At 39.2% G+C, this 144179-nt stretch overlaps 3 protein-coding genes, 1 long non-coding RNA gene and 2 pseudogenes across 12 annotated transcripts; 4 read left to right on the forward strand and 2 right to left on the reverse strand.

Moving 5' to 3' along the window:
- Nucleotides 1–5906: 5906 nt before the first annotated feature.
- Nucleotides 5907–97054, reverse strand: ARHGAP19 (Rho GTPase activating protein 19). Of its 3 annotated transcripts, none has more exons than XM_077125628.1 (12): nucleotides 96697–96869; nucleotides 66519–66784; nucleotides 62746–62826; nucleotides 61038–61247; nucleotides 57947–58173; nucleotides 56182–56268; nucleotides 42325–42390; nucleotides 40724–40915; nucleotides 21118–21216; nucleotides 18406–18516; nucleotides 17715–17793; nucleotides 5907–14250 (listed from the first exon to the last, which is right to left on the reverse strand). In XM_077125628.1, the coding sequence occupies exons 2-12, from the start codon at nucleotides 66601–66603 to the stop codon at nucleotides 14240–14242; spliced, it is 1248 nt and encodes a 415-aa protein (XP_076981743.1). In that variant the 5' UTR covers nucleotides 66604–66784; nucleotides 96697–96869; the 3' UTR covers nucleotides 5907–14239. The 3 variants fall into 3 exon arrangements, with proteins under 3 accessions (XP_076981743.1, XP_076981741.1, XP_076981742.1); XM_077125626.1 differs by lacking the exon at nucleotides 96697–96869 and adding an exon at nucleotides 96980–97054 and having other exon boundaries at nucleotides 5908–14250; XM_077125627.1 differs by lacking the exon at nucleotides 96697–96869 and adding an exon at nucleotides 75725–75822 and having other exon boundaries at nucleotides 5908–14250.
- Nucleotides 7828–55986, forward strand: LOC143654081 (uncharacterized). 7 transcript variants are annotated; one of them, XR_013161664.1, is made up of 6 exons: nucleotides 7828–8045; nucleotides 17742–17863; nucleotides 19889–19979; nucleotides 20464–20604; nucleotides 23876–24091; nucleotides 40448–40775. It is a non-coding gene; the product is annotated as an uncharacterized LOC143654081 (long non-coding RNA). The 7 variants fall into 7 exon arrangements; XR_013161662.1 differs by having other exon boundaries at nucleotides 7830–8045; nucleotides 20532–20604; nucleotides 40448–40774; XR_013161660.1 differs by lacking the exon at nucleotides 20464–20604 and having other exon boundaries at nucleotides 7833–8045; nucleotides 40448–40772.
- On the forward strand, nucleotides 53437–54863 carry LOC143653174 (uncharacterized; annotated as a pseudogene).
- Nucleotides 97055–121648: 24594 nt separating the features above from the next.
- LOC143653175 (small ribosomal subunit protein eS6 pseudogene) lies at nucleotides 121649–122397 on the forward strand (annotated as a pseudogene).
- A 2785-nt stretch (nucleotides 122398–125182) lies between these two features.
- Nucleotides 125183–126304, forward strand: FRAT1 (FRAT regulator of Wnt signaling pathway 1). Its single transcript, XM_077125630.1, has one exon. The coding sequence runs from the start codon at nucleotides 125375–125377 to the stop codon at nucleotides 126185–126187; it is 813 nt and encodes a 270-aa protein (XP_076981745.1). The 5' UTR covers nucleotides 125183–125374; the 3' UTR covers nucleotides 126188–126304.
- Nucleotides 126305–134600: 8296 nt separating this feature from the next.
- On the reverse strand, nucleotides 134601–137165 carry FRAT2 (FRAT regulator of Wnt signaling pathway 2). Its single transcript, XM_077125631.1, has one exon. It carries the CDS (start codon nucleotides 136660–136662, stop codon nucleotides 135952–135954), a length of 711 nt encoding a protein of 236 aa, XP_076981746.1. The 5' UTR covers nucleotides 136663–137165; the 3' UTR covers nucleotides 134601–135951.
- Between the last annotated feature and the right edge of the window lie 7014 nt (nucleotides 137166–144179).

A 144179-nucleotide genomic window follows, 5' to 3' on the forward strand; every position in this document is an offset into this window, starting at 1 on the left:
CGGGCGCTTGAAAGGTGACTTGTCCGACTTAAAATGTGCTGTAAAATACATGCAGGGTTTCAAAGATTTAGTACAAATTTTTTTAATATCTCATTAGCAGTTACCGATCGGTTTATACTTATTACATATTGATGACATGTTGAAATGATGGGGTGAAGGCAGGGCCGGGGAAACAGCAGTAGGGCGATTTCATCAGACCAGTCGGCCGAGGGCTGATAACAACCTAGTAGGACTGCCTAGATAACAATAAGCAACTTCCTTCGCCTCTCAGGCCCCTAGTTCCCGTACCCTTAAAACGGAGTAATACCTACAGCACAGCATTATGAAAATTAAATGCAATAAAGTATTTTAAATGCTGGAGACACAGTGGGTGCCGAGTAGAAGCTGATTTCCCTTCACTCGGGGTTAGATAAAAACAGCAGGGAAACTAGAACCGGCAGCCTCCCAGCTCGCCGTTAGAGGGTTTTGTTTTAATTTCCCTTTCCCTCAGTCTCACTGAGATGCAGTTGCCTGGCCAGGCTGACCAGTCTCCCTGACCGTGGACGACAGTTCCAGTGGCAGCACTGGCGCACCTGCAGGGCACTGTGCACAGGGCACTGCCTTTCTGCTTCAGTGTCTCCCTGCCCACACACCTGTCCTGCAGCCGGCCACCTCCTGTCCCTCCTGCCCCTCCTGCCCCCCACATCCCACACCTATGGCAGGGGTGCAAACTCACCCACAGCCACCTCTACACCACCAGTTCTCCCTGTGGTTCCTGGACGAGCAGCAGCACCAGGGAACTTGTTAGAAATGCAAATTCTTGGACATCAGACCTACTGAATCAGAAACTCTAGGGTTAAGTCTCTCAACCATGTTTGAACAACCTTCTGGATGACTCTGATGTTGGGAACCACTGCTCTACAAACCCCATTCTTCTCCCGTTCCTCCCAGTTTGCTGCCCTCAGCTCAGGTCCTCTCTCCTTCCCCTCCCACCCCTGCCCCATCCCGTGGAGGCCTTTTCTTATCGTGAAGAAACTCCCTGTGCCTGAAAGTTCTCCACCACTTGGCCCACAGTAATGCTTCTCAAACTTGAGTCACTAGCAAACCTTCAATAATTCTTACATACACAGGCCACTTTTCTGTTGTCTAGTTACCTTTTTTTAATTTGACACAAATTCAAATAAAACACCTAGCATGGTCCTAAGGAATCTATAAATACAGGCTCAATATACAAGATATACTTTTCCATTGTACATAAAATAAACATTATTAAAATTTAAAATGTAAAGCAACTCCTGGGAGAGGTGCCAAGATGGCGGCTTAGCGAGGTGTGGGATTTAGGTCGTCCTCCAGAACAGCTACTAAATAACCAGAAACAGTACAGAATAGCTCCTGGGGCCATGTCAGTGACCGGACACACAGCATACCCCAGTCTGGACCAGCTGGACCGGCTGCGAGCCCCCCCACCAACCATAAGTTCCCCAAGCCACGGCAGCCAGCGTCCCTCCCCCACAGGCTGCTTCCCAGAGGGGGAAAGGAAAGAGACTTTACCAGCAGCAGGGGCTGAGCCCAACCAAACGCCAATTGTGGAATTAATTAACAAATTCTGACTACTGAAAATAGGCCCCCAGCTCAGGTGAACCTGGTCAAAGCGGAGGTCGCTCATTTTTGCCCCGGTGCCAAGGGGGCAGGGCTGATGGAAAAAGAAAAAAAAAAGAGGAAAACAGAGGTTTTTGTGGCTGTGTTTCTACAAAGGCTTGACTGCCTTTGGAGTCAGCAGCAGGACTTCTCAGGCTGCAACTGCCCCAGGCATAGGCAGAAACAAGCTTCCCCAGGGGAGGGGTGAATCCCAACTCAGGTGGAATCCCTCCCTCAAGGAATTCAGACACCAGGGCTTGGTAATTTGAAGCGATTAAAGCCAGCCTACAACCTCTCTGTCTCCACCACACCTCAGCAGGGAGAGTCTGCCAAAGTTAAAGGTACCGCATCATCTTATGCTGGTGCGACCTGCAGGCAGACAAGCACCACATACTGGGCAGGATAAGAAAAACAGAGCCCAGAGACTTCACAGGAAAGTCTTTCAAACTGCTGGGTTTCACCCTCAGGGAAAACTACGCAGGTGACTCTTTCCTCCCAACAGGAGGCCAGTTTGGTCTGGGAAAATCCGGCTGGGGTCTATAACACCTAAGTAGACCCTCCTAAGGGTGGGGGGAGAAAGGCATCATATAGGCAGGGCAAGAAACAAGAAAACAAGAACTGAAAAATTCTCCTCTGTTAAACAAAACCTAAGCTAGTGGTCCAGAATAAGCTGAACTGAATATCAAAGAACAGACAAACAACAAATTCATCCAGCAAGAAAATTCTGTGTAAAAGAAGTGAAAACAATCTCCAGAATAAACTAATTAAGGCAATTAAATGCCTAGACGCCAGCAAAAAATAACAAATCACACTAGGAAAATTGAAGATATGGCCCAGTCAAAGGAACAAACCAACAATTCAAATGAGATACAGGAGTTGAAACAATTAATTCAGAATATTCAAACAGACATGGAAAACCTCATAAAAAATCAAACCAATGAACTGAGGGAGGATATAAAGAAGGCAAGGAATGAACAAAAAGAAGAAATCAAAAGTCTGAAAAAACAAATCACAGAACTTATGGGAATGAAAGGCACAGTGGAAGAGATGAAAAAAACAATGGAAACCTACAATGTAAGATTTCGAGAGGCAGAAGATAGGATTAGTGAACTGGAGGATGGAACATCTGAAATCTGACAAGCAAAAGAAAATATAGGGAAAAGAATGGAAAAATATGAGCAGGGACTTAGGGAATTGAATGACAACATGAAGCGCACGAATTTACATGTTGAGGGTGTCCCAGAAGAAGAGAAAGGAAAAAGAGGAGAAAAACTAATGGAGGAAATTATCAATGAAAATTTCCCAACTCTTATGAAAGACTTAAAATTACAGATCCAAGAAATGCAGCATACCCCAAAGAGAATAGATCCAAATAGACATACTCAAAGACACTTACTAATCAGAATGTCAGAGGTCAAAGAGAGAGAATCTTGAAAGCAGCAAGAGAAAAGCAATCTATCACATACAAGGGAAGCTCAATATGACTATGCACAGATTTCTCAGCAGAAACCATGGAGGCAAGAAGACAGTGGGATGATATATTTAAATTACTAAAAGAGAAAAACTGCCAAACAAGAATTCTATATCCAGGGGCTAACCAAAACAAATTTTAAATAAAAAAAAAAAAGAAAATACTTTACCTTTTTTACAGTCTTTGTAGATTACCTGTGCAAGTGCGCTCCTTCAGAGCGTAACCATACAATGAAATTAGATGATAGCTCCAGGTCAAAAAGTAGGTGTTTCCCTCATGCTTTCTGCACACATGCTGCTTGTCTTGGGCATGTATGTGTGGCCCTGGGAATTCCCCTGTTTACACTGATATGAATGTCTACTCTGCTCCCTCCAGAACTGAGACCAGGAACCCAAACTGGAATTGTGAACCAGCTCTGTAAACACAAGGGCAGGAACCTTTTTCTAATCATCTTGTGACCAGCTCTCTACTGAGCTGGAGAAGGAATGAGGGAGAGTCCAGCCAGAGCACCAGGAGATTCTACCATTTTTAAACTGCTTTTTTCTTGATACAAGCACTCACCTTGCCCCTGCAGACCTTTAGTGTTAAGTCCTAAAAAAGATGTTTCTCCCTGTTTTTGTTGCTATTCAAAGTTTCTGAGTGGGGAGAGCCCTGAAGCTTCTCACTCTGACATCTTGATTGGGGAGGGGCTGCCTCCCTTTGTTTCCACAGCTCTCAGCTCTAGCTTATTATCTACTATATCTTATTATGATCTGCTTCTCTCAGATTGTACTGTGTCGCAAGATGATTAGATATGGTTCCTGCCCTTGTGTTTACCACTCAGAAGTGGCTTAAATTCACCTGTGTTCTTTAGTGATGGGCACCCCTGCTCTCAGCATAAGCAGTACTCACTTTCATCTAGGAAGAAACTGAACAGCTTCCCTGACAGTCATTTCCATTATTGGAAGGTCTAATTTCAGTTCAGTACAACACTTAATAAGACCCTGCTATGTGCCAGACTCTTATATTCTGTATCCACAGTACTTCTGTGGATATTCTGTGGATACAGAATATAAGAACAGTCCCTGCCTTCAGAGAACTCAGATTTCTATAAGCCAGAATTACTTCTCTCATCATTTCCTGCCATCAGTCCCAGAAATGTAAAACCAGGATCATCTCTCCTCCACATCAGAACCCTCCAATATTTAAAGTCAGCCAGGGGGCAAGAGTAGACATAGAATACCAGATTGCAAGTTAGGAGATGAGTTTAATGACAAAGACAATCTCCAGTGATAGAAATGAGATCAGTGTAGCCTGGGGCAGGGGCATTCGGCATTGACTGCAAAGAGGCATGAGGGAACTTCCAGGGGTGATGGAAATACTATACATTGTAATTGGGGTGGTGGTTACAGGGATATATATATATATACATCTGTCAAAACTCATCAAACCATGTGCTTAATAGCCCACACTGCCACTCACCAGATGCATATCTCAAGTCTAAATTGCCATCTTTCCAAATCTCTGTTTCTGCCTGTAAAACATAATTTGTGAGTTAGATCAATGATTTTCAGGCCCTTCATTTGACAAAATCTTACTCCTAACCAGATAAAAGAGAACTGCTATTCCTTGCTGAAGTAGGAGTGGCGAATCTGATGCTGTCCTCTCTGACCCCCTTTCTCTTTCTCGCAAGGACACCAGCAGGAATATTTACAGACCAGCTTGAAACTACTGGGCTCAATTATCTCTAAGGTGCCAAATAGCACCGTCATCTCTGATTATACATGCCTGTTGAGAATTGCTTCAGACTAAATATACCCCCTTTTCCTCCATAGATTCAGCCTCGTGGAAAGAGTAGGTCTTCATGCTTCCGTGGAAGAGGGTCAGGCTCTCCTCTCCATCCTCCTCCTCGTTCTGTTCATCCTGCGCAGTACACACAGGGAGTGTTAAAGAAGTGACCACAGCACAAGACCTCTCATTAATAGCACATTTCAGCCGCATCAAAGTACTTAATAAAGCCTGGATTCCTGGATCATTAGGTTTCCAGTAAATCTCTGTGGCTCTTCATCTGAGAGAGGTAGGATGTCCTGGCCCCAGGCTTCTAAGCTGGACAGTAAGACTAATGAGTCTGTAAAGACAGTGGGTCATGGAGGAGGTAGATTACAATTTTAATTTTCCCAACCCTTCTGAGCTACTCACCTTCTCTTCTTTTGCTGAGTGTGAGAATTGTAGTCCCCTAAATTTTGGAATAGGGAAACTCTTTAACACCCATAAATTTCAAAGATTTCCACATTTCATAGCTATATTTTTATCCATGTAGAAAATATCACACACACAAACCCATTATGAATACCGTAACTTTAAAGCTATCTGTATCAATCACAACGACCAAACACTTGGACAACAGTAGTTCCTCCAGAAGAAGCAGGCAGTGCTTGGCACACACATTGGTTTGAAATCCCCTTGCAGTGACTCCACAGCCCCCACATCTCCAGCCCGTAGGTGAGGCCCAATGAGCTGAATTACCATAGGGGCAGTCGCCTAGCCAGCCACAGGTGGGCCAGAGGCCAACCCCAGAGCAGTACATGGATAAACTTTTCACTCCAACCTCCCCTCTGCTCTCCAGGGTGATCTCAGAACTAAAGGACAAAAGGAGCCACAGATTGTGATGGAGTTGATGAGTAGGTTCTGGTGGAGAAAGGATGGCCCAGGATTAGAGACCCAGAGGCTCTGAAATAGTGCTGTCCAACAGAAATACAGTGTGAGCTACATTTTAAAAAAAATTAAAAGAAACAGATAAAATTAACTTTAATATATATTTTTTATTTAATCCAATGTATAAAAAAATATTTTGACATGTAATCAACATTGAATTTATTAACATATTTTTACATTCTTGTTTTGTGTTCCATCTCCAAATTCGGGTATATACTTCCCTCTTTTACGGCACCAGATGGGGAGTATGTAGACCATCTCCCTGTGTCAGGTAAGAAGCAAGATGCTCTGGGCATAGGGGACTGACGCCCACTTTTGCAGCTGAACTTGCTCTCTTTTCTATGTGAGTAAAGTGTTGTTCCACCAAGTGCCTGTTCTGAGTTGTGCTTTTGTTGGCAACTCCAACACTGCAAACCATGGAGTGGGTTGACATCCCAGGACTTCTCTGGAAGTACTAATACGTGCCTCTTCTCCCAACAGCTACCCTATTAGACGGTGCAATTCTGGCATTTGGGAGAGCAAAGAAATGAGGGTACAGACTCTCTCCATAGATGCCCGTGACAACAGGTAGAATGGGAGCAGCCTGCGTCAGTGGACACCCTCCGGGGTCTGAACACCTTTTACCATCTTTCTATTGAAGGTACACTTCTTGCTATCATTGCAGAATCAGCAGTAAGAAGCTCTGGAGAATCTCCTACACAGACTCAGGAACTAGCCAGAGAACTAACAGTCCAATGTCATAGAGAGGATGTTAAGTGGGGCATTGCGGGCCAAATCCAGGCCACAGAGTTAGTTATGTTTGGCTCTCACAATGTTTTTAATGCCTTGAAGTGGTTGTCACTTTCGTTACCTTATGCCTTACATCACCTTCCTGGCTTCTTCTTATAGGCACTGAGATGTCTAACCCCTGATAAGACAATTCTTAAGAGTCAGACAGTCCTGGATGTTAATCCTGACTCTGCCACATTTTTGCTAACAGTGGACATGTTACTTAAGTACACCTATGTTTCTTTTACCATAAAATTGGAGATAATAATACCTCACAAAGATATATGAATTAAGCGAGACAAGGAAATAATAGGCTAGCCCAAAGTTTGAACACAGAAAGTTTGTTCAATAAATTGTGGCACTGATTTTCATTCACAAGAGATTTGAACTCATTAGATGCTCTACTGTATTCTTCCACCAATGCTGGAAAACTGGAAAGTACATGAGCAGGAGGAGCTTTTCTCACCAACCCCCCATTTCTGCACACTGAGGAATAGCTTCTGGGTTCATAATTTTTAGACAGCCTGATTCCTTTCTCTTTTACCCACAGATATGCTCAATTGAATTAAGCATTCTTCAGTACCAAGTACCAGTCAATGGTAGTTCCTCTCACTAACCTCAGTCCTAGTCCCTAGGTAGAAGACTCAGGATCTGGGGACTGAGCGCTGCTAATAAAGGATATGATATTAATGACCCTCTTAGACCAAGACCTGGCTGGGGCTAGACCCCAATTTTTGGTTGCCTGTTTTTATGGGGGAAACCAAGAGGTCAAGTGGGGCCTTAAAGCAGCATCTGAACAAGCAAACTCCGCAGCACAGTCCTCTAGCCTGGGGTTCAGCCTTCTTCCCCATTCCCAACCGGTTTATGCCTATAATCGAGGAATGGAACCAGAAGCAAAAAGTAGACCAGTCCTCCATAGGGTCAAAAACTGTGCAACCAGCCAATGAGGCAGGGGAGAGTAACAGGAAAACTCTCCCAGGTTTTCAGTTTCTAATGTTTAATGCACATCCAATTCAACAATTACTGATTATGTGCTCAGCACTGCACTTAGTATCTTGATTCTCCTATTTTTCAAAATACCTTATTCTCCACCCCCTTTTTTCTCGGTATTTCTTTTGGTATTACCCAGTTGCCCATACACTATCTATAAGAGCCTCTCCACGCTTTACTTCTTTACAGTGAATAATACAAGTTGGTGCTTGGGGGATGGGGAGAGAGGGACAGAAAATTCTGAATAGAATCTAGGGCGCTAACATGACAAAAGAGGAGTGCATAGGTAAATAATGAAGTCAAGACAACTGCAGAATTTTAATTTCTATTCAGGATTTAAGAAACTCCATCATTATCAAAAATAACTATGTCACCTGAGACTCAGAGTTAGAGTTCTGAAGCTAAGAAAGTCAGCAGTGCCCCATACAGGAACTGTTTTAAAACTTGAAAAAGTGATCAGACATCAAGTAGAGATATGAATGAAACTGATCTGGAGAGGACTAAGGTATATCAGAAGACTGGGTAAAGGATGATATTATCCATATTTTAAAACTTCAACTTCTATGTGATACTAAAGTGAGAGATGTTATTCAGTGCAAAATTTATATTTTGGGTAGTACATGTCCTAATTTAACTCATATGGTCAGTTTAATTGAACACCATAAATACATGGGATCTTGACTAGGGCATGAGATTTTCTTGCTTTGTCCAGGTTAGTGTGATGCCCCGATAAATCCCAGAGTGATGTGGACAGTGAATAAAGAAGAATTCTCAAAGTCCCCTTGGGGGAATGGGGATAAAGGGGGAAATGTTCAACTTCCCCATTTGGAGAATTTCTGATCCTCCTGCAAGCAGTGGGGACAACCAAATCAATGGGCCAAGACCTCAATCTTGGGGTTCACCCCTATAAAACATAACCCCGCAAAGGATAGGCTAAGCCTACTTAAAATTAGGCCTAAGAGTCACCCCCAGAAAACCACTTTTGTTGCTCAGATGTGCCCTCGCTCTCTCTAAGCCAACAAGGCAAGTAAACTCACTGCCCTCCCCCCACCCCACGTGGGATATGACTCCCAGGGGTGTAAAGCTCCCTGGCAACATGGGACAGAAATCCTAGAATGAGCTGGAACCTGGGATCAAGGGATTGAGAAAAACTTCTTGACCAAAAGGGGGAAAAGAGGAATGAGACAAAATAAAGTGTCAGTGGCTGAGAGATTTCAGAGTCGAGAGGTTATCCTGGAGGTTACTCTTAACGCATTATTTAGATACCCACTTTTTAGTTTATGGTGTATTGGAGTGGCTGGAGGGAAGAATCTGAAACTGTAGAGCTGCGTTCCAGTAGCCTTGTTTCTTGAAGGTGATTGTACAATGATAAAGCTTTTACAATGGGGCTGTGTGATTGTGAAAACCTTGTGTCTGATGCTCCTTTTATCTAGGATATGGACAGATGAGTAAAAATATAGATAACAAATAAATAATAAGGGGGACAACGGTTAAAATAAATTGAGTAGATTGAAATACTAGTGGTCAATGAGAGGGAGGAGTAAGGGGTATGGTATGTATGAGTTTTTTCTTTTTTCTTTTTTATTTCTTTTGCTGGAGTGATGCAAATGTTCAAAAAATGATCATGGTGATAAAAGCACAATTATGTTATGATATTGTGACCACTGATTGTACACCATGTATAGAATGTTTATATGTCAAGAATGTACGTATGTTTGTATGTTAAGTTTTTACAATACAAATATTTTAAAAATAAACAAAAATAAAACACGTGAGTAATCTAAGGAAATATAACTATGTCAGCATCAATAACCTAACTAACATTTAATGAATATTTGCCATGTGCCAAGCACTGTTTAAGGCAAGATTATTAATATTTTGGTGGTCAAGGACTCCTCTGGGATTCATGAAAGCTATGAAATCTCTTCCATAGAAAAATCCAAATGCATACAAAATTTTACATCAAATTAAAGAGGTAGGGTGGGCCACAGTGGCTCAGCAGGCCGAGTTCTCGCCTGTCATGCTGGAGATCTGGGTTCCTTTCCTGGTGCCTGGCCGTGTAAAAAAAAAAAAAAAAATTAGAGGTAAACCACTATGCTGAAGCACAAACATGGACTCTCTATGCTAGGTGCTTACATCTGTTAACCCACTGAGAGTATGGCACCATTAAGATAGCTACCATTTTCCCACCTTACAGAGGAGGAGACAGAGAAGTTCAGGGACACACCGAAGGTCACATATGTAGTAAGTTGCAAAAAAAACATTTTAACCAGTTGTCTACATACTAAACCTTGTTGCTCCAGATGATAGTTACTAAAACTATCACTCCTTATTTTTAAGTGAGAAATAAAGATTATGTCGGAAATAGGAATCTGTGCAAAGCCATAGGAAATCAGGACACAGCCACAGGAAATCAGGAACTCAAAATTCCCTGAAGTGCAGGGGCAGAGTTCTCACCTGCCATGCTGGAGACCCGGGTTCAATTCCTGGTGCTTGCTCATGCAAAAAAATTCCCTGAAGAGCCAATCCCACTTCTTATCAGGCAAAAACCCAACTTCCAATGAACCCACCAACCCAGCTGGAAAATAACCCAAAGATGAACCTTTCTTAGAGGCTTCACATTCCTCAGAACAAGAGGTCACCTGTCTCCCCCTCAATATAATCCATCAGTCAAAACGTGGAACTATGAGACCAGTCAAAGCCTTTAGATATGAAACAAAAGAAATTTAATTTTAGAATATTACATGGGTATAAAAGAAAGACAATATAGATGATTGTTTCTTTACAGTTACATATATGTGTGTATGTGTAATATATAGTAAAATAAGAATGAAACATTTTAAATGGTGAACAAGTTAAGAAAGCTTGTTTCTCTTGCTGACTAAGCTCAGAGATAGTGCAAAGACAACTCTTGCCGTGAAGGACCGTGGGGTGAGGGAATGCTTTTCCCCATCAGGCTCTGCTTGTCTCTGACATGTGTGGAGGAATGCTCAATGGCTCTTTAGCACTAGCTATGGCCTCACATGCTTCAGCTTCCATGGTAACCCAAGCACTCAGGCTATTATGTACTGTGCCTCCTCACTAGTCCCTCCATCAATTCTACACTGTTGGAAAGATCTCAGCATTAGCTGTCTAAGAAAGCCAGTTTTCTATAACAAGTTTTAGATTGGGTTAATTACCACAGGTTTAAGAAGCTTATGAATCTTGGGAACTCAAATTTTCCCTGAATTCAAGCAATTTTGCCAAATGCTAGGAGAGTAAGGCAGGTATGAGGCTATCTACCTGCGAAAGGAGTTTTACTTAGAAAAGATCTCAGAATGGGAGCCACCAGCTTCAGGTGTCTTTGCAAGGCCCCATACAAAGTAAGCAGAAAGAGTCTAGAGAAGTTTGTTTAAAGATGGCTTCCCCAGTTACAGTGTATGGGGCACAGACCCAATGACTACAAGTCCTTAGAAGGCAATATTTTAAACCATAACCTAATACAGGCCCCCATGAGGGAAGCTGAACAGAAACACTCTTATTTAGAAGGAGGAATCATTCTATTCTGACATTCTGCGATCAACTTGCTTCCTCATAGGACAACAGAACAGCCACCTCTGGAACACACAGTGGTCACTATGGTCAATTGTCCTGTACTGACCCCTTTTCCCAAAGGTGTTCCCCTGTTATACCTGACTCTAGAAGGACATTCAGGGTAAAGATCTTTCTTTCCCATTTGTGGGGGATCAATTAAGGATGGTTTTAGTACCTGCTCCTTTAACATATTAGGGCACTTGGGTATAATTACTATTTCCTCATCTTTCACTACTGCAGTAGGGTTCTTCAAACCAAATTCCCTGGTGCCAGTGCAAAAGTCCATCTCTATAAAAGACTGAAGACTTCAGTGCCTATGACTTTTACTGATTCACCTAGTGTAGTTCACCTAACACAGATGTGAATCAAGGAGGTGGTCTGTGTTTTTATGCCTGTGTATCTGTGTTGCATCATACTGATACCATATCAAAACACATCATAAATGGCCCCAGAAAGAAATAAATGTTTAAAAAACCATAAGAAGAGGCATTTTCAAAGAAATAGTTCCAACATGAAAAATAAACATAACAAAAGTAGAAAAACAATACAGATGTTTTAAAATGTGTTGAATACTGGCTCAAAAATAGTACCTGCCCACCAGGTCTGATGGGAGGTAGTAACCTTGTGTGGCAAATGATAAAGAGTTTTAATCTTTGATTTCGCCATAAGATTTCACAGGAATAGAACAGTTTCAAATCAGAAGGCAGAAGGTTATACTGCTTACTGTAGTAGGTGGATCACACTTCTGTAAGGAAAATGACATATAATGCCTTTAAAGCAAGAGACAGAATATTCAATAAATAACTTAAACAAAGCACACATACCCAAATACACGTATAAACTGCCCAAGGGGACCAGCTATAACAAAGCATGTGCAGGTGATAAACTTCTATCACTAGCCTAGTACCAAGAATACTACCCTCAGTTATTGATTCCCTTCACCCAGACAGCATCTCCTGAATCTCAGTACCTCCCTCTACAAGTTCCACAACACTAACTCAGTGACAAGGAGGTATTAGTGCAAAAGGTATCTCTGCTCTCTCTACCTGATGCTAGACCATGTTTAAAAGACCATCAGACCGCTCTAGGATGAAACACATTCAAATAATAAGGAAAGGAAGTAACAAATTAAGGGAGGACACTTTCAGTCTGTTGATACCAAAAGGGGTTTCTGTTTGAATTTACTTATATCTGGTACAAGGAATGCTATTTTTTTCTTTAAAAAAAAGGCCAATAGAAGCCTGCACAAATGAATTTGTTAATAAGTAGTTTTAAGAATGAAATAAAACTGTTTAAGAGAAAGGGGTCTCTAAGCACTTTTATACTCCTAGTTGTTCACAATCTGTCAAGCTAGAAAGCCAAATTTTACATTTTTCTTCATTACTGCAGTAACCAAGAAGAGAAATAGAAAGTACAGAAGAGAGGCTGGCACCCAGACACAAAGTCAAACTCTGCTCCCCTAGAGGCAGCTTTTATTTCAGCAATAGCACAGCATTTTCAATAGTTTAAAATAGGTCAGCAAAACATATTTTGCTATGCAGCTGACTGCAGAGGCCTGATTCTGCTCCAACACACAGGGTGAGAACTGTTACTCAACTTAACAGAGCCAGGCACAAACCCGAACATTCTCACCTGCCACATGCTGCTCTTTGGGCAGTGAATATTTTATACTAGATCAAAGCCATACCATTGCTCACCTGAAACATATGTGAACATCCCCAACCCAGCCAAAGCCCCAGGACCATCTCCAAATTACTACTTGAGCCCATTCTGACAAGGGGCAGAGTAGCAACCACTTCTTCAACACTGGGGATATGCCACAATTGCCTCCAAATAAGACATTCTCTTCTTTAAATCCTATCAGGCCTACAGAGACTGATGCTCATTTCCTTTTCCTCTGGCTCAACTTGCTATCAGGACAGTCAAGCCTGCACATCTGATCCCTTTGAAGGATATAAAATAATTCCACCTATAAAAAAAATCATCCTATGACATAGAGCCAGTCAGCCCCAGCCAAATCATACTCTAGAGCTTCCCACTACATACAAGTATTTCAGTAAATGTCTGCTAAGCTGTCAGTGACTTTTCATGAGTCACAGTGATTTGGCATAGAAAGAATAAAGTGAAAAGTATTACACTGGCACCAGATAATGTTTCAAGTGAGAGGAAACTGAAAGGAGGAGGCAAGCTCAGCAACTACACAATTATTCTGCCATTACTGAGGAAAAGGGGAAAAGAAGGGGGTATGGAGAAGGGACAGAGGGAGGGAGAGAATATGATAAAATATTGTATCATTTTGAAGTACCCTTTTTCAATATTTTCAATCTCATACTCAAAAAATAATTTAAAATTTTCAGGAAAGCTATAAATTTTTTGGATATAAATATGGTTTTGAGGAATATGGTCTCATGAGATAAGATGTTTCCCAAAGCTTAATGTGGAAAAAAGATGGAAAACATCTGGCTTAGAGCCTGTTTAGACCTTTAGATTACCTATTTTTAAAATGGTTTTTAAAACAAAGAAATAAACAAAGCAATAACCAAATTCCCACCCCCACCCCACACCCAACATTGTCAAGACAGAGAAAAGGCCAAAGTATCAGTTAAAAATAACATCAGGGGTGCACAGGTGGTTCAGTGGTAGATGGCTTGCCCACCATGCCAGAGACTTGGGGTCAATTCTCAGCCCGTGCACCCAAAAATAAAAATAAATAACATCAATCCATTAGGATTGAAAGCACTTTAAAAAAAATCACTAACAATTGAATATAAATTTCATATTTCTAAAAAATAGAATCCGCCTCAACAAACATTTTGAGTAAGCACTAGAGCCTGCCTGGTTCAGCCCATTTACTGTGCTGTATAAGCTAGTAGGCTGGTTAGTGGTTTCCCCATAACACCAAAGTTAAAAAAAAAAAAAAGTTCACAACACTTGCTCAGAAGGCACAGGTTGCAAACATCATCCAGTGAGTAGGATTAGAGGTAACAGTCAGGTCATGGAATTAGTTGGCTTTCACCATTCAAAATGCAGCAAGCAAGCTGCAAGTCCAAGCTTTGCTGTGAGTAGTAATAACACCTGGTCCACCGAAGAGAAAATTCCTAGGTGGATGACAGAACTCTGGATCCTTCAGAGGAATCCTAAGATGAAGGAAAAAGAAGCGCATTAAGTAGGCTTATAAAAATTTCTTTTTGCAAATCCCACCTGAAACTTAGAGAATCTGTATCTAATATTTTCTCCAAACTGTGAGTGCTAAAGAATTATAACTCAGTATTTATTACTCTTTATCAAGTAAACATCAGCTTGTCCACCTGCCCTAATCCAAGTTCATTAAATCATCTGAATGGTAATAACAGCCAACACTTACTAAGTGCATAGTTCGTGCCAGGCATGGCTCTAAGTTCTTTATGTACATTATCTCATTCATCTTCACAACAACCTGTACATTAGGTAACCATTTTTTCAGATGAAGAATCTGAAGCCTACCCAACAAGTTCATTTACCCCAAGATATATCACTACTAAGCAATGAGGCTGGGATTTGAACCCAAGCCTGACTGAATGCAGAGCTCAAGTTTTTACCACTGCTACCCCTCCCACCAGTTAATGCAAAATAAATAAATAAACAAATCACAGCCAACATTTTTTAAAAGTTAATAAGATTTCAAAGGAAAAAAAGTAATTACATCTGTCTAGTTTAGCTAGAGAAGGTTTCAAAGAGGATGGGGCATAATTTAGGCTAGGCTTTGAAGGATAGTGTGCTGGTTTGAAACAGTTATGTACCCAGGAAAAGTTATATTCTTTGAATCCTAATCAAATTTTTGTGGAGGCAGACCTATTGCTCGGGTTGGACCTTTTGATTAGATTGTTTCCACGGAGTAACATTCAAGGTGGGTGTTAATTAGTTTACTGGAATCCTTAAAGGAGCCCAGGGAGAGAGAAAGATATGAGATCTGACACAGACAGCAGACACACACATTTGGAGATGCTAAGCTAAGAGATGAAATCCAGAGTTTCCCCTGAAGAAGCTAAGTGAGGATGCACAAATGCTCAGAGAGAAGGCCACTGGAAACAGGAACTAAGACAGCCATTTGAAACCAGAAGCCAGGAGAGAGGGCCAGCAGATGTTGCCACGTGCCTTCCAATGTGACAAAGGAACCCAGATGCTCCCTTTCCTCTGAGAAAGTATCCTCTTGTTGGTGCCTTAATTTGGACATTTTCATTTCCTTGGAACTATAAATTTGGCAACCTAATAAATCCCCTTTGTGAAAGCCAATCCATTTCTGATATATTGCATTCTGGCAGCTCTAACAAAATGAAACAGATTGGTAAGATTTTGACTGCTGGAAATAATGTCCAGTTAATAAGCAGGTGATAAATCATGGTTATCAACTAAGGGTGATTTTTTTTCCCTCCCTGACTCCCTGGGACATCTGGCAATGTCTGGTATCATTTTGGGCTGTCATAACTGAGGGAGGTGTGCTACTGGCATCTACTGAGCAGAGGCCAGGGATGCTGCTGAACATTGTTCAATGAGAGAAAAAAAGAAAAAAAGGCATTGTACAATGCACGGGGAGCTCCCCATAACAAAGAATTATCTGACCCAAAATGTCAACAGGGTTGAGACTGAGGAACCCTATGCAAACCAAATCTCTTTTTGGATTATGCTATTGGTGATAATGGTAAGACCGCATTATCTTCTTCAAAAAATATTTATTTCTTTTATAAGACTTACTATCACCATCAAAAAATATATACAGTTGTATTCATTTTGTATAAAAGAAATCATTACAGACAATTGGATCTGTGGGCTTGGAGATTGGAACAGAGTTCAGATCTAGAAACAGCAGCTTGGGAGTAGTCATCACACAAAGAGTAGAACTAAGCTATGGAAGTGTACCAAACCCCTGAGATAAAGAAGAAAAAAAAAAAAAGCAAGAGCAGAGAACTTAATATAGGGCACTGAAAACACACATAGAGGTAGAGAGGTAGGCAGAGATGGAAAATAATTAAAGGGGAAGGAGGCAAACAAGATTAGTGTAGCATCATGTAAGTCAAGGAAGGCATTTCAAGATATAAGAAGTGACTAGGAAGAAAGTAAAGTGAAAATCTCATTGATCCAAAAAAGATCATTCATCTTTTTTGTGGGCCTCTACTTTTCTGAATCTTTGACACTTTTGAGAATCTAATGAAAACTATATATACTCCAAGAAAAATGAATATATGTAACTCCATTTAAAATTGCATCAATAATATCAGGAACTTTATAGACCCCTTAAGTGGCCCATAGATAACAGGGCCAAGAATCCCTGCTCTCAAAATTATTTGTGAAATATTAAGCTGAATTGTTATTTTCATTCATTTCTTTCCTCCCTAAGTAGAGTTGTCAACACAGAAGGGCTCATTATTTCTTCATTATGCTCAAAAAATAAAAGTGACAAAAGATGTCTTTGATACAAAACAACATGTCCTTCAAAAATACCTTATGCTTCCTTCTGACTTACGGACATATAGGTAGAAGTACTTAGACACATAACTCAACTCTATGAGATAGCCCAGCTTAGAAGTCAGAAGCAAGATGGAAAAAAAGACAATTCAGACAATTTACCCAAGGAAAAGTAAGGAGACTGTATTGAAATCTAATTTTCCGGAAAAGAATAAACATTTATCCATAGGATTGGACCTTTGTTCTCTTTTTATTTTTTTTCTGATGCCTCAAACAGTAATGATGCTTATGTCTCAGTGGTGATAAGCATGTCAAACCAGAGAGTCCTTCACCTGCCACATAAGCTTTATGTAACATGACTAAGTCTCATCCAGTTTTCATTAGTAAGAACTATTCACCACTTGTTAATGCTTTAACAATTACAATGTGCTTCCGAAACATTATTTTGATTGAGTCTCACAAGAAATCTGTGAAGTGCATATTTAATTATTATCCTCATTTTCAGTGGCGGAAACTTGGACTGAGAGGGAGTGAGCAGAAATAATGACTCAATAGGTCTAACTACAAGTCCTACGGTCATTCCAGTGAACCACAGAACTTCTTCAGAGGAAAGCACAGCAGCCACTGCCTTTTACCAGAAGAGCCTGGGGCAACCAGCATTCCTAGCATTAAATAATCCTGTTTGTCCTAAGTAGCCTACAAACATGTATGACAGGATTCCCATATCCTTCAGCATAAGTAGTTTATCTGGAATGCTTCACTGAACGAACATGGCTAAAGTCTACAAAGAAAACGAACATAAACCATTCCACATTTATTAAGCATATTCAGTTCTTCTGTATTTGATTTACACAAATAATTTTACACTTGTTTTAAATTTGCTTATGAAGCATTCTTAAGATATTTCATACACGTGTCCTATCTGACCAAGGGTGCAGGGACCATTGGGTCTGCATTACCAGCCCCAACCCTAATTCCTAGGACTGTGCTGAATATATGCTCACAAACCATCTGCTGAATGAACTCAGGGGTAAGGACCCAATCTTAACATAACTTATGACAATAACTACACTAACTGGGAATTCCAAAAATGCAATTTACTGCCTAACTGCAGAAATGAACTATACTCAAAAGTACAGAGAATAAGTAAAATTAGTACCTTTTTTCCCCTCTTTCTTCCCCTCAGACCATTTCAACCTTGTTGGTGTCATCCTGACAGCTGGAGTCTCAGAAAATAACTGTAACAAGAAAATTTTATAGTGCCTTAAATATTATTGTGTCATTCCTACAAACAGACTTGACTATCAGGTATTATTAACTAGTTCAAATTCGATGTGAAGAGTTTTACTAAGACTGACATATTTATTAATCTTAACTTTATTTATCATTAGCATTTATCACTAATAAGTGTTTACTAATTATTAATATATTTATCATTAATCATACATAACTTATTTTACTGCTGACTCTAATGAAGTAACCATGCCTAGAACACCCTGAAGGACAGGTAATGCAGTGCTGAGTAGGCCTGGCCCAAATGTTGCCTTCCTCCTGGAATCTCCCAGTTAGAATTAATTGCTCCCTCTAATACCTTGTTTATGGGACTTTTTTACTGTATTTGTCATTGGGGCTCATGACCGGTTATAACCTCCATGAGCTCAAGATGTGTTTGTTGAATAAATCAATAAGTCAGAGAAAACCCACAGAAGGAAAAGAGCCAATACAAAGGAAAGAATTAATTGAGAAAAGGCACAGTTGAATGGCCACAGAAACACCGTAAAACAGATGATAGTCTATCAGTTTTCTACCTTTCTACAAATATACACACATAAACAGGAATAGTATCTTACTAAGTTCATATTTTCTTTGCTGGATCTATTCAATTCACCAAGGGCCACAGATTCCGGAGTAGAGTACTTGTTTTTCTTTTCTGACATCATCTGATTCCCCAGGACCTTCCGCTGAGTTAGGAAGAAAAAATATTGGACTTATAAACACCTTCTATATCTATATTACATCTACACTAAACTTCAAAACTATAGTTTCCTTAGATTAAAAAAAAGCTCAGCTTCTAATAAATCTTCCCAGGTCCTCTTAACATAAGAGAAGCCAAAGTTTGTTACAAAACAACAACAACCTGAAATCATTGCTTTTCTTTAGATTATAACATTTCTCTTACATTTAAAAGAGCTGAAAGAGAAAAAACAACTTTATAGTTTATTAAATTAACTAATACTAGCCAATTACAGTGTACCTCTACAACCATAAGAGAAATGCCAATTACTCACCAGTATAAATTTTCCCCCAAAGATGTGCTGTCTCTGAAAGTATTAAAAAAGGCTTCCTTTCTTCCCCTCTGCACTAGAGAATACTTAGACAGAGTCCACTCTTAAATTTTGCTTTCCTGTCATGCCCTTATACAGGATTGGAAAATTTGAAGTTCTACATGAGTTCCTAAGATAGTTACGAGAAGGTAGAGGCCTTTCTAAGAGAGTCACATGACTATACTGACAGAGCAAGACTAAGAGCCTTTCATCCGTGAACAGCTTAGGAGCTGATGTAACCCACTGCAAGATCTGACAGTGACAATTCTACCATCTTTGGAGAAATCCTTTCTTTTTAACCCTTAGAGAATAAATTTGAATTCCAAAAAAAAAAAAAAGAGAACATATCCAAACTAGAACATTAAACTCTACACATAAATATCAGCAGCAATATTCAAAATATTCCAAAGCAACAAATTATGTATGTAAGAGGAATTCTGGAGGAAAAAAATCTAACCAAACAAATCAAATAGCTAAAGCACAGAAGTGTCAAGAAAATAAGATCCATATTACCCTCCATTCAAACGTCAAATATCACCACAGAGGAAGCTGCATTGGGCATGCCAAAAGTAACAGGGCTGGTTGTAAATCATCTACTGAACTTTTGAAAAGGCAATTTATCATTCCATTGCAGAGCTACTGAGCAAAAACCTACATCTATTATTAGCTCAAAAATCTCTTCATTTATAATGAAAATACTTTACCCCGTTAAATAAAATTTACTACCATTTGTGTTTAATATTGTTGTTCTAAAATGTTTTATCCTGATAGAATTAGAAGCTCTTACAAATTCCAAAGCTCTAAATTCTCTCTTAGTAAAGCAGTGGGCAGCTGCCAAGAAGATACTGTTATATTTCAAGCAACAATTAGCAAGAAAGCTAAAGCCATCTACAGGAGACCTTACTAAGAACAGAAAACTGTCATCTAATTTCAGATAAAGAAACATTTATTTAATAATATTTATTAAAAGTTATTGATTATAACTTTTCTTCTATCATTTGTATGACAGAGAAGTCAGAAGGAATGACAGACTTTACCAACAGAGAAGGAACAAAGAGGGTAAACCAAGGATGCTCATTTTACCAGCCACATCTAAGCAAGTGAGTGCACTTCTAAGGTTCTAGCAAAGGAAATTTTGATGTCAGACAAGTCTCATGTCCCAGAAACTACTGGCCCCAGTAGATTATGATTCAGAGTGAATTTAAAACCTCTGTAAATTATAACTAGCGGGCAGGCCACAGTGGCTCAGCAGGCAGACTTCTCGCCTGCCATGCCAGAGACCCAGGTTAGATTTCTGGTGCCTGCCCGTGCAAAAATAAATAAATAAATAAATAATTATAACTAGGACCAAAGTTAGGGTTAGATGATATTGCAACTGCTAACAACTGCAGCCATAAAGAAAACAAATTATACAGTGTTTATTCCTTAGGGCAAAAAATTTAAATTTTAAACAATGGGCTCCTTAATGTTACTGGATTTTTATATTTTAATAAAGTTAAAAACAGTTGAAAAAATAAAAACAATAGAACATGTAATCACGCTAAACTCTGAGTTAACGAGAATGTTGTTTGAGTTTATGCCTAGAAATCTGAACCCAATAACCAAGGTATATACTGCCGCCTACTGTCAATATTCCTTAACTACAATTTCAGATCACCAATGAAGAGTTGTAAGGGGAATCTGCAAACACAGAGTGATGGCAGCAAGAGCACAGAAGTATATTTTGTATGTTTTCGGATTTTTAATGATTTATTACAAGAGAGTAGAATATAATAATTGATTAAAATATTAAGCTCACAAAAATCTGAGATACCTAAAATTCACTAGCCTTATTAGAAAAATTCATTTTTTCTAACAATTCCCCTAATCTATCTCTCAATGTCCTCACTTATCCATAAGTTCAGCAAACTGCACAATGAAGTGTGTAGCACAAAGCAGGCCAGGTGGAAAGACTCTTTACACTGTTCAATAAGGCTTCTGTCCTCAGCCCCAGAAAAGAATAAAGCACCTTTATTCCTTTTACTCCTCACTTCTCTAATCAGAGTTCCTTCTCTGATTCTAAAACTTGCTTTAAAATGCTTTAAAAAAAAAAAACTTTTCCAAATTCTTTCCCATTCCCTTACAAATGAACCCTTTTCAGGATCCCAAAGAAAAGAAGAAAACTATTTTATGCATAAGTAAAATCAGACTGCTAAATTCCCTACAAGCAGTACTGAAACGACAGCACGGTGGACCTACCTTAATAAGCCCACTGAAGGAGCGTGAGCGCGCCCTCTTCTGTACTCGGGGAGTAGACGGTTCTCGCCCTGGTGTTTGGGCTGCAGACTGCTTATTAAACTAAAAGAAAACACAGAGAACATTTTATTAATATCCTCCCAAGCAAAAGACAGCATTCTGTGACAACCAATAGCTAAGAGTAAACACCCAAAAAGCCCAAGAATAAGTGACTATGTAAATACATGGATTAGAAGGGCTGCAAGCAAATCATGAAGGCAAAAGTGATGCTCCAAAAAGTCAAAATTTATAAAATTATTTTGAGTTTTGCACTTCATATCCCTTATTGCATACACATTATGAAGTTGGAATTATTATCCTTATTTTATAGACAAGGAAACTAAGACTCAGAGAAATTATATAATTTGCCCAAGATCTCCTACTAATTATTAAGACTTTTTTGTATACAGCATCTTGGACATAGAGTCATTAGCACAATCTAGGATAGTCCTTAACACAAACTGCATACAGAACAATAAAGTTATGCAAGCTCTTTAGATGAGTCTCTATCATGACTGCAACCCATCATCAGATTCAGAGAAAATATATCAGAATACAAAAGAATGCAGACTTGTTAATTCTATCAGTATCAGCTTTCTGTTTGGAGGTATCTGAGATGGAGAAAGGGAAGTCCCAAGGTGTTGTACAGTCTCATTCAATGTTTTCAATAGCCATATATCACCCCATTTTAAGTATATATATATATATATATATATATATATATATATATATATATATATATATGCACATATGTATATAAAATATATATAGTACATAATAATTCTTCTTTCCTAACTACACTTTAAATTTTCTAATTGTAATTTTGCAAATTTTTATCAAGCCAGATTCAGTTCTAGAGGTTAAAGAAATTACATTTTTTATAAACAGGTAACTGGAGGTTCTCAAAGTTAATTATCTCAGCAGACAGAAAATTTAATCACCCCTAAACTGCAAAGCTAGTAAAGATCCTCGTGAACATACAGGAACAAGTGAAAACAAAGCATTCTTGATAGAATTGGCAAGGGTGCAATAAGATGGGTCCTCTCATATCTAATTGGTAAAAGCATTAGTTGGTAAAAGTTTCTGGAGAACTATTTAGCACTATGCATCCAGAGCTTTTTAAAAATGCATATCAAAAAGTACACACCACCTATGCTTACCAAAAGAGAAATCAAATTGGAATCAGATCAAGTCTCTAGAATTAGATTTAATTACGAGTTTACAGCAAAAACAGAGAACAAAAAAACAACGGTGCAAACAGTGAAATCTAGACTGTGGGAAACAATCTGGTTTCTTCAACAAATAATACAGATAAAAAAGAGAGTGAGTGTGTGTGTGTGTGTGTGTCTAAATGCTATGTGGGAGCGGGCCACGGCGGCTCAGCAGGTAAGAATGCTTGCCTGCCATGCCAGAGGACCCGGGTTCGATTCCTGGTGCCTGCCCATGTAAAAAAAAAATATATATATATATATAAATGCTATGTGGTATCCTGGATCAGATCCTGGAACAGAAAAATTGGTAAAACATAAATAGAGTCTATAAGCTAACAGCAATGTACTAATGTTAATATCTTAATTTGGACAATATTAACATTAGAAGAAACTAGAAGGATATATGGGAACTCTGCACTTTCTCTGTAGCCTTTCTCTAAGTCTAAAGTTATTTCAAATTTAAAAGGTCATTAAAATAAACAAACTTTGGCAATATTTTAGAGTAAAAAAAGAGAGCGGCTGTACAACACAAAGGGTGAATCCCAATGTAAACTATGAACTATAGTCAGTAATATAATTATAATACTGTTTCATCAATTGTAATAAAGGTACCATACTAATGCAAAATGTTAATCTTAGGGAAAACTGTGGTAGAGGGTGGCGGTATGGGAACTCTATACTTTCTGCATGATTTTCCTGTAAACTACAACTGCTCTAATTTTTTTTTTTAACTTTTAAAGACAAAAAGGGAGGGAGGGACCTATGAATTAAAAGACCTAGTAGACATATTCACTTTTTGTTCATATCACTTCTAGAAAATAATCTGCAGTTAAAATATTTATAAACAAAAATTTATAAACTCTACAAAAACAACCTAATTGCCCAATATGCCCAAAAATAAGCAAACTGTACATAAATTAGGTTATATAGGATGGAATATTATGCAGTCATTAAAGAATGTTTTACAGTCTTTTAATGGCAAAGAAAATGTTCATGTTATAATATCAAATAAAGAGGATGGAATACAAAACTGAATATATAATATCTCAATTAAGTAAAAGAAAAAATGTGAAATACATAATCATAGAAAAAATACCAGAAGGAACTACTCCAAAATGTGATCGATGGTTATCTCTAAATTTATAGGTGATTTTTTTACTTTCTTCTTTATACTATTCTGTAGTTTGCAATGCTTCTATAGTGACCATGCATTATTTTTAAATCATGGGGGAAAATTAAGAAATAGTAATATTATAGTTTCTTCAAAAAGATATGTCAGTCTTTAAAATGTATGCAAGGACTGTGCAGGCATGCATAAGAAAATGCTTATTCTCTAATGTTTAGTAAAATAAAAGAGCTAAAAGAAAGTATATGACATGAATAAAAATATATCTAAAAAGACTGAAAGAAATATCCAAAATATAAACACTGATAGGATGAGTGATTTATTTTCTTCTAATCCTTCTTAATAATTACCTATTTTTCTAAAATATTTTTCTTTTCCTTTGTAGTACTTCTAACCTTCAGTGTTCTTGCTGAGAGAGATACTTATCCTACATGGAATTTGCAATCTTAGTTTCTATCAAAGAATTAAATCACTAGACTGCTTTCAATGTGCAACGATCAACCAGCAGCCTGTAAAATTCTAATCATAGAACAATTTGTTAGGTAACCAAGTAACTTCAAAGAAAGAGAAAACTTCGCTTAAAGGACTCTTCTTGTCAATTGTTAAGTTCAACAATTTTTGGTTTAACATTTTCTGAATACTTGTTTATACTTAGCCCTATGCTTGGGAGTAAGTATAAGAGATTTCTTAAAAATACAGATTTTTCCCTCAGAGAGGTCCCAGTTGAATAAGAAATCATGAGGCTAACTCTGTCTGACTCCGCTAAAATTCAAGAGGAATTGAAGGGTGCACATGGTAGGATCTAGCCTGCCAGGCCAAAGAACTGGGTTCAAGTCCCCAGCCCATGCATGCCAAAAAAACACTCCTCCTCCCCCCAAAAAATCCAACAAATGGTGCTATGAAAATGGGATATTTACATGGAAAAAGAATGAAATGTGAGCCCCACTACACAGCATATGGGCAAAAAAAAAAGAGAAATTGAGATAAAATTAATTTCCCGAGAAAGAAACTAACTAGACCATTAGGATTTACTCAGGCAACACCCAAAATGGCAAATGCCAGGACACTTGTAGGAAGATGGCAGAGTAGTAAACTCTAGGAACTGGTGTCTCCACCAGAATAACTTTTAAACAGGCAGGAAATAGCTGAATCAACTATTTTGAAACTCCAGAATCCAGAAGACTAAAGGATAGCATCCAAGGAAAAGCTGGAGGAAGAGGCTGGTAAATTATGGTAAATACCAGTAAATTGCTCTCTTCACATTCACTGTTATTGGCACCCATCCCAACTCTCACAGCAGGCTGCAGCGGAGTCCAAACTGTGGCCAGCAAGTTAGGGGCAGAAAAGGACATAAAAATCCAGTTCTCTAAGATTCAGGGTGTGCACAGACCATCACTTACCACAGCTTTTGATTAGCAACTTTGATCACTGGGGCACAGCCCTGAGTGCAGCGATCATTCCAATCCACCCCAAACAAAGGCAGCAGAGGAGACTTAAAGATGGCATGCTTCCCCAGAGTTACAGGCAACAGCAAAATGTGCATTTGCTGGGCAGGTCAAGAAATGATAGCTTTGAGGAGCTGTGGAACAAGTTCCTGGCACCCTTTCTGGCCACTCTCTCATCCCCTTTCCAGGACACTCTGGGCCTAGTTGGTGCTCCCTTGGAGGGTCCCTGGCCCTGTTTCAGTTGGGAAAGAATGACTTGAGAATCTCATCCCACCCTCCAACCCCCACCCTAGAACTTGCCCTCCAGGAAAAAAGCAGCTGAGATGATGAAAGCAGTGTAACAAACAGTTGTGTTGGACAGCATGGGGCTGTCTCAGAAAATTAATTTTATCTCAATTCTTCTTTTTTTAAGTCCAGCAGTAGAACACCTTGGAGAGGGAGAAAGTCTGTCTCCTAGGAAGTACAGGGGACATTCAACTCCTGTAAACAAGGAAACACCTAAGCCAATAGCAAGCACAAGCCCAGGATAAGACACAGGCTCAGAAAAGATAGGGAGGATCCTGCACTTCGCATTTGCCTTGGGCCAGCCCTTTATAGAAGGGCTGACATTCAGGAAAATCTTTTTCACATCACCAGCTGGTTACAAGATCAAGAAGCAGACATCTTTGTTTCTTTAAAATATTTAATATTTTTAAATATTAAAATGTACAGTGTACAACAAAAGAGTATAAAACAAAGAAATAAGAAACAATGGCCCTTCCCAAGGAAGGGTTTAAAAATCCAGAAAACACCAATGAAGAGGACCAAACTATAGACATAACAGACTAAGACATTTAAAAATGATCTTCCATATGTTCAAGGAGATGAAGGAAAACAATGAATGAACAATATAAAAATTTCAATAAACAGACAGAAATTTTTTAAAGGAAGAAAAAGAGCCACTGGAGTTGAACACCACAATAACTGAAATGAAAAATTCCCAGAAGGGTTTCAACAACAGATTGGAGCTGACAGAAGAAAGAATCACTGAACTTAAAGACAATACTATTGAAATGAGTCAGGCTGAGAAGCAGAAAAAAAAAGGAATTATAAAAAGTGAAACTAGCCTAAAGGACTTTTGGGACACTATCCAGTACACCAATATACAAACTATGGGACTCCCAGAAGAAGAAGAAAGGAAGGGGCAGAAGGAACATTCAAATAAATAATGACAGAAAACTTCCCAAACTTAGCAAAACATGTGAATATGCCCAGAGAACAACGAACAGGATAAACTTAAAGAAAAATACCCCTCATCACATATTGATCAAACTGTCAAAAGCAAACAACAAGGAGAGAATTTTGAAAGCCACAAGAGAAAGCAATGTGTACAGGGGAGTCACAATTAGATTAAATGCCAATTTCTTAACAGAATCATGGAAACAAAAGGCAATGGGATAAAATACTTAAAGTGCTGAAAGAAAACAATTGCCAACCAAGAATTTTATAACTGATAAGATTTTCTTTCAAAATGAGGGTAAGATAAAGACATTCCCAGATAAACAAAACCTAGGGAGTTCATCACCACTAGACCTGCCCTATAAGCAATGCTAAATGGAGTTCTTCAAACCAAAAGGAAAGGTCACTAGACAGTGGTGCTAAGGAGCATAAAGAACTTAAGACTTCTGATAAAAGTAACCATTTGAATAATTATAAATGCCAGTAACTCCACATGTCACTTTCTACAGGTGTTAAAATGCAAATGCATGCTCGCCTGCCATGCCAGAGACGTGGGTTCGATTCCCAGTGCCTGCCCATGCAAAAAAAAAAAAATGCAAACACATGAACAGTAATGATGAATTTATGGTTTGGGACATAAAATGCACAAAGATATAACATGTAACAAAAAGTACAAAAATGAGTAGAGGACAAAGAGGAATAGGAACAGGGTATATGTATATTACTGAAGTGAAGTTGGTATCACAAGTGGTTGTTATATATTTAAGATGTTAAATTTCAACCCTATAGTAACCACAAAGAAAATACATGAAAAATATATTCAGATAGAAATGAGAAAGGACTCAGTATGGTACAATATAAAAAAATCAAATACATATGAGTTGACATTAGTGGAAGAATTGAGGGACAAAAAGAATTGAGGGACTTACAAAGACTAAATAGCAAATTAGCAGAAAAAAATCCTGCATAACAACTTTAAATGTAAATGGATAAAACTGTCCAATCAAAAGGTAGAGATTGGAATAATGGATTAAAAAAAAAAAGCATGACCCAACTACATACTGTCTACAAGAGACTCACCTTAAATTCAAAGATTGAAAATGAAAAAATATACCATGCAAGTAGTAATCAAACTGGGGTAGCAATACTAATATCAGATAAAAGAGACTTTCAGTCAAAAATAATTTCAAGAGACAAAAACAGTCATTATATACTGATATTGGTGTCAATTCAACAAGAAGATAAAACAATTATAAACATATATGTACCTAACAGCAGAGCCCCAAAATAAATTAAGCAAATATTGGGAGATTTGAAGACAGAAACGGATGGTTCTACATTAATAGTTGAGAGTTATTAATATACCACTTTCAGTAATGGATAGAACATCCAGAGAGATCAATACGGAATCACAAGACTTGAATGATACACTGAACCAACTAGACCTAACAGATATATAGAACATATGACCCAACAACAGCAGATACATATTCTTCTCGAATGCACATGGATCATTCTCCAGGATAGACCAATTTATATTGGTCAAAAATATTGAAATCATACAACGTATCTTCCCTGACCACAACAGAACAAAGTTAGAAATCAATAACTGAGGGAGAAAATTCACAAATATGTGGAAATTAAACAACATACTTTTAAACAACTAGCGGATTAAAGAGGAAATCACAACAGAAATTAGAAAATATCTTCAGGCAAATGAAAATCAAAGTACAACATACCAACACTTATGGGATACTGCAAAGGCAGTGCTAAGAGGGAAATTTATAGCTCTAAATGCTTACATTAAAAAAGAAGAAAGGGGCAGGCGGTCCCCTCAAGCGGCGGCGGCTGGCGCCCCCGCCACGCACGGCCCCCCGGACCAACTGAGAGAATTGGATTGGAAATCCCCAGGCCGCGGAGAACGGTGACTGGAGGGGTCCCTTCCAAACACGTGACTCCCCGGTCCGGCTGGGAATGGTGCACTCTCCCAGGCCGTGGTGGCTGGTGCCCTCCCGCCACGCTTGGCGCCCCGGGCCAACTAGGAAATTCAGACAGGCACTCTCCCAGGCTGCGGCGGCCGGCGACCCTCGCCGCGTTCGGACCCCCGGGCCGGCTGGCACTCTTCCAAGCCGCTTCGGCTGGCGAACCTCCCCCATGGCGAGAGTTTTCCAAAGTTAAAGGACCCACAGCACCTTTTATTGGTGGGACCCGCAGACAAACATGTGCCACGAGCACCACCTACTGGGCAGGATAAGAAAAACAGAACCCAGAGATTTCACAGAAAAATCTTTCAACCTGTTGGGTCCAACACCCAGGGAAATCTGACTAAAAGCCCAGACACCAGCAGAAGATAACGGATCACGCTCAGAAAATTGAAAATATGGCCCAGTCAAAGGAACAAACCAATAGTTCAAATGAGATACAGGAGCTGAGACAACTAATGCTGAATATACGAACAGAAATGGAAAACCTCTTCAAACACGAAATCGATAAATTGAGGGAGGACATGAAGAAGACATGGGCTGAACATAAAGAAGAAATAGAAAAACTGAAAAAACAAATCACAGAACTTATGGAAGTGAAGGATAAAGTAGAAAAGATGGAAAAAACAATGGATACCTACAATGATAGATTTAAAGACACAGAAGATACAATTAGTGATTTGGAGGATGGAACATCTGAATTCCAAAAAGAAACAGAAACTATCGGGAAAAGAATGGAAAAATTTGAACAGGGTATCAGGGAACTCAAGGACAAGATGAACCGCACAAATATACGTGTTGTGGGTGTCCCAGAAGGAGACGAGAAGGGAAAAGGAGGAGAAAAACTAATGGAAGAAATTATCACTGAAAATTTCCCAACTCTTATGAAAGACCTAAAATTACAGATCCAAGAAGTGCAGCGCACCCCAAAGAGATTAGACCCAAATGGCATTCTCCAAGACACTTACTAGTTAGAATGTCAGAGGTCAAAGAGAAAGAGAGGATCTTGAAAGCAGCAAGAGAAAAACAATCCATCACATACAAGGGAAACCCAATAAGACTATGTGTAGATTTCTCAGCAGAAACCATGGAAGCTAGAAGACAGTGGGATGATATATTTAAAATACTAAAAGAGAAAAACTGCCAACCAAGACTCCTATTACCAGCAAAATTGTCCTTCAAAAATAAGGGATAAATTAAAACATTCTCAGACAAAAAGTCACTGAGAGAATTTGTGACCAAGAGACCGGCTCTGCAAGAAATACTAAAGGGAGCACTAGAGTCAGATACGAAAAGACAGAAGAGAGAGGTATGGAGAAGAGTGTAGAAAGAAGGAAAGTCAGATATGATATATATAATACAAAAGGCAAAATGGTAGAGGAAAATATTATCCAAACAGTAATAACACTAAATGTTAATGGACTGAATTCCCCAATCAAAAGACATAGACTGGCAGAATGGATTAAAAAACAGGATCCTTCCATATGCTGTCTACAGGAAACACATCTTAGACCCAAAGATAAACATAGGTTGAAAGTGAAAGGTTGGGAAAAGATATTTCATGCAAATAACAACCAGAAAAGAGCAGGAGTGGCTATACTAATATCCAACAAATTAGACTTCAAATGTAAAACAGTTAAAAGAGACAAAGAAGGACACTATATACTAATAAAAGGAACAATTAAAAAAGATGACATAACAATCATAAATATTTACGCACCGAACCAGAATGCCCCAAAATACGTGAGGAATACACTGCAAACACTGAAAAGGGAAATAGACACATATACCATAATAGTTGGAGACTTCAATTCACCACTCTCATCAATGGACAGAACATCTAGACAGAGGATCAATAAAGAAATAGAGAATCTGAATATTACTATAAGTGAGCTAGACTTAACAGACATTTATAGGACATTACATCCCACAACAGCAGGATACACCTTTTTCTCAAGTGCTCATGGATCATTCTCAAAGACAGACTATATGCTGGGTCACAAAGCAAGTCTTAACAAATTTAAAAAGACTGAAATCATACACAACACTTTCTTGGACCATAAAGGAATGAAGTTGGAAATCAATAATAGGCGGAGTGCCAGAAAATTCACAAATACGTGGAGGCTCAACAACACACTCTTAAACAATGAGTGGGTCAAAGAAGAAATTGCAAGAGAAATTAGTAAATACCTTGAGGCGAATGAAAATGAAAACACAACATATCAAAACTTATGGGACGCAGCAAAGGCAGTGCTAAGAGGGAAATTTATTGCCCTAAATGCCTATATCAGAAAAGAAGAAAAGGCAAAAATGCAGGAATTAACTGTCCACTTGGAAGAACTGGAGAAAGAACAGCAAACTAATCCCAAAGCAAGCAAAAGGAAAGAAATAACAAAGATTAGAGCAGAAATAAATGAAATTGAAAACATGAAAACAACAGAGAAAATCAATAAGACCAGAAGTTGGTTCTATGAGAAAATCAATAAGATTGATGGGCCCTTAGCAAGATTGACAAAAATAAGAAGACAGAGGATGCAAATAAATAAGATCAGAAATGGAAGAGGAGACATAACCACTGATCTCACAGAAATAAAGGAGGTAATAACAGGATACTATGAACAACTTTACGCTAATAAATATAACAATTTAGATGAAATGGACGGGTTCCTGGAAAGACATGAACAACCAACTTTGACTCAAGAAGAAATAGATGACCTCAACAAACCAATCACAAGTAAAGAGATTGAATTAGTCATTCAAAAGCTCCCTAAAAAGAAAAGTCCAGGACCAGACGGCTTCACATGTGAATTCTATCAAACATTCCAGAAAGAATTAGTACCAACTCTCCTCAAACTCTTCAAAAAAATCGAAGTGGAAGGAAAACTACCTAATTCATTCTATGAAGCCAACATCACCCTCATACCAAAACCAGGCAAAGATATTACAAAAAAAGAAAACTACAGACCAATCTCTCTAATGAATATAGATGCAAAAATCCTCAATAAAATTCTAGCAAATCGTATCCAACAACACATTAAAAGAATTATACATCATGACCAAGTAGGATTCATCCCAGGTATGCAAGGATGGTTCAACATAAGAAAATCAATTAATATAATACACCATATCAACAAATCAAAGCAGAAAAATCACATGATCATCTCAATTGATGCAGAAAAGGCATTTGACAAGATTCAACATCCTTTCCTTGTTGAAAACACTTCAAAAGATAGGAATACAAGGGAACTTCCTTAAAATGATAGAGGGAATATATGAAAAACCCACAGCTAATATCATCCTTAATGGGGAAAAATTGAAAACGTTCCCCCTAAGATCAGGAACAAGACAAGGATGTCCACTATCACCACTATTATTCAACATTGTGTTGGAGGTTCTAGCCAGAGCAATTAGACAAGAAAAAGAAATACAAGGCATCAAAATTGGAAAGGAAGAAGTAAAACTATCACTGTTTGCAGACGATATGATACTATACGTCGAAAACCCGGAAAAATCCACAACAAAACTACTAGAGCTAATAAATGAGTACAGCAAAGTAGCAGGTTACAAGATCAACATTCAAAAATCTGTAGCATTTCTATACACTAGCAATGAACAAGCTCAGGGGGAAATCAAGAAACGAATCCCATTTACAATTGCAACTAAAAGAATAAAATACCTAGGAATAAATTTAACTAAAGAGACAAAAGACCTATACAAAGAAAACTACAAAAAACTGCTAAAAGAAATCACAGAAGACCTAAACAGATGGAAGGGCATACCGTGTTCATGGATTGGAAGACTAAATATAGTTAAGATGTCAATCCTACCTAAATTGATTTACAGATTCAATGCAATACCAATCAAAATCCCAACAACTTATTTTTCAGAAATAGAAAAACCAATAAGCAAATTTATCTGGAAGGGCAGGGTGCCCCGAATTGCTAAAAACATCTTGAGGAAAAAAAACGAAGCTGGAGGTCTCACGCTGCCTGACTTTAAGGCATATTATGAAGCCACAGTGGTCAAAACAGCATGGTATTGGCATAAAGATAGATATATCGACCAATGGAATTGAATAGAGTCCTCAGATATAGACCCTCTCATCTATGGACATTTGATCTTTGATAAGGCAGTCAAGCCAACTCACCTGGGACAGAGCAGTCTCTTCAATAAATGGTGCCTAGAGAACTGGATATCCATATGCAAAAGAATGAAAGAAGACCCGTATCTCACAGCCTATACAAAAATTAACTCAAAATGGATCAAAGATTTAAACATTAGGTCTAAGACCATAAAACAGTTAGAGGAAAATGTTGGGAGATATCTTATGAAACTTACAATTGGAGGCGGTTTTATGGACCTTAAACCTAAAGCAAGAGCACTGAACAAGGAAATAAATAAATGGGAGCTCCTCAAAATTAAACACTTTTGTGCATCAAAGAACTTCATCAAGAAAGTAGAAAGACAGCCTACACAATGGGAGACAATATTTGGAAACGACATATCAGATAAAGGTCTAGTATCCAGAATTTATAAAGAGATTGTTCAACTCAACAACAAAAAGACAGCCAACCCAATTACAAAATGGGAAAAAGACTTGAACAGACACCTCTCAGAAGAGGAAATACAAATGGCCAAAAGACACATGAAGAGATGCTCAATGTCCCTGGCCATTAGAGAAATGCAAATCAAAACCACAATGAGATATCATCTCGCACCCACCAGAATGGCCATTATCAACAAAACAAAAAATGACAAGTGCTGGAAAGGATGCGGAGAAAGAGGCACACTTATCCACTGTTGGTGGGAATGTCAAATGGTGCAACCACTGTGGAAGGCAGTTTGGCAGTTCCTCAAAAAGCTGAATATAGAATTTCCATATGACCCAGCAATACCATTGCTGGGTATCTACTCAAAGGACTTAAGGGCAAAGACACAAACAGACATTTGCACACCAATGTTTATAGCAGCGTTATTTACAATTGCAAAGAGATGGAAACAGCCAAAATGTCCATCAACAGACGAGTGGCTAAACAAACTGTGGTATATACATACGATGGAATATTATGCAGCTTTAAGACAGGATAAACTTATGAAGCATGTAATAACATGGATGGACCTAGAGAACATTATGCTGAGTGAGTCTAGCCAAAAACTAAAGGACAAATACTGTATGGTCCCACTGATGTGAACCGACATTCGAGAATAAACTTGGAATATGTCATTGGTAACAGAGTCCAGCAGGAGTTAGAAACAGGGTAAGATAATGGGTAATTGGGGCTGAAGGGATACAGACTGTGCAACAGGACTAGATACAAAAACTCAGAAATGGACAGCACAATACTACCTAATTGTAAAGTAATCATGTTAAAACACTGAATGAAGCTGCATCTGAGCTATAGGTTTTTGTTTGTTTGCTTATTCTTTGTTTTTTTTTCTTGTTTTTGTCTGTCTGGTTGTTTGTTTGCCTTTTTTTTTTTACTATTATTATTACTTTTATTTTTTTCTCTATATTAACATTCTATATCTTTTTCTGTTGTGTTGCTAGTTCTTCTAAACCGATGCAAATGTACTAAGAAACAATGATCATGCATCTATGTGATGATGTTAAGAATTACTGATTGCATATGTAGAATGTTATGATTTCTAAATGTTGGGTTAATTTCTTTTTTTCCGTTAATTAATAAAAAAAAAAAAGAAGAAAGATGCATGGTATCAATTGGATTAAGAAATAAATGCAAGAATCCTTGAAGAACATTCTTTAAACAATCAACGTATCTTATAAAATTAACTCATTTTATAAATTAGCACTCTAAAATCCTACAGAGATGCTATATCATTTTTATTGCACTAACTAAAGCAATTAGAATTTTTTTTTATCAATTAGTCAACAGTGTCAAAACTTCCTTTGAATTTTTTCCTTAACAGACTGCAATTATTGGAAACAAAGCTTGCAGAGATGTTAAAATTTAATTATGGATGGGGACAACCAAATCAATAGGCTGAGTCCTCAATCTTGGAGTTTGCCCCTATGAAACTTATTCCTGCAAAGGACAGGCTAAGCCTACTTAAAATTATGCCTAAGAGTCACTCCCAGAGAAGCTCTTTGGTTGCTCAGGATGTGGTCTCTCTCTCTAAGCCAACTCAGCAGGTGAACTCCCTGCCCTCCCCCCTATGTGGGACATGACTCCCAGGGGAGTAAATCTCCCTGGCAATGTGGACAGAACTCCCAGGATGAGCAGGGATCCAGTATCAAGGGATTGAGAAAGGTTTACTGACCAAAGGGAGAAAGAGAGAAATGAGACAAAAAGTTTGGGTGGCTGAGAGATTTCAAACAGAATAGAGAGGTTATCCTGGAGATTTTTCTTATGCAAAATATAGAAACCCCTTTTTAGTTTACGGTGTATTGGAGTGGCTGGAGGGAAATACCTGAAACTGTTCAGCTGTGTTCCAGTTGCCTCGATTATTTTTTTTTTCATGATGTATTCATATAATAAAATACTAACTGGAATGAAAATTAGCAATCTACTAATTGCTACTCTGAAATTAGCAATACAAGCCACAGTATGGTGGTTTGACTCTGTTATGTACCCCAAAGAATACCATGTTCTTTTTTTTTCAAACAAGTAGTTGTAGACAGATTTTAAAGTTTGGTATGGGTTACAGCTCCATGATCTTTCGTTTTTCTTCTAGCTGCTCTAAGACACTGGAGACCAACAGAAATATCAGTACAACAATTCGGCAGTCATACTCATATGTTAAATCCTATCTTCTCTGTTATACTCCTCCTTCTCTTTAAATAACATATTGAAATAAAAGCAATAAATTTCACAGTACATCACAATAAATGGTTGTAGAACAGATTTCAGAGTTTGGTATGAATTACGATTTCACAATTTTAGGTTTTTATTTCTAGCTGTCCTAAGATATTGGAAGCTAAAAGAAATATCAGTATGATTCAGTACTCATACTCATTTATTAAGCCCTACCTTCTCTGTATAACTCCACCACTACCTTTGACCTTTCTCCCACTGTTTAGGAGTATTTGGGCTATGTCCAGTATAACTTTTTCATCTTGGAAGGGGTTGTCAATAATATGATATAGGGAGAGGCAACTAGTGATGTTCTGAAAAGGCTGGCCCCTCTGCATTTCAGGACTTATCTGGTCCAGGAACCCATCCAGAGGTTGTGGGTTTTAGAAAGTTACCCTAGTGCCTTGAACCTCTGTGGAATCATATAATGCCCTCGGAATTCTTTATGATTGGCAGGAATGGTTTTGGTTGGGGTTCGGCACATTATGATAGGTAACAATGTCTAACTGAAGCATACATAGGAATGACCTCCAGCATAGCCTTTCGACTCTATATGAACTCTCTGTCACTGATATCTTATTTGTTACATTTCTTTTCCCTCTTTTTCAGGATTAGTCTTGATTCTTGAAGACGACCGTATAACAATATAGATTTCACAATGTGACTGTCTGATTGTGAAAATCTTATGTCTGATGCTCCTTTTATCCAGTGTTGGGGCAGATGAGTTAAAAAATATATGGAAAAATGAATAAATAAATAACAGGGGGATAAAGGGTAAAATAAATTGGGTAGATGGAAATACTAGTGGTCAATGAGAGGGAGGGGTAAGGGGCAGGGTATGTATGAGTTTTTATTTTTTTATTTCTTCTTCTGAATTGATGCAAATGTTCTAAAAAATGATCATGGTGATAAATATACAAGTATGTGATGATATTGTGAGCCACTGACTGTAACTATGTATGGAATGTATGTGTGTGAAGATTGCTCAAAAATACATATTTTTAATTCAGTTATGGTCTTTAAAAACAAGGGAGAAACTGAAAAAAAATTAAAGCTGAGAGCTCCAACTTCTTTTCAAGATTTACTTTTGAATTCTATAAGTGTTATTTGTAATATCTTCATTTGTAGGAAGAATCTATTAATGTAGTTCCTATTTTTACCTGGACAAATTTGTATGTTTAATGGAATGGAATTTAAAAGGCCTACAATTTTCCTTTATTTCAATTCAAAGATAATCAACTTATTTTATGGATCTTATCTTCATGTAAATTATCCTTAGGAAAGGAAAAAAGACAGTATTTGTGAAAATATTTGGACTGGAATATTTACGTAATTTAATTATGAAGTAGAATTAGTAATATCTTTGGTTTAGTTAAATTGCTCTGAGCTTACCAGTGCCTCAGTACATGTAAAGAGTACATTCTCTAGTAAAAATATCAAAGTCTAATAAGAGTCAAATTAATGTAGTAACCTTAAAATGATACTTTAAGTAAGATTCCAGGCAATTTTTATATAAAGTATATATATATATATATAAAATAAATATTCCTCAGAAAATACCAGTCATCTAGTACTAGTGATAGGAACGTGATAATAAATGTGAATAGTTCAAAAAATAATTTTAAATATTATTCTAATGTTTAATCAAAATAAAAAATTTTTTCAACCTGAATTAGATAGATGTATACTATTTTATTTTTAGAAGAATTACATTTTAAAAATAATTCTTGAAAAAAGTAATGACTACAATACAGTGAAACCATTTTTTGTCCAATAAATATTTCAAAAAATAAAGACATTTAAAATTTAAAAGTATCCTAGGTCACCTTACTTATAACACAGCTCTGAATTTAACAACTTTTCAGTAAGTAATATTGGCTCACTAGATTCTTTATTCCTCTGAAATGTCGGTTTTATAGCTGCCCAATTATCAGAGACTTCTGAACTTTTCTGTGTTTCATCTTTAAGATTCAGAAAATTAGGATTTTATATAGGGCTGTAAGATTGGAGTTGGCTATTTGTTTACTGTTCCTATTTTCCTTTTTGTTGAAACAATTTGGCTGTATTTTAGATGAGGAAACATCATATTAAAAGGCAAAATGTACAGCTACATTTTTCTCAGATTCATTAACTCTCTCTCAAACGTTTAAATGTTATCTTAAATATTTCAATTGTACCTAGATATCTAAATTCAAAACTTAAATCTGTCAATTATTTTAAAAAGAAGAGGCAAGATTTTAATTCAGTACTCTAAGATCTTAATTCTAGTACTCAAAACTGGAAGTACTAGAAAAAGAAGCACAAACTAAACCCAAAGTATGTGGAAGGAATAAAATAAAGTTTAGAGCAGAGGTAAATAAATTAGAGAATAAAAATACGGAGAAAATCAAAACTTGGTTCTTTGAAAAGATTAAAAATTTAACAAACCTTTAGCTAGAATGATGAGAAAAAAAAAGAGAGAGACAAAACTCAAATGATAAAATCAGAAATGAAAGCCGGGGTGCATTACTACCAACCCCACTGAAATAAAAAGGACTATGAGAGGATACTATGAACTATACCCCAACAAATGAGATAACTAGTTGAAATGGACAAATCCCTAGAAACACCCAAACTACCTACACTGACTCAGAAAGAAATAGAAGATCTCATCAAACTAATAATTAATAAAGAGATGAAATCAGTAATCAAAAACATCCCATCAAAGAAAAGCCCAGTACCAGGTGGCTTCAAAGGGTAATTTTACCAAAAATTCCAAGAAGATTTAATATCAATCCTGCTCAAACTCTTCAAAAAAACTGAAGTGAAAGAACACTCCCTAATTCATTCTATAAGGTCAACATCACCCTCATACCAATGCCAGATAGATATCACAAAAAAAGAAAATTATAGACATCTCCTATAAATATAGATATAAAAATCCTCAACAAATATTAGCAAACATAATTCAAAAGCACATTAAAAGAATTATACACCATGATCAATTGGGACTTATCCTAAGTATGCAAGGGTGGTTCAGCATAAGAAAATCAATTAATGTGATACACATCACATTAACAGAAAGAAGAAAAACACATAATCATCTCAATTAATACAGAAAATACACGGACAAAATTCAGCACCCCTTTTAATAAAAAACCCTTAGACAACTAGGACTAGAAGGAAGCTTCTTCAACATGATAGAGGATATTTATGAAAAACCCAAAGCTAACGTCACACTTGATGAAAGACTGAAAGTTTTCAAAATTACAAATATTGGAGAGGTTGTGGGGAAACAGGAACACTAATTCATTACTGGTGGGAATGTAAAATAGTGCAGCAGCTGTGGAAGACAGTTTGACAGTTCCTCAGAAAGTTAAGTATAGAATTACTGTATGACCCAGCAATCCCACTCCTAGGTATATACCCAAAAGAACTAAAAGCAGGGACTTGAGCACATGTTATGCAGTGACAGCATTATTCACAACTGCCAAAAGATGGAAGCAACCCAAGTGTCCATTGGTCAATGAATGGATAAATAAGATGTGGTATATACATGAATGGACTATTACTGAGCCATAAAAAGAAATGAGGAAAAGCTTAGAGAAATGACAGAAGCCTCAGAGCCAACAGAAACTTTACAGAAGAGCTGATACTACAGATGTGGACACATGGAGAACAGAGACACAGATGTTTAGAAATGTTTGGAGCCAAGCAGACGTTGCCATGAAATGTTAAGCAAGCCAGAACCTATAGAGAGAGCCAAGGGAAGTCAAAAGATGAAAGCCAGCCATAAAGAAGTAAAGTGAGGAAACTTCACAGGAACAGAGACTAAAAGCAATGGAGTCCAGGAGCAAGGGACCAGCAGATGCCAGCCACATGAGTAACCAGTTGACAGAGGTGTTCCTGACCCACTGGCCTTTCTTGAGTGAAGGTACAGGCTAAACAGTGGACTTGGTGTAGACATTTCAACTCTATTAGAGGAAAGAAAACCCAGTGAAGTTTCCTAACAATCATGTGGGCTGACATGATATTTTGGAATCTACAGGAGCTATAAACAGATAGCTAGTGTTTTCCACTGGACATTTTTTGAGATCTGGAGCAGTATAAAAGGTATAGGGCTGGGACAAAATGTAACTAAAAGCAGAACTAAATTTTCACTCTGGATGCTTAGAGCACAAAGTCTCACTAGAAGAAGGTCCTAGAACAAACAAACAGATAATCTCCCACCTAGACATTTGCCTGATTTTTCATTTATTATGAGAAGGAGGCTAAATCACTAAGCTTAAACCTGTGAAAGGCAGAATGGACTTCCTTGAGTGTTTTAGGTCCAACGAGACAAATACCTGCCAACTGTCAATCACAACCAAAGAACAGGGAAGAACCAGATGTGGAGTGAGTATTATTAATTGGATCAAGATGATTAACTACTCATTCTATCTAACAGAAAAAGCGTCAAGTCCTTTCTGGTGGAAAAAAAAAACAAACTATAGCCTCTATGTCCAGCACGTGATACAAATTACAAGGCATGCAAACAGAAAAATATAACTGAAAATCAATAGAAAAAAATCAGAAATGGAATTAGAACCCAAAAATGGTAAAGACTTTGGGCTTCAACTTTACAGCTTCCTTCTTTTCCTCTGGCAAACCCTACTAACACAGAAATGAAAAAGAAAAAAAAAAAAAAGGAATGAGGGTCTGATATATTCGACAACAAAGATGAATCTTGATGACATCATGATGAATGAAATAAGCCAGACACAAAAGGACAGTATTAAATGATCTCACTCATATGAAATGATTAGAATATGCGAACTCATAGAGTCAGAATCTAAAATACAGGTTATCAGGGGATGGTGTGGTGGTTGGGAATAGGGAAGTAAAGCTTTATTCAAATATAGCACTGAATTACATATTTGAATGTGTAAAAGGGAAAATTTTAGGTTTTATATATGGTACTAGAATAAAATTTTAAAAAAAAATCCATGGACTTACATAACCCAAACAGCGAACCCTAAGCCAAACAATGGACTATAGCTAATAGTACAATTGTAAAAACAGGTTTTCATCAATTGTAACAAACGTACCACACCAATGCAAGGTGTTAATAATAAGTTAATAATTATAATAATTAGGTATATGGGAACCCTGTATTTTATTCATGGCTGTTCTATAAACTTCTCAAATTAAAAAAAAAAGGACAAGTGAAGTACCTAATCTTGCTCCCATAGCTCCAAAATAAATAAGTTCAGCCACTAGAATTCCCATCTTCTAGTATCAGATGAAGGGTTTGGTTTATAGTGTTTTCTAAGTGCAAACAACTCATTATTAAGAAATACCACTTATACTCTACTATACCAGTCATTTTGTATAGATTATTTCTACTCTTTACAATCATGAAACATGGATAATACTCCTACCATTTTACAAACAAGAAAATTGAAATTTGGAAAGTTTGCCAAGAAAATCTGGAAGGTTTAAACTTTGAACAACATATTGGTAACTACTGGTTCTCTTTCAGCAAACTTGATACACGATCAAAATCAGAGAAATTCTCAGCATACTTGGAAATTCCTGTTTAACTCTAGAAATCCAAGAGCCAGCACTCTTTTCCAGTGAGACAGCGGTACAGAGATCACATTGAAGTTCCATGGACAAGTTTACTTTTTTGGCAAAGCCAAAGCTTGGGTCAATAAAAGCCAACAAATAAATGAGATTCTTAACAGTATTCCCTAGTGATTCTATAAGCACGATCACATTCCCAAAGCCCTGTCCCACTTCCCCTGCCTTCTGGCACCTGTCGAATAAAGTACTTCTTCTTTGCTGACTCTGGCATATTGTGAACATGTTGGAACAGTTCTTTCAGTGCCTCTTCTGTACGCTGCTGGGTTTCTTCTTGATGAGAGCAGGAATCTACACGGTGCTGTTTCTGAGACTTTCCCAGGTGAAAGGACTTAGAATGACACGAAGCTATCAGATCAAGGTCATCCTAGAGAAAATGTAAACAAAAAATGAATTTCATATACCCTGCCAGCTTTGTTTTCAGGTGCCCACAAAAGCAAAAAAAGGGGAGGGGGGAGTAGGAAGGAACATGGTATATTCCTATAACTGGAACAATAATAATTTTAATATTATTATCAGATAAACAGGGAACTATAATTATAGGTTACATTAATAGCCCCATTCCCATGACCTGCCCAGAAAACTCTAAATTTGTTCAGACTATTGCAACCAAGGGTTATATTTGTATAAGAGTTCAGTTTTCAAAACATCCTTTAATCTCACATAATTCTTAATGTTATCCTATGATATAAACAGGAAAGTATGATCAGTCTCATTTGATAGAAGAAAAAATTCAGGTTAAGCGGTAAGTTTAAAGTAATCTAGAGACTAATGTGACAGATCCCCCAAGTGCACTTGTGGAGGCCAAGTGCACCGATTCTTGGCTTCTGCTCTTTCCCACACATGACAACATGATTTGACAACTACATAGCAATGGCAGAGGAACAAAAACAACAGCTCTCTAAGAAAAACCACATTCCAGCTAAACTAGTAGAGATCAAGTATTAACTGTTTCCTGGTTACACTGAATGTTTACTGAACATTCCTGGTCACACTGAATGTTTCAGAAAAAGAAACAAACTAAGGGAACAGAAAAATTAGCACAAGACAACTTAAGTTTCTAACCAAAATAGACTAAATAGAAATCATCAAAAAGTGCTCATGCAGTTAAATTTCTCACTTTTAAAGCCCAATAATATGACAACAATCATATGTAATCTTTCTGTTAATATCCATCACACATTTCCTTTTATAAACTCATGTGGTCTCAAGTCTTTTAACTATGTGATGGTTTTACTTTACCACTGAACCTGAAATAAGAATTTATTGCATTAAGCTATACTTCTGTTACTGTAAAATATTTAATACATTTGCTATTTACAGATTGTTTATATCATGTGCTATAAGAACGCATAAGGGCTGTTTTAAAAAGTTTAAATATATAGCCTATCCATCATTCCTATATAGAGGATACCATTAATGAGTGGAAACCTCTGAAAGAAGACAAGAGTAGAATACACAGGGACATTTTTATTTTGATATAAAACTTTATTTTTCTCAGTCTTTTTCCTTATCTCAAAATGACTAATAATTTTGAACTATAAATCTAAGAACTTTTTATTTTCCATGGGTTCATGCTGACTTCATACTCTGTTTTAAAACTCTATTAATCTTGGGTAGGCAATGGTGGCTCAGGGGCAGAATTCTCACCTGCCATGCCAGAGACCCGGGTTTGATTCCTGGAGCCTGCCCATGCCAACAAAAACAAAGAAAACTCTACTAATTTTAATAAGCTCTGTCTCCTTGTTTGGGCTGAAAGCAATTTCCAATTCTTACCTTTGATCCTTGAGTTCTGGAGCCCAAATAGTGTAATCTGGCACATTCCCGAATGTAAGCAGGAGCCTGGGCAGGACATAAAAGAAAACCAAGAACCAGTGGTTAGTTGCATTTAAATTTATTTCATGCCACAAAGAGAGTGGTTCTCAAAATGCTATAAAAAAAGAGAGAGAGAGAGAGAGAGAGCTTCCTCTCTCTTGCCACCAAAAAAAAAAAATTTTCAGCTAATCTGATGGGAAAACTGTGAAAAGAAATCAATATAACTATTGTTTTAAAAATTTTAAATGGCATGTATATACTCAAATGAGACAAAATACAGGTATTTGTAGTAATGTAGTAATGTTTGTATTTGAAAAAAACCACCCCAAGCCCTTGATACTGGGTCAAACATTAGGGACACCCAAATAAAGAGGTCAAGCCCTTGATTTTGAGGCTTGCTCTTGTAAAGCTTATTTCTGTAGCACAGAAGCTTAGCCTATCTATAGGTATGTCTAAGAGTTACTTCCAGAGGACCTCTTTTGTTGCTCTGATATGGCCTCTCTCTCTCTCTAAGCCCACTCTGCAAGTGAAATAATTGCCCTACCCCCTACATGAGATACCCAGGGATGAAAGTCTCCCTGGTAGCATGGGAGATGACTCCCAGGGATGAACCTATTCCTGGCACCATGCAATCAGTAATGCCATCCTGACCAAAAGGGGGGAAAAAAAGGTGTAACAAATCAGGTATCAGTGGCTGAGAGATTTCAAACAGATGCTAGAGGCTACTCTGGAGGTCTCTCATACAAGCTTCAGTTAGACATTGCTACCTATCATAATGTGCCAAACCCCAACCAAAATATTCCTGCCAGTCTTAAAGAACACCTAGGGCATTATATAAGATTCTACAAAGGTTTCATGTACTAGGGTAACCATCCAGAAACCTACCACATCCAGATGGGTCCCTGAACCAGATAAGTCCTGAAATGTAGAGGGGCCAGCCTCTCCCAACATCAACTACTTCCATTCCCTATCCCATATTATTGATAGCCCCTTCCAACAAGAAAAAGTTAGAATGGGCATAGCCCAAATATCTCTAAAGAGTGAGAGAAAGATCAAAGGTGATGGTGGAGTTTTACAGAGAAGATAGGGTTTAACAAACAAGTATGATTGCTGAGTCACTATATTGATATTTTCCAGTACCTTAGAGCAGCTAGAAGTAAAAACCTAAAACTGTGGAATTGCAAACCATACCAAACACTGAAATGTGTTCTACAACTAATTGTTGTGATGTGCTTCGAAATTTATTGCTATTTTTGTATACATGTTATTTTTCACAAAAAAGAAAAAGTCAATTGTGATAAATTAAAGAAACAATAAAACTACCCCAAGATCCTTACAAATTACAAGTGATCCCAAAATCACATTTTAGAATCATCACATAGAAGATACTATTTAAAATAAAGTACTAATACTGTGGAATACTAAGAGACAAGGGAGAACTTAGTTCACTGATATACTGTCAAGAATTCTATGAACAGTACCCGATACAGGCCTAGCAGGAGGTAAAATAATACAACCAAAATGGAGAATTTGGCAGTATTCAACAAAATTACATTTGCACTTGCACTTTGATTCAGAAATCCCACTGCGGGATTACCAGCAGCAGGGGCTGAAGTACAACTAAACTTCAATTGTGGAATTAATTCACAAATTCTGACTACTAAAAATAGGCCCCCAGCTCAGCTAAACCTTGTCAAAGCGGAGGGTGCTGATTTTTGCCCGCCCCAGTGCCAAGGGGGCAGAGCTGACGGAAAAAGAAAAAGAAAAAAAAGAAACAGGTCTTTTGGATCGGATAGCACATAATACTTGAAAGGGTCTGGGCCCTGAAGGAAAGGAGGGGGCACATAGGATCTGAAGGTGCACAAGGCAACATACCAACTTAGGCTCTTGATTGGCAAACTTGAGGAACGGGCATCCTGCTCTGAGAAGAATGGTTCTCTTTCTTTTTTGTGGCTGTGTTTCTACAAAGGCTTGACTGCCTTTGGATACAACAGCAGGGCTTCTCAGGCTGCAACTGCCCCAGGCATAGGGAGAAATAAGCTTATATGAGAGCTTGTCTGGAGCTTGTGCTTTACCCAGGAGAGGGGTGGGGCCCAACTCAGATGGAATCTCTCCCTCAAGGAATTCAGACCCCAGGGTTTGGAAATTTGAAGCCATTAAAGCCAGCCCTCAACCTCTCCTCTGTCTCCACCACGCCCCCAGCAGGGAGAGTCTGCCAACATTAAAGGTACCGCATCATCTTAGGCTAGTGGACCCACAGGCAGACAAGTGCCACACACTGGGGAGGATAAGAAAAACAGAGTCCAGAGACTTCACAGGAAAGTCTTCCAACCTACTGGGTCTCACCCTGAGGGAAAACTGACGCAGGTGACTCTTTCCTCCTGACAGGAGGCCAGTTTGGTCTGGGAAAATCTGGCTGGAGTCTATAATACCTAAGTAGACCCTTCCTAAGGGTGAGGGGGAAAAGGCACCATATAGGTAAGAATTAAGAAAACAAGAACTGAAAAATTTTGCTCTGTTAAACCAAACCTAAGATAGTTAGTGGTCCAGAATAAGCTGAACTGAATGTCAAAGAACAGATGGACAACAAAGTCATCCAGCAAGAAAATCCTAGGTAAAAGAAGTGAAAACAATCTCCAAAATAAACTAATTAAGGTAATTAAATGCCTAGATATCAGCAAAAAATAACAAATCACACTAGGAAAATTGAAGATACGGCCCAGTCAAAGGAACAAACCAACAATTCAAACGAGATACAGGAGTTGAAACAATTCATTCAGAACGATCGAACAGACATGGAAAATCTCATCAAAAATCAAATCAATGAACTGAGGGAAGATATAAAGAAAGCAAGGAATGAACAAAAAGAAGAAATTGAAAGTCTGAAAAAGCAAATCACAGATTTATGGGAATGAAAGGCACAGTAGAAGAGATGAAAAAAATAATGGAAACCTACAATGTTAGATTTCAAGAGGCAGAAGATAGGATTAGTGAACTGGAGGATGGAACATCTGAAATCCAACCAGCAAAAGAAAATATAGGGAAAAGAATGGAAAATACGAGCAGGGACTTAGGGAATTGAATGACAACATGAAGCGCATGAATATACATGTTGTGGGTGTCCCAGAAGGAGAAGAGAAGAGAAAAGGAGGAGAAAAACTAATGGAGGAAATTATCAATGAAATTTTCCCAACTCTTATGAAAGACTTAAAATTGTAGATCCACCTTTTGGTAGAGCCACGAGAAAGCCAGCAGACACCGCCACATTCACCATGTGCCATTCTAGCTAAAAGAGAAATGTCGAACATTATCAGCCTTCTTGAACCAAGGGAATACAATCCCAGGGAGCAGGAGTAAGGCTCCAGGATGGTGGAGCAGAGAATGAAAGACAACCAACATGAAAATGATGTATCAAGCCAGCTACCAAGTGCAACTGATTAGTCAAACTATGAGATTATGCCACCAAGAACCCACATAATGGCCTCTCTCTTTCTAGGCCAACTCAGCAGGTGAACTCACTGCCCTCCCCACTATGTGGGACATGACTTCTGGGAATGTGGATTTCCCTGGCAGCGTAGGACCTGACTCTCGGGGATGAGCCAGGATCATAGGATTGAGACAGTCTTCTTGACTGGGGTTGGTGGGGGGAGGAAATGAGACAAGGTGGAGTTTCAGTGGCTGAGAATTTGGGGTGGAGCCAGGAGGTTGTCCTGGGGGTTGCTCCTGTGCATTGTATGGATGTCCCTTTTCGGTTTGTGATGTATTGGAGTGGTTGGCGGGAGGTACCCGAAGCTGTTGAACTGTATTCCTGTGGCCTTGGTTCTTGAAGATGACTGTATAATCCATCACATACAGGAGAAGCCCAACAAGACTATGCACAGATTTTTCAGCAGAAACAGAGAAGACAATGGGATGATATATTTAAATTACTAAAAGAGAAAAACTGCCAACCAAGAATTCTATATCCAGCAAAACTGTCCTTCAAAAATGAGGGAGAAATAAAAACATTTTCAGGAAAAAATCACTGAGAGAATTTGTGACCAAGAGACCGGATCTGCAAGAAATAGTAAAGGCAGATATGAAAAGATAGGAGAGAGAGGTGTGGAGAAGAGTGTAGAAAGGAAGACTATCAGTAAAGGTAAAAAGAAGGAAAATGAGATATGACATATAAAATCCAAAAGGCAAAATGGTAGAAGAAAGTACTACCCGTACAGTAATAACACTAAATGTTAATGGATTAAATTCCCCAATCAATAGACATAGACTGGCAGAATAGATTAAAAACCAGGACCCATCTATATGCTGTCTAAGGAAACACATCTTAGACCCAAGAATAAACATAGGTTGAAAGTGAAAGGTTGGGAAAAGATATTTCATGCAAATAACAATCAGAAAAGAGCAGGAGTAGATATACTAATATCCAACAAATTAGACTTCAAATGTAAAACAGTTAAAAGAGACATAGAAGGATACTATGTATTAATAAAAGGAGCAATTCAACAAGAAGACATAACAATCATGAATATTTATGCACCAAACAAGAATGCTCCAAAATACATGAGGCAAACACAAAAAGCACTGAAAAGAGAAACAGACAAATCTACCTTAACAGCTAGAGACTTCAATTCTACACTCGCATCAACAGACAGAACATCTAGACAGAGGATCAATAAAGAAACAGAGAATTTGAATAATACAATAAATGAGTTAGACTCAACAGACATTTATACAACATTACACCCCACAACAGCAGGATAAACCTTTCTCTCAAGCACTCATGGATCATTCTCAAGAATAGACCATAGGCTGAGTCACAAAGCAAGTCTCAATAAATTTTAAAAAGACTGAAATCATACAAAACACTTTCTCACATCACAAAGGAATGAAGCTGGAAATCAATAATAGGCAGAGTGCCAGAAAATTCACAAATATGTGGAGGTTCAACAACACACCCGTAAACAACCAGTGGGTCAAGGAAGAAATTACAAGAGAAATCAGTAAATATCTCGAGGCAAATGAAAATGAAAACACAACATATCAAAACTTATGGGACGCAGCAAAGGCAGTGTAAGAGGGAAATTTATTGCCCTAAATGCCTACATCAAAAAAGAAGACAGGGCAAAAATCGAGGATTTAACTGTTCACTTGGAAGCATGAGAGAAAGGAGAGCAAACTAACCCCAAAGCAAGCAAAAGGAAAGAAATAGAGAAGAAATCAATGAAATTGAGAACATGAAAACAATTGAGAAAATCAATAAAACCAGAAGCTGGTTCTATGAGAAAATCAATAAGATTGATGGACCCTTAGCAAGATTGACAAAAAGAAGAAGAGAGAGGATACAAATAAATAAGATCAGAAATGGAAGAGGAGACATAACCACTGACCCCACAGAAATAAAGGAAGTAATGACAAGATACTACAAACAACTTTATGCTAATAAATACAACAATGTAGATGAAATGGACAACTTCCTAGAAAGGCATGAACAACCAACTTTGACTCAAGAAGAAATAGATGACCTCAACAAACCAATCACAAGTAAAGAAATTGAATCAGTCATTAAGAAGCTCCCCAAAAAGAAAAGTCCAGGACCAGATGACTTCACATGTGAATTCTACCAAACATTTCAGAAAGAAATAGTACCAATCCTGCTCAAATTCTTCAAAAAAATTGAAGAGGACAGAAAGCTACCTAACTCATTTTACGAAGCCAACATCAACCTCCTACCAAAGCCAGACAAAGATATTACAAAAAAAAGAAAACTACAGACCAATCTCTCTAATGAATATAGATGCAAAAATCCTCAACAAAATTCTAGCAAATCGAATCCAGCAACACATTAGAAGAATTATACATCATGACCAAGTAGGATTCATCCCAGGTATGCAAGGATGGTTCAACATAAGAAAATCAATTAATGTAATACACCATAGCAACGAATCAAAGCAGAAAAGCCACATGATCATCTTGATTGATGCAGAAAAGGCACTTGACAAAATTCAACATCCTTTCCTCTTGAAAACACTTCAAAGGATAGGAATAGAAGGGAACTTCCTGAAAATGATAAAGGGAATATATGAAAAACCCACAGCTAATATCATCCTCAATGGGGAAAAACTGAAAACATTCCCCCTAAGATCAAGAACAAGACAAGGATGTCCACTATCACCACTGTTATTCAACATTGTGTTGGAAGTGCTAGCCAGAGCAATTAGAGAAGAAAAAGAAATACAAGGCATCAAAATTGGAAAGGAAGAAGTAAAACTCTCACTGTTTGCAGACGATATGATACTATATATCAAAAACCCCGAAAAAATCACAGCAAAACTACTAGAGCTAATAAATGAGCACAGCAAAGTGGCAGGTTACAAGATCAATACTCAAAACTCTGTAGTGTTTCTATACACTAGTAATCTACAATCTGAGGGGGAAATCAAGAAAAGAATTCCATTTATAATTGCAACCAAAAGAATAAAATATTTAGGGATAAATTTAACTCAAGAGACAAAAGACCTATACAAAGAAAACAAGAAATTATTAAAAGAAATCACAGAAGACCTAAACAGATGGAAGGGCATACCATGTTCATGGATTGGAAGACTAAATATAGTTAAGATCTCAATTCTACCTAAATTGATTTATAGATTCAATGTAATACCAATTAAAATCCCAACAACTTACTTTTCAGAAATAGAAAAACCAATAAGCAAATTTATCTGGAAGGCCAGGGTGCCCCGAATAGCTAAAAGTATACTGAGAAAAAAAAAAGAAGTCGGAGGTCTCATGCTACCTGACTTTAAGGCATATTATGACGCTACAGTGGTCAAAACAGCATGGTACTGGCATAAAGATAGATATATTGACCAATGGAATTGAATAGAGTATTCAGTTATAGACCCTCTCATCTATGGACAACTGATCTTTGATAAGGGAGTCAAGCCAACTCACCTGGAACAGAACAGTCTCTCCAATAAATGGTACCTAGAGAACTGGATATTCATATGTAATAGAATGAAAGAGGACCCATATCTCACACCCTATACAAAAGTTAACTCAAAATTGATCAAAGACCTAAACATTAGATCTAAGACTATAAAACTGTTAGAAGAAAATGTAGGGAAATATCTTATAAATCTTATACTTGGAGGCGGTTTTATAGACTTTACACCCAAAGCAAGGGCACTGAAGAAAGAAAGAAATAAATAGGAACTCCTCAAAATTAAACACTTCTGCGCATCAAAGAACTTCATCAAGAAAGTAAAAAAGACAGCCTACACAATGGGAGACAATATTTGGAAATGACATATCAGATAAAGGTCTAGTGTCCAGAATTTATAAAGAGATTGTTCAACTCAACAACAAAAAGACAGCCAATCCAATTACAAAATGGGAAAAAGACTTGAACAGACACTTCTCAGAAGAGGAAATACAAATGGCCAAAAGGCACATGAAGAGATGCTCAACTTCCCTGGCCATTAGAGAAATGCAAATCAAAACCACAAGGAGATATCATTTCACACCCACCAGAATGGCCATTATCAATAAAACAGAAAATGACAAATGCTGGAGAGGATGTGGAGAAAGAGGCACACTTATTCACTATTGGTGGGGATGTCAAATGGTGCAAACGCTGTGGAAGGCAGTCTCAAAAAGCTGAATATAGACTTGCCATATTGCTAGGTATCTACTCAAAGGACATGAGGGCAAGGACACAAATGGACATTTGCACACCAATGTTTATAGCAGCATTATTTACAATTGCGAAGAGATGGAAACAGCCAAAATGTCCATCAACAGAAGAGTGGCTAAACAAACTGTGGTATATACATACGATGGAATATTATGCAGCTGTAAAACAATAAAGTTATGAAGTATGTAACAACATGGATGGACCTTGAGGGCATTATGCTGAGTGAGACTAGCCAAAAACTAAAGGACAAATACTGTATGGTCTCACTGATATGAACTGACATTAGTGAATAAACTTGGAATATGTCGTTGGTAACAGAGACCATCAGGAGATAGAAATAGCGTAAGGTATTTGGGTAACTGGAGCTGAAGGGACACAGATTGTGCAACAGGACTGAATACAAAAACTCAGAAATGGACAGCACAATACTACCTAACTGCAATACAATTATGTTAAAACACTGAATGAAGCTGAATGTGAGAATGATAGAGGAAGGAGTGCTGGGGGCATAAATGAAATCAGAAAGAAAGATAGATGATAAAGATTGAGATGGTATAATCTAGGAATGCCTAGAGTGTATAATGATAGTGACTAAATGTACAAATTAAAAAATGTTTTTGCATGAGGAAGAACAAAGGAATGTCATTACTGCAGGGTGCTGAAAATAGATGGTAATTAATATTTCAAAATTTCAACTTATGTGTGAGACTAAAGCAAACAAATGTCTATTTGGTACAAAATTTATATTTTGACTAGTGCATTTCCTAATATAATTTATGTAAATAGCTTTGCTGAACACCATAAGTACATGGAACCTTGGGTACGACATGAGATTTTGTTGGTTTGTCCAGAGTGATGCCCCAATGAATCCCAGAGTGATTTGATCAGTGAGTGGGAAAGTATTTAATGGTGAGAATGGGGGAAAATTCAACCTCCCCAAGTTGAATTCTTGATATTCTCACAAGCAGTGTGGACAACCAAAGCTATAGGCTGAGCCCCCAGTCTTGAGGTTTGTTTATATGAAACTTAACCCCACAAAGGTTAGGTCAAGCCTACTTAAAATTTAGGCCTAAGAGTCACCCCCAAGAGAGCCTCTTTTGTTGCTCAGATGTGGCCTCTCTCTCCAGCCAACACAACAAGCAAACTCACCACCCTCCCCTTGTCTATGCGGGACCTTACTCCCAGGGGTGTGGCCTTCCTGGCAATGTGGGACAGAAATCCTGCAATGAGCTGAGACTTGGCATCAAGGGATTGAGAAAACCTTCTTGACCAAAAGGGGGAAGAGTGAAATGAGACAAAGTGTCAATGGCTGAGAGATTCCAAACAGAGTCAAGAGGTTATCCTGGAGGTTATTCTTATGCATTAAGTAGATATCACCTTGTTATTCAAGATGTAATGGAGAGGCTGGAGGGAACTGCCTGAAAATGTAGAACCGTGTTCCAATAGCCATGTTTCTTGATGATGATTAAAAAATGATATAGCTTTCACAATGTGACGGGGTGATTGTGAAAACCTTGTATCTGATGCTCCTTTTATCTAACATGTCAACAGACAAGTAGAACACATGGAATAAAAATAAATAATAGGGAGAACAAATGTTAATATAATTTTAGTTTGAAATGCTAGTGACCAACGAAAAGGAGGGGTAAGTGGTACGTTATGTATAATCTCTTTTTTTTTCTGTTTTCATTTTATTTCTTTTTCTGTTGTCTTTTTATTTCTTTTTCTGAATTGATGCAAATGTTCTAAGAAATGATCATGATGATGAATATGCAACTATGTGATGATATTGTGAATTACTGACTATATATGTAGAACAGAATGATCATAAGTTAAGAATGTTCACGTTTATTAGTTGCTATATTTTTTTGAAAATTAAAAATTAATAAAAAAGAAAAAAATTACAACTAAAAAAAGATACACTTATTGAAACATTTACTTATTTTACAAAAAGAAACAAAGAGAATAAACAAAATAATGAAAATTGCTAGCCTATAGGACATGGGGGGAGAGGAACAATGGGTTAGAAGAAAGAGGAAAGGGATTAAGATTTCCCTAAGTATACAGTTTTACGTAGTTTTGACTTATGAACCATGTAAATATTCTCTAGATTCAAAAATATACCATTAAATACAAAAGAAAAAGAAAGGCAAACCCTAAAATTGAACACAAAAAGGAAAAAACAGACATATCTATATGCCAAATGAAAAACAACAGAGAAAGGAATAATAACACATAACTTTTGAACATCACATTCTGACAATACATCCTTAGTGGGATATATTCAAGGGAAAAGGGGCTACAAGGAAATCTTCAACTCCAGTCAGTAGGTAGTAATAGTTGTATTATTTTGAAAATAATTTATGTATAATAAGGGTAAAGCAAATTAACATACACAAATGCTATTCAAATCCAGAATATGCAATGTGAAAAAAAAGAGATACAAATATAAAGTAAAAGAAGTTAAGAAAAAGACCTGTAGTGTTAAATCAGAATTATAAACATTAAAATGAATATATTTTTAATTTTTAAAAATCTACTTCCTTGTCCTGAAAGAAACTGGAAGTGATGACACTGCAGTAGCAAAGAGTATACCTATTGTTTCTCAAAGAAACCAGGACTCCTTGGAGAAAATAATTGAGTCTAAGTCCAGGGAAGAGCAAGTACAAAGTGATCTGGGGTCATTTTATGCCAGAAAGCAAGGAAGCACCCAAACAATGATTGAGTCTTATCAAAAAGACATAGGAGACTGTCTGGCGCCTCATAGGAAGCAGAGAGGCTCGCTTCGAGGCCCAGGGGTTAGGTCACTGAGGAGGCTTTCCACACTTGCAGGGAAGGTGCTTGACTTGCCCCCAGGTCGAGCTTGGCCTGGAGCAGCCCTCAAGGCCCGCAGAACCAAGCTCCGGGTGGCCATACGCTCGGGACCCTAACCGCCTTCACCTGCCCACTGACCTCTGTGGGGCCGCGGGAGGGCGGGCGGCTGGGCAGTCTCGCTCGTGTGAGCAGGTTCTAGCAAGAGCGGGAACGAAGGGCTTTCCTCGCATTTCCTCCCTTTCCCCCCCAGATTGGCTGTGGAGGATTCTCTGTCAGAGAAGAACAAGTTCTGGAGACAGATGGCTTCAACACTGTCAAGAACCCAGACCCAGGGATTGCTGATGTTTGCGGATGTGGCAGTGGATTTTACAGAGATTGAGTGGAGGCACCTGGATGCTGCCCAGAGGGCCCTGTACAGGGACGTGATGCTGGAGACCTATGAGCACCTGGCGTTCACAGGCCAAATAGGAGAGTTGAACGGGGTATGTGGTGGGAATCGCCACCCCTGCATCTTTCAAGTCCTTAAGAGTGGCAGTAATCTCTGAAATCCCTCCAGGAATACGGGCTTCTGTCTTCCAAACCCAAACTTATCACCCAGCTGGAGCAGGGGTTAGAGCCCTGGATGGAGTTGCAAGAAGTTCCATCAGCTACCTGTGCAGTCAGGAGTACTGGTTTGAAACGACGATGTCAACTCTAAGGCACAATACTTCTGAAGGATCTTTTCTGGAAGAAGGACCAAAAATTGTCATGATGGAAAGATACCTGAACTGGGAGGGAAGAAGTGCCACAGATAAGAAGCCCTATAAATGCAGTGACTGTGGGAAAGGCTTCAAATATAATTCCTCCTTTATTAACCACCAGAGAAATCATACTGGTAAGAAACCCCATAAAAGTGAAGAATGTGGGATAGCCTTTGTGAGCAGCTCATCCCTTTTAAATCATCAAAGAATTCATATAGGCAAGCAATCTTATAGATGTTTTGTATGTGGGAAATTTCTCAAGAAGCATTCGACATTTATTAATCATCAAATAATGCATTCTAGAGAGAAAGTCCATAAATACAATGATTGTGGAAAAACTTTCAGAAAGAACTCAATCCTGTTAAGTCATCAGAGAATTCACACTGGTCAGAAACCCTACAAGTGCAATGATTGTGGGAAAGCCTTCGCTCAGAATGTGTCTCTTACTCGTCATGAGAGAATACATAGTGGAGAGAAACCCTTTAAATGTAAGGAATGTGGAAAAACTTTCAGGGATAATACAGGTGTATGGGATCACCAGAAAATCCATACTGGAGAGAAACCATATTGGTGTAATGAATGTGGAAAAGTCTTTAGGAGGAGCTCAACGCTTCTTACTCACCTAAGACTTCATACAGGAGAGAAGCCCTAGCACTGTAACAAATGCGGAAAATCTTTTATGTATAGCTCATCTTTTGCTGGGCATCAGAAAACTCATAATGGAAGTAAACCCTATCAGTGTAACGACTGTGGGAAAACCTTTACAACAAGCTCAACCCTTATAGGACATCAGAGAATTCATACTGGAGAAAAACCCTATCCTTGTAAGAAATGTGGGAAAGCCTTCAGGCACAGCTCCAGCCTTGTTGAACACGAAAGAATCCATACTGGAGAAAAACTTTGTGAATGTAATGAATGTGGGAAGGCTTTTTCCCACTGTTCAGCCTTTAAACAACATAAAAAAAATTCATAACAAAGACATGTCAAACGTAGTTAGTGTGGTAAATCATTCAGAAATATTTTATTCTGATCAAGAGGAGACATTAAAAGAAATTAGTCATTTAACAGAAATATTCTGAATGCCTCTATTCTGAGAGATTCTCACTTGTGAGGATGTTCACTGATTGGTGAAATATGGGACGAACCTAAATGTCTATCAATATGGAAATAGTTCCTGTTGAATACATGTAGCAATTGAAAAGAATGAGATAGAGGACCACAGAAAGATCCCCATGATACCTTGTTAAATTAAAACAAGTTGCAGAAAAAAAAAGACACAGGAGCCAGCTTCCAAGGGAACAACTTGAATATCAAAATTACTGAAATTACATAAATAAAAATCCATGAGCCTATAATGATACTCAGAAGAAGGCAAGAGCCAGAGAAAAGGAAAGCTCTTCTCCAAAGAAGAAAATCAGCTAATAAAAACTTAGTGATAGAACTAGAAAATCACTGTTTTGCAATACCCAACGTGATCACTAATTCCAGCAGAATTATCAGTAGTTTTTAAAACTATTAAGTGATCACTCTACAAAGAAAAAAATGTACCTTTATAATTGATAGATCTGGCAGTTACTAAAATTAGCATACCTGAGAGTGTGACAATCTGACATTCTATACCTCCTAAAGTGATGCAATATGATGTACTATAGTATACACAAACATCATCTATGAAAAATCGTTTAATCTGATCTAATCAAGGCTCTGGACCTAACCTGCAATTTACAGGAAGTACACGGAAGGAAAGAGAGAAACAACTTATACTACCTTCAGAAAACAACACAAATCTAGTATATGAGATATCTACAATACAACTGGCCTGAATGCATAAAAAAAAAAAATCAATGACATAAAAAAAATTATTCCAGTTTAAAAGTGGCGTAATAACTGAGAACAATATATACACTTTGATTAGTTTATGCTGGGAAAAAAAGCAGTTATAAAATACCTTCTTGGGACAACTGGGGAAATTTGATTAAGTACTGGACAATAGATGATATGAAATTCCTGTTAATTTTCTTAGATGTAATAATGGTACTGTCTAGTAGGAGAATGTCTTTATTCTTAGGAGATGCATGCCTAAGTATTTAGGAGTGAAGTATCATGATGTGCAACTTCTTTTCAATGGTTCAGCCAAAAAAAAAAGGTAGAGAGATAGAGTAAATATGGCAAAATGGGAACATCTGTTTAATCTGAGGGAATGTTCACTGTTCTACTCTTTCAACTTTTCTCTATAGAGAACAGAGAATACAAAATGGAAGCTGTCAGACCCTCAAAATTCTACTGGTAGGAGGCAGACTGAAGCAGGTACAGCTGCCAAACACTTGTTCCTTTCATGAAAAAGAGGATGACTCACAGGGTGGAACAAATGACCCAAAGAGCAGAGCTCTACTCAGCCTAAGGTATATTCCTACTCCTCCCTACCTTGGTTGTTCTCCCTGGGTATTGCCCAGTTTTGTTTATAGTCCCAGTTAATCTCTTTGTCATGTAATCATCTTCAATAGCACTGCTTAGGGTCCTACAATATTCCAACTTCCTCATCCAGCTACCAACCAAATCCCATCTCTTACCTACCTTAAAAAGTTTCTGGGAGTGTTTAATCATAAAAGCCATTCCATTGTTTAACTTTGTGATATTCTCTTGAAGGTCATTTGCAGTGACCTATACAGAGGAGAAGAAAGTTTTTCAAAGAGCATTAACAGCTGGGAAATGGAAGACAGATGTTCCATTTACTTACCAATAGGCTTATTCTTTCAATTATATGATAATTTCTATCCCTATTAAGGTGATTTTTAATACAACTTTTAATTCTGGAAAAGCTTTTTGGTTCACCATGTTTCCACCAAATGCAACATAATCTAGGAGGAACCATGTACTCTCTGAACAACGAAGAAATTCTTGAGAACCAATCTTCATTTTCAAATTCTGCTTGAAAATTAGACACGTAAGCAAAATTGCTACATTACAGCTAGAATGGGATTCAAAATGGGCAGGAAGAACAGAATCTGTATAAGCTGTGAAGGATATTGCTTCTTCCGAGAAACAAGTTTCTCCAAAGACAGAAGAGAAGTGTTCCTATCAGTTGATACCAAAAACAACATTTGCTTCTTAAAAACACTGATTTCCTTCTCATTTCTCCTGCCTCTTTTTTAAGCACTTCAGCATCTCCACTATCCCAAAGCCCTCATTCTCAACAGGTATCTTTGTTACCTTACCTATTTGCTTTAACCAAGACCCATTAAATGCTTCTTTTTGTAGCCAGTTTATTCATTCCTTTTTCATAGTCTTGTTAGCTCGTTCTAAAATTCTTCCATTATGAGGCTTGATTTCCTTAATAAGGACAAATGCTGGTATATCTTCTCCTCTCCCACCCATCTTTCTCTGGGCAAAGGACCAGAATTGCATATTATTTTTTTCACTAGTTACTTATTAGGTAAAATATTCCACACAACTTCTCTCCATTACCTTCCTTTTTTCATTTCTTAGGATCCCTGAAACCTTTTATAAATCACCATAACCTATTTCTAACATTTTCCCAACAATAGTAAAAGTACTGTTATGCCTAGCTAACAGAGAATGAGCCTAAGTAAAGAAAAGGCAAAGGACTTAGGTCACATAACTGTAGCTTCCCATCCAGGTATCCTGGATTCCAATTCCATCATACAGTAAAACCTGTATAATGGATGGGCAGTAAAATGAAGCTATGTGCTTCTTCTTTCTTTCTTTTTTTTTTTGCATGGGCAGGCACTGGGAATCAAATCTGGGTCTCCAGCCTGGCAGGCAAGAACTCCGCCTGTTGAGCCACCGTGGCGCGCCCACTATGTGCTTCTAAATCAAGAATTAGCTCAAGAGACTTTAGATAATTTTTTTCTCATGTAAGTCAAGGAAAAAGCCAGTCAGTAATGAAAAGCTTGGTGATACTACGCCCTAAGATGACACAGCTCTTGTGTCATCTTAGGGCACTTGTTCTAAGTTTATACACACCATGCAATCTTTGGAAATAAACTTAATTTCTCAAAGAGGCTTTACAAATAAGAAGGAATATACATTCACCAACCAAAATGAGTATTCTAGTTTATTTAGTAGCTGTAGCTCTCCACAAAAAAATTGCCATTTGGGCTTATCAAAGATTGATTCATAAATGAGGTTAACAAGAATTGGCTCCTTCAGGTATGATGACTCTTATATGAATAAAATAAATTCCTAAACCTAGTAGAGCTAAAGACTAGACCTTGGATCCTTGATAATTTTACCAAGCTACAGCCATAGGATGAAGCCCAGCCCAGCCCAAGAAAACCAAGCAACCTTTATTTTTCCCTCAGTCTCCCTTAACACTCACATTTTTTGGCCACAGGACATGGGGTGCAAACATAAGGGCAAGGTTATAGGCAGACATCTTATTCTTGTCTTGTTTCTTTGCTGTCTGGTACAGGAGATCAAGCAATAACTTCAATAAGTTACGATTAGGTGGAGGAAGAATGAGGAAGAGCAACTGAAGAGCCTCAATTTGCCGCTCCTTATCTGGAACATTCGTCTTGTTTCCTTTATCATCAAACTGCATTAAATCTTGAGGACAAAAGAGATTATTGCCAAGAAGGGAGAAAATATCAGCAAGAAAACTAATCAAGGCTCCTACTATTATCCTCTCAACTCCCATGAAAAAAGGAAAAAAAGAAAGAATCACACATAAAAAAATTCAGATTACAACAAAATGTTTCAACAATAGAAACACAAATAACCCAATTAAAAATGTTCAAAGGATTTGAATCAAAATTTTTTTAGAGAAGATAGATAAATATCCAGTAAGCACATGAAAAGATGTTCAGCGTCATTAGCCATCAGAAAAATGTTAATTCAAAACCATAATGTGAAACCACTTCATACCCATTAAGGTAGCTATAATCAAAAAGTCAGACAAAAACATTTGGAGAGGACATGAAAAAAATGAATCCTCATACACTGCTGGTAGGAATATAAAATTGTGCAGCCGCTCTGGAAAACATTTTGGCAATTCCTCAGTTAAACAGGGTTACCATATAACAGCAATTCTACTTCTAGGCCTACACATAAAAGAAATGAAAACATGTCCACACAAAAAATGTACATGAATGTCAAAGCAGCATTATATTTTAACAACCAAAAAGTGGAAATATCCTAAATGTCCATCAACTGATAAATGGATAAACAGAATATGGTATAGTCATACAATGGAATAGGGGTGATAGCTGCACAACTTTGTAAATATATTAAAAACCACTGACTATTGTATACTTTAAAATAATGAATTTTATGGTATATAAATTACATCAAAATTTTAAAATGCATACATGCATACATAAGCATACATGCATACATATCTATGCATAATGAAAAAAAGTAAAAATTTGATTCATTTGAATCGAATACAAATGAATAAATATCACTGCAGTATTATATAATTTTACTTTTTTTTTTGGAGAAATAAAATTGGTAGATCTTTGAAAAAGATTTGGCCAGATTTCCTGAACTGACTATGATTTGGATGCCCTATCTGACTTTAATGACAAGTTATTTAAGCAATGCCAATGCTTTGCTATAGAAACACTTTATTAATTAACTTTTTAACTTTTATAATGCACCCCCTCTATTTTTCCCCACCCAGATATTTAACTGCTAAAAGAAAATTGAAAACAAATCATGCCTTGATGATAGGATGATTCCAGGCAGCCCCCCTGGGATAAGAATCATTGTTCCTCCTCTAACAAGCTATACAGGTTACCAATAAAAACAGTCTCTGGATAATCAGAATTTCACAGCACTAACAACCACTTGGGTACAGTTTATATAGACCTGAAAATTATTTGTGTGTTGTTTAACATTAATGACAATTACATGTTTAGGAAAGGCAGGTAAATGTTCCCTGTTAATGTGAAATTGAAAACAAAATTCTTCCCAGATATCAGCAAGGCAAATAAATGCTACATCTCTGCCCCAACTCAATATGATCTCAACAGTGAAGTTACTGGTTAGGAGGGGAAGATTTAAAATACTGCACTAGGCGGGCCGCGGTGGCTCAGCGGGCAAAGTGCTTGCCTGCTATGCCGGAGGACCTCGGTTCGATTCCCGGCCCCAGCCCATGTAACAAAAACGGAGAAACAGAATACAATAAAACAAGAAAATGTTTAAAAATGTTTCCCTTTCTTCCTTCCTTCCTTCCTTCTATCCTTCCTTCCTTCTCTCTGTCTTTCCTTTAAAAAAAAAAAATAAAATAAAATAAAATAAAATACTGCACTAAAGGAACTCAACAGGAAAACAAATAGAATAACCACCTTCCCGATAAAAATAATTTGTCAATATTCTCCAAATCTTTTTCAAAGACCTACCAATTTTATTTCTCCAAAAAAAATAGTAAAATTATATAATACTGCAGTGATACTTATTCATTTGTATCATCTGGACTGCCATAGAAATTGCTAAAAAAAAAACTGATCTCATTAGATTTCAGAAATTCAAAGCTAGTTAAGGGTAGTAAAACCTATTCAAAGGAAAAGATCTTATTTTTTCCCCTTTAAAATTTGAAGAAAGAGGGAAGGAATACTCAAGAACAGAAAATTAAATTCAGTATGGTTTTGAGGCTGTGTGCTCTTAGAGCTCATAGCAGTATAACAGCTGTGCAATTTAAGAATGGATTCTCTATCATACAGGCATAATAGAGGGTAAGGAAAGTATGAAATGAAAACAGAACAATCTCTGAGATTGAGATACACTAAGTAAATACAGCAAACCAAAGAACTCTACATACAATAATATCCTTACATAAAAAGAGGTAGAAAGGAACATATATATGTGTTGGCAAGTGTATAAAATGTCTCTAGAAATATATCTTAGAAGTCAATAACACTATTTGTCTCTGGGAAAGAAAAATGGGTGCTGTGGCACAGGGGTGGAAGAAAAGATTTTTACTGTCTACATTTTTGAATCATGTGAATGTGTTGCCTACTCAGAAAACAAAATTATTTTTTAAAAAATAAATTTCCAAGAGTAGAGATGAACTCATGTGAAGCATAATAACCCATAGCAAAAGCTCCAAACCAAGGCAAAAATACCAAACATAACCTTCTCAGAGAGGTGAATCAAGCCAATGAAAAGCATACCTTTGCTAAGCAACCATAATGTTCAAAGCATCATGCCAGGATCCATCAGGGATACAAAAATAAATGAAACCCAGACCTTACCTTCAAAGACATTTACTTACCAAGAAAAACATTTGATTAAATCAAACTTAACTAGCCAATACTTATAAGTACCCAAATAAGCCCAGGAATATCATGAAGTCTTAATCTATATTAGTAGGAGTATTGCTGTGGGCTAAAAGTAACAGAAAATTCCAAAGGACTTTACTAAATTGGAAAAAAAAAAAATTATACCTCCTTCTCACTTTCTATACTCACCAGCAATTTTGAGGTGTGCATGGAAATGTTTGTGTGTCAGCAAGGGCTCTGGTAACTCTCCTAGAAACATCTTCAGCAGGGTAGCAATGTCATTTGAGTGAAATTCACCTGATTCCAAGTCAATGTCAGTTCCATTATTGAGAGCATCCCTTAAAACCTGCTGTCGGACACTGTTCCCCGGTACTCTAAACAAACCCTCTACTCGCAAATCTGTTTAGCATAGAAGAAAACAGAGGACAAGCAACAAGGAAAAAAAAAAAAGAAATTACAATTAAAATAAGTAGTCTAAAAATAAATTAATAAATAAGTAGTCTAAAAGAACTACGGATTCTTTACAATGATGTTGAGGGAGGTTTTAGCCTTTTTTCCCAGAGCTGTTTAGAACCTACTGGTCCTCTGAGAAAACATAGCTGAACATCCCTGAGCAGCTGGAGAGATCCCAGACTAGAAGATAATCCTCCCAGGAGTCATTCAACTTCCTGAGGATGCATTTGGAGATTCTGATTAACCTAATCAGTGGCTGGAAAGTTCTCGGAAAATAAGCTAGAAGAAAAGCTAAATCTCTTTAAAGATCCCAACCCCCTTGGTCATCCCAGAGTCTGGAGGGGAGGTTTGTTGCTCCTGTAAACAGCTTTCCTAGCCCAAAATGAATCTAGAACCTCTGTGTTGCCCCAGGAACTAGAATTCTAACCTATCAGATCACCTTTCAGTCTGAGAGATACCCAGAAGGTTAGGGTTAGTCCAACTAAACTATCCCCCACCCCAACCCTACGAGGTTCTAAGGAAATTAAAAAAAAAAAAAAAAGAAAAGAAAGAAAGAAAGAAAAGTGGGAAATAAAATTTTGGTTTGATCAAAAAAGTAGAGAGAGCTCAGCTTAGGAAGATATTCATCTTTGCATAAGTCCCTAATTCCAGGATCCAAGTTCAAAGCCTAAAGAGCCAGGATAGTAATAATAAATGAACAAGCAGGAATTGTAGCAAACTAGAGAACACACATTTGTGCTCCTAACTGATTGTGTCCAAGTGGCAATAGGAGCCAAGAATGTTAAATCTATTATCCAAAGAAGCTAAAAATCTGGGTTCTCTATATTTTAAAACATTGATAACTAATTTTATTCTTAATTCAACCCTTTGCAAACTAAAATGTGGATGGTCAGTTTGCAACCTCTATACCAGCCCCCAGCACGTTGTCAAAGATGTAATAAGCCATAAATAAGTGTTTATTTTTAACATACCTAGAAAATACTTTTTTGGCACCAAGTAAGGCTATACACTTCACATATATACTCAGCTGTGCCAAGAATGTGGAGCAATGACATAACCAACATGACCACTAAGACAAGAAATGGAAATTAAATGAAGAATGTATTTTAATCATAGAATTCTGGAGATGACAAGTGATAAATCACACTCCCCTGAATAAATGTTATGATTCTTTAGGGACTATGTACTTTTCCAGAATAAACATCTCTCTAAGTTAAGGGAGAAATGTATCCAATTTTTTTTATATTCATCTTTGAGGATATAAAGCAAATCAACACATGAAATGAAATTTAAAAGGAAATATAGCTAGGAACATGCCACCTGACACTACTGCCGTTTAGTTTCTTTGCTGATGGACAATTGGCATTTTCCTAACTTGGCAGTTAGCTCTCAATAGAAAACTGACAATTTTTAGTTAAGCAAAACACAATTTATATAGTCTTACTTTTGTGCAGATATTCAATCAGTTGGTATATCTGGGCAATGCCTTCCTCTGTCAATGGGGATCCAAATACCACTCCTTTTTCTAAAAAAAAAGAGGATATGATAGGACAAGGCTATATTTTGCACAACTAATACAAAATCATCACACTTAAAACACTCAAGCATCCTACTTTACAGTTCAGGAAATATTTCACATAGTCAATAAATAAAAAACTTAGGGCTAAGAGTGTACAAGAAAAAGCATTCAGAAGAACTCTCAATCAATTTCTCCAACAAATATTAGACTGTAGGTTCCCTGAAGGCAAAGACTATACTATCTTCATGTTTAAGTAACAAAGCCTAGCATGTCCCTTGTGTACATACTAAGAGTAAAACAAACAAAAAAAACCCTTAGAACCATGATTATCAAAGCATATGGATTATCCACTAGAGCTGGTATAGGATCTGATCTGTTATAATGTTTAAACTTTTTTCTACCATAATGATTTCTTATATTTAATAAAATAAAATAGTACCTCTTTAATATCTTATCAAAAACAGGGCTACACCATGTTTCTTGAAGATGACTGTATAATGATATAGCTTTCACAATGTCACCGTGTGATTGTGAAAACCTTGTGTCTGATGCTCCTTTTATCTACCTTATCAACAGATGAGTAAAACATATGGAATAAAAATAAATAATAGGGGGAACAAATGTTAAAATAAATTTAGATTGAAATGCTAGTGATCAAATGAAAGAGTGGGGTAAGGGGTAGGGTATGTATGAAGTTTCTTCTGTTGTCTTTTTATTTCTTTTTCTGAATTGATGCAAATGTTCGAAGAAATGATCATGATGATGAATATGCAATTATGTGATGATATTGTGAATTATTGATTATATATGTAGAACAGAATGATCATACGTTATTGTTTGTGTTTGTTGTTATATATTTTTAAAAATTAAAAAATTAATTAAAAAAAAAAAAAACAGGGCTACAGTTTGTCCAGTGTGATGCCTCAATAAATCTCAGAGTGATTTGAACAGTGAACAAAGAAGTATTTGCAAACTCCCCTGGGGAGAATGGTGAGAAAGGGGAAAATCCAACTTCCCCATTCGGAGAATTCCTGATATTCTCGCAAACAGTGGGGACAAACAAATCAATAGGCCAAGTCCTCAATCTTGGGGTTTGTTCATATGAAACTTATCGCCGCACAGGACAGGCTAAGCCTACTTAAAATTAGGTCTAACAGTCACCCCCAGAGAACCACTTTTGTTGCTCAGATGTGGCCTCTCTCTCCGGCCAAAACGGTAAGTAAACTCACTGTCCTCCCCCTTCTACCTCGGACATGACTCCCGGGGGTGTAAAACTCCCTGGCAATGTGGGACAGAAATCCTAGAATGAGCTGGGACTTAGCATCAAGGGACTGAGAAAACCTTCTTGACCAAAAGGGAAAAGAGAGAAATGAGACAAAATAAAATGCCAGTGGCTGAGAGATTTCAAACAGAGTCGGGAGGTTATCGTGGTGGTTATTCTTACGCATTATATATATAACCCCTTTTTAGTTTAAGGTAGATTAGAGAAGCTAGAGGGAAGTGTCTGAAACTGTAGAGCTGTATTCCAGTAGCCATGTTTCTTGAAGATGACTGTATAATGATAAAGCTTTCACAATGTGATTGTATGATTGTGAAAACCTTGTGTCTGATGCTCCTTTTATCTACGGTATGGACAGATGTAAAAAAATATGGATAAGAAATAAACAAATAATAGGAAGAATAAAGGTTAAAATAAATTGAGTAGATTGAAATACTAGTGGTCATTGAGAGGGAGGCATGTAAGAAGTATGGCATGTATGAGTTTTTTCTTTTTTCTTTTTTATTTCTTTTGCTAGAGTGACACAAATGTTCAGAAAAATGATCATGGTGATGAATATACAACTATGTGATGACATTGTGAGCCACTGATTATAACCATGTCAAGAATGTATGTATTTTGTTTGTTGTTTATAATAAAAATATTTTTTAAAAAAAGGCTGCGCCCGTGATCTTGGGTTTTACCCCTGTGAAATTTATTCCTACAAAGGATAGGCTAAGCCTATTTAAAATTAGGCCTAAGAGTCACCCCCAGAGAACCTCTTTTGCTGCTCAAATGCAACCTCTCTGTCTAGGCCAATATGGAAAGGGAACCCAATGCCCTCCCCTCCTACATGGGACATGACTCCCAGGGGTGTGAATCTCCCTGGCAATGTGGGAAAGAAACCCCAGAATGAGATGGGACCCAGCATCAAGGGATTGAGAAAATCTTCTTGATTAAAGGGGAAAGGGTGAAATGAGGAAAAAATCAAGCATCAGTGGCTAAGAGATTTCAAACAGAATTAAGAGGTTATCCAAGAGGTTATTCTTATGAATTTTATAGATATCCCTTTTCAGTTTATGGTGTATTTGAGTGGCTAAAGGGAAGTACCTGAAATTGTAGAGCTGTGCTCCAGTAGCCTTGTTTCTTGATGATGATTGTATAAAGATATAACATTTACAATGTGACTGTGTGATTGTGAAAACACTGTGTCTGATGCTCCCTTTATCTGGGATATGGACAGACGAGTAAAAAATACGGATTAAAAAAATAAACAAATAATAGGTGGGACAAAGGTTAAAATATATCGGGTAGATGGAAATACTAGTGGTCAATGAGAGGGAGGGGTATGGGGATGGTATATATGAGTTTTTCTTTTTTCTTTTTATTTCTTTTTCTGGAGTGATCCAAATGTTCTAAAAAATTATCATGGTATGATGATATGGCTGCTGTAGTGTGACTGTGTGGTTGTGAGAGCCTTGTGTCTGATGTTCCTTTTGTTTACCTTATTGATGGACAAGTAAAACATATGATTAAAAATAAATAAATAATAGGGGGAGCAAATGTTAAAATATATTTAGCAGATTGAAGTGCTAGTGATCAGTGAAAGGGAGTGCTAAGGAGTATGGTACGTATAAATTTTTTTCTGTTTCCTTTTTATTGCTTTTTCTGAATTGACGCAGATATTCTAAGAAATAATCATGATGATGAATACACAACTATGTAATGATAGTGTGAGTTACTGATTATATAACAAGAATGGAATGATCACATGATAAGAATGTGTTGCATGTGGTTATGTATCATAAATTAAAAATTAATTAAAAAAATGATCATGGTAATGAATATACAACTATGTCATGATATTGTGAGGCACTGATTGTACACCATGTATAGAATGGTTGTGCATTAAGAATGTCTGTGTTTGTATGTTGTTTTGCTAATAAAAATGTTAAAAAGTAAATAAAATAGGGCTACACTTTATTGTCTGGGAAGGCTTTTTTGGAGGGTGATTCAGTGTATGCCTCACCAAAACATTCAATGGAATGAAAATATTTGAGAACTACTATAATTAAAAAATACTCAAGCTTTCTTTAATATACTTCCCAGCTGTGTAACTTTGCTTTTTCTAAATATTACTATATTACAATACTAATAAGGGATGAAAATCTATGTGTCCCCCAATAACAAACTAATAATTTCTTCTCTTGGAGCCTGAAAATATTTGCTTTAGTTTAACTATTTCTTTATTTATACTGTTTATAATTTTTATTACTATTACTGATGGTTTTAAGTTTTAGTATTTAGGAAAATGAGAAATACGATACACAAAAAAAAGCTTTATAGTAATAGCAAATCCCCATTAAGAATATGCAGATGTTAAGAGTGAAGTTCAGGAAGCAGCTAAGACCTGGCCAGCCTTCCCAGACACATCTCTTACCTTTTCGCTTAAGAGACATAAGAGACCGGAAGAATCCTGACGGTGGGCCAGCCCCACCAGGCAACTTAAGGTCCACTTCCCCCATCAGCTGGGCCAACTCAGTTCCAGGTAAATCAATAAGCCTTGTGATATTGCTGACCACCAACTCAGTGAACACCTCAGGTTTCTCGTGTCGCAGCTTCTCCACAAAAAAGTCAGGATTGAAGATAATGGGCTGACCTCGAAGGGAAGAGTCATTGCAGATGATAAAACTGCAGATGGCATCACTGAAAGAAATGAAACACCAAAGAATCTTTGGGGGGATCATTGTGTATGTCTCTTAACCATACAATTATTCACTCTCTGCGGGTTAATCTATGTATTGATCTTTTGAAAATATAATTCTAATTTACTGACTGCAGAAAAGAAGATCATTTGGGCTTGTTGTTTAGATTATAACCACCTTAATAATACTTAGGAGTTTATAACTTAATAATACTTTATATACTTAATACTTAATAATACTTTAGCTTATAATCACCTTAATAATACCTAGGAGTTTAGTTTTATGAAAAGATACCAAATAACTGGCAGAAACATCTTTCTCAAAACTCCAGAAAACAGATAAAGGACTGCAGTAATAGGGCAACCACTGAATCAGGAAAAAGACTACTCCATGTTTCTTGAAGATGATTATATAATTATATAGCTTTTGCAACATGACTGTGTGATTGTGGGGAAAAAAAGAAAAGAAAAGAAAAAGACTAAAAGCAGTAGAATCTCCAGGAGCCTTAGCTGGCCCCTTCCCAACCCTCACCACCTGGGCACAAAGCTAGCATGTACCCCCAGTACAGATCCCTAGACACAGTTCCAGAGGAAGCAGAGTGGCAGCCTGGGGTACTGAACCAGGACACACATCACAGGCTCGCCATCCCAGAGGTTGCCCTCTGTGTAGAAGGCAGCTCTCAGAGCTCTCCTACAGAATCTTGGGAGAGCAGTCAAGTTGTGACTACTTGTGATAAGGGATTACTGACTGGTTGTAGAACATACAATGCATTACCCAGAACCATAAGGAGATGCTTTTCATAAGGAAGAGGGGAAATTCATATCCATGTAGAAGGGGAATTCCTAGGGTCACATATACATGTGCAGAAAAGATCAGGGAGGCCCCTATACTTTGATCTCAAGCTATTCTCTAAACTCATGGTATAGATAAACCCTAAGGAAGCCACTTGCACTGCCTCCTGACATTCAGGAGCTGTTACTACACTACCTCAATACAAGCTTAGGGAACAGAAGCCTCAGAGTTGAGAGTTTAGCAATAACACATCAAAATATCAAGATGCTCAGGATTAAAAAAAATACTACAAATTATACAAAGAAATAGGAATTGATAGCCCAAGCAAAGGAGGAAATTAAAATTAAAGCAATAGAAACCATCAATGAGGAGAACAATACCTGAGACATGGGTAGTCACACAGACCACAATTCCAAACAGAATTATTGTATTTAAATACCTGCTAAGACATCAGGCCTGCAGCTATTGCCCCAGTATAGCAATGGGCAATCACTAAATTGAGGCCTTCTTAGGAATACAACCAGCACTAAAGAGTATTTCCCATGCATGATAAACAGCTGATAGTACCTAATTCATGCCAGTCTCAAATGCCACAGAAACTTCCTTAGGTAAACATGAAACTATATAAGGGTTCAATCTACATTGAAGAAGTGTAATAGGCATCTCAGAGACAGCCTATCCTACTCACAGAATTCTTTGGTTCCTGGGTTGATATAATGGCATATGTTTCCTTATAATCAACCCCCTTTAACTGAGCCAACTGCCCTCAGATTCTGTTTCTCATAATAAAAAATCTTAACTAGAAAGTAAAGGACTTATAGGTACATAAAATAGATATTAAAATAAGCTTTGCCTGGGTCTAGAAACACATTTTATTTTAAAATCCTTCAATTCTTGATGCTTCTAAATGCAATCTTTTGCCTAGATAGATTCTTCTCTCTAGGGCACTTGGAATAATTTTGTAGTTTGCTTCTTATTTCTCTCTTCTATCACCAATAGATACTGAGCAGATATACTGTGAAAGCCCCTCATCTTTGCTGGTTTTCCAATCTACATTACACTGGGCTATACTCCTGGCAAAGCATCTTTAACTCTGAAGTATTTTCTTCATTCTTTTTTTCCCAATGCTGACTACTACACACATTTTCAGTTTTGTTGTTGTTGTTATTGTTTACTTTTTTCGTTTTAATATATCATTCTGCAAGAACCCTGTTATTGCCCGGGTCAAGATGGTGGTTTAACAACATGCGCATTTTAGTTCGTCCTCCAGAACAACTACTCAATAACCAGAAACAGTACAGAACAGCTCCTGGGGCCATGTCAGTGACACAGCGTACCCCAGTCTGGACCAGCTGGACCGGCTGCGAGCACCCCCCCAGAACCGTGAGTACCCAAAGCTGTGGTGGTCAGCGCCCCTCGCCCACAGGCCACTTTCCAGAGGGGAAAGGAAAGGACTTTACCAGCAGCAGGGACTGGGCACAATCAAACACCAATTGTGGAACTAATTAGCAAATTCTGACTACTAAAAATAGGCCCCCAGCTTAGGTGAACCTGATCAAACCGGAGGTTGCTCATTTTTGCCCCGGCGCCAAGGGGGCAAGACCGACAGAAAAAGGGGGAAAAAAAAAAGAAGGAAACAGAGGTTTTTGTGGCTGTGTATCTACAAAGGCTTGACTGCCTCTGGATACAGCGGCAGGACTTTTCAGGCTGCAACTGCCCAGGCACAGGCAGAAGCGAGCTCTTTTGGGGGCTTATCTGGAACCTGTGCCTATCCCAGGGCAGGGGTGAAGCCCCACTCAGGTGGAATCCCTCCATCAAGGAATTCAGACACCAGGGCTTGGTAATTTGAAGCCATTAAAACCAGCCTACAACCTCTCCTCTGTCTCCACCATGCCCCCAGCAGGGTGAGTCTGCCAAAGTTAAAGGTACCACATGATCTTATGTTGGTGGGACCTACAGTCAGACAAGCGCCACATACTGGGCAGGATAAGAAAAACAGAGTCCAGAGACTTCACAGGAAAGTCTTTCAACCTGATGGGTCTCACCCTCAGGGAAAACCGATGCAGGTGACTCTTTCCTCCTGATAGGAGGCCAGTTTGGTCTGGGAAAATCTGGCTGGGTCTATAATATCTAAGTAGACCCTCCTAAGTGTGTGGGGCAGGGAAGGCACCACACAAGCAGGGCAAGAAACAAGAAAACAAGAACTGAAAAATTCTCCTCTGTTAAACAAAACTTAAGCTAAAGGTCCAGATAAAGCTGAATGGAATGTCAAAGAACAGACAGACAACAAATTCATCCAGCAAGAAAACCCTAGATAAAAGAAGTGAAAGCAACCTCCAGAATAAACTAATTAAGGTAATTAAATGCTTAGATGCCAGCAAAAAATAACAAATCACACTAGGAAAATTGAAGATATGGCCCAGTCAAAGGAACAAACCAACAATTCAAATGACATACAGGAGCTGAAACAATTAATTCAGAATGTATGAACAGACATGGAAAACCTCATCAAAAACCAAATCAATGAATTGAGGGAGGATATAAAGAAGGCAAGGAAAGAACAAAAAGAAGAAACTGAAAGTCTGAAAAAACAAATCACAGAACTTATGGGAATGAAAGACACAGTAGAAGAGATGAAAAAAACAATGGAAACCTACAATGGTAGATTTCGAGAAACAGAACATAGGATTTCTAAACTGGAGGACGGAACATCTGAAATCTGACAGGAAACAGAGACTATAGGGAAAAAAATGGAAAAATATGAGCAGGGACTCAGGGAATTGAAAGACAATATGCAGCGCACGAATATACGTGTTGTGGGTGTCCCAGAAGGAGAAGAGAAGGGAAAAGGAGGAGAAAAACTAATGGAGGAAATTATCACTGAAAATTTCCCAACTCTTATGAAAGACTTAAAATTACAGATCCAAGAAGTGCAGCATACCCCAAAGAGAATAGATTCAAATAGACATACTCCAAGACATTTAATAATCAGAATGTCAGAGGTCAAAGAGAAAGAGAGGCTCTTGAAAGCAGCAAGAGAAAAGCAATCCATCACATACAAGGGAAGCCCAATAAGACTATGCGCAGATCTCTCAGCAGAAACCATGGAGGCGAGAAGACAGTGGGATAATATATTTAAATTATTAAAAGAGAAAAACTGCCAACCAAGAATTCTATATCCAGCAAAATTGTCCTTCAAAAATGAAGGAGAAATTAAAACATTTTCAGACAAAAAAATCACTGATAGAATTTGTGACCAAGAGACCAGCTCTGCAAGAAATACTAAAGGGAACACTAGAGACAGATACGAAGACAGAAGAGAGAGGTGTGGAGAAGAGTGTAGAAAGGAAGACTATGAGTAAAGGTAAAAAGAAGGAAAATTAGATATGACATATAAAATCCAGAAGGCAAAACAGTAGAAGAAAGTACTACCCATGCAGTAATTACACTGAATGTTAATGGATTAAACTCTCCAATCAAAAGACATAGTCTGGCAGAAAGGATTAAAAAACAGGACCCATCCATATGCTGTCTCTACCAAAGGACACAAGGCCAAGGACACAAATGGACATTTACACACCAATGTTTATAGCAGCATTATTAACAATTACCAAGAGATGGAAACAGCCAAAATGTCCATCAACAGACAGTTGGCTAAACAAACTGACTTTTACGTAAGATGGAATATTATGCAGCTGTAAGACAGAATAAAGTTATGAAGTATGTAACAACAGGAATGGACCTTAAGGACATTATGCTGAGTGTGATTAGCCAGAAACAAAAGGACAAATACTGTATGGTCTCACTGATAGAACTGACACTAGTGAACAAACTTGGAATATTTCCTTGGTAACAGAGACCATCAGGAGATAGAAATAGGGTAAGACATTGGGTAATTGGAGCTGAAGGGATACAGATTGTGCAACAGGACTGAATATAAAAACTCAGAAATGGACAGCACAATATTACCTAACTGCAATACAATTATGTAAAAACACTGAATGAAGCTGCATGTGAGAATGATAGAGGGAAGAGGGCTGAGGCATAAATGAAATCACAAAGAAAGATAGACGATAAAGATTGAGATGGTGTAATCTAGGAATGCCTAGAGTGTATAATGATAGAGACTAAATGTACAAGTTTTAAAAATGTTTTTCCATGAGGAAGAACAAAAGAATGTCATTACTGCAGTGTGCTGAAAATAGATGGTACTTAATAGCTAAAAATTTCAACTAATGTGTGAGACTAAAGCAAAAAATGTTTATTTGGTACAAATCTATACTTTGACTAGTGCATCTCCTAATATAACTTATGTAGATAGCTTAATTGAACACCTTAAGTACATGGAACTTTGTATAGGACATGAGATTTTGTTGGTTTTTCCAGGGTGATGCCCCAATGAATCCCAGAGTGATTTGATCAGTGAGTGGAAAAGTATTTGCAAAGTCCCCTTCGGGGAATGGTGAGAACGGGGGAAAACCCAACTTCCCCAAGTTGAATTCTTGATATTCTCACAAGCAGTGTGGACAACCAAAGCTATAGGCTGAGCCCCCAGTCTTGGGGTTTGTTCATATGAAACTTAACCCCACAGGGGATAGGTCAAGCCTACTTAAAATTAAGCCTAAGATTGACTAGAGTCCTGTAAAATGGTAAACATTTTGGAGAAACATCAGATGCAGATATATAGAGAACAGTTGCTTCAGAGTTGACAGAGACATGGATGTTCAAAGATGCTTGGAATGCCAACAGAGAGAGCAGATACCTAGACACAGAAGTTTGGAGATGCAGAGCCCAGCAGACTTTGCCATGTGCCTTTCTGTGAGATGCTAAGCAAGCCAGAACCCAGAGTTGTGTCCTAGAGGAATTAAGTGAAGGCCCATAGATGCTTAGAGAGGAAACTACCAGCATCAGAAGTGGAAGCAACAAGCCAGGAACAAGGACTAGAAGGCACCAGCCACATGCCTTCCCAGATCAGCCTTCTTTGAGCCAAAGTATCTTACTCTGGATGCCTTAGTTTGGACATATTTATGGACTTAGAACTGTTAACTTCTAACTTATTAAATTCTCTTTGTAAAACCCATTCCATTTCTGAAAAAAAAAAAATTAAGCCTAAGAGTCACCCCCAAGAGAGCCTCTTTTGTTGCTCAGATGTGGCCTCTCTCTTCAGCTAACACAGCAAGCAGACTCACCACCCTCCCCCTGTCTACGCGGGACATGACTACCAGGGGTGTGGATCTTCCTTGCAGCGTGGGACAGAAATCCCAGAATGAGCTGAGATTCTGCATCAAGGGATTGAGAAAAACTCTAGAATGAGCTGAGACCCAGCATCAAGGGATTGAGAAAACCTTCTCAACCAAAAGGGGGAAGAGTGAAATGAGACAAAGTGTCAATGGCTGAGAGATTCCAAACAGAGTCGAGAGGTTATCCTGGAGATTATTCTTATGCATTAAGTAGATATCACCTTGTTATCCAAGATGTAATGGAGAGGCTGGAGGGAAGTGCCTGAAAATGTAGAGCTGTGTTCCAGTAGCCATGTTTCTTGATGATGATTGTATAATGATAAAGCTTTCACAATGTGACTGTGTGATTGTGAAAACCTTGTGTCTGATGCTCCTTTTATCTACCTTGTCAACAGATGAGAGGAACATATGGAATAAAAATAAATAATAGGGGGAACAAATGTTAAAATAGATTTAGTTTGAAATGCTAGTGATCAATGAAAGGGATCAGTAAGGGGTATGGCATGTAAAATTTTTTTTCTTTGTTATATTTTTCTGTTGTCTTTTTATTTCTTTTCTGAATTGATGCTAATGTTCTGGGAAATGATCATGATGATGAATATGCAACTATGTGATGATATTGTGAATTGCTGAGTTTATGTGTTGGGAATGTTTGTGTTTCTTGTAATTTTTTTTTTAATTAATAAAAAATTAAAAAAAAAAACATGGCTTTTCTAGGGGACATATATCCTTTCAAACTGGCACACCTTCCTTTTCTCCCCTCTTTCAAATTCACTGAAAAAAGAGCCAGTATGTAATGAGATTTTTGAGCTAAAGTGAAAAGAATGGTAGAAGAAAGTCAGTGCATAATTTCTCTATGAATAAAGTTGTAGCTCTCATATATTAAATAAACAAGTTTACATGCTGCCATTTAGAAAATGGCTAAACTGTTACAAACCTCATGGAATTAATCTGTTTTAAGTCCTACCATGTTCAGCATTCTATGAAGGTGGAGTTTTTTCTTTTTATGGATAGCTTGTAATAAATGCCCCTTGTGTTAGTGAAATTCATATGTACAAACTGAAACTGCAAATCATAAACACTGTAACTCACGGTTGTGGCACAGAATAAACATCTTAGTAATATATTGAAATGAATGTAATTGGAGGTTTAAAATAAAAAAAAAAGAACCCTGTTATTCCATCTCTTGTAGCAAACACACCACTTATTTCTATTATCAATTAACTCTAATAGCTTATTCTAATGTTTGTATTATAAGCAATCATTTATTATAAAACTGATGAATAGATATAATGCATGCCAGAAAGGATAAGTCATCACATCTCAGTGAGCCAAAGTTAAAATTCACCTGACTCACACAAATATTCCCACAATAAAAACAATCACAACTTAAAAGTCTTTCTCTACACCCTAGATACCAAAGTACTATTCCAGGAAAAATGATACCTCTAAATATAATTAATCTACAACATACTTTGCCAATGATACACAGATAATTTTTAATAATATCATTAAGAAAACAAAGTATGGGTAGGTGCCCGCCCATGCAAAAAAAAACAAAATAAGAAAACAAAGTATGGGTAAACTTTAAAGTTCATTGCCACTTCCTTGCAAAATTGTTACATAATTTTAATCACTAACCCAAATATTCAGTTGGTGGCTCCTAGATTTTCTCTAAAGTGATAATGAATTATGAGAATCCACATAAAAATGTAAAACTATGAATACGTGTTCTCAAGTCAAAATTTACTAAAGAAAGTTAAAACGTTTGTCTCCTCAATCTTTTTACACACTAAGATAGGTTATCTTTCCTGTATAAACCTAAAGATGCCAATGATTATAATATAAACCAATTAGGATCAGAAACAACTTCATCTTAAACCATTAACAAGAGCCTCTTTTTGTTGAAATGTCAGTTTAATTCAGTCAAAAAACAAGAGTCAATATAACTACTGTTTATAATCACCAGCATTGAAATTACTACTCTACAGATAGTACCAAAAAATCATGAAATGAGTTAGCAATGGAATAGACTATTATAATTTATCTACTAAAAATTTAATAATTTGATGAAATTCACTTCCCTTTTAATTCTGAATAACAAATTCTATTTTAGATCAAATCGGTTCTAAAATATAAAAGTACAAGAAGAACATCCATTGTATTCCAAAAGTAGACACACAAACATACATAAAATGTACAGTTCTTTATTTTATTAATCCCCAGAATAAAACTCAGTTAAGACTCTAAAACTTAGAGTTGACTGACTGGATCAAATACACAGGTGAGAAAAGAGCTAAAAGCACAAAGTCCTAGCTACATCATTTCGCCACAGAATTCTTCCTAAAAGCCATCAAACTGCTTCTTCCTAAAGAGTCTGCATAGGTAAAAAAGCAAACAGGTTCAAGGCTGCCCCTAATTATTTACAAGAAAAACAAGAAACAAAAATCTTGCGAGTCCTAACATACAAGTAATACTTATGCAATCTCAATTTCTCCCCCTACCATGTTCATTCCATTTGTTTTGCCCCAATTTAATTTATTTAAACTTAGTGCTTTTTTTCCTATCTCTCTTTTTTTTTTTTGAGAGGACAGCATTTGGAAAGACAATGTCTGAGATAGGGAGATGGAACAGAAAGACAGGTATTAGTGAATACCTGTTTTTTGTTATCCCCCATTACAAAGTCCATTACTCTTCAACTATACAATATTAAGCTAAGAGTATCAAAGAATATGTTTAAGAACATAGAGATTTCATTTAAATATTACTTATCTCTGATTACAAAAAGAGAAAAAATACTATATTTAAGCATAAAAACATATCCTATTCTACAATGTTTTATTTTAAAATAAACACTAAGTTTGCTTATTTTGAAACTCAAGTTCAAGAAAAATAAATAAATTTCTTACATAAGTGCTGAAAGCTTCTGATGAGGCATTGGTGAATAGAAGAGACAGGAAAAAGCTTTCAGCTTGTCTGTTGTGACAAAGAAAACCTCCTTTCCCTGCCCCAGCACAGCCTACATAAATTCCAGACATGTTATAGGACACAAGGGCACATTATGGGTCTAAAAGGCAGCGCTCATTAGGATTCTGAAACTCATCTACAAGTAGGAACAAAGCAAAAATAAAAAACTGGATGAGTTCATTGGATTTGATAAGATGAAGCTCACCCGCAGACTCCCATCACCACTGAAAGTTGTATTAGACAAAACAACCACATAATGTGAAGAGCATAAGTACAAATACTTTTACAATATGGGGAGAAGAGTGGTCCTTACACATACACACACACAAAATTCCAGACCAAATAAAGATCTAAATATGAAAAGCCAAACTTTAAAACTTTTAGAACTCTTTTTCTCTACAATATGGACAGATGAGTAAAAAATATGGATAAGAAATAAAAAATAATGGGGGAACAAAGCTTAAAATAAATTGAGTAGATTGAAATACTAGTGGTCAATGAAACGGAGTGGTAAGGGGTATGGTATGTATGAGTTTTTTCTTTTTTCTTTTGCTGGAAAGGTGCAAATGTTCAAAAAAAAATGATCATGGTGATGAATACACACTATGTGATAATACTGTGAGCCACTGACTGTAACCATGTCAAGAACGTTTGTATGTCTGTTTGTTGTTTATAATAAAAACACTAAAAATAAATAAAATAAATTAAACTTCTAGAAAACAATCAAGAGTAAATTAATGGGGCAGAGGATGAATTTCTTAAACAAGACATTAAACCATAATCTATAAAGAAAAGATTGATACAATTAACTACATAAAAATTAAAACTTGTGTACGACAATGACATTATAAACAAAGTTAACATAAGAAAAAAGTAAAAGGTCACAATGCCTCTGGAGAGGGGAACAGAATGAAAGAGGGACAGGAGTAAAGAGAAACTTTTCACTTTATGCTCTTTCGTATTTTCCTGATTTTGGAACCATGTGAACACACTACCCACACATAATAAACAAACAAATACAATCTAGAATTTTTAAAAGTGGTTAACAAAATAAAAGGCATAGATTAGACAAAAACATTTACCATGTATATAACTAACAAAGAATTAGTATTTAGAACTTATCAGTATGTCTAAAAAAATTACTAAAAGACATTTAACTCAACAGAAAGTGAGGCAAAGGGTATGTTCATATAATGCATAGTACAGGTGACCTACATGACTAATAAATACATGAAAATAAGCTCAACTTCATTAGTTATCGGTAAAGCAAATAAAAAACTGTAAGATATCTTTCCTCACTCATCATATTAGCAAAAGTTAACAGATTCAGGCAATTTCTTTTTATTGCTAGTTTGCTAAGGGTTATTTATTTATTTAAGACATCAGCATTTTATTTCATCAAATACTTTTTGTGCATCTACTGATGATCATATGATTTCTCTCCTTTATTGTTAATGCGTTAAGTATACTGATATATTTTTTTAATGTTCAACTAGTCTTGCCTTTCTGAAATAAGCCAAGCTTTGTTATAATGTATTATTCTTTTAATATATTAATTGTTGAATTTAGTTTGCTAATAGTTTACCTATGTTTCTATACATATATTCATAAGTGAGACTGTCCTCTAATTTTCCATTCTTGTAATAGCTTAATTAGGTATTGTATCAACGTGTGTTAGCTTTATACAATTAGCTGAGGAATGTCTTATTTTTCCATTTTCTGAAAAAGTTTATGAGATCAGTACTGTTTCTTCCTTAAATGTGTGAATGAATTGACTGTTGAAGCCATCTAGATTTAGAGTTTTCTTTGTGGGTAAGTTCTTAATTATATATCTGTTCTAGTTTGCTAGCTGCTGGAAAGCGATATACCAGAAACAGAAGAGCCCTTTAAAAAGGTGGAATTTATTAAGCTGCAAATCCACAGCTCCAAGGCCGTGAAAATGTCCCAATTAAAGCAAGCCTATAAAAATGTCCAAATTAAGGCACCAAGAGGCCACCTTCACACAAGAAAGGGTTTCTCTCTCAACTGGGAAGGCACATGATGAACATGGTGACATCTGCTAGCTTTCTTTCCAGCCTTCTTTTTCATAAAGCTCCCCCGGGGTCGAAGGCCTTCTGAATCTCCAAAGGTCTCTAGCTGCATGAGCTCTGTCACTCTGATGGCTCTTTCAAAAATGTTTCCTCTTTTAAAAGATTCCAGTTAACTAATCAAGACCCACCTGGAATGGGTGGAGTCACATTTCCCTCTAATCAAAGGTTAATATCCACAACTAGGTGTGTCACATCTCTGTGGAGATCATCTAATCAAGTTTTCAACCTATGGTACTGAATAGGGATTAAAAAAAGGGCTGCCTCCACAAGATGGATCAGGATTAAAACAGGCTTTTCTAGGGTACATACATAATCCTTTCAAACTGACACACTATCCAATTTATTTTGTATTTTAGAACTATTCAAATTTTTCACTTCTTGTGTTAAGTTTTATGTTTCTAGAATTTGCCTACTTCACCTAGATTTTCAAACTTTATTGGCATCAAGTTATTTAAATCTTCCTCTTAAGACATCTTTTTAATGTCTCCAGTTCTGTAGTGATGTCCCCCTCCTTGGTAAACTGTGTTTTCTCTTTTTTCTTAATTTACAAGTTTTATCAGAGGGTTATTAATTTTATTAGTTTGCTCAAGATTCCTACTTTTGACTTTGTGGACTCTCTCTCTCTCTACTGTATGTTACTTATTTCATTAATTCTGCTCTTAACTTTATGATTTCCTTCCTTCTACTCTCTTTACTCAATTCAGAACAAAAGTGACACTGAGAATCAGTGAGAAATGGGTGATCTTTTTCTTAAATGGTGCTAGGAAACCTTAACTATCTATAAAGAAAAAAAATTGACCTCCATTCTCATACTAAAAACAAATTATGAATTTTAGATCTAAAGGTGAACAGCAAAACAATAAATCTCCTAAAAGGTAATATAGAAGAAAATATTATTGAACTCAGGATTTGGAAGTATTTTTTAAATAAGACATAAAAAGTAGAAACTATAACGAAAAAGATCAATACATTTGACTTTACTAAAATTAAGAACTTGTGTTCGTCAATACCATTAGGAAAATGAAATAGCAAGTCACAGAGCAGGAAATGATATCTGTAATATATATAGCCAAAGAAAGCTCATATCCTGAAAATATTAACAATTCCTACAATAGAAAAATGGGCATGAAATTTGAATAAAATCTCATTTAAATGATAGCCAATTGGCCAGTATACTCACGAAAAAAAAGTTCAATTAGCATTAGCGATCAAGGAATTGCAACAGCAACATGCTATTATTATCCACCAGGATGGCTAAAACAATTAAAATTAACAATATCAAGGTTGAGAGGAATTAACAATACCAAGGTTGAGAGGAAGCAATAGGAACTCTCTTTTATTGAGAGTGGGGTTGTAAACTGGTAAAACCATTCTGGAAAACTGTCTGGTCTTATCTACTACCAATGACGAACAAAAGTTTACCCTAAGACCCAGCACTTCTATTCCATACCTCACATGCACAACCACATATGCACCAAAAATCAAGTACAAGAATATTCATAGCAATATTTTATTTTCTAAACAGTCAAAACTAAATACAATCCAAATGTCCAGCAGAATGGCTTAAAAAAATCTGTGGTACACACAATGGAATATTATACAGCAATGAAACTGGACAAACTCCACTATGTGCACCATCATGAATGAATCTCATAAATGAGCATAAAAAGCTACACAGAAAATACACACAAGACAACTACATATTATATGATGATATTTATATCAAATTTCTTAAAAATGACAAACCTATATTGTTTAGAGATACTTCCTTAAGTAGTAATATTCTATAGAAAAGCAAAGACGTATTTACCACAAAATTATAGGATATTGATTACTTTTGGAGGCTATGGATTAAGAGAAGACATTGTTACCATAAGAAAACATGGTCTTTAATAGTTACGCCTGCCTGATCCTACATCAAACAGAGAAACAAATTCATTTTTGTAAGAAGGTGAGTCACATTAGGCCTAAGAGTCACCCCCAAGAGAACCTCTTTTGTGCTCAGATGTGGCCTCTCTCCAGCCAACACAAAAAGCAAATTCACCACCCTCCCCCTCTCTACATGGGACATGACTCCCAGGGGTGTAAACCTCTCTGGCAATGTGGGATAGAAATCCTAGAATGAGCTGGGACTCAGCATCAAGTGACTGAGAAAATCTTCTCAACCGAAAAGGGGAGGAGAGAAATGAGACAAAATAAAGTGTCAGTGGCTGAGAGATTCCAAACAGAGTCGAGAGGTTATCCTATAGGTCATTCTTATGCATTATATAGATAACCCCTTTTTAGTTTAATGTGTATTAGAGAGGCTAGAGGGAAGTGCCTGAAACTGTAGAGCTGTGTTCCGGTAGCCATGTTTCTTTAAGATGATTGTATAATGTTATACCTTTCACAAAGTGACTGTGTGATCATGAAAAACTTGTTCTGATGCTCCATTTATTTATGGTATGGACAGATGAGTAAAAAATATGGATTAAAAATAAATAACTAATAGGGGGAACAAATGTTAAAATAAATTGGGTAGAGGGAAATACTAGTGGTCAGTGAGAGGGAGGGGTAAGGGGTATGGTATGTATGAGTTTTTTCTTTTTTCTTTTTATTTCTTTTTCTGGAGTGATGTAAATGTTCTGAGAAATGATCGTGGTGATGAATATACAACTATGTGATGATATTTGAGCCACTGATTGCACACCAAGTATGAAATATTCATACGATAAGAATGTTCATGTTCGTGTCGTATGTTGATTGGTTTTAATAATAAAAATTTTAAAAAAAACAAAAAAACAGAAGGTAAGTCATTTAAAGTACACATGTAACTAGAGACCGGGAGAAGTGAGGATTGGGGAGGTTTTATTTAAAGGGTGCAGAATTTCTCTTTGGGGTGATGAAAAATTTTGGTACTGGATGGTGGTGATAGAAGCACCATATTGTGAGTATAATTAATGTCACTGAATTGTATATATTAAAGTGATTTGAAATGGGAAAAAAAAAGTACACATGTAAGGAACTGGAGGTAATAAAGATCATGTTTTCTGACAGTAACAACGTGAGGGGGGTTTCTGGGATGCTAGCAATTTTTTCATTATAAATCATTGCACCATGGGGGCGGAGGGCAGGAGAATTCAAAGCAAATATGGCAATATAGTAAGATTTCTAAAGCCAGGTGATGTGTATGTATAATCATCATATTTCATGATACTTTTTTTTAAGAAACCAAGTAACTTTGATCTAAAGCTTGCTACAGCTTGATACAACTACCATGGAAAATTGAAGTATGATATGCTAAAGGTTAATTCCTTCACAGTTAAAGTTTTTGTATAAATGGCCAGAAGCAGGAGAATTAGTAGCTAGGCATATACAGATACCCTGGGCCCCAGAATTTAAATGCATATACTAGGCAACTATCCCAAGGAGTGACATAGGCAAGACCTCCTACCCCTCAAAAAGGCTAATTTTTTTTTCCATTCAAATGAGGAAAATTTTAAAATAATGTAATACAAAGCATCAGAAAAGATGTGGATCATTATGATCATTTTGTACATCACTGTTAGATACATCTATTTATTCTACCACACATTAAAACATTCACAGTTTTGACAGCTGATCAAACAGTATCTAAGTTAGTTTTTAATACTTAGAATTTAAGAACTTTGCTATCTGAATATACAGGTATTTTCCTTGCTGCTTTAATTTTAAATTGTTTTATGAAAAACGTACTGCACAAACACTGGCTTTACAATGATTATATGGATACTTTATTTAAATATGCCATGGTTAAGGTAACTAAGATATCCATTTTTGGTGGCTCTAAGTGTATTGTTTGTTTCCTTAAATTTAAAAATATGTAAAAAAAAAATTTCTTCAGGGGTAAATGAACTATGTTTATCAACATTAATTCACAAAAGTAGAAATTCAAATTGCCAATAAGTGTATTATAAATAATTCTCCAAACTCATGACTAATTAAGTAAAAAATTAGAATAACAATAAGACTTTAAATTTTCTTGTGATTTTTAAACACCCGCAAAAACAGAGAAAAAAAGTAAAATAAAACTTCAGGTACCTATCACAAGAGTCCTAATATTATCAACAATTTGCCTTCGATATTTTAGCACTTATTAAACTGGCAAAGTTTTAAAATAATTGTAATGATTGGTGGTATCAAGCATTCAGAAAAATAAATACTTAGTGCAGATAGGAATGTAAATTGGTAAAATTATTCTGGAAAGCAAGTTGTGGGTAGCCTTAAATGTGACTACCCATTGACAAAGCAATTCCTTTTCTACAACTTCATGGGAAGACAATAATTCGAGTCACATGAAAAGATCTAATGGCAGGAATGTTCCAGAAATTTTCCCAAGGTCTATAAATAGAGGCATATTCAAAGATTTTTTCACAATGTTGTTCTTTTTTTTTAGACTTATTGTGTATAATTGCTTTTTAAAAAAAAAAACATTTTCAGTGTTAAATACACCAAATATACAAAAAAAGAAGGGAAAAAACAATGATTTTCAAAGTACATTTCAACAAGCAGTTACAGAACAGAAATCAGAGTTTTTAATGAGTTACCATTCCACTATTTCAGATTTCTCCTTCTAGCTGCTCCAAAACACTAGAGGCTAGAAGAAATTTTTCTTTTTTGTGAAAAATAACATATATACCAAAAAAGCAAAAAAATTTTAAAGCACATTGCAACAATTAGTTGTAGAACAGATATCAGAGTTTGGTATGGGTTACAATTCCACAATTTTAGGTTTTTACTTCTAGCTGCTCTAAGATCTTGGAGACTAATATCAATATAATGATTCAGCAATTCTATTTAGTATCACTCTGGACTTTGGATAACTCCACAATCACCAAAAAAAGGTTGACGTTTATAACTCATTTATAGTCTGCAATTATGACTTTCACCACTAGATGGGCCTCTACTGGTAAGATGAAACGCTTAGTTTAAGGACTGGAATCTGCGATTCCACAGCTGAAAAAATCAATTCCAGAAAAATGAAATGCAAGTACTTTTGAGGCATGTTGAATCTATGAATCTGCAATTTTCAAGGCAGTAAAAAAAAAAAACTTTTGTATCCTGCAGATATATCTTTTGGCTGACTACTACCAAAACTGCATACCCACAAAACTAAATGTTCCCTCCCTAGTAAATTGCTTAACTGGATTTGTTCTCCAAGAACCACAAGCTTGGCAACATCTATAAAAATATGAGCTATATTTAAAGTTGTCTAACCCAGACTTACCACCCTGAGAGATGTACTCTTATTGCTTTTTCAACCCATAAAGCTCTGATACATAGCTTCAAATGTCTAAGATAAGGAATGTATACAAGTATAAACAAAAGGCTAAATTCTTCCCTCTTTCTACATATCAAATTTAAAATGGTATCACTGAAGGTGAACATAAAGAACGAGGACAAGACAGGCTCCTTGTGCTCAAGTTGGCTGTTTTTCTTTACCAGAAACTGAAAATTAAAGTTGGTAAGTAGTATAACAAAATTTCAGGAAACAATGTCAAATTTCTCAGACTAAAATTTTATAATGTCTACATCCTAATGTCAACACTTAAGAGTGGCCCTCCAGAGAATAAGAAAGTATTTGCAAAGTCCCCTTGAGGGACAGGAGAAAGGAGGAAATATTAAACTTCCCCACCTTGGGAATTCATGATATTCTCACAAACACTGGAGACAACCTATCTAATAAGCCCAGTCCTCAATCTTGAGTCTCACCCTATGAAACTTATTCTTGCAAAAAAGAAGCTAAGCCTACTTATAATTATGCCTAAGAGTCATTCCCAGAGAACCTCATTTGCTGCTCAGATACGATTTCTCTCTCACACAGTCTTTTTTTTTGGGGGGGGGGGTGCATGGTCTGGGAATCGAACCCAGGTCTCCCACAAATAAGGGGGGTATTCTACCACTGAACCAACCATGGACACAGATATGGCTTCTCTCTCTAACCCAACTCGGCAGGTGAACTCACTACCCTGCACCCCCAACAACCCACCCCCATAAATGGGACATGACTCCCAAGAGTGAAAATCTCCCTGGCAATGTGGGACAGGACTTCTGGGGGATGAGTTGGGACCTGGCACCATGAGATTGAAAAAGCCATCTTGACCATAAGGGGAAAAAGAGAAATGAGACAAGATAAAGTTTTAGTGCTGAGAGATTTCAAATAGAATCAAGAGGTTATTCTGGAGGTTATTCTTAGGCATTATATGGATATCCCTTTTTGGATTTTGTGTATTAGAATAGTTAGAAGGAAATACCTATAACTGTTGAACTGTATTCCAGTAACCTTAATTCCTGAAGATGACTGTATAGTTATATATATAGCTTTTAACGGTATGACCATGTGATTGTCAAAACCTTTGGATCATGGCACTCTTTTGATCCAGAGTATAGACAGATTAGTAAAAAATAAGAACAAATTAATAAATAAATAATGGAGGGGGATGATAAGGTATAAAAGAAAATGGGTAGAGTGCAAAAATGGGTAAATGAGAGGGAAGGGTAAGGGGTATAGGATGTATGGAGTTTTTCTCTTTTTTTTATTTCTTTTTCTGTATGCTACAAATATTCTAAAACTGAAAATGATGATGAACACATAACTATATGATATTATGAGCCACTGATGATGTATGGTACATGATGATAACTCAATAAAAATATTTTTAAAAAATACAGTAGCCCCCTCAGAGAGAGTTCAAATAGAGTTGAGAAGTCTACTCCAGAGGCTGCTCTTATGCAAGTTTCAGGTAGAACTTGCTATCTATCATAACCTGCCAATCCCCAACCAAGACCATTCCAGCCAATCCTAAAGAACACCTAGGGTTGGGCAGGCCACGGTGGCTCAGCAGGTAAGAGTGCTTGCCTGCCATGCCCGAGGACCCGGGTTCGATTCCCAGTGCCTGCCCATGTATATAAAAAAAAAAAAAAAAAAAAAAAAGAACACCTAGGGCAATATATAAGATTCCACAAGGGTTCCAGGCACTAGAGTAACTGGCCAGAAACCTACAAGCTCCAGATGGGTCCCTGGTCCAGGTAAGTCCTGAAACCTAGCCCAGCCTCTCTAGAACATCAGATAGTTTCATCTCCCTACCCCATATTAGTGACAGACTCTTCTAATAACAAAAATTTAGAATTGCTATAGCCCAAACAACCCCAGTGAGAGGTATGGAAAGATCAAAGGTGGTGGAATTATACATAGAAGATAGGACTTAACAAATGAATATGAATGCTCAATCATTAAATTGATATCTCTTTTAGTCTCCACTATTTTAGAGAAGCTAGAAGTAAAATATGGGCATTATATTTTATCTCAATTTGAACTGTTTCAAACTACTAAGGCAACTTGATCTGAATTAAATCACAAACTATTTAGGAGATGAAAGAATTCTTGATTCCTTACCTTCTTAATCTGGACATTTTTTGGAAACCTGGCCTAAGAGAATAATATAAGATTTTTCCCTATGGAATGATGATGTAAAGTTCTCAGTCAAGAAGACTAATTATATTTCCTCAGATTATCAATACAATTTATTGACTTATTTACTTGATAATTTTTGTCCTTTTGGGTGTCAAAAGAATTGGTATTAATTCTGTTGCTGACACTCCATAAATTTTTCTCTCTTACTTGTATTAAGAAAGCAACATCAAAATTCCCTATTGTCAAATAGAAAACTCTATAGGATGCTTCACTGACAATATAGTATCTCTCCTAACATTATCTAAAAGCTCTTTACCCCTCAAAAAAGTATTGTCGAAGCTTCAGGAGCCTCTCTCTTTCTATAGAATTTAAATGCCATGAGCCTCAGAAAATTAAAACACAGGACCCCTATGTATGATCAGATTAGATTCCAAAAGACTACTTTTAAACCCATTCAAAAGTCCAGAGTGATATTAATGCTTTCGCTTTAGCACTTTGAATTGTCCATATCTACATGACTTCATATATTGAAAATTCTTAGCAAAAGACTTCTAGTTAGCCAGAAGCACTCAATAACTATACTTCTCTTCGTCAACTTGGGGAGGTTAAATTTTCCCCCATTCTCACCATTCCCCAAAAGAGACTTTGCAAATACTTTTTTATTCACTGATTAAATCACTCTAGGATTTATTGGGGCATCACTCTGGACAAAACAACAAAATCTCATATCCTACTCAAAGTTCCACGTACTTATGGTGTTCAATTAAGTTATCTACATAAGTTATATTAGGAAATGCACTAGTCAAAATATAAATTTTGTACCAAATAATCATTTTTTGCTTTAGTCTCTCACACATAAGTTGAAATTTTAAAATATTAATTACCACTCTGACTTCTTTTTAACCTCACAAATGCTATGTCCTAACGTGAAAGACAAAAAGAAAGGTGGGATGTCTGGAAAACAAAGAGCAGCAAACATCAACTGTTCATTTCATCCAACACCTTACCACAACTATTCATATCCTATCCAGATCTTACTCTTCCATGTAACCTACTACTTTCCTTCTTCAGCACTGTAAGAACAGTACAGATATCATGGCTTCTTCCCTGACTCATATATAATTAGATATTCTAATGGAAAAGCAGTGTGGTTCAGAGGATACAGCTATGGAGTTGAAAATGTACATTTAAATTCTGAGTCTGCCACTTCACAATCATTCTCAATCTCGGCTTCCTCATCTATAAAATAAATATATATGCCAAACCCCAACTAAAACCATTCTAGCCAATCCTAAAGAACATCTAGGGCAATATAAAAGATTCTACAAAGTTTCCAAGCACTAGGGTAACTTTCCAGAAATCTACAACCTCCATATGGGTCCCTAAATCAAATAAGTCCCAAGACCTAGAAAGGTCAGCCTCTCCAGAACATCAGCTAGTTCCATCTCCCTACCCCATATTACTGACAGCCTCTTCCAACATGAAAAAGTTAGAATGGGACAACCAAGATAAAATTGAAGCTGAGCCCCCTATCTTGCAGTTCAACCCTATGAAACTTATTCCTGCAAAGAAGAAGCTGAGCCTACTTATAACTACGCCTAAGACACCCCTAGAGAACCTCTTTTGTTGCTCAGATGCGCCTCTCTCACTAAGCCAACTCGGCAGGTCAACTCACCACCCTTGGCCCCTACACAGGACATGACTTCCAGGGGTGTAAATCTTCCTGGCAATATGGGAAGAACTCCTGGGATTCACCAGGACCTGGCATCATGGGATTGAGAAAGTCTTCTTGACCAAAAGGAGGAAGAGAGAAATGACACAAAATAAAGTTTCAGTGGCTGAGAGATTTCAGAGTTAAGAGGTTATCCTGGAGGTTATTCTTATGCATTATATATACATATATATATATATATATATCCCTTTTTAGTTTATGGTGTATTGGAGTGGCTTGAGGGAAGTAGCTGAAACTGCTGAGCTGTGTTCCAGTAGCCTTGATTCTTAAAGACAACAGTATAATGATATAACTTTACAATGTGACTGTGTGATTGTGAAAACCTTGTGTCAGATGCTGCTTTTATCCAGGATATGGACCACTGGATAAAAAAATAAATAAATAATAGGGGGGATAAGGGGTAAAATAAATTGGGTAGATTGAAATATCAGTAGTCAATGAGCGGGAGGGCTAAGGAGTATGGGATATGTGAGTTTTTTCTATTTTCTTTTTCTGCAGTGATGCAAATGTTCTAAAAATTATCATGGTGATGAATATACAACTATGTGATGATATTGTGAGCCACTGATTATACACCATGTATAGACTGTATGTGTATGAAGATTTGTCAGTAAAATTATTTTTTTAAAGAAGGACATTGGTGGGTGCATGCACAGGTGGTTCAGTGGTAGAATGCTCGCCTTCCATGCAGAAGACCCAGGTTCGATTCCTGGACCATGCACTCAAAAGAAAAAAAAAAAGGACACTGGTAAAGGTAACTACATGGGTAAATATAAAAGAGAAACTCTGAATAGACCTATAATAAAAGGTTGAATCAGTAATCAAAAACCTCACAACAAAGAAAAGACCGTAATCAGATGGCTTCACTGAATCTTACCAATCATTTAAAGAAGGATTAACATCAATTCTTCTCAGACTTTTCAAAAAAACTGAAGAGAAGGGAAGACTTCCTAACTCATTCTATGAGGTCAGTGTTATCCTGATAGCAAAGCCAGGCAAAAACATCACCAAAAAAGAAAACTACAGACCAATATCCCTTGTGAGTACAAAGCAAAAATCCTCAACAAAATACCAGGAAAACAAATGCAGCAGTACAGAGGTATACATCATGACCAAGTGGGATTTATCCCAGGAATGCAAGAGAAGTCCCTCATCCAGAATCACTCAGCAGGCAGGATTCTCACATGCCATGCCAGAAACTCGGGTTCAAGTCGCAGAGCCTGCACATACCAAAACAAACAAAAAAAACAACAACAGAAAAAACGTGGCTTTGAGCGCCAGCTATCAGAAATCACTCAGTGTAATACACCACAGTAATCAAATGTAGGAAAAAAAAAAAAAAACAATCATCTCAATTGATGCAGAAAAACCATTTGATAAAATTCAACCCCTTTCATGATAAAAAAAAAAAACATTCAATAAAATAAGAGTCAAAAGGAACTTCCTCAACAAGATAAAGGACATTCATAAAAAATCCACAGCTAAAATCATATTCAGTGGTGAAAGACTGAAAGTTTTCCCTTTAGGATCAGGAACAAGAAAAGGACAACCAATTATGCCACTTCTATTTAACACTGTACTATATGTTCCAAACAGATCGATTAGGAAAGAAAAAGGAAAAAAGGTATCCAAATTGTAAAAGAAGAAATAAAACTATCTCTATTCACAGATCACACGATTTTATAGATAGAAAATTCCAAAGAATACATACACAAATAGAGTTAATAAATGAATTCAGCAAAGTTGCAGGATACAAGAACAACACACCAAAATCAGTTGTATTTCTATATACTTGCAATGAGCAATCAAAATATTACAAAAATAATTCCACTATAATATATTAAAAAGAATTTTTATAAAGGAAGGAGTAAAACTACCTCTATTTACAGATGACATGATTTTATTGATAGACAATTCCAAAAGAATACACACACACAAAAACAGAGTTGATAAATGAATTCAGCAAAGCTGCAGGATACAAGAACAAAAAAAAAACACCAAAATTAGTTGTATTTCTATATACTTGTAATGAGCAATTCAAAAAATTATTCAGAAAATAATTCCACTATAATACATTAAAAAGAATTTTTAAAAGAATGAAATACTAAGGAATAATTTTAACAAAAGAAGTAAAAATTTTACATTCTGAAAACTATAAAACTGTTGAAAGAACTTAAAGACCTAAATAAAAGGAGGGATATCCCGTGTTCATAGACTGAAGACTTAATATTGTTATGGGAGTGATACTATCCAAAGCAATCTATGGATTCTGAATAGACATCAAAATTCCAATGGCCATTTTTACAGAAATGGAAAAGCGGATCTTAAAATTCATATGGAATTGCAAGGGGCCTAAAAGCCAAAACTATCTTGTAAGAGAAAAAGAAAACAAGGAAGTATTACCCTTCTTGGTTTCAAAACTTTGTACAAAGCTATAATATCAAAATAGTATGTACTGGGCAACAGTGACTTAGTGGCAGAATTCTTGCCTGCTGTGCTGGAGACCTGGGTTCGTTTCCAGGAGCCTGCCCATTCCAAAAAAAGAAAAAAAGTATGTACTGGTATAAAACAGACATACAGATCAAGGGAATAGAATTAAGATTTCAGAAATAAACTTTCACACATATGGTCAACTGATTTTCAATAAGCATAACGACATCAACACCATTCAATGGGTAAAGAACAGTCTCCTAACAAAGGTTAAAATATATTGGGTAAATGGAAATACTAACAGTCAATAAGAGGGAGGGTAAGTGGTATGGTATGTATGAGTTTTTTCTTTTTTCTTTCTATTTCTTTTTCTTGAGTGATTCAAATGTTCTAAGAAATGATCATGGTGATGATACTGTGAGTCACTGATTAATATGAAGAATGGAACGTTCATATGTTAAGAAGTTCATGTTTGGGGCGGGACACGGTGGCTCAGCAGGTAAGAATGCTTGCCTCCCATGCCCGAGGACCTGGGTTCGATTCCCGGTGCCTGCCCATGTAAAAAAAAAAAAAAGAAAGAAGTTCATGTTTGTATGTTATATCTTGTCAATTAAAAAAAAAAAGAAGTTGGTCATAAAAAAAAAAAAAAACAGTCTCCTAAACAAATGGTCCTGGACCAACTGAATAGCCACACACAAAAGAAAGAAGTCGGATCTTTACTGCATACCATATACAAATATAAACTCAAAATGGAGCAAAGCCTAAAATATAAGAGCTAAAACTATAAAAATCTTTGAAGTAAATATAAAGGCAAATCTTCATGACTGTGGATTTGATATTGCTTTATTAAATATGACATCACAGAGGCAATTCCATGTCAAGCAAGATAAGTGAAAAAAAGACACAAACCTAGATACAGGTTGCGACTCTCAAAATTCCAAGGAAAAAGAAACAAGAACAGAAAAAAATCTAAAAGCTTTCAGACAGAGAAGAACAACTTATCTACAAAGCAAAAAGACTTAAACTAGAATCAGACTTTTAATAAGTAGCACTAATGCTAGAAGACAATGGAGAAATGCCTTCAAAGTTGGAAAGGAACATTGCCTTGAGAGCTAACTTCTGTAAATCAAACTATCACATGAATGGGGCAAAATTGAGGCATTTTCAAACATGCAAACACTTGGAAAGTTTAACTCTCATGTGCTCCCTTTCTTAAAAAGAATTACTTAGAGATGCAGTTCAACAAAATGAAAAAAAGAAGCTAAGAAAAAAGATCCAAGAAACAACAAAACTAATACAGGAGTACCATGAAAATAACTTACAGGCAGACAGCTAAGCAACAGGCCTAGAAAAGAATCAATCCAAATTGGAAACAGAAATCAGATTACTGCCTGAAGAATGTCTTCAAGGAAAAAAGAGGATTCCTTTACAAAAATCTGATAAGAAACCTAAAGTATATAATTATACAATAAAGTCATATTTCTGTCAACAAGGAAAAAAAGTCAGAGAATTCTGGGAAACCAAAAAGCTTTAGGATTTATCAATAAAAATATTTTTTTAAAAAAGAGAGAGAGTTGAAAGTTGAAGATTTAGAAAAAAAAGTTCTAACATCTGTCTTTCATATTTGAAAGTTTAAGTATCAACTCTCACAGCCTTTAAAAAAACCTTTAGTTATAAACTAAAAGACACTGCCCCTTTTTAAAATAATTCCGCTTCAGGAAGAAGAGTGGTATTTATGCAGTGGGATGAAGGTAAAATTTCCTTGAAATTGCACTGATATTATTATCAAGACGGTTATTGTGATTAAAACTAATTCAATTATTTTAGGACAACATAGAATGGGATACCTTAACTCCAAGAAGATAAAAACAAAGCAAAAATCATTGACAGAGCTTACTGTGAAAAGATCTAAATAAATAAAAGTTTTAAATTACAGGAAAAAAAAGCTACAGGAGAAAAGCTAAAAAGTCCATGTTTCAAGCAAACTAAAATGTAGTATAATTTTGAGCAAATGACGAAGTGTAAGAGAAGAGAATTTAACATTGATGTTTTGCACATCCTTCTTAGATAAAAGCAGGTTTTGATGATTTAGGATTGTAATTCTTTCTTTGGAGGTTTAAGCACACTACGTGGCTCTGCAGAGCATAATATTTACAGCTATTCTAAATAATGCTGTCCTTAGTTTTCCATTTTTGAATCAGCATTCACACAATAAATAGAATATTTAATTACACTTTTAAAACAGAATATAAATGCTTTTAAATACTTTCACAATATGAAGTAGTGATATAGCTAATGGAAGCCTGGAAAAAGAGAAGATAAAAGAAGAAGAGGGGTTTGTTTCCCGGACCATGCACGCCCACCCCCCCACCAAAAAAACAGAAAAAGAGGGAGAAAGTACAAAAGCAAGCACTCAAAGAAATCCACCAAAATATTAATAATGGTTATCTCTACTTGGTAAAACTAAAATGGCTGGTTTTTTTTTTTCTAAATATTTTCCTAAACTTTTATAGTAAATATAAATTCATTTTACAGTGAGAGAGGTGGCGAATAAGGTGTACATATTTTTCAAAGTTTCAATGGACTTGTAGGCTATGGACTCCTGAATAAGAAAAAGCTAGCATAAGAGCCCTAGACGGTGAATGTAATTAACACCACTGAATTGTTTACTTGAAAGTGATGATACTTTTAAGTAAAAAATATATATACAAATACAAACATATAAACAAATATTTGTTGTATATATGTTACCACAATAAAATAAATAAAAAGAGTCCTAGAGGAGTAGAGCAACCAACTGTCAACGAAGAAAATACTAAATTGCTATCTATGATTCTAAAACACACTAAGCTATAAACGCCGTCTTTCTAGACTCTCTCTTCCTCTCTCACCTTACGCAACAATGGCCAACTGCAGCGACGTTATCATTCATTCTTTGCCTTTCACAAGCAAGGAAGGCCATGACTATTTGAGTATCAACAAATTTTTTTTAATATTTGTATAAGCACAGAACATTGACCAGACGCTGTGCAACAGAACACATCTGAGTTGTAGCCCTGTTGCCAAATTTAACACCATTCAGGAGACATCACTTTTAAATGCAGTGTCTGAAAATGAGGGGGAAGAGGAGATTAAATATGTATCTGAAAAGAAAAGACTGAATTAAGAGTTTTAAATGAATTTAATTTTTATAGATGCCATCTAACAAAGTGTACAGATTTCCTACATCATTCCTCCAGTGTTTATGATACTTTTAAACCACTTGCTTTGACTAATGAAAGCAAGTTTACCCAGTAGTATTTGCTTTGCTTTACACTGTGGTTTCAGGCTGCTTACCAAAAACTTAACAATTTACCAGTTTAGAAAGACTAATTTTAAAACTCTAATTCTAACTTCTTCTCTCTTCCTTCAATCAAGAAGGAAAACTATCTACATATATTATGTTAAAACTCTCTAAGCCAGATAACTGATAAAAATGTAAAATAAAACCAGATGCTCCACCCTACGTGGGACATGACTCCCAGGGGTGTGGGTGTCCCTGGCACCACGGGACCTGCCTCCCAAGGATGAGCCAGGACCCAGCATCATCGGAATGCGGGAGCCTTCTTGGCCAGAGGAGGGAGGAAGGAGATGAGACAAGGTTAAAAATTTCAGTGGCTGAGAGATTTCGGGCAGAATGAGGTTACTCTGAAGGTTGTTCTTGGGCATTGCATAGATGTCCCTTTTCAGTTTGTGGTGTGCTGGAGTGGCTAATGGGAAGAGCCTGGAGCTGTTGAGCTATGTCACAGTGGCCTTAATTCTTGAGGAACACTGTATGGCTGTACAGCTTTTAAAGCATTATACTGTGTGGTTGTGAAAAAACAAATTAGGCTTATTATTTAAAAAAAAGAGAGAGAGACCACTGAAATCTACTCCTCATTATCCTTTAGATAGACCTGGACAGCACAAACCTAACACTGAATTCAAATACTTAAAATGTGTTTTCTGTCTTAACTTGCACATATGAGAACAGACAAGTCCTCCTAAGATCAATGAAAAGTTCAATTTATCACTTTTGTGGATGGGCCACTGGGGAAAAACAATTTATCAAAAAAAAATTTCAGGAAGATGTGTTTATTAGCCAGTCTTTTATGCTCTAAGATGTATGTAAACTAGCAAAATACAAGAACATTTCCCCATCTTTCAGGCACCTTCTGTATCCTCAAGAAACATTTATAAAATGGGAAGCATGCACCCTGAAGTTTGTTCTTAAGCACAGAACTTAAACACTGTGGCATACTATCACCAACATTTCACAAAGGCCATCACCACCACAGCTTACTTTACCTTCCTCCATCACTGTATATTCCCATCTGCTTTTCCTGATTCACAGTGGGCTCTCCCCCGCACCGCCCCCCCCCCCCCCGCAGTAAATACTAAGGTTAAAAAGCTGTTCCCATTTTTACCTAATAATAGTTAAAATGTTCCCTTTTTTCTCATCTCAATTTCAAAAGCACTGAGCTATATTTCCCTACTGCCAATGGTGGGGGGAAGTAGCTATATTCATTTCCTGATTTGGCTTTTTCTCTCTTTTACCCTTAAAGGTCTCTTTAAGGGCCTTGGTGGCTCAGCAGGCAGACTTCTCACCTGCCATGCCAGAGACACCGGTTCGTTTCCTGGTGCCTGCCAAAGCTAAAAAAAAAGAAAAGGTCTACTATTTTTATACTACTATTGATAAAACAGATCACTTCTATTTTGCAGATCCCCCTCTTAGTATTGTTCAGTTAAAAGTAACTTGAAGGGGGCGGGCCACGGTGGCTCAGCAGGTAAGAGCAGGTAAGAGTGCTTGCCTGCCATGCCTGAGGACCCGGGTTCGATTACCGGTGCCTGCCCATGTAAAAAAAAAAAAAAAAAAGTAACTTGAAGGTGCAGGAGTAGTTCAGTGATAGAATTCTCCCCTGCTATGCAGCAGACTCAGGTTCAATTCCCAGCCCATGCACTTTCCAGAAACAAACAAACAAACAAAAGAAAGGAAAAACAAACAAAAATTCAACAAATGGTGCTACAATAACAGGATACTCACATGGAAAAAGAATGAAATGTGACCCCCACCAACACGCAGAGAGAGTTAAATTTTAAAGCATTTTTCTACCTGATGAAGGCCAGGAATCAGCATGTCGATCGGGAAGGAGGGAGGGGAAGAGATCCTAAGACTTATAACAAGAAGCTCCTTTTGGCGCATGCACACCTAGCCCTCACAAACCTAGCTCTCACTCAGGTCCGCACCCAAAAAGAACCAATAAAAAGTTCAGCTCTATTAAGAATTACTGATTGCATATGTAGAATGGAATGATTTCTAAATGTTGTGTTAGTTAATTTTTTTTTATTAATAAAAAAAAAAAAGTTCAGCTCATCGATCCCTTATTAGCATAACCAGAGGTGGAAGGTCCCCTCCAAGTCCTTATAATGCAAGAGCCGTGACCTCAGAGGACTTCTCCTCCTTTGAAGAAGGCCCATGGTCACTTTCTTTGAGTATGTACTTTGGCTACACATTAAAGTTGTGAGCTGTACACACTGACCAGACGTTGAATTCCTTGGCTATACATACAGACTAGTCCTTGAGTTCTTTCCTGTGGCTGAGTCAAGAACTTTCATGGTGTTTATATATATATATATATATATATATATATATATATATATATATATATATATAATTTGAGGTCTCAAATTATATGAAATTATGCAGGGCTCTCTAGCATCGAGCTTATTAAACTATTTGTCTATACACACTGAACAGTCCTTGAATTTCTTCTGCCACTGAGTCAAGAACTCTCGCAGCGGACTGAAGTCTTGATTTCTCTGAGAACTCCCAGGGCTGTTTCACAGCAAATCCATACCCTCCTCAACCGGGCTATACTTTATGGACAGAGTAATTATTCTGTATTTAATTCTTTGTTTAAAACATTCCTAATTATCAGCAGCAGGCCTAAAATAGTGGTGAACTAGAAAGACAGTTCTAAAAGGAAGATCTCTCCTCAACATTCAACTGTGTATTCATCTATGCAAATCAAATAATTCTTTCCTCATCATTTTGGATTAAAAGGGACCACATCACCAACAGAACACTGGGTTAATATCTGCAAAGCAAGAAAATAATCTGCATAGTATTTAATACCACAGGGTAATATTTTATGTCTTTGAAACAATAAAGACTATTACTCATTTATTACTGGCCACCTGCAAAATGCTAAGTGCTAGTGAATACGTGATAAAAACATTTATGGGTCCTGCCCTCATAGAAATTTTATAGCAACTCCAAACTTCCCTTTTACCTGATGGAATTGATAATAGTTTCAGGTTCAGATAAGCTTGTGTAAATACTTATTGGTCATGTGATGCTCTCACCCAAAATCTAAATTCAAAATCCTTTAAAGAAATTCAAACTATTCCTGCTACAGAATAGCATTTTAGTTGTCCTCAGATTTTTATAATTCTCTATTTTTGAGGGATGATGTAATTAAAATTATCAATCCCCTCTACTGTTCCAGGGCAAAAATAGTCAACCATTTTTTAACAGCTCCAAGAAAGTTAAACTCTTTCGTGTAAAATATGAATTCACACGTTCAACCACTCGGGTGGAGACCGGTGCCCGCTCTCAGACCCACCTCCCAAGACTCTTTGATCCTATCTGGCACAAAGGGCATTAATGTATCAAACCAAAGAGTTTTACTGATCTATGCTGAAGTTGTAGTCAGTTAAAAACAACTAGTCTCACGGCCTGGGCAAGACCACCCAAAAATCATTTCCGGGAAACGCTAAATTTCGGTATGCCTGCTTAGCTTTCTCTCTCTGTAGAAATAAAGTCTTAAACCTCCAAGACTGCAGATCCCTCTGGTCTGTTCTTTAGCTGTTCTACTAGGAAAAAGAAGATCACTATTGAGTGGCTGCTATCCACTAGGAGCTTTATATGGATTACCTAACTGAATCTCGACATTTTCTGGGACAGACATCATTATGTTCATTTAACAGACGAAGAAACTGAAGCTGAAAGAGGTTAAAAACTTGGCCCAAGGACACAGCCAGTACGTGGGGAGGCCAACTCTAACCCGTTTCTGACACTCAAATCCTTGCTCTGACTTGACCACACGAACTACCTCAGGGTAGATTAAAAGGCACTGTCAGCGTTGTTGCCCAGCGCTGTGTGGGACTGTGAAATATTCGCTGGACAGCTATGGGCTTCGGTTTCCCCACCATGAACACAAATCTCAGCGCAAAGGCGGGCGGTGCTGCCACTTTCAACAGGTAGGTTTGCGGCCAACGTCGCGGCGCGCCTCCATCGGACATCAGCCACGTCAGGGTACCAGACGCAAAACCTCAGCACCTCAGCCCCACAGGCGAGACGGCGCAAAGCGCCGCGGGAGGAAGAAACAAAGCCCAGCAATGCTGGGTCACTGTGACTCAGGGGCAGGGTGGTGACAGCACGACCGGCCCACGGCCTCGTTTCCTAGGCAGCTGGACCGGGATGTAGGCTCACCTCCGGCCTGGCTCGCAAGCTGGCACCTCCCCTTCGCTCTGCGCCTCGGTCGCCATCTTAGTCGTCAAAGCTCTTTCACCGCCCCCCACTTCAGGCCCCGCCCCCGAGCCTTTGGATTGGCTTAGATGTTGCGGCCTCTTCCAAGCGATTGGGTGACTTGACCGCCCCTTCTCAACGTGCACAGCTTCCCGATATTATTAGTCTATTCAAATAACAAACCGACATTGGTCGCTCCCGGCCCTGGCGGAAAAGAATGGAGTACTCAGCCGCGATGCCTGCCGGGAGATGTAGTTTCTCATTTCAATTAACCCTGCAGATTCCATCGACTTTTAGGCTTAAGTCTGAAATCCCTTGGGAGGTAATGCCCAAAATTGTCCTGACGTGTAAGGTCTCAGAATTAGAGCTACCGAAGTGAAAGTGACTTTTAAGATTCACTCTCTTAAATGCAAGCCCCGTTGGCTCCACTAATGCTGAAGATGCCTAGAAGAGCAAGAACAGAGTGCGTACCCAAGTACTTAATTTTAAGTGTAATTCAAAGCCTTCCTTCTTCAAGTGGGGAAATTTATCCCAACTCACACAGCAGAGCAGTTGGTCACTTCTGTTGGATTCCCACCCATGCTCCCTTCCGGCTTCCCAGAGAACCCACAAAGCTTGCCACCTTAGTCTGAATCATGGAACCGAAAGTTTATTTTGTCCTTGACTGAGTTTTTATCCTCAATAATAGAAATAATAATTATGCTTGCCGTCCCTGCCTCAGAAGGTTCTGGTAGGGAATAATTGAGGCAACAGATGTGAGAGTATTATAAACTTAAAGCATTAATTTTTTTTCTATATTGTTTTTGTATGCTCAATTTTTTAGGGAGCTTTCCCTTGTTACTTCAGACATCCTTTTATCTCTGGTTCTCCCAGCACTCTCACTAAATTCTGTCCTACCCACTCATGGGGCTGTTTCTTAAACTCTTTCTGCCTCAGGGCCTTTGTACAAGTTATGCTTTCTGCCTGGCCCATTTTTCACCTACTCTTTTGGGTTTCAGCTAAATGTCACTGGATCAGAGGTCTTCCATGGCCCCCACTGTATAAATTAATTCCCTCACTAAACTTTCACATAGCACTCTGTACTCTCCCTTCCTAGTTTCTATCTCACCTTACAATTTTATAGCTGTTTGTGTAGACATTTGTTTTGTGTGGAGTTTTCCAGCTAGACTTCCTGCCACAAGTTGACACTATTTTATTCTCCACGGTGTTTGGTATATAGTGGCTCTTTAATAAATTTTTTAGAACAAATGAATAAACAAGTCCTCACACTGTATTGCCCAAACCAAAATTGGAACACACGCTCTAAAAAGGCTTTTTCAATCAATGAATTAATATTAAAAGTTTGATAATCAAATTGCACTTAGTTTTATGTTTAACAAATTGTCTAGTGAGCAAATACATGAAAAGAAACAGAAGATTCAGCAAACATATATCAGTAAAATTTTTCATTTACCCAGACAGCCTTGGAAAACCCGACTCCATAATTGCCATGTAGTCACAAAGCTGGGAACCCAAAGCTCAAATCCTGCCCCTTCCCCAAAGTGTGATTTAGTTTTTTTCCTGCCCTTATGGCACCCAGACTATCGAGGGATTGACTGAATTAAACTGTTTTCACAAAAGAAGAAATGTTCAAAACTTTAAAATATTACCACTGCACTGAAAAAGAACACCACACAACTATATTTGCAGTTCAGTTGTTTTAATGAAGAATCACATTTTCATAAAAAGCTCAAAAAATATCGGGGAAATAAATATATCCTAGTAATTAAGAGAATGAACTCTGTTGTTAGTGAGCCCAGGTTCAAATCTTAGCTTCCTGACTTTCTAGCTGTGTGACCCTGGACAAGTTACCTAACTTTATGATTCTATTTGCTGTTCCATAAATAGGGATAATAGTAGTTCTCATTGAGTTATAATGAAGATAATATAATAAGATAATGAGATGATATCTGTAAAGCTGCTTAACAGCATAGTGCCTGGAACATAGTAAAACCAAATAAATGTTCAAGATAATGATATTATGAAGGTTAAGAATGTTAAACTCCCTTCTCAGATAACACACTGTTGTGAGATATGGATCATATATTATACCTTAGTTACAGTTTAATCACCTACTCTGGACAGGGGAGTGTTTCTCCACAAAACCAACTGTTCTGATGTGACTACTGATTAAAAGTAAATATCATTGCTGAGTGCTGTAAATATACTCAGCTGAGAAGCCTGCACACCTTGACATAAATCACATGCAACAGAACACAGCTTAGAATTACAGAGGGCTAGATATCAAAGTAGAGAAGAGACTTCTAGAAATTCAGGACTATGGAGAAGTGAAGAAGGCTGGCCGTGCCAGGGATGATTTTAGAACAAGGGCATGGACTTGAATGCGCCACAGATGTAACTGCAAATACACCCACCTCCCCCACTAGACTCTGAGCTTTGGGGAAAGAAGTGGAATTCTAATCTTCCTGTGTTTCCCTCAATGGAGGAGGGAAAAAAAAAAAGAGGGGTCGAAAGCAGAGAAGGAAGCAAAAGAAGGAACAAGATGTAAGAGAAAGGAGGCTTTGCCCACGAGCCCCCAACCTTGTCCTTCGCCCCACCCCCACTCTAAACTCACCCTCCAACAATGCAAGTGACGGACAGTTCCCAGATACATCTTTCTGTTTCCCACTTTTGAGCTTGCTGTTCCCTCTGCCTAAATTACGGCAGGACATTTTGATACCCACATAAAAATATGAAAACATCATGTGTACAATCAACATTTCTGAGCCTATCATCAGTCCTAAAACTAGTTAGAGATAGGATGAGAAGGATAGGAAAGAAGGAAGGGAGGGAGGGAAGGATGAAGCTAAAGGTTTAGTGGTTTAGTCTCTCGTCAAAATGGCCAACAGCTCCACCAGAATAGCACATGCCCACCTGGAATACCCATTTTACCCGCTTTCTTTAATAACTGAATTGTATTTGTCATGATAAAATATTTGAAATCATCGTTTTATTGGCCTTCTCATTACTTGTTAATATTTAGCTCTTTCCTTTTTATATTGTTTAATTACATAAGTAATATATAAAGATATTCTCCTTGTAAAAAATGTTCAAATACAGATAAAAATCCTCTTGTGTTTCATACCTGCATTCTAGTTCTTACTCCAAGAAACCACTATTTTCAGTTTGATACGTCCTTTCAGATCTTTTTCTGCACAATGCATTTGTTCAACAAATATTTATTGAGAGTCTACTATGTGCCAGGCACTGTCCTAGGCCTGGGAATATAGGCATGAACAAGACAAAGTACCGCTCTCATAGCATTTTTATTCAAGCGGTAACACACATGTACATAAAGGAATACATAATTTTGTTTTAATTTTTAGAGAAATGGTGGCATATTGTATGTATTATCCACATATACATGTCTTGGAGATTTTTTCCTTATCAATACACATAGAATTGCATTTCTCTTTTAACTGCTGAGTAATATTCCACGTTACAGATGTTCCCTGGTTTATTTAAATCTTCCTCTCCAATTGGACATTTGGGTTTATGTCAGTCCAGGTTGTAAGCAATGGAAACTGACTTTGGCTAAGAGAAGCACACGGGTTTGTTGGAAGGATATTAGAGTGAAAAACTCGCAGGAAGGATGAGGGCTAGTGAGCCAGAAATCCAGCAAGATAATACCATTTGGGGTTGCTTTGCTCTCACTGCAGTCTCCCCTTCAATGACTTCCCATCTATTATGTGTCTGTGTCACCCCTTGGAGAGTCACAGTTAAGAGTGAGAACGTCTGATTGGCGGGGCCTTGGTCACGTGCCTCCACCCTTCTACCGGAAGGAGACTTCCCAACAAAGCTCTCCCCATGGGGAATTACCCCCAAAGGGGGAAAGAATTAGTTAAATGTTTGCTACAAAGTGCATCCCATTTTTTGTTCCTGGGCCTCTTGTGTACATGGGCACTTGTCAGTTCCAGGCTCAGGCAAAGTTTAACCCTTCCGTCTTTTTCTGACACACCAACTTAGCATCTACCACTGTTCCAAATGCTGGAGACTGAAAACAGCTCTATCTGCAGCTTTGCTCTGGAATCATCTTCAAGACGGGCCACAGTGCCAGAGAATAGGGGAGGGAACACAGTGAGGTAAAGGGAAGCAGGTCAAGTTCTGTTGTAGCTAAAAACAGCCGAGTTCTGGATGCTCGGGTGGTGGGGTGGTAGAATGCTCGCTTTCCAGGCGGGAGACCGGGGTTCGGTTCCCAGACCATGCGACTAAAAAAAAAAAAAAAGAAAAGAAAAAACAACTAAAAAAGGACAAGTTCAGGACTGAATAAAAAGCCTGGTGGTCATTTCCCCCAGCCTGAAGAATAAGAAGCTGGGGAAAAGCCAGGTCTTCAGCAAAAAAAAGCAACAGGAGGCTGGCAGAAGGAAGAACTAGAAGTGTAGCAGGAAAACCAGGATTGAGGCCGTAGGCCTCCAGGCACGTTCCCCGAAACTAGAGTAGGCTGAGACTAAGGGACCGCAGTTTCGAAGCAAGTGATTTATTAGCTATTAGCTCCTGCACACGGGGGCCAAGCCGAGTCACCTCGAAAGTCTGAGCCTCGAACAAAAGGCAACCTTAGCTTTTATAGACTGTACAATATGTTAAAGACAAGGTAAACAATTGGCAGATTTAAGTTGAGAATGGCCCAGGGCTTATAGGCTGTTGAGAGGCCCCCACCCCAGGAATATCTTATTCTTGCCTATGTGCATTTTCACCAGTTCCTGAAGACTAGGGGAGAGGGTCTTGGGATTTTCCACAGAGAGCACAGCTAAATCAGAAAGCGAGGGAGGCCTGCCTGCTACAGGAACACGTGCAGTGAGGGAGCATTTGTGGTTGGGACTTGGCATAGTCAGGTACTGAGCTCTGTGCTAAAGCTACAGATTTGAAAAGGCCATGGATCCTATTCCCTGATAACTCACAGACTGTGGGGCTGGAGGCAAGGGGGCCACTAATGCCTTCTGGGCCACACCAAGGTAAGAACCAGACTTTCAGAAAGTCTGGCCACACCCGAAGCCACCAGGCCTGGCAAGGGGGCTGGGTCTGAAGAGGCTGAAGGGGACTTGAGCATTTCAGGATGAATGGGAAGGACTGCAAACAAATCAAAATTATTTTTAATTGGAATTTTTCTGGATATCTAATTACAATCACCCCAGACCACAGGTTAGGAGTCCCCAGGTGCTGATGATTAATTTCAAAGCAGTAACATACCTGATGTTCAGGTGTGGATTGGGTACATTGTGAACCTATGTTGGTGTTATCTCTACCATCATATGAGCTGAAGCCAGGACAGCTCCTTTATTTTCTGCCACTATAATCCATTCTCATAGGGAGTTGTTTTGGTATGGAGACACATTTTGCACATAACATCTCTATAACTATTAGGTCAGGAAAGCCCCAAGGCTTCCCCTACATCTCTGTGCCCTAATATGAAATCTTCAGAGAGCAGCTTCAAAGATTTCCCTATGCAAAATCAGAGTAAAGGAAATCGTCCCTCACCCTCCAGGTCTATGCCTCTACAACTCAATCACCAACCATTGGAGTTATCGTCTTTCAAGGATAGCTGCCTTCCTCACTCATTTACACTTCAGTGTGAATTAAATACAAGGATACTGCTTTTGGAACTTGTGAATTTAAAGTATGAAATAAAAGATTTAGCATCCAGTTAAAATAACTTCACACAATCATTTAGATTAGGAAACAGGAAGAAGGTCTAGGGACCTTTTTTGTACCAGGATACGACTTTATATTTGCTACCTTTCTAAATTTATTTATACAACTGGTTGATAGTATTGGCTTCTCCCAATAGACTGTAGGCTTCATGGGGTAAGGACCAAATTCGGTTTTGCCTGCCCAATTATTTGTTGAATGTACAAAAATATCAAAGAATTAATGCATGAAAAAAATGAGGTTACTCAGGCCTCAGTGAAAAACTATGTCCCACCTATAGTGAACACAAGTTTTTGTTTTGATGTACCCAGTATCTCTTTAGGGGTCCTCAGCTCTTCTCATCTCAATTCATGTGTTTTGGGAACGGTTGACCTCATCTCTGGCTAAAAGAATGGGCAAGCACCTGTTTCTGGTCAGAGGACTCAAAACCCTGGACTCAAGGATCTTTCGATCTAAACCTGCCAAAGTCATTACAGAAGAAAGAATGTGGTAAGAGCCCATTGGTAAAGCTAAATGGAGTAGGAGGGTAGAGGACAGGAAGAACCAATGCCTAGGGAGGAGCAGAGACAGCCTCATGATGGAGGTTTGTAGCTGGACTGAGTGAGATTTAGATGGGTGGAGAATTGGGGGCGAAGGGTAGGGGTCATTCTCTGCACAAAGATCAACAGGACTAAACATGAGGAGACAGGAATGCAAAAGACCTGTTTGGAAGCTGGCAAGAGCCCAGGCAGACAGGAACAAAGGGCATATGTGGGAGTGGAGGACATATGTTTGGATAAGTAGCGCCAGGGCCAGGCCACTGAAGGTTTGAATACTGGATTAAGAAGCTGAGGATTTTACTTAGGCGGCAATGGGGACCTATTCATTATGGAATTAGTAGGTAACCTGAGCAAGCCTGAGCTTTAGGAAGTTGATCTGCCAGAGGAGTGGATTAAACAGAGAGGGACTAGGGCTGACAGACAAGGGGCATGAATCTGGCCAACAAAACATGAAGGATATCAGCAATGGGACTAGAAAGCAGGCATGCTTGCTGGCCAAGGCACTGAAGGACACAATCAACAGGCCTTGGGGAATAATGTCATTTAAAAAACTAGAAGAAAATTAGAAGCCTTCAATGAGGAAGACCAGACCTGGAACATACAAGACGAAGACTTTTAAAAATGGTCCTAAATATGCCCGAAGAGCTAAAGGAAAACATGGACAAAGAAGTAAAGAAAATCAGGAAAACAATAGTGAACACAAAGAGTATCCCAATAATTGTAATTAGAGAGCCAGAAAGAGTTTTCAAAAATCATGAAAAGGAACCAGAGATGAAGACCACTTACAGAAATAAAAATTTCCCTGGAAGAGTTAAGTAACACACTAGAACTGGCAGAAGAAAGAATCAGGGAATTTATAAGGGGGAAGAGTGAAATGAGACAAAGTGTCAATGGCTGAGAGATTCCAAACAGAGTAGAGAGGTTATCCTGGAGGTTATTCTTATGCATTAAGTAGATATCACCTTGTTATCAAAGATGTAATGAAGCTGGAGGGAACTGCCTGAAAATGTAGAGCTGTGTTCCAGTAGCCATGTTTCTTGAAGATGATTGTATAATGATATAGCTTTCACAATGTGACTGTGTGATTGTGAAAACCTTGTGTCTGATGCTCCTTTTATCTACCTTGTCAACAAACTAGTAGAATTTATGGAATAAAAATAAATAATAGGGGGAACAAATGTTAAAATAAATTTAGTTTGAAATGCTAGTGATCAATGAAAGCAAGGGGTAAGGGGTATGGTATGTAAAATTGTTTTTTTCTGTTTTTGTTTTATTTTTCTGTTGTCTTTTTATGTCTTTTTCTGAATTGATGCAAATGTGTGGGAAATGATCATGATGATGAATATGCAATAAATAAATAAATAAATAAATAATGGGGAGCAAATGTTAAAATAAATTTAGTTTGAAATGCTAGTAATCAATGAAAGGGAGGGGTAAGGGATATGGTATGTAAAATTTTTTTTTCTGTTTTCATTTTATTTTTCTGTCGTCTTTTTATTTCTTTTTCTGAATTGATGCAAATGTTCTAAGAAATGATCATGATGATGAATATGCAACTATGTGATGATATTGTGAATTACTGATTATATATGTAGAACAGAATGAGCATATATTAGGAATGTTTGTGTTTCATTCTTGTAATTTTTTTATTAATAAAAATTTTTTAAAAATCAGGGAACTTGAAGATAAGGCAATTAAAATCATCCAGTCTGAGAAGCAGAAGGAAGAAAGAATGAACAAAAATGAAACGAGCCTGAGGAACCTGTGAGACACCATCAGGCATGCTAATATCTGCAGCGTGGGGGCCTTCTGTAGAAGGAAAAGAGAAAAAGGGGCAGAAAGAATACGCAAAGAAATAATGGCTTAAATTTTCCAAATTTTAACAAAAGACATTAATATACACATCCAAGAAGTTCAACGAACTCCATACAGGATAAACCCAAACAGTCATATGATAAAAGAGTGGGAGAAAGATCAAAGGTGATGGTGGAGTTATACAGAGAAGGTCAGGTTTAACAAATTAGTATGGGTGCTGAATCAGTATACTGATTTTTTTTTTAGCCTTCAGTACCTAAGAGCAGCTAGAAATAAAAACCTAAAATTGTGGAATTGTAACACATACCAAACTCTGAAATCTGTTCTACAACTAATTGTTGTGATGTACTTTGAAATTTATTGCTTTTATGTATATATGTTATTTAAAGAAAAAGAGAAGTATAACAGAGAAGATAGGATTTGACAAATGAGTATGACTGCTGAATCATTATATTGATATTTCTGTTGGTCTCCAGCATCTTGGAGCAGCTAGAAGAAAAAAAACAAAAAATCATGGAATTGTAAACCATACCAAACTTTAAACTCTGTTCTATAACCACTTGTTAAAATGTACTTGGAAATTTATTGCTTTTTTGTATAATATTTCACAATTTTTAAAACATTGAAAAAAATAGTCATATGAGAGGTAAACTGCCAAATGCCAAAGATAAAGAGAGAATTGTGAAAGCAACAAGAGAAAAGCAACATGTGATATATAAAGGGAGCCTCAATAAGACTAAATGCTAATTTCTCATTGAAACCACAGAGGCAAGAAGGCAGTGGGATGACAGATTTAAAATACCAAAAAGCAAAAAATTGCTGACAAAGAATTCTGTATCTGGCAAAATTGTCTTTGAAAAAATGAGGCAGAGACTGTTCTTGAAAATGGTATAAATAGGTCATGCATATGATGTACAATGTATTATATAAAGTATGTAAAGCTTCCTCATGATTACTAACTGTAAAAAGAGTTTGATTTTTTGTTTTTGTTTTTTTTTAAAAAAGAGAGATTCTCAAGCCTGGGTAACAGCATTTGCATACTTGTTGGAAAGGGCAGTTATCAGCCATGACTGGGTTTGAATCTTGGCTCTGTCGTTTGTGTAATCTTGGGCAAGTTTACCTATTTCTAGGCCTTGGCTATCTCATCCATGAAAAGAGGATAACACCAAACACAGAGGTTATTGAAAAACTAAAGGAGACAATATCTGCAAAACTCTTTCCAGGGTGCCAAGCACAGAGTAAATAATCAATGTGGCTAATGGGTACAAAGTTTTTTGGAGAGTGATGAAATTTTCTAAAATTAGATTAATCACAACTCTGTAAATATTTGTGAATCATACACATTAAACAGGTGAATTTTATGGTAAGTAAACTATCAATAAACTGTTTAAAAAGTAATATGTGGAAAAAAAAGAAATAAACAAATAGTTACTATGTGACGGCAACCATGAGTATCCGCTTTGTTTCCTGCTGTGAGCACGTGTCCTCGTATGTCTGGCTCCTGGCCTGTATCCCTCTCCAAACCACCTTTGCACTTTGTAGATTTTCTGATTATGTTAGCATTTATCTTTTAAACATTCTGGCTTAAACGAGATAGAATATTCTTTCTCACATAAAAGAGGTAGGCAGTCTAGGACAATACATGTTTTTGTCTTCATGAGACATCTTCAAATCCACTGCCCTTTCCTTCCTGATCTTCATAGTCCAAAATGGCTGTGAGAACTCTATCATAGCCACATTCCAGGCAACAAGATGAAGCAAAAGAGAAAGGTTTGCCCCCTCATAATAAGCAGACTTCTAAAAAGTACCACACAACATTTCCTGCTTTTTTCTCATTGTCCAGTACTTAATCCCATGGCCCCACCTGACTGTAAGAGAAGCTGCGAAATAAAGTCTTGTAACCCTGGTGCAGTTTCAACTTGGGTTTAGTGAAGAGAAGAATGGTTATTGAGAAGCAAACAATACCCTCTGCTATTGCTATTTGTCTAAAAAAGGGAGCAGAATACAAATTGTGTGTGTGTGTGTGTGTTTGTAAATGCATAAAGTATCTTTGAAATGAATACACCAGAATGTATTCTTTCAGGGAGGAAAATTGGGTGGCTGTGGATGGGGATGGGGAGAGATTTCATTTTATCACTTTCGAATTTTGAACCATATGAATGTATTATCAATTTAAATAAATACAACTAGAATATTTTTTAAATCTTGAATTATGCTTCCCAACCTGCTATCTCCTGCCTTCGCTGAACACTGTTGATTCACTACTATCTCAGGCATCATCCAGACACTTGCAAGTCTTGGATCCAAGACTTCCTTTCTCTTGACACCTACAACCAAGTTCTCTACAAGTTTGAGCATTTACTTTCCCATTCCCACAGTCCTCCTTTTTGACCAAGGCGGTGAGGTCCCAGAAATGGGAGCGCTGATTCCATCAGCCTATATGAGGCCATCTTAACAGTTCCTACAGAGATGTGTTCCTTGACAGACACTTTTACCTATGATCAACATATAGTGAGGGATTTATTGGGTCTCTAGGCTCTCCTTCTCTTCATTCTTTATTCCAGTTCTCATGGACGATCTGGCTGGGCCTGGCAGGATCCAGTATCCATCACAGAGGTTCTCAACCCGTGAGTAGCCACACTAGCCAGACTCATGCCCTTTCCAGGTTATTAATTGTAACCATAAAAATAATCCCATGCTTCTTTGGCCTTTGGAAATTAATCAGATTCATTACTGTAAATCAGAGACTTATGTAGAAATCAAAACCACAATGAGATTCCACTTCACATGCACTAGAATGGCTTTTAGTAAACAAACAAAAAAAAAAACAATAATAATCAATGCTGACAAGAATGATGTAGAGAAATAGAAACCCTATACATTACTGGTGGCATTATAATTGGTGCAGCCACTATGAAAATCAGTTTGACAGTTCCTCAGAAAGTTGAAAACAGAATTACAACATGACCCAACAATGTCACTTCTTGGTATAAACCCAAAAGAATTGAATTCAGGGACTTGGGCATATATTTGTACACCAAGGTTAATAGCAGCATTATGAGCAACAGTCAAAAGGTAGAAGGAACCTGTGCTGGTTTGAAAGGATGTATGCACCCTAGAAAAGCCATGTTTTAATCAAAATCCCATTTTGTAAAATGGCAGAATAATCCCAATTCAATACTGTATGTTTGAATCTGTAATTAGATCATCTCCCTGGAGATGTCTCCCAATCAAGAGTGGTTGTTAAACTGGATTAGGGGAGATGTGTCTTTACCCATTTGGATGGGTCTTGACTGGAGTCCTATAAAAGAGGAAACATTTTGGAGAATGAAGGAGATTCGGAGAGAGCAGAGAATGCTGCAGCACCACAAAGCAGAAAGTCCATCAGCCAGCACTTTGGAGATGAAGAAGAAAAACACCCGCTGGGGAGCTTCATGAAACAGGAAGTCAGGAGAGAAAGCTAGCAGATGACGCTGTGCTCACCATGTGCCCTCCCAGCTGAGAGAGAAGCTCTGACTGTGTTCACCATGTGCCTTCTCACTTGAGAGAGAGACCCTGAACTTTATCGGCCTTCTTGAACCAAGGTATCTTTCCCTGGATGCCTTAGATTGAACATTTCTATAGACTTGTTTTAATTGGGACATTTTCTCAGCCTTAGAACTGTAAACTAGCAACTTATTAAATTCTTTTTAAAAGCCATTCCATTTCTGTTATATTGCGTTTCGGCACCTAGCAAACGAGAGCAGAACCCAAATGTCCACTGACAGATAACAGATGTACAAAATGTGATATTCATACACAATGGAATATTATCCAGTCATAAAAAGGAATGAAGAAGTAGGACATTCTGATGTCTTTTATAGCATGGATAAACACTGAAGACATGATGTGGAGCAAAGTAAGCCAGACACAAAAAGAATAAATATTGTATGATCTCACATATATGAAATACCCAGAAGAAGCAAACTTCATAGAGGCAGATAGTAGACTACAGGTTACCAGGGGGCCAGGAGGGGTAGAGTGGAAAGAGAGAGCAATAGTTTAATGGGCACAGAGTTTCTGTTTGAAGCGTTGAAAAAGTTGGGGTAATAGAAATTGGTAATGGTAGCATAATTTTGTGAATTTAATTAATACTACTTAATTGTACACACTTGAAAGTGTAAAAACTCAATTTTGAGTTGTATATTTGTTACCACAATAAACAGTTTTTTAAAGAGTCTTCTTGGCTCAAAGGATGAGGAATTATAACAGAGAATTTAGGATTTAACAAATGAATATGACTAGTGAATCATTATATTGATATTTCATTTTAGTCTCCAATGTCTTGGAGCAACCAAAAGGAAAAACCTGAAATTGCTGAATTATAACCCATACCAAACTTTGAAATCTATTCTATAACTACGTTAAAATGTACTCTGAAATTTATCGCTTTTTTGTATATATGTTATATTTCACAATTAAAAAATGTTTTTAAAAAAGAGATTTCTTGAGAAACTTGGAAAGCTAATGACAAAGAGACAGAGGGCTGAGAGGAATAAACTCCAGAACCCAGTGGAACTTGTCCCCGAGCACCAGCTGACCTGCTGGGTCTGGCCATAAAGCCAGTAAACTGCAATAGAGCTCCAACTGCAGTGTGACTGTAGCAAATACCTGTGGAGTGATGAAGAGTGGCTCTACAGGGGGACAATGGTTAAGATGGCCTGTGACAGCGAAGACCAGAGTGTAGGATGATTGGGGAAGGACTAGGACACACATACACACACACACATCCATAACAATCAACGTCTTGTGAGAAATTACCTTTATTATCTTCAGTGTGCCCTTGTAATTGTTTATTCTCACCTATTCCATTTTTTGTTAATGCTGATCATAATCCACTAAGGTGATTTCATGATCACTAATTTTAAGAATTTACCATTTGTAAAACACTGCTCTAAACCCCAAATGAAGTTCCAAAAGGAAGTTTGCCAAAATAAAGTTTCAGATTGATAGATGTGATGGTGAATGACAGAAAATGAGATTTCAAAGGAAAAGACAAAGTCTATTTACAAAAAAAAAAAAGACAATGCAAATGACCAATAAATTTGTTTTTAAACATGTATCTTCCTTATAATTAGAAAAAAAATTTTCACCACTCATGTTAACAAACAGTTTTAGAAATAATACTACACAGTTCTGGTAAAAGTGGAGGTGAGAGGGGTAGCCTTAAATACTAAATATTACTGGGAAAGAATAAATTGTGTGTTCATTTCCTAAGCTGCTAGAATGTAATATACAAAAATAGAAAGGCTTTTATAAGGGAATTTAATAAGGTTACAAGTTTATAGTCCTAAGCCTATGAAAATGTCCAAACTAAAGCATCCAGGGAAAGATACCTTAATTCAAGAAAGGCTGATGGGTCAGGAACACCTCTGTCAGCTAGGTAGTCATGTGGCTGGCATCTGCTGTTCCCTTGCTCCTGGTTCCTTTGCTTTTGGTCTCCGTTCCTGTGGGGGTTCCTCACTTTACTTCTCCAGGTCTGGCTTTCATCTCTTAGCTTCCCTCGGCTCTCTCCAGGTTCTGGCTTACTTAACATCTCATGGCAATGTCTGTTGAGCTCCATGCATCTCTAAACACCCGTGTCTCTGTTCTCCATGTGCCCACATCTTGTGTCAGCTCTGCTGTGTGAAGTTTCTGTCAGCTCTGAGGCTTCTGTCATTTCTGACTCTCTCCAAAATATTTCCCCTTTTAAAGGATTTCAGGAGACTAACCAAGACCCACCTGGAACAGGCGGAGTCATATCTCCATGTAATCAAAAGGTCACACCCAAGATTAGGTGTGTCACATCTCCATGGGGATAATTGAATCAAAAGTTTCACACCTATGGTATTAAACCAGGATTAAAAGAAACGGCTGCCTCCAGAAGATTGAGTCAGGATTAAAACATGACTTTCCTCGGGTACATAACAGATTCAAACCCAGCACAATTGGTTCCACCTTTCTGGAAAGCCACTTGGCAACATGCGTCTGAGGTCATGTCCTTTAGCCACATAGTTGCACTTCTAAGAATCACTTCTCAAAATCAGTCAGAGAGGGTGGGCAATGGTGGTACAGTGGCACAGTTCTTGCCTGACATGCCGGAGACATGGGTTCGATTCCCAGTGCCTGCCCATGCCAAAAAAAAAAAAAATTAGTCAGAGACAAGGACAAAGATTTTTATATAAATACGTTTATCATAGCATTATTTGAAATACTGACAAATTTGAACAAAAACCTGAATAATATTTTTGGAGAATTTTTAGTGACATAAGAAAATGCCCATGATAAAACTTTAAATAAAAAAAAAAAAGGCAACGTAAAGAACATCTACAAATCAACAATAAAAATATGGCCAGCATTTCACAGAAAAGTCTGTATGGTCAATAAGACAGGAAAAAGCGCTCACAAGTAACCAAGAAAATGCAAATTAAAATCACAATGAGATATACCCACACACCATCAGAATGGCTAAAATTTAAAAGACTGACAACACCAAATACTGTGGAGCAGCCAGGACTCACATACACTGTTCATGAGAATATAAAGTGCTAAAAAATTTTGGAAAAGGTTTGGCAGATTCTTAAAAAACTAAATATAAGCCATCCTATGTCCCAGCAATTCCACTCCTGTGGCTTTTCCCCCAAGAGAAATAAAAACATATTTCCACCAAAGAGTTGTACAAGAATGTTCATTATGGTATCTGTATAGAGAATGGATTAACAAATGGAATACTGCTCAGCAATAAAACAAACAATGATAGTTATAACAAAATAGGTGAATCTTAAAAACATTACGATAGTCAAGCACACAAGAGCACAAACTATATGATTCCACCTAGAATAGACAAAGCTTATCCATGGGGAAAAATCAAAATAATGGTTGACTCAAGGTTTGAGTATAGGGATTGACCAGGCAAGGTCATGAGGGAACTTTCTGCGGTGATGGAAATGTTCTCCGTTTTGTTTTAGTTGGTGAATAGAGGGGTATATACAAATGTCAGAACTCATGAATTGAACCCCTAAGTTTGTACACTTTATTGTATGTGAATTACACCTTAATAAAAAATTTGAATCAACATACCAAATTATGCACAGAGCATATATATTGATTGCTTATGTGAGTGCAAATATGTATACACAAAAAGACCAAAAGAAAATACACCAAATGTCAATAATAGTTACAGCTGGGTCCTGTGATTACGAGAGAGTTTTCTTTTCTTCCTCATACTCCCAGTAAGTAACTCAAACTAATGCAGGGCTCTTATCACTCAATTTCTACTGAGTCACGAGAACTACTAGGTGGCTAAGGGGAGGGGACGGCCCCAATAATGTGGCCAGGATGGAATGAACAATCATAAGTTTCTACCACACTTGCACAGAGTAAACCCTCAAGAAATGGGAGCTGGAATTATAGTAGGGAAACTCATAAAAGATAGAATATAGGTTACCAGGATATAGAATCAGCCTAAAGAATGGGGAGCAGTTGCTTAGTATATGCAGAATGTTTAACTAGGGTGAATGTAAACATTTGGAAATAAAGGGAGGTTGCAGTAGCAAGGTATTGTGAGAATAATTAACGGTGCTGAATGGTCTTTGAATGAGGTGGGAAAGGAAAGTTGGAGGTTAAAACATGGGAATGCATAATACAGTGAATCTTGTGGTGGACAATGTCTGTGATTAACTGTATATTTAAAGTTATTTCATGAACTAGAACAAATATACAACACTATTATAGGGAGTTAATAATGTAGAGGGGTTTGATGGGGAAAAGTGTATGCAAACTGTGAACTATAGCTAACAGTAATATTTTAATATTCTTTCATCAACAGTAACAAATGTACCACACCAATACTATGGGTCAAAAACAGGGGGGACAAAGGGTATGGAAGGATTTGTGTTTTCTTTTTATTTCTTTTCTGGAGTAATGAAAATGTTCTAAAATTGATCATGGGGATGTATGCACAACTATGTGATCATAATGTAAGCCAGTGATTGTATACTTGCAATGGTTTGTATGGTGTGTGACTATATCTCAATAAAATTGCATTTTTTAAAATTGAGAGTGCTGATGGACTGTTGACTTTGGACATTATACATGATGCCTAATGAATAGAGGTGGCTGAAGGATGAACTGACTGAGTAGATTGGCAAATGATGGTGTATGCATATGATCAAATATTGTGCTGCTACAAAAAGGAGCAAAGTTGTAAGGCATGTAACTTATGAATGAACCTGTGGGACATTTGGTGAGATAAAATAAGCCAGAAACAAAAGGGTAATTACTGTATAGTCTCATTTAGAAAATGCTTACAGGGGCCTAGATTGTAAGCTCTTATAGCAGTCACATTTAGTCTCAAGTGGTAATTGTTATTTCTGGATTTTGAGAGGCTGTTTTATATATGTATAACCTGGTGTTCTAGTCTGCTAGCTGCTGGAATACAATATACCAGAAATGGAATGGCTTTTAAAAAGGGGAATTTAATCAGTTGCTAGTTTACAGTTCCAAGGCTGAGAAAATGTCCCAATTAAAACAAGTCTATAGAAATGTCTAATCTAAGGCATCCAGGGAAAGACACCTGGGTTTAAGAAGACCAATGAAGTTCAGGGTTTCTCTCTCAAGAGAGCAGGCACATGGTGAACACGGTCAGGATTCCTCTCTCACCTGGAAGGGCACATGGCGAAGACGGCGCCATCTGCTAGCTTGTTCTCCTGGCTTCCTGTTTCATGAAGGTCCCTGGGAGACATTTTCCTTCTTCATCTTCAAAGGTTGCTGGCTGGTGGACTCTACTTCTTGTAGCTACGTCATTCTGCTCTGCTCTCTCTGAATCTCTCATTCTCCAAAATGTTTCCTCTTTTTATAGGACTTCAGAAACGAATCAAGACCCAACCAAATGGGTGGAGATATGCCTCTGCCTAATTCAGCTTAACAACCACCCTGATCAAATCACATCTCCAGGGAGATGATCTAATTACAGTTTCAAACATACAATATTGAACAGGGACTAAAAGAAACAGCTGCTTTTACAAAATGGGATTAGGATTAAAACATGGCATTTCTAGGGTACATACATCATTTCAAACGAGCACACCTGGTATTTAGAGATAAAAATGAATCTGATCAGATTGGGATTAATGTAATTCAGAACACAGGGATAAGGAAGACATTGTCTGTATTTTAGAACCTCATCTATTCTTTGAGGGCAAAGGAAGAAAGATTTATTTTGTCCAGAACCTAAATTTTTTGTAGAACGTAATCTAACTCAACCTGTCTGGAGAGCTCATTTAAACAATCCAAACACAAGAGCCCAGAATAAGAATGAGGGCCTTTAATTCTGTATAGCTTAATGTAATGCCCAGATTCATCCCACAGTATATTAAGCAGATAATCAAAAGGTATGAGTAAAATCTCTTGAGGGATGGGAGAAAAAAATATGGAACTATTAAACCTTACCACTGAGGAAACCCAGTGTCAAACTGTGATTCTGTGTCAAACATTAGGGACACCCAAATCAATAGTCCAAGCCCTTGATCTTGAGGCCTGGTCTTGTGAAGCTTTTATGTATATAGCAGAAAAGCTTAGCCCACTTATAGGTGTCCCTAAGAGCCACCTCCAGAGGACCTCTTTTGTTGCTCAGATGTGGCCTCACTCTATCTAAGCCCAACTCTGCAAGTGAAATCATTGCCCTTCCCTTTATGTGGAACATGACATCCAGGGGTGAAAGTCTCCCTGGCAGTGTGGGAGATGACTCCCAGGGATGAGTCTGGTCCAGACACCATGGGAGCAATAACGCCATCCTGACCAAAAGTGGGAAAAGAAGTGTATCAAATAAGGTATCAGTGGGTGAGAGAGTTAAAAAAGAGTGGAAAGGAGATTGCTCTTATGCAAACTTCGGTTAGACATTGCTACTTATCATAGCTTGCCAACCCCCAGCCAAAACCATTCCAGCCAATCCTAAAGAACACCTAGAGCAAGATATAAGATTCTACAAAGATTCCATGCACTGGGGTAACTTTCCAGAAAACTATAACCTCCAGATGGGTCCCTCACCAGATAAGTCCTGAAATTTAGAGGGGCCAGCCTCTCCAGAACATCAACTAGTTCCATCCCTCTATCCCATATTATTGACAGCCCCTTACAATATGAAAAAGTTGAAATGGGCACAGCTCAAATACCCCAAAAGTGTGGAGAGCCGCCTCCCGGGTCAGGCCTAGTGGACACGCTGCAGCCTGCTCTAGAGTTCCCCTCGCCCATCGAGTGAGTCAAGATGGCGCCCGCATCCTGTTTCCGCGTATGACGTACGCGCCCACCAACCCTATCTTCCAATCACCTCTGTATACGTGGCACTAACCTATTGGGTTTGGGCACAGTATATAAGAGGTTACCCGGACAGGGTGGGTGGAGACGACCCACAGGGAGCCGTACCTGACGGCCGCATAGAGGTTGTTCCCCCGCGGGGTATCTTGTCCCGCGTGGAACCTGTAACAGAGAATGCAAGCTTAACTCCAGTAAAGGTCTGTGCTCACAACCGTTGCGTGCCTCGAACCCGTGTTTGTCACTTAAGTTGGTTTGCCTGCGCCTGTCTCTTTCTCCCCTCCTGTTCCCTTCGCCGGCCGATAAGTCCTGAAATTTAGAGGGGCCAGCCTCTCCAGAACATCAACTAGTTCCATCCCTCTATCCCATATTATTGACAGCCCCTTACAATATGAAAAAGTTGAAATGGGCACAGCTCAAATACCCCAAAAGAATGGGAGAAAGATTAAAGTTGATGGTGGAGTTGTACAGAGAAGGTAGGGTTTAACAAATGAGTATGACTGCTGTATCATTATATTGATATTTCTTTTAGTCTCCAGTAGCTTAGAGCAGCTAGAAGTAAAAACCTAAAAAATTGAATTGTAACCCATACCAAACTCTGAAATCTGTTCTACAGCTAATTGTTGTGATGTGCTTTGTAATTAATTGCTTTTTTTTAATTAATTGCTTTTTTTTTGCATATATGTTATTTAAAAGTAAATTGTGATGATAAAAAAATAACAATATTCCTTCTAGCCTCCAATGTTCTGGAGCAGCTGTAATGAAGAAATCAGGATTTAAGGGATGAATTTTGATTACTGAATCATTATATAAATATTTCTTTTTGCTTTCTGGCATATTGAAATAGATAGAGAAATACCTGATATTTCTGAATTGTAATCCAGCTACCTTGATCTCTGATAATGGTTGTATAGCCCTTATCTTCTGCCCTTGTGATTGTAAAAACCTTGTAACTAACCTTCATCTGTACCTAAGTATCCAGTTTTTCAACTTTAGAGTCTTGTAATCACTAAAGACAGTCCCTAATAGTTAATGAAGAGTCTTTGGGGTCTCCCTGAACTAACCAACCCCAAGTCCCAAATTACCTTGATGACCAAGACTGGATTTAACTTAAGTGGGCCCACCTGACATGTGCAGCAGCCTAGACTTTAACCTACAAGTCACGTATATCCCATACTGTCATTTTCTTTTATACACTCAGTGACTAAGCATGTAATCAATCTGCACATGCTCAATAATTAGATCACCTCTAATTACATCATCTGGGGCCACTGTGCTCATTATACTAAACCCTGCCCACCTTTCCTCTAATAAAACTATCCAAATTACTGCAGTTTGAGGAGACAGAATTTGGGCCATTAGGCCATCTGCTCTCCTACAACATTTCTTACAATGCTCATAATAATAAACTCTTTCTCTCTTTGAAACCCCAATGTCTTAGGAATTGGTTATTGAACGCGTTGGGCAGAAGAATCTTCCGCCTTTCTCGGATAACAAAGCTAGAAGGAAAAATTTGAGATGATGAAATGGTAGCCCATGACAAACTCTGGGATCTGTTCTATAACTTCTTGATGAAGAGTGCTTTGAAAATTATTGCTTTTTTCTTTATTTGACTTATATATATGTTATATTATACAATAAAAAAGTTTTTAAAACTGCATTTAAAAAGAAAGCAAACACACACATAAAAGAAAAAGAAATGGTAGCTGGGTTATTTTTCGCTTGGAAGACTTATAGAGCCATGAAACCTTTCTCCAAATATTTGAAAATGTGTCAAGGAAAAGAGTTTCCAGGATCATTCACCATAGCTCTAGACAGAAATAGGTGGGGAGAAGTTTCACAGAGACCATTTTCAATCAAGAATAAGGACAAAACCAAGTTGGACTAAGTGGTATACACCTGTTTTGTTTGAAATCTCTTATTCAGCATCCACTCCCGATTTAAATAACAACACCCCAGTCCTTGTTTGGGGGAACCCCCTCTCCTCCTCCTCCCTAGTGGCAATGGGCCTGTCAGTCAAGGAGCCCATCTGCCTCTCCATGGGGCATGTGCCCACAATGGCCTTCAAGTTCTATTCTAAAGTCAGGCAAAGGCCAAACTGGTTTGAGTTCACATACTTCGCCATAGGTTGCAGAAGAGAATTTGTCCAATCCTAGAGTGAGCTGGGACTCAGCATCAAGGGAATGAGAAAACCTTCTGGACCAAAAAAAGGAAGAGAGAAATAAGACAAAGTATCAATGGACGAGAGGTTTCAAACAGAGTCGAGAGGTTATCCTGGAGGTTATTTTTACACATTATATAGATATCCCCTTTTTAGTTTAAGGTGTATTGGGCTAGAGGGAAGTGCCTGAAACTGTAGAGTTGTGTTCCAGTAGCCACGTTTCTTGAAGATGATTGTATAATGATATAGCTTTCACAATGTGACTGTATGATTGTAAAAACCTTGTGTCTGATGCTCCACTTATCTATGATATGGACAGATGAGTAAAACATATGGATTAAAAATAAATAAATAATAGGGGGAACAAATGTTGAAATTAAAAATATATATAAATTGGGTAGATGGAAATACTAGTGGTCAATGAGAGGGAGGGGTAAGGGGTATGGTATGCATGAGTTTTTTCTTTTTTCTTTCTAATTCTTTGGCTAGAGTGATGCAAACGTTCTAAAGAATGATCATGGTGATGAATACACAACTACATGATGATACGGTGAGCCACTGAGTGTACACCATGTATGGAATGCTTGTATGTTAAGAATGTATGTGCTTGTATGTTGTTTTATCAATAAAAAATTTTTAAAATGATTTGAACTAAAACAAAAAAAGAAGAAGAAGAAGAAGAGAATTTGTCCGTTGTTTCTTCTTAACCAGAAACTAGAACTGGCTTGGTTCCTGATCTTCTGGAGGGCTCTAACCTCAGGTTTCCCCCTGATTCTCACAGCTATCCCAGAATGGTCAATAATTTTCTCTGAACTACTCAGGTCAGCACCTCTGGGTGCCTCCCCACCAGCTAATCTGAGAGGAGATTAAGTAGGTTGCTCTCTTCTGAACCACCTCCCCAACACTGAATGCTTCCTCCTTATAAATGGCCTAAAAATTCCATACTGCTGCACTGGTGCTGGCCCCAGCGCTGTCCATCCACTGTAACTACCGGGTTATAAAGTCAACTGTTCCTAACACCCTGGTTAGCCAGTGCTTGGTTATCTTTTCCTGTTCCTATCAGCAGTCTCAAGACATTTTCAATTTCTGCCTTCCACATATCCAGTTTCCTCAGGGCTACTGTCCAGAGAGGTGTTACATGGCTCATTATCACCTCTTTACATCTCTTTCTAAATCCTCTTTACATCTCTTTCTAAATCCCTTCAAGCTCTTAAATTCTCTCAATACAAATCTTTCTCTCCCCCCTGCCCCCACCGGCCCTGCCCAAGGAGCAACCTGTCTAGGAGAGCCTGGGGCCGTGCAGGGATTGGGGAAGGCGTAATCCTGTACCGGCTTTACTGCTGCCTAGGCCCCTCACTCAGGGATGCCACTTGCTCTCAAATTTGAGCCAAGTCTCAGCCTAAACAATTTGAAATTGTCATATAGTTTGAAATCCTCCACAGTGGAGAAGAATTTAGTCAAGTGGCAGCAGACTCCATAGACATCTTTTCAATATGGAATATGAGGCTCCCTTAGCTGTGCAATAACCAAGCTTCCAGCAGGGAAGATGCTTCCTCTTCCTTCCCAAAAGTCAGCCCTGAGCACCACAAGCCCTGGGCAATTCTAATGGGTGTCACAAAGCAATCATTCCTTTTCTGTGGCTCATCAATTCTTCCTAACATTTTATTATGATAATGTTCTAACAGTGAACAAAATTGAAAGAATTTCACAGTGAATATCCTATTACCCATGAAAGAGATTCTACCATTAGCATTTTGAGCATTTTTAAAATTGAGATATATGTCAAAATTAGCCATTTTAAAGCATACACTCAGTGGTTTTCAGTTTTTGGCACATCCATTATGTTCTGCAACTGTAACCAAGAAGTTAAGATTTAAGAAATGACTATGATTACTGAATCATTATCTAGATATTTCTTTTTACTTTCTAGCATATTGGAATAGCCAGATGGAAATACTTGAAATTGCTATACTGTAATCCAGTTGCCTCAATCTTTTGTAATAATTGTATAACTATATAGCCTTTATCTTGTGACCCTGTGAGTGTAACAACCCTGTGCCTGACCCTCACTTACACCCTTTTATCCGAATTTTCAACTTTAGAGTCATATGATCACTAAAGACAGCTCCTACTATTTATTACTGAAGGGCCTTGAGTCAGCCCAGAGCTAACCCACCCCAATGAACAACCTGTGCATGCTCAATAATTAGATCACTTCCAACCTCTTCATCTTGAGCCCTTGTTCTCATGATCCTAAAACCTGCCTATCTTTTGGTACTATAAAACCATCAGAGTTCATGGAGATCGGAGAGACAGATTTTTAGGCCCATTTGATCTCCTGCTTCCCTTGTAGCAATCAACTCCTTCTTTGAAACCCAGTGTCTCAGGAATTGGTCATTTGAGTGCATCGGGCAGAGAACCCACTGCTCTTGATCAGCATCACAACCATTACCACTTTCTAACTCCAGAACACTTCCATCATCTCAAAAAGAAATTCCACCCCTCTTAGCATTTAGTCTCAACCCCCCTCCCCCAATCCCAAAGAATTCTATTCTTTTTAGCAGTTAGTCTCAATCCTCCTCCCCCATTCCCTGGCAACCACTGATAATACTTTCTGTCTTTATGGATTTGCCTATTCTAGGCATTTCAAATAAATTGAATCATACAGCATGTGGCCTTTAATGTCTGGCTTCTTTTACTTAGCATAACGTTTTCAAGGTTTGTTCATGTTGTAGCATGTATCAGTACTTCATTCTTCTTGAAGAATAATATTTCACTGTATGGATAGATCACATTTTCTTTATATATTCATTAGTTGCTGGGTATTCCAATTGTTCATTTCTATTTTGGGGCTGTTACAAGTAATGCTGCTGGTTGACATTTATGTACAAGCTTGTACAGACATATATTTTCAAATCTCTTGAAGATATACCTAGGAGTGGAACTGCTGTATTATATACTAATATTAACATTTTATTACACTTGCTCTATCATATATCTACCCATCTAACCATGCTTCTGTCCATACATTGATCTACCTTCATTTTTGGGTACTTATATAGTACCTAACTTAATATCTTGGTGAACAGTCCTCTTCAAATAAAGTCATTATATGTAATCACACTCAAAAAAATGCACAGTATCTCACCACTAAATTTCTCATGTCTATTATTAACTAGAATTCAGTATCTGTTTATAGTTTTTTCTTTTCATATAAAATTTATATGTAATGAAATCGTGAGTGTACCAGTCAATGAGTTTTGGCACATGCATACACCTGTGAATCCCTAATCCCTATCAAGATAAAGAGTATTATCAGGACCACCTCAAGTCCCCTCAGGCCTCTTCCCAGCCAGTCGCTGCCCCTGCTCCTGCCCCCACCTTCTCCAAAGACAATCAAGTCTTCTGATTTTTCCACCAAAAACTAGTTTGCCCTGTTCTAGAACTTCATATATAAAGAATCATGTGGGGTGGGCCACAGTGGCTCAGCAGGCCTGCCATGCCAGAGGACCCAGGTTCGATTCCCGGTGCCTGCCCATGTTAAATAAATAAATAAATAAATAAAATTAAAATAAAGAATCACGTGTGTGAAGGACTGAATCGTATGCTTCAGCTGGGACATGCTCTTGGTCTTGGTTCTCATTCTGGTGGGTGTAGACCCATTGTAAATAAAATTAAAAAAAAAAGATGTTGTTTCAGTTAAACTATGGCCTACCTGAATCAGGTTGTACTTTAATCTGGATTATTGGAGTCCTTTATAAACAGAGTGAAAGTTAGACAGACAGAAGCCACAGGGAGTAGCCAGAAGCTGAAAGTCAACAGAACCAGGAAGAGACACAAAACACTGCCATGTGCAGTGCCACGTGCCCAAAAGTTAAGAACCAAAGATCGCCCACTGTCAGCTCCAGAATGCCACCATCTTCTGGTAGAAAGTATCACCTAACACTTCAATTTTGGACTTTTCCTAGCCACAAAACTGTGAGCCAATAAATGCCCAGTATTTAAGTCAACCCATTTACGGTATTTGCTTTAGCATCTATACAACTAAAAACAACATGTTGGTCTCTTTTTTGTGGTGCCTCGGAGGCAATTGGTTGCCTCAGTATGAAGTTGAGCATCTCCTTGCCAACCACTGGCTACCAGAAGCTCACTGAAGTGGACAATGAACACCAACTCCACACCTTTTATGAGAAGTGAATGGCCACAGAAGTTGCTGCTGACCCTCTGGGTGATGAGTGGAAGGGTTATGTCATCGAATCACTGGTGGAAATGACAAACAAGATTTCCCCATGAAGCAGGGTGTCTTGACCCATGGTTGTGTCCGCCTTTTACTGAGTAAGGGGCATTCCTGTTATAGACCAAGAAGAACTGGAGAAAGAAAGCGCAAATCTGTTCAGAGTTGCATTGGAGATGCCAATCTGAGTGTTCTCAACTTGGTTATTGTAACAAAAGGAGAGAAGGAAATTCCTGGACAGACTGATACTACTGTGCCTCGTCGCCTGGGGCCCAAAAGAGCCAGAAAAATCCGCAAACTTTTCAATGTCTCTAAAGAAGATGATATCTGCCAGTATGTAGTGAGAAAGTCCCTGAACAAAGAAGGTAAGAGACCCAGGACCAAAGCACCCAAGATTCAGCATCTTGTTACTCCACCCCGTCCTACAACATAAACGTCAGTGTATTGCCCTGAAAAAACAGGATACTAAGAACAATAAGGAAGAGTCTGCAGAATATGCTGAACTTTTGGCCAAGAGGATGAAGGAGGCCAAAGAAAAATGCAGGAACAGATTGTCAAGAGACGGATGCTGTCCTCTCTGAGAGCTTCTACCTCTAAGTCTGAGTCCAGTCAAAAATAAGATTTTCTGAGAGTTGCAAATAAATAAGATCAGAGATTAAAAAACAAACAAAAAAACCCCATGGTATATGCCCTTTTTTGTCTGACTTCTTTCACTTAGCATAGTGTTTTCGAGATTCATCCATGTTTAAATGATTCATTTTTGTTGCTGTAGCTCTTTTTCGTTTGTGAATAGTATTCCTTGGTTAGCATCCTATAATTTGATTTTCTATCCATCTATTGATGAACATTTGGGCTTCTTCCAGTTTTTGGCTTTTATGAATAAAGCTGCTAGTGATCATCTACCTATAAGCCTTAATGTGGACCGATATTTTGTATTCCCTTTGTTAAAATATCTAGGATTGGAATTGTGTGTTATAAGGTAGGTGTATGTTTACTTTCAGAAGAAACTGTCCAATCTTCTTCCAAAGTAGTTGTACCGTTTCTCATCCCCAAGACAAAGTATGAGTATGAGGCTTGTGAATTTTGAAACAAAGAATAAAAACACAAATTGTTAATTGCTACTAACTAGTTTCTTCTTAAATTTTTACATAATCAGGTTCAGAATATTATAATTAATAAATGGCTGTCTTACTGTACCTTCAAATGACCTATGATTTAAAATGAGGTGAGGACTCTTTCATGATAAAAAAAACACTCAACAAAGCAGGAATAAAAGGTGTTTCGGTTTTCTAAAGCTGCCAGAATGCAATACACCAGAAATTATGGCTTTTACAATGGGGATTTATTAGTTTACAAAATAGTTTTAAGGCCATAAAAATATCCCAATTAAGGCATCAACAGGATACCTTCTCTGAAGAAATACCACTGGCCTCAGGGTTCCTCTGTTGGATAGCAAGGCACTGGCTGGCATCTGCTTGTCCTTTGCTCCAGAGTTTTGTTGTTTTCAGCTCCTCGTTCCAGTGGCCTCCTCTCTGAGCTTCTGCAGGTTATCTCTGAGTTTCTCTGGGGCTTTTCTGTATGAGCTCTCTTGGTGTTTCTCTAGGAGCTCTCTGGGCTTTTTCTGTCTTTTGTCCTCTCACAAAGGACTCCAGTAAAAGGATGAAGACCACCTTGAATGGGCTGGGTCACATCTCAATTGAAATAACCTAACCAAAAGTTCTGACCCACAATAGGTCTAGCACCCACAGGAATGGGTTAAAAAAAACATGGCCTTTTCTGGGGTACACAACAGCTTCAAAACAGCACAGAAGGGAACTTCTTCAACCTGATAGAGATCATTCAAGAAAAACCCACAGCTAATATACTTAATGGTGAAAGAATGAATGCTTTCCCCTAACAATCAGGAACCAGACAAGAATGTCCACTCTGATCACTTCTATTCAACATCGTTCTAGGGGTTCTAGCCAGGGCAATTAGGCAAGAAAAATAAAAGGCATCCAGATTGGAAAGGGAGATGTAAAACCAACTCTAGTGCAGATGGCATGATCTTGTATACAGAAAATCCTAAGGAACCCACTAAAGTGAGAGGAAAAATTTTATGACACTCTGAAGAAGCCAGATTATCTGGCTTTAGAAATTCAATGGCTTTCTTCATACTGCCTCTTACTCTATTTCCACATCCCTCTGCACTTGACAAAACTAAACCTAGTTCTTTTAAAGCCAATTCTTCTACCTCTTCTCTCCTCCCCACCCACCCATTTTTAAAAATTGCTCCTGTAATTGTCATCCTCAGCACCATCCACCAAAACCCTTGTTTTCTTAACTGTATCCCCAGGCTCAGTCTCTTCCTTTTGCACCCCTCTTTTTAAATCTTGACACTCTCCTGCTCAATACTTTAAAGTAGGCTTCCCACTGCCAAACTCCTAGTTAGTTTCTGTGTGTTTGTGTCTGTGTGTCTTTTGTGGCTAATTTTTGAAACAACTTATTGATTAACATATCATAAAATTCACTCATTTTAAATGTACATTCAACGATTTTTTGTACATTTACTGAATTTGGCAACCACCATCATAATCCAATTTAAGAATATTTCCATCACCCTGATAATATCCCTCAATAATTTGTCTTAAAAAAAAAAAGTCTACCTCAAGTTGGGTGTTTATAGGTTAAACCTGCGGGGTTTAGGATTTTTAAATAAATGTCCAAAGCCTCCCGGCAACGTGAGGCTAAAGGATCGTTTTCTGCTTCTCCCCTACTGGGCTGAGGCATTCCAGCTAACACACCCTCCCAGCTCACACCTCCTCTCTCCAGTTAGGCCAGCCCTAGACCAGGACCCCCACACCCAGCCTCCTGAGAAGAAAAACCATTTATCTGTGTCCTTTCTTTGCCATCTCCAACTCCGCCTCTCCCACTCACACCACAATATCGCTTCTTTCGCTCCATCCCGGTCAACTTCGGGTTTCCTCACCTCCAGTCGGGCCCCTAGGCTGACTCCCTCTCCTCTCCATCCTCTCCTCCCCAGCACTCCACGCCGCCACTCCCCAGACACCTCCAATCCGGATCTCCAGAGCTGCAAGCTGAAACCAGAAGAGCCGGCGCGCTGAGACGAAGGCTGTGTAAGTGTGCGGGTGTAAGTGTGCGTGCCTGTGTGTGGAAGAAACCAACAGAGTCCGGGCTGGTGTCCATGTTTTGAAAATACTCATCACTTGGGCTGAGGGAATAAGGAACAGCTCCCCGGTGCGCCGCGACTCAGAGCCCTCAGTGGTCGGGAACGCAGAAGCAGCAAGACTTCCCGGTGGACGCCCGCCGTGGGGGGAACCCGCCCCTCAACTGGCGCAGCACCCCCCAGCCCCGACGCGGTGGTAGGACCCGGCGCCGACGTCACCCATTGTTTACAAATCAACCCGAGCCGGTAGGATTCGGCTCCCGCCGCTACTAGCGCGCGGCTCTACTGCCCGGCGGTCTCCGGTTTCCGCATCGGCTCCGGCCGGGGCTTGGGTCTCAGGACCGCCCCTCTACTGCGGCCCACCTAGCCCCAAGGAGGGTCAAGCAGCCAGCGACGCCCGCAGAGCTCCGCGGTGCCCGGGCGGGAGGCCATGCCGTGCCGGAGGGAGGAGGAAGAGGAAGCCGGCGAGGAAGCAGAGGGGGAGGAGGAGGAGGAGGAGGAGGACAGCTTCCTCCTGCTGGAGCAGTCGGTGACGCTGGGCGGCTCGGGCGAGGTGGACCGGCTGGTGGCCCAGATCGGCGAGGCGCTGCAGCTGGATGCGGCTCAGGACAGCCCGGCCTCCCCGTGCGCGCCCCCGGGGCCGCCGCTGCACCCCCCGCGGCCCCCCACCTTGCCGCTGCTTCTGCCACTCGCGTCCGCGGAGGCCACGGGCCTGGCGCCCCCCGGGGCCCTGCGCTGCGCTGTAGGGGACCGCGGCCGCGTGCGAGGTCGGACTGCGCCCTACTGCGTGGCGGAGCTCGCGGTGGGTCCCAGCGCACTGGCCCCATTACCCTTCCAGCCTGGCCTTGATGGACCAACCGGAGCGAGCAAGGGGAGTGCTCCGCAGACGCTGTCGGGCCCGTGCCGGCGAGGATGGCTCCGAGGCGCCGCCGCATCCCGCCGCCTCCAGCAAAGACGCGGCCCCCAACCCGAAGCCGGCACAGGCGATGACGACCCGCATAGTCTCCTGCAGCAGCTTGTGCTCTCAGGCAACCTCATCAAGGAGGCGGTGCGAAGACTGCACTCACGACGGCTGCAGTTACACACAAAGCTTCCCCAGCGTCCGCCGCTGGGACCTTTGTCGGCCCCAGTGCACGAGCCCCCTTCACCTCGCAGCCCTCTCGAGGCCTGCAGTGACCCGTGTGCCTCTGGCAGGAGGGTGCAGCTCAGAACTGCAGACAGCATTCTCGTACCCGGCAGCTAGCACTCCGGTGGTAGCCACAGTCCGGCCTTTTACTTGGAGGCAAGGGGTACCCTGAGGGCTGTAAGCCCTGCTTGAGACCGACAGAGAACTTCGCGCCTTTGGAAAAGGGGGGGGGGGGGGGGGGGAAGGTATTGAAGAAAGGAATTCAAAAATCGCGAACGTTTCGCGGAGAACTGGAGTGAAGGCCCCCAATGTGATTGAGATAACCTGTCTTGGCCCTATTTAAGGCAAATTGCATTTCGCACCCCAGACTCAGTCAGTAGGACTCCTTATTTGGCGTGTCCCGTCTTGGCCCCACAGAGTGCAGTTCCCCGCAGCCTCACAGGGCCCTTCAGCCGGGTCGCCATGTGGCTAACAGTCCACGCTTCTCAGGCCCGCAGTCTCCAAAGGAGACCGCCCAGAACCCGGGCTTAAGCTGGTGGATAATCCAGTTACTTGATTTACCTTTTCTGGGCTGGCTCCTGATCCATTTGGAGGGGCGGGGACGGGGAACGAGATACATGAGTGGACGATGATTTCAGGGAGCACTGCAAACTGCCAGAGTTGAAAATTTATGACACTTTAAAAAACTCCAGCTCATATCTTTTGGAGTGCTGGCTCTTAATAGAAAACACACGGTACCACTAAAGGAAGCTTTTGGAGTTGAACAGGAAAAACTTTTCTCTTTGCCTCTTTGCTTTGCAACTGGCTACTGATTTCAGAGCCGTCGGGGAGGCTGTAGTTCTGGGTGGGGATGGGTGAGTCTGGCGCAGGAGAGGGTGTAGCAGGATAGAAAGATAAGGTGAAGCGCGGAGTGATCCGTCAGTCCTTTTCTAAAAGTGGATTTTAACAGCGCGCCCACCCCTCCTCGGGTTCAAGGTCACTGTTTTCCCGGACACGCACTAGGTTGCAGGGCTTCATGAGGGCAGAAGGATCGTGGGGTTCTTCCTGTACTCCCAAAAGAACGCTGTGTTTTGCAAGTGAGGTGGCTCCTGAGGACACGCGGACTGCCGCCACAGTGGGCGTGGGGAGGCAGGGACGTGCCCGGCGCCTGTGCTGCCAGCGGGCGGCCGCCGCCCCTGGCGCGCTCCGGGTTTTCGTGCAAACTGTGTTGAGGCGAGGCCCTGGCTCCCTCCTCTCTCCCCGTTGGCCCCCCTGTCCTACTGGCACCCACGCTCTGGGGGCCCTCTCCAGGGGCTGGGGGAACGCCACGTGACGGGCACTCCAGGGACACACAGCCTTGCCCTGCAGATTATAATGGGCTCTCCGGGGCCATTTGCAATAACAGCTGCAATTCCCTGGATAGACACCGTTGATTGCCTCCCTCCGCCCATCCCCCCAGCCATACCCGCTCGCCTTTGTAAGTGAAGGAAACCGAGTAGAAAATGTGACCCTCCAAACGGAGAAGCCGCCGGCTTTGCCATTGTGAACCGTGGAGAAGAAGGGCTCGGAACATACTGTTGGCTCGCTCTGAGGGGGCTAAAACCGTTCTGTCGCAGTGGTTTTACAAGGTTCAATGGCTTGTTCATCCAGGTGTGGCTATTGACATATCTACACTTCGCACCGGAGTGTCTGGAATTGTGGCTATCCTGATTATGGGATTATATCTTAACTGAAATATCTGTTTTAAATAAATGTGTTGGCTTTTTTAATGGTTTTATTTTAGCCTCACCGTCGGTGGGAAAGATGTACATAATACATTTCCCCGATCTCCATAAACATGAAAACATTTGAAATCCCTGTCAGCCTGGCTTGTAGATGGTAATTAGCGTGCCTTTGTGTCTGAGTATCTCACTAGTTAGACGAGGTCTGTGAGTGCCTGGGTGTGCACTGGTCCTGGCATGAAATTAAATGAAAGTGAGGTCAGGTTTTGGACCAATCCCATTCAAAACCTCAGAGCCTTTTGGATGATTACTAGTCAGTAATGGAGATGTTTTATGGAGCGGCCTCTATTATCAAAGGACATCAGATCAGTCAGTCATTGCAGACTGGGAGGCTTATCACTTTTTTTTTTCTTTCTACGGTGATTATTAAATGGACTTGTTCCATGAGGTGGCCCTTAAAGCTGGAACAGCTTTTTGGTTAGCGAGGTACTCAGGATGCTAGCCTTGGTGGTGGGAAAGCTAGCTGGGAACATTTTGAAGGATTCCTCTTTGCTATTGCATTTGCTACAATTCTCTCCCTTATCAGTGACTTAACAGCCCATCTCTGCCCCTCCAGTTCTGAATTTTTTCATCTGTTCCCTCAAGGAAGAAGAGGAATGACACATCAGGAACTGGGCTGGGTATCCGGGGTCCACTTACTAAATGGAGAGCCTTGAACTAGTTGCTCAACATCTATGGGCTTCAGTTTCCCCATGTGTGCAACAAGGAAAATGAGATGTAGGGACATGGCCAGCATGAAATGGAAATTAATATTTTGTATATAGTTCCCCTAGCTCTTACTGTCCCTTCTTTCCCTAAGTAGATAAGCAACTGGGTCCTCAGTGTCTCAAGAAAGACCTGCCCTCAGGGTCACAGTGGGCTCAGTCTAGGGATGCCCAGGAAAGGAAGCGTGACTACAGAGGCTCTCACAAAAACTTAGGAAGGATGGCTTCCTCCAGCAGTACAGTAGACTATGACCTCTGGGAGTCAGGGACCAGGGAAAAGTGGTCAGGCGCTGACTTCCCATAGCATTGGAAATTGCCCTGGGGTCCTCAGCCCCACTTGCTTCTCAGGTGGGGTGGGATTTCTCAGAGATCAAAGGGTTAGGAGCAATCCAGGGCCTTCTCTCCATGCACAGCCATGATGTGATAATGTGATGATGCCACTGCACCAGCTATGCTGGTAGCTTCCTATAATAAGAATGGTTGGTTAACTTTAGGGCTCACCCACTACAGCCCTCTCTTTAAAAAGGAAGACTGAACAAAACCAATGCCTACTATGTATCAGACACTTTAAATGTACTATAGCCTGTAATGGTTTCTCTATTTAGAAAATCCTGCAAGGTCTTACTATAACCCCAAAATCATTTTTTGGAATATGGCAGAGTTTATGTAAATGCTTTTTTTAAAGTTATTAGCCCATTAATAGGTGGAAAATAGTTCAAGAAAGAGGGTAGGACAGAGCAACTTGTGAAGGTCATTTATGAAGTCGGGGCTTAGCAGAGTCTATATTCAGTTCAGGCCTCTTTCTAATAGCTCAACTGGCATCTCCAGGTACCTACCATCAGGCAGGGTCCCCACATTGTTCACTGCAGAACTCCACACACCCTATAAAGTGAATGACACTTCCAGACTTTTGCAATTTGACAGCCCTGCCATTGAACCCTGGAAAACTATGCCCCATGTCCCCCAGCTGAGCTAGGGAAAGCCAAGCATGCTGTGACCATTTTCTTAGAAAATGTCCAGCATCGTTTGAAGACAGCTGACTATAGAAGACAGCCTAGGTAAGATAAAAGACCAAGGCTATAAGCTCAATGACAAAAATAAAAATTAAAACATGAAATTGTTTTAATAATTCCATAAGTGACCGGGAGAAAACAATGCTGTATCTCACAAAAAACTCCAGCGTCTGCCATCCGAAGATCTCATTCTAAGTAAAGCATAAATGCAAAATTCAATTTTTACCCGTTTTTTTTTTCTCTTTCTTTTTCTAGCTTAAAAGCTGAAACATGTAGTGAAGATCAGACACCACTTTCCTACCCAGCAAAGTCTGTGTTGAACCCTGTGATCCCCTTCTTCCAATCAGGAAAGAGTTACCTTGGCAACCAAATTACTAACTCATTCAATTAGCTTCTCCCCCCCACCCCTTCCTCCAGTGTTCAGTAATCATAGAATGTCAGCCCCAGGAGAGCTCAGCCTTAGGCATTCTAGTGCTACCACCTCATTTAGACATGAGGAACTGGAAGCCCAGAGAGGTTTCCATTCAGAGGTACACTCCATTTGAAAACCGTAAAAGCTGGCACATGCAAAGGAGGCAAAAACTCTCCCACGCGAGCCTCCTCCTGATTATCCATCCGTAACTGAAGGGAGAAAAGTGACTTACCCATAACAGCATTTCCCGGAAGACATAAGCGTGTGTGGGCTCAGCAGGCAAACCTCCATCACTAGCTGTATGATTTGGGACAGGGTCCAGAACCTCAGTAACTTCAGTTAACTCATCTGCCAAATAGGCTTAAGAATAGAGCCTACCTTGTGCAAATATTAAATTCAATATGTGATGCAAATAATAAACCTCAAATAATAAAACACAACCTTGTTCCTGAAAACTATTGCATTAAGGCTACTTACTTTGAGTAGAAAATCTTACCTCTTAACAACTTTATTCTGTTCCTTAAAAGGCACAAACCTGTTTTCTCTGAGGGTAAGACTGGTTTTCTGATTATGTACCCCTGTCACGTAGGTAAATATTAAGGAAAGATTCAGGAGAGAGAATAATGGTGCAGAGGAGGTTTCATAGGGAAAGATTTGTGTGTGTGTGTAGAGGTCATCCTTGAGCCTTGAGCCAAGCCTTGAAAAAATTGGAAAAATTGAAACTGGCAGAGGACAGGGCAGCAGGGAATATTAACCACAACCCTTAACTTCCCCATCTTCTATCAGAAAATCCACCCCCTTCTAATTAAAATTCAGTGCTTAGCTGAACTTCTGCTTGCCTGCCCTGTCCACGCCTGTCTATAATTTGAACTGAGAAAATTATGCCATTTCTTTGTAGGAGGGGACCCTTGAATTAATTTTGTTCTCGTTTGTTTTATTTACTGTCATTGAAGGGTTATCTCAGAGACTCATATATGAATGTCTTCTTTTTGCCAAAGAGATGATATATTCTTTAATGACAGGATGAAGAGGATGTTTTAGGCAGATTAACCAGGCTGAGGGGATCATTCAGTATCCTCCAGGTCAGTTGAGTGGCTGTTCTAGCACCCAGGCACCTGGTGATAAGGGCCTGGATGGGAAGGGAGAGGAAAAGATAAGAGAGATATTTCAAAGGGAAGACCAGGAGGCCTCAGAACAGTACCACATGGCCGTTAAAATATGGGCTCTGGAGCCAGAAAGCTTGGGTCACCATCCTGGCTCCTTCCTTTAAAGCTGTGTGACCTTGGGTAAGTAACTTCACCTCTTCCATCTCATTTCCCTCATCTGAGAAGTCTGATAATAATAAAAGTCCCCATCTCATAGGGTTGTTGGGAGGATTCGAGCTAATGCTTATAAAAATGCTTAGGCCAGTGACTCCAACATAGCTGTTATTTCATAGCAATGCTTGGATATTGGCACTTAGTAAATATCTGCAGAGTAAACAAATGGGACAATTTCAATAAACTTGCAGAGAATATGGGAGTGGGGCATAGATGATGAGTTGTGGTGCCTGAAGTTCAAAGAAGATGGGAAAGGAGGGACAGTAGCTAAAAGGGAAAATGGGACCAAGGAAAGGATTTAGCTGATCTAGGAGGAACTCTGGGCTTATCCTAAGGAAAATGACAAAAGACATGCAAAGGAAGGCTCCTGGACAGGGTGGGGAGAGATAGTTTGAAGGTCAGCCTCAGGTGTGGAAGTCCCATGTGACAGTACCCTGTATCACAAACTGTCCTACCACAGGGAGGCAGATGAGATTGGTTGTGTAACAACCTTGTATGAGCTTTCATACCTGGGGTGGTTGGAAATGTTTGTTGTCTTTGTGTGAATGAAACCTTCTCCTCCGTAGCTAACTATAGAATTAAAACTAAAACTGATACTAAAGAGTTTATTAACTGTTCCTCCTTATCAACTAGTAACTGACTCATGGGAATAAAATTCACAACCCCCTTGATAAACTGTTCAGCAGTTTGTTTGACTTATTGATTTGGGTGGGTTAAAAAAAAAAATCACAAGCTGCTTATCATCATTACCTTTGCCCTGCCTTCTGTCTGCTTCTTTTTCACTGTCTAAATTAGATTCCAAATGGTTTTGATGACAAATGGTTTCCTAGTTTACCTGAACATCTCCCCTTGACTTAAGTCAGAATCACCTTTCTCCAGAGGCATCATAAACAGTATTTTCCTTCAGTTGGGTTAAAGAGAGGAGGAACTTACACTGAGGATGTTCAGAACACACTACTTAATGATGCTGATAAAGGAAAGATGAATAACTGCAGGGTTTAAAAAAGACAATGAAAGTCATTGAGCAATATCTGATTCCACACCCTGAACCTCAGTGACCGGATCTTAGTGGTTATACACAGAGAATATAGAAATAGCTCTGTGTTGCGCGCGCGCGTGTGTGTGTGCGCGCGCACAGCGTACTAGGAATGGCCTATCCCTGGCTATAACACCTCTGACAAGGTCCTTCTTGTCTGCTTGATACGGGAACATTACCCAGGTCCACGGGTTGGGACAAAGGCTCTATATAGCCTTTGCTAACAACTGGATCAGTAGCAGGAGCTGCAGTATATGAGAAAAGAGATCTGGGTAAGCTCCAACAGGAAGCAAGAGGACCAACGTGAGAAGAGCTGAGTTCAGATATCAGCTCTACCATCAATAATCCCTACCTCTTATCAATATAAAAAGCAAAATAACATCTAGAAACATGTGCTAGAGTGCCTACCCATCAAGGGATTCAGGGAGTTCCCTTTCCCACTCTCTACCTTGCTCCCCAGGTCCTGTAGATAGTGCCTCCTTGTCCATAGTCACCATTCTCATTGTGTCCTGGCCACATCGCAGACCCCCAAGACAATTGCAGTGGGTGATAGCTTATCATCCAGCCTCATGGCTTCTTCCTCCAGAGCCCCCGAAGTAAGAAGCGTCCGTATACCATTTGTCAGTGCCTTTCCTGTGTGTGACCTTATGTGAAGGGCTCAAGCCCCAAACCTCATTGAGGGTTCCACCAGGACATCTCAAACTCTGCCTCACCCCTCTTTGGATCCCCAGCATCTTGTGCACAAATGTGGCTGGCATATGAGAAAAGCGTATGGTGATGTTATTAGGTTGGGGGTATTATTGGGGCAAGGTTTGTGGGATATTCTTAAGAATGTTTAATAAATCCAAGATAGGAAAAACTGGTGTCAGGAAGCAGTCTCACGTTTAAGATTTGGTTGAGGGAAGCAGGAGATCCTAGAGCTACACTGTATGGGTTCAAACCCCAGCTCCACCACTTAAAAGGCAACTCAGCCTCCAGGGCCTTGGTATCCTCATCTATAAAATGGAGATAATATGCGTACCTCATGGCACATAAATTAAGTTCTCAAAATGTTACTACACAGAATGATGAAAGCAGACAGACCCCTTGGAATGTGTGTGGGACTGGCCTTATGGAAGAAGTTCAGAAAGAGGCACTTATGGGTTACAGCAGCCACAGAGGCTGGGTGGTGGAAGAGAAAGGGGTGTATGAAGTGTTACTATGGGCCAGTGGGACACACTTAGGAGAGACAGATATGAGCCCCTTGAAGAAGGGGAAGTGGTGGTGCCCAGAATTAGCAGCTATGTTTTTTGGAGTGTGCCAGACACCTCAGGGCCTTAGTTAACCCTCCCAACTACCCTTTTAAGTATTACTGTTTTAAAAATGAGAAAAGGGAAAAGCTCAGAGCAGTGACTTGCCCACTGTGCCACAGTTGTTAAGCAGCAGGGCTGAGTCAAATCCCGAGCCAGTGAGCACTCCTCCTACAGCCTCGATGTGGGAGTGTACCAGAGAGGAGAGTGGCCAGGCAGGGGAGGAAGAGGTGCTGAGCAAGAGAATTTCCTACCAGTGTGATTCTGTCCCAGTCCCCAAATGGGGCTCAACAGCAGAGCTGGGCTGAACTAGAAAAGGTTTCCTCAAAGAGGGCAAGGAAGCAAGTAGGAAGGGGCTCAGTAAGGATTCCTTTTGAAGCTAGGGAGAATGAAAGGACTCTGGGCCAAACCATTTTACAGCCTTATATCAAGTGATTTCTGTGAAACCTTGTTTTCCTTTCCCTAGGCCACAGTTCTCGGCTGGATCAGTCTCTGTGGGTAGACTGAATCATATACCCCACAAAGACATATTGAAATCCTAGCCCCTACCCCTCTAGGTGTGAACACATTTATGAATCAGTTATCTTCAAATCTCTTTTTGAAATGAGGCCCAAATGAATTAGGATGGCCTTAATTTGGTATGACTGGAGTTCTTAAAAGCGAAGGAAATTTGGACATGGAATTAAATACAAGTCAAAAGGACGCCATGTGATGGAAGCCCTCCAGCCCACTAGAGTATGTTCTTTTTCCACAAATGGAGTGGAAGCCCATGTAGCAGCTAAAAAAACAAACAAAAAACAAATAAAAAAGAATAAACACTGCACTTAAATTTGTAATCTTGTGGAACCTGAACCAGAATCACTCAAGAAACACAGCTTTACTAGGTGGCTCTCCTATTTGCCCGGGTCCCCACAATTCCCCCAAATGCACCCTTCATTATGAGGGTATCCCATATATGCTTGTTTCCCCCACTTTCCACCAAAAAGCCAAACCATGCTCCAAAACAAAAACCAAATTTATTCAGCAGACATTTTAATTAAGAAATCCTATAAATCAGGACCACCACAATTTCAGACACTCCGGTGCGAAGTGTATGTCAATAGCTACATCTGGAGGATGAACAAGCCATTGGATCTTTAAAAAAAAAAAAAAAATGGTTTAGCTACCTTAAGTTTGGGGGTGGCACCTTCTGAAAGGGCCGTCAAGTTTCACAACAGTAAAGCCAGCGGTTTCCTCTCAGAAAGTCACATTTTAAAACGGTTTCAGTCACTCACAAAGAGCTGGCAGAGCAGGAGGGCACAACCGTGCCCAGCGAGGAACCATGGAGGCTCAGGCCCACGGCCCCACAGAGCGCCAGGGCAAAAAAATGGGCGGCCTCTCTCCCCCACCCGGTACTGACACCAGAAGGCTGGACTGGGAGCACAGGCCAGGCGCAAGAGGTGGTAGATGAGGGTTTCTAAGAAAGCTCGCAGCATGGCCAAGAGTGGCCTCCTGGGAGGAGTAGTTGTGGAAAGAGGAAAGCACGAAACAAATAACTCTTCCCCACACCGTCCCACTCCGCCTGCGTGTTCCCGGGAGACTCCACGCGGTAGCAAAGCACAGTCAGGGCAAAGAAAGAGAAGCCTCCGGGGTGAGTTACCTCTCCCAGGCACCCCACAGCCTACCACTCACAGCAAACTGTGACCTTGAACCACAGGTGGCGAGGTCAGGTCACTTAAAAGTACACATTCTACTCTCCGCACCTTCGTGATTTTCCAACTCCCTCGGATCCCCTAACCGAAGTTCACATCTTCCACCTCCACCACGACCGATGAGACGGAAAAGGTGGACGATGCCAACCCATCCACCAAACTTTTACATTCTTCCCCGCAGTTTTTCTGCCCGGCAATTGTAGCACCATTTTCGCTAAGCTCTTCCTCCGGATAACAAAGAGAAAATGTGTGCGTCTCATTAGTTTTCAAGTATTGTTATAAAGCCCTCACGATTCCCGCCCTATCTTTAAACAATCCAAGCAAGAATGTTCCCAAGGGCCAAGTCAGGTACAAGTCGATATAAGTAGCTGCCATAGTTCTCCCAGCTTATCCCAGGTCCCGGGCACCGGGACGGCCGGGGGAAATTCTCCCGCGGCACGGGCGCGCCCTGACCGGTGCATTTCTCCACTTTCACGTTTTCTCCGACAGCCTCTTAGGGGCCGGAAATTTGTTAGTTTCGGGGTCTCGCTCCACACGCCTCCTCCCGCAGCCTAGGCGGTCACTCCCAGGACAGCGGCGGCGGCTTCAGCCTCAGGGCTGGTGGGGACAGGATGCCGTCGGTCTGCGCGGCGGCCTCCTCTTCCCCGGGGTCTCGAGTCAGTGAAGGGCGCCTGAGGGCTGTAGAGCGACCTGGTCGGGTCCGCTGCGAACGCTGCCAGGCCCAGCGGCACCAGTAGGGCCTGTGGCTGCAACCGCGGCGGCCGCTGCGACGGCTCTTTGAATCCTCCGCACGGCTTCCTTGATGAGGTTCCCCGAAAGTACGAGTTGCTGCAGGAGCCGATCGTCGTGAGTGTCGTCGTCGCCGGTGTGGGTCCCGGGCTGGCGCCAGCGTTGTTCCTGCAGGCGGTGGGAGGCGGCGGCGCGCCGGAGCCATCCGCGGCGGCACGGCCCGGGAAGCGAGGTAGGGTGGGTGGCGAACCCGGCCACGCAGTAAGGCGCAGTCCGGCCTCGCACGCGGTCGCGGTCCCCGAGGGTGCAGCGCAGGGCCCCCGGGGGCGCCGGGCCGGAGGCCGCGGCCGAGGCGGACGGCAGAAGCAGCGGCAGGGCTGGGAGCCGTGCCTTGTCCGCCGGGGCCGCCGCCGGGGGGTGCAGCGGCGGCCCCGGGGGCGCGCACGGGGAGGCCGGGCTGTCCTGAGCCGCATCCAGCTGCAGCGCCTCGCCGATCTGGGCCACCAGCCGGTCCACCTCGCCCGAGCCGCCCAGCGTCACCGACTGCTCCAGCAGGAGGAAGCTGTCCTCCTCCTCCTCCTCCTCCTCCTCCTCCTCCTCCCCCTCTGCTTCCTCTTCCTCCTCCCTCCGGCACGGCATGGCCCCCCGCCCGGGCACCCCGGAGCTCTGCGGGCGTCGCTGGCGACTCGGCTACTCCCGAGGCTCTGTGGGCCGCTGTGGAAGCGGACGCGATCTCGAGGCCGAGGCCGGGGCCGGGGCCGACGCGAAAGCCGGAGCCCGCCAGGCACTCGCACTCGCACTCGCCAGTCGCCGCCGCCGCCGCCGGAGCCGGAATCCTACCGGCTCGGGTTGATTTGTAAACAATGGGTGACGCACGCCGGGCCCTACCACCGCGCCGGGGTGGGGGAGGCGCGCAAGGAGACGCCAGAACGCGGGGCGTCTGGGGCAGCCCAGTGTTGCGGTCGGAGCCTTGTGGTGTCCGCGCCCGTTATTCACCTATGAGGGGATACAAAGCACGGGTAGAGCTTTCCTCTTCTCCCGGCCTGACGGGCAGTAAAAGAAATGGAGACGCCGAGGTGGCCGAGATTGGTTTCTCCCACTCACTGACACACCCACCCACACACACCGAATCCCTTCTCCGACGCTCCAGCCTCCCCACGTGTCAGCTCCGCCTGGGCTCTCCCAGCCCCTCCCTCGCGCTCCGTCAGTCAACAGACAGGGGCGTGGCGAGGGAGGGGCGGGCCCGGCCCGCGGTTCGGGCTTCAGACAGGTGGGGGTGGGGATAGGAGGAGAGATTTAAGGTGAGGGGGAAACGTTGCAAAGAAGGGCAAATTCCACCCGAGGTCGGGTGCCTGAGATTCCACCTCTGCCCAGTCCTCAGTGCCCCTGGCAAGTGGAAAGAGAAGGACACACTGTATGGCTAAAAATGAGTTATGTTTATGTGTAAGAGAAAAAAGATTCAAATAGGAAATATAAGAGGATGGAAGAAATCTCTCACAATCGTAGGACTCAAACATGATTCACATTTAAAAACGATTTTCCTTTCCACCCCTTTTCTATAAAAGTATATTACATAACAGCCACACTTACAAGTTTATATACTGTTTTTTACTTCCCACTACCATCATAAACCATTTTCGTGTCATTGCATGCACTTCAAAAACATTTAATGTTTGCATTAAATGCACAAGTTTCCAACAAGTGGTGGTACCACAAATTATTTTTTAAAAACCCTTTAAAGTTCGCTGTTTTCCTCATTGCACTATTGTAAGTGTTTGATAACATTTTTGTGCATAAAACTTTTTCCATATTGATGATTCTTTCCTTAGGACATATTCTCAGAAGTAGAATTTTAAGTCAAAAGAGCTGGCCATGGGCAGGCTATGGTGGCTCAGCAGGCAAGAATGCTCGCCTGCCATGCCAGAGGACCCGGGTTCGATTCCCGGGTGCCTGCCCATGTAAAGAAAAAAAAAAAAAAGAGGTGAATATTTTAAGTTTTCTGATGAATTCACCGAACTGCTTTCCAAAAGAGCTGGGTACATTTACCCTCCCATCATTACGGTGGGAATACATTTTCATTACACCTTCACCTGTTTTTTTTTTTGTTATCGTTAAAAAACACTTTTTTTGCTGATTTCGTAGATGAAACTGATATTCTCTTTCAGTTTTCATATTTTTAATTTTAGTTAGAGAAGTTTTCGATGTGTTTGTTATCTAACCGTACTTCCTTTTTTGTAAATTGTTCCTGTCATTTCCCTACCGAGTTTTTCTTATGAATTTAGATGACCCCTGTACATGCTGAAAAGATTTCTTCAGGATTTTTGTTTGCCCTGTACAGTCTTTTTCTTTTCAGTAAAAAAACTTAAATTTTAAAGTAGTCAATCCATAAATCCCTTCCTTTGAGACTTCGAACATGATGCTAAATTTAGTGTCGCATCTAAGAAGTTATTAAATATTCAGTTCTATTTTCCTTAGATTCTTTTAATATCTCAATTTTTTCAAATCCATCTGGAATTCATTTCAGTCTTTGGTGCCAGGAGACAATATGAAGTTATTATCATTATTATTATTTTTTTTTTCCCCCAGGGAACAAGCCAACCAGAGCTGCATTTCTTCATCAGGGCAGAGGTGTGTGAGTAATAAAAGCACAAGCTGTGTCCTAGCGAGTTTCCCAGCTGCCAGGTAAACTGATGGTTGTGAAGACTGGGTGGGGCTCAAAATATTTTGATCAGGCTGTATTGTGGAGTGAAAAGAAAGCCAAACAGGTTATTCAGAGGCCTAGATTCCAGTCTTGTCCATGCCATGTCCTGGGTGTGTGGCTCCTAGCAAATGAGTTTACAAGTGTTTTCACTTGTGAAATGGAAAAAATAATCCCTGCCCTGCTTGCCTTTGAGGATTGTTTTCAGGATCAAATGAGATAATGGGAACGGACTTTGTCAGGCATTACACAAATGTAACGTGGGATTAGGGCCAGTGGTTTACCAACAGAGGCCTGGCTCCATTCCAGCAGTTCCCCCGGAAACAGCTAATCTATTAATGATAAAGGTTCCCCCTTGCAGCCCACTAAGTAAAACGTGCCCCAAAGGCATTGCATCCTAGACTTGCCAGATGTCCTGAAATTTGCTTCGTGTCTTCCCTGACCTGGGATTGTTCAGGGCCTTCCTGAAGTCAGCCCAGAGGCTTCCAAGTCCCAAGGTGCGTCACCACAACTAGTTCTGCAGGTTTGGGTGATGGATTCTTTCCCAACAGGCAGCCTCCCCCTCCGTCTCCATGGAGGGCTCTTCACACACTTTCCTGATGAGAGCTGGAAGCCATTCCCCCAGAGAGAGTGATTCTCATTTTCATTCTGATGGTACTTACTGGAGAATTTCAAGGGGAATGAAAATTAGGGGAGGGCTTATGGATTTCAGTAGAGTTAGAATGGTAATTTTTTTCTCCTCTCTGTAAAATGATGCCTGCCTGTAAGTAGAGAAAAGCAGTTTTATGCTCCATTGACTTTAAACATTAATGGGGCTGGTGTAGCTATTGTCTGTAACCCAGCATCCCTGGAAGTTGTTTTTGTCTTCCTGTCGGGGTAATTCTGGTAGTGTTCTTAGTACTCTAGGAAATGGAGCTTTAAGATGGCATTCTTTTAAAAACCTTCTCTTTGTAATGTTGCTTTTGTGTGAAGATTGCTATGTAAATATGTTGGGACTCGATATTATACTGTTCATTATAGAGATGAATTCATTATAGAAGACCAGCTCTGTCTTGTGGGGGAGTGGTTGGCAGCTCTCTGGAGACAGCTGAGAGGGAAGAACTGTGCTCAGCCAGCGGGAGGCAGAGAAGGGCCCTGAATTTAGGACTCACGGTAGAAAATGGGAGAGAGGCTCAGACGCAATTAAAAGGAATGAGTGGGTATCAGAAAGGGAAATGATGAGAGCTGTGTGCCTGGTAAGAGACACTCATGGAAAGTGTTCAGAATCACCCATGGAATAATGCAGAATTCGAGGTTTTTCTACTTTAACTCAGACTGCCTTAAAATCCACCCCAAGGGGCTTGCTTTCCACCTGGACCTTATTTTACGGAACTCGCGCTTAGAGGCGCAGTAATAGTCAAGTGGGATGAGCAGTGGGGTTAGGAAGCCCATCTGGGTCGGGTCTCTTCATCCTACTGTGCTTCCGATTCCCCACCTGTAAAATGAGGGGATGACCCCTTCTTTCATAAGACTTGTATTACGTGAGCACATGTGTGGGAAAGCTCGTCACGTGGACCCTGGGGGTGATGTTGGAGTTAGTGATGTTTGCCTTCAGCAAAGGGTAAATTCTTTGCTGCGATATCGGCTGTTTAATCCCGTTCTTTCTTTGTAACTGCACTATACGGGCTGCCATGAAGGGGTTGCGTCTTCGCTGTGCTTCCGGTGCAGGTCTCTGATCTTTTTCAGCGTTGAGGTCACGTCAAGAAGAACACATTGAAAATACCAGCTCACCTGATTCCCTCCGTCCTCATCCATGATTTTTCTGGCAGTAGTGAGCTGGGTCGTTTTCTTCCCTCCCTCAGCCTGGAAGTGAACGCTTGTGCACAGGCAGCCTGGGGACCGCGGGGGCTGCACTGCCGAAGTCCTTCCTCCTCAGAAGCTCTCCTTCTGGCCGCCTGCCTCTCTCCTTTGTGCTAAAGGTGTGGGTCGGAGAAGTGGATACAGTACAATGCACAAAAGGAGATGGATTTCTCAAAAAGGAAACTGCCATCTAGGTAGCCATAAATAAAAGCTGTCTTGGACAAAACTATAAGGTTCAGATAACGGAGCAGCAGTTTCTAAGGGGTAGGGTCGGGAAAGGGGGAGCACAAGAGAGTTTTGGGGAGTGATGGAACTGTTCCTTATCCTGATTGTGTGGATGGTTACAAAAGTTTATACCTTAGGATAACTTTCTATATAAAGTGTGGCTGGAGTACAGCGTCTGGGGGAGGCGAGGAAGGGGAGTTATAACATGGTGCTAAGGGGTGAGCTGTGCTGGTGGGAGCAGCAGGGTCAGATGGTGAGGACTTGTGTCATTGGGCGGTAAGTGCAAATGGGCCAGGTGACCTGATTTGCGTTTTTAAAAGAGAGATATCCCCAGAGATGCCAGGGCCCAGAGGCTGATCTAGAGGAGGCAACCCTAGAAGAAAGAGTGATCACAGAGGCCAGGCGCCAGTGTTAGTGAGACGGCAGGCCTCCCTGCTTAAGGAAAGGCTCGGACAGCACATGGGAGCAGCTCCCAATCCATCTCCCAACCCCTCAACCCCTCACCCCCACCCCCATTCATTCCAGGCGGCTTCCAGGTTCTGTTTCTCAGTCCCCACAGGCCCTCTGTTTTATAGAATCTTAGCTAGTTTCTCCTCCAGCCGGCAGGTTGCTTCAATTAGGCCATTCTGAGTTCCCCTCCCAAGAGTGGCTTTGCTTCCGGTTTCTTGGGGGAAGGAGGGGAAAGTGATGCAGACAGCTGTAAGCCCAGAAGGGCAAATGCACTTGAGGCCTTTACTTTTCCATTTCAGATCCCTGCATGCAGACATTGAGAATCCCCTTGGAGGCAGTGCTGATCTCATTCATAGAAGAACCCCGGGACCTCATCAGAGAAAATACGAACCCTGCCTACCTATCTGCCCATTTGGAAACGCAGATGCTGTCCAAATTCATTCTTACCTGCCGCAGGCCCACACTTCCGAGCCTCGTTCGCTGTCCCTGGCCAGCAGCCTCCCTGTGTGGTCCTGGCCAGCTGCAGCAGGGAGCCCTGGGTTAGGAGTCAGGCAGCTGCATTCTAGGCCTGGCTCCCCCAGTAAGTGGACCCTGGGAGCGGTAGCTCCCCGCTCCGGGCCTGGTTCGGACTCAGGGTTGAAGGGCCCCCTGGCTCTCGAATGCTGGGTCATCGACTCTGCTGTGTCACCCTGACCGTTGTTTCTAGCCCTTTCTCCTGTTCTCTCACAAAATTAGGACAGTCAGCAACTAGCCCCCCCAAAAAGCTGACAGGACTGGCCTTTCTTACTGTTCCCTCCTCTGTAAAACGGCAGCTGCAGCTGACCTGTAGAAACACCTAACTCAAGAGCTCTTCTTATGGGGGAGGCAGACCTAGCGGGGGATCAGCCTCCCCAGCCCAGGTAAACCGAGGCCCCTCCCTCTTAATCCAGGCCCCTGAATACACACTTCCAGAAACCTATTAGCCTTGTTTTGGGGTCCATTCTTTTCTCTCTTCCACTATGCAATTTTTGTTGGATTTTTAAAAAAATTATTATATTGAAATTATCATGACCGTAAAATGTTATGCGGTTTTCGTCTTCTTTTTTTTTTTCTAGCAGTCTTGCTGTATATTTGATTTTTATTATATAAATTTGTGGACGGAGATGAACTATACATTTGTGTTTATTTTGGGGTGGTTTTTGTTTTGGACCGTACGTTTAAATAAGTAAAAACTGCTCTCTTCTAATAAAGAATGAACAGATCTAACCGGCAAGAGTAAAATTAGAAAACAATTTAGATAATAATTCCTAACATTTATTTGAATTTATGTGCCATGTAGTGACCTTTGTGCTTTACACGTTTCTTTTTATCATCAGATAAATGTATGAGTTAGATATTATCTCTGGGGAAAGAGGTAGTAACCAGCCCAAGGTCACACAGGTAGCAGGTGGAGGACTGCCCCTCTGGGTGACCAGCCCTCCAGGTTTGCCCAGCACTCTCCCAGGTTTAACACTAAAAGTCCCACGTCCTAGGGCACGCCCCAGCCACCGCAAACCAGGATGACTCAGTGGTCCTCAACCATGGGCGATGTTTCCCCAGGGGACATTTGGCAATGCCTGCAGACATTTCTGCTTGTCACAGTTTGAGGTGGGGCTGAGCTGGGGGCTACTGGCAACTAGTGCATAGTGGCCGAGGGTGTTGCTAAACCTCCCGCATTGCGTGAGACTGTCTCCTGAAGCCGACCAAAATGTCACCAGTGCTGAGGGCTTGGGAAACCCTAACGTAAATGAACTTAGTGTCTAACACCAGAACCAGTACTACTGCAGTGCTACTTATGTGAAAAACCTCACATGACAGATTAGACATTTTGCTAACCTCTATTGCCATAAAGGATGTGAGGGAATGCCCTCATTTATGCATTGCTGGTGAGAAGGTGTGTTCATGCAGGTTTTCTGCAGGCCAGTTTGGTAATACTTATTAGATAGAATCTGCAGTGTGCATTCTTTGACCAGCAGTTTTTCTTTGACTTTAACTCAAAGAAGTAACTGGGTGAATGGGCAAAAGTACTGTGTACAAAAATGTCTGTGGTCTTGTTCACAACAGCAGCAAATTGGAAATCATTCTAAATGTTAAAAAAAAAAAAAGCTTAGCACATTGTAAGAACTCAATAAATAGTAGTTTTTACTATTTGTATAACTAGTATTACCACCAATGACGGACGTCTCACTCTCAGTCTCCTTACCACCGTCATGTCCCTAAGAAAGTATTCTTGCTGAAGCACTTCCGATGCTTGCATGAGAAGGAAGGGTGTTGTTTTGGAAGAACCCAGGGTGAAGGTTTCCTCCTTTTAACCAGGACTCACTTTTCCTCACTAGGCCAGAGCTTGAATGAGAACTCTGAGCCTGCCGCATTCTGCAAAGCCCTTCTGTCAAGAGAGGAGCCCTGGCTGCACAGGAAGAGAGAAGAAGGCTGTATGACTCGATGAGTAACTCACCTGAGTGTCTGCCGCTGAGTGTACGGTACTTTCCTTTAAATCTCGATGCTTACAGGACACTTTCCCTTTCTCTTTTCTGAACAATGAAAGTGCATTGCAAATAGAATGTTTCTAAAACAAGGTTGCTTTAAAAACACAATTTCCACACAAAAACAAAGTCCTCTGAAAGGTAAAGAGCTCTACACAAACGCAAGGCAGGGCCTCCAGGGCCAAGTGTTCTTACATAATGGGCCTAAAAAATGGCTCTAAGAATTCCATGCTGATGGCAATGAGAGGCAAGGGACAGCAAATGGCTTGAAAGACCCCATTCAGGTACAAGTCACATTTGAGCAGCGAGCCTGCCCTGGGCCAGGCAACCAGCGGGCACCCTCATAGACTGTGGTCTAGATGCAGTGCATTCACTGCATCCTCTGACTTCACTGCATCCAACATTTCCCAGGGCTGGTGTGTGCCAGGTACTGTGCTTGGACC

The sequence above is a fragment of the Tamandua tetradactyla genome, chromosome 13 (genome assembly GCF_023851605.1).
Source record: "Tamandua tetradactyla isolate mTamTet1 chromosome 13, mTamTet1.pri, whole genome shotgun sequence".
Classification (NCBI taxonomy): Eukaryota; Metazoa; Chordata; class Mammalia; order Pilosa; family Myrmecophagidae; genus Tamandua; species Tamandua tetradactyla.

What these genes read in the sequence shown, in the direction of transcription:
- ARHGAP19 (XM_077125626.1), bottom strand. Translation starts at nt 97,035, where the DNA reads ATGGCGACCGAGGCGCAGAGCGAAGGGGAGGTGCCAGCTTGCGAGCCA. An exon ending in GATTGAATATCTGCACAAAA is followed by an intron (nt 61,248 to 62,745) that starts GTAAGACTATAT and finishes TATGCTAAACAG; the next exon opens with ATTTGCGAGTAGAGGGTTTG. An exon ending in TGCACACCTCAAAATTGCTG is followed by an intron (nt 58,174 to 61,037) that starts GTGAGTATAGAA and finishes TTTGTCCTCAAG; the next exon opens with ATTTAATGCAGTTTGATGAT.
- FRAT1 (XM_077125630.1), top strand. Translation starts at nt 125,375, where the DNA reads ATGCCGTGCCGGAGGGAGGAGGAAGAGGAAGCCGGCGAGGAAGCAGAG.
- FRAT2 (XM_077125631.1), bottom strand. Translation starts at nt 136,662, where the DNA reads ATGCCGTGCCGGAGGGAGGAGGAAGAGGAAGCAGAGGGGGAGGAGGAG.